The sequence below is a fragment of the Emydura macquarii genome, unplaced genomic scaffold (assembly GCF_026122565.2).
Source record: "Emydura macquarii macquarii isolate MOO-44397 ecotype Brisbane River unplaced genomic scaffold, CSIRO-AGI_Emac_v2 contig_3692, whole genome shotgun sequence".
Classification (NCBI taxonomy): domain Eukaryota; kingdom Metazoa; phylum Chordata; order Testudines; family Chelidae; genus Emydura; species Emydura macquarii.
The window spans coordinates 3,411,708-3,555,886 of record NW_027133829.1 but is presented as its reverse complement, the minus strand read 5'-3'; the positions used below and the strand labels follow the sequence as shown (position 1 = coordinate 3,555,886).

Genomic DNA, 144,179 nt, shown 5'->3' with positions numbered 1-144,179 from the left:
TGCTCCAGGTAAATTCTAAATGTATTTCTATTAATCCAACACCTTTCTTCTGGCATTATACGTTAGTGCATTACTGATGCCAACATATGTTCTTGTTGTTCATGTGTACTTGATGGACACAGCAGGCTATAATTTGGTTTTGCACAAAATCAAAAACAAAATAAACCACACACCTGCTCTCTTCTATAGACTTTTAATGATAAAGCCGGCACTAGTTTTTAGATTCACCATGAATCTAAACCATGACTATTAATACCCAAAATTTTCCTGTCACAGGACACATTACCAGTAAATATTCTGATGGGAAAAGGTAATGTGCTGTACGTAAACTGTAGATGCTTAAGGCATTGTAACAAGGATGAACATACCAGATATAAGGCCATTATTATCTAGGACTTTTCTGCCCTTGTTTGGTTTAATTAAGCACAGCAATATCACAGTTTTGCTGTCCTATGCCAAATACCGTGTCCTCTCTGCTTATTCCCCCTTGCATCAGCAGCTGATCTGAGCACTTTCCTTTATAGACCATTTTTCCTGTTGACTGGTTTGCAAACTAACAATGTTGTCATTATTGTAGCAGCATCCCTTGTTGCAGCATAATTAAGGTCGTCTCACTGTGCTGAAGATACCATTTGAAGTGATTTAGAACTTGCAATGTACACAAGGTCACAGGATCTGGATTGGAGCAGTCTGAAAACATTTCTAGAAAAGGGCACCCAGAATTGTTAAGCAACTCGGCTGGTAATCAGGTTCTCATAGTATCACGAGCTTTGCAGCATTCAAAGTTTCACAGTGAAATACCACGTCAGCCATTACCGCACTGGTGAATTTTGAAACACCATCTTATCATCATCCCAATCTAATCAGGACTGAGGCTACATCTACTCTTGGAGCTGGGGGTATAAGTGCCAGCTCTCATCAAGCGAGTGTGATAAAAATTGTGTCGCTGTGGTAGCAATGAGCAGCGGCACAGACCATCTGACCTGAGTATGCACCCATGGAGTCCCGGCAAGTTTGTACTCGAAGCAGCAGGCCCATGCTGCTGCTCCCCGCTGCCCATGCTAGCTCATCAACGCTATTCTTTTTTATCACACTAGCTTGATCAGAGTTAGTGTGAGTATGTCTGCGCAAGCTGAGAGTCAGACCCTGAGCCCCAAGCGTAGACATAGCCTGAGTGTCAAGCAGTCCCAAGTTGTATGCTTATAACAAGTTGGAGAGAGTCCAGCGGAGGGCTACAAAAATGATTAGGGGGCTGGAGCACAAGACTTATGAGCCTCGTTACATACTGTAGCGTATAGCAGTGTTTCTCAACGACCAGTCCATGGACTGGCACCGGTCCCTGAGATCTCCTTGACATAGTATAGGAAGCCAGTCCCTGGTATCAAAAAGGTTGAGAAACACTGGTGTATAGGATACCCTTTTGAAGTAGTTTCGGAGTCCATAGTTGGCCTCCCTGTCCTCTGCAGTAGATGCCACCAGAACCTGAGAGAACAGCAGTGTATATATATATGTAGCTGGGTCTCGTATGTTTACATACAGCTAACAAACATGGTTTGAAACCCAGCTGTGGTTTCCGCACTCTTAATGTTGTGTGGATAGCAAAGACCCAAAACAACCATTTTTTAAATGATCAGATTTTAAAACCTAACAAAAGCTAAGTGTTGTACGTATGAGGATACAATTGCTACTAACCAAGGGAAATCTAACTCTATGATCTCAAAAGCCAGGCTAGAAACCAGCTATGGCCTAAATTGAGCCAGAGTACTTAAGCATATGCTTACATTTAAGCACATGGTTAAGTGCTTAGCTGAATGGAGATGGATTTAAGCACATGCTTGAAAGTAAAAGTATGCTTATATCCTTTGATGAATTGGGGCCAGTTAGGGGGAAATTGTCTTGCTATACCGACACGCTTTATAGGACATGAGAAAGCCGAAAATGAAACAACATGAGCCCCAACAATGCTCTCTGTAGCACTTATGTAAGCATGACTGTGCTTTTCCTTCTTTTATAATTTTTGCTCTGACAATATTACCACTGGAGGTGCTTGTTATTTGGGACAGTTGTGGGGTGGTGCAGCAAGAGAGGAAAAGTTAACAGATTTTCATGGAGAACTAGTAGAGCGCTAGGTAACCTCCTGGATACAAGGTTATGGGCACAAACATGACTGTCATTTTGTTCCCTTGAACAAACGATGGACTTACAAGGAACTGAATGACCTATGAGTTAGGAGGTGTTGTTAGAAATATGCCTGTGGAATTCCTGATAGTGTGAAGTTCTATAAAAGGTTTCAGATAACATGAGACTGGAATGGACTCCCAGCTCCAAAGCAAGTTTAGCTAAAACCTTTACACTGTGCCACAGTATATTCCATTATGCCTCATATATTATAGAGACAGTCCCGCAAGTACTGAGAGATCAAGTAAAAGCTGACCTGGACTGAATGGTAAATTGGATATTATAGGTGAATTCAGATATCATCTGACTTGTTTTAACAGTATAGCTACCATAATAAAAGCAAATGAGCTAAGGGTTTGTATGATCCAAGATATCTGAATAAGAGATTTGCACTACTCCATGAGAACAGCTGAGGAGGTCATGTCTAAATTTCAAGATGCCAGAGTATTTGCACCTCTGGATTCAAGCCAAGTGTGGTGTCAGCTCTGACTCAATACACAGTGTGCAAAGCTCTAGAGGTGAAATCCTGGCTTTACTGAAGTCAGTGGCAAAATTCCCATTGATTACAAATGGGCCAAGTTTTCACCATACACTAACTCCCCTTTTTGTCAATTTATACTTAAATATCTTCCTTTCAGGATTGCCTCAGCACTTGAGGTGGAACTGAGGCTCAGGATGACTTACCTGTGGTTGCACAGGTGAGCAACATAGTTAGGAATAAAACCCGTATCTCATGACTCCCAGGCCAGTGCTCTTACCCATTACCCGACACTGCCTGTCCTAGGAGTCTGCTTGAAGATATTCCAGTCCCATTGTGCACTGGTAAGGGAAAAAAAAAAAGCCTTTGGGAATTAAAAAAAGAGTTTAATCACAGCAGCATCTCTATTAAAATATTTTTGAAATTAACAAAGAGACTAAGATCTTACCTGATGCAAGATCACGAGTTACTGGCCGCCCTTCTGCAAAATGATCAGATGGTGGCATAAGCTTCTTCTGCACTGACTGAAACACAACAGAAGAGGTTGATAAAGAAAAGCTAGTAATGGGTTCTGACTGCAAATGATTTCATAACAGAATGGGCAGAAAAGAGTAGATGCAGATCATAAAACACTGGAAGCTATGTAACAGAAGCCATTGTGCAAATCTCTGGGTAGATTTAATAAGACAACATTGGCATTGCAAAAGCACTTATTTAAGACAATACACAGGCCTGGAAAGAAGATTATTATAGCAGGGATGCTTTCAAAGGTGCCTATAAATAGTGAGTGCAAGGAGCTGCAAGAACAGGAATATGTTGTCAGCGGGCACACATGGCCTACAGCATCCCCTTCTGCCTTAGTGTGGCTTGACTGCACCCTGCCTCACTTCCCTTATTAGTGCTCCTTAAATAAACTCACCACAGGCTTTATTTTTGCCCAATAATGCCCCTCCCCTTTCTCCTCGTGTCTAATTTATTGGCATAAAACACAAAACTATGCTCAGTCCTGGTCTTCTCTTCTCCCCCATCAAGTCAGCTTTCTGCAGCTCTTCTCTGCCTTGGCAGGCTCCACTCAGCACCCTCAGCTGGTGTTCTTCCTACCTCCCTGGAGTCTGCTCTTCCTGGCCCTCAGTCCTTTTCAGCCCTCTCTCTCTTTCACACCCAAACACCTTCCCTGATCTTGCTGAGCTGAGCGAGAAGTCCACAGGTAATGACTCTCTGCAGCCTGCAAGAATCTTCCTCAATGTCTGCACCCTTCTGCCTTATTCCCTCTTCCACAAGGCCCAGGTGCCTCTCCGTAAGCCTCAACTGAGCAGCATGTAATCAGTCCAGGTACACTGCTCCCTCCTTCCTCTTTAAGGGGCCAATCATCCTGTGATAGATGTATATACAACTCAAAAAGATTACCAAACATTACCAAAAGATTATCCAAAACAACATTGGCCACACTCAAATGAGAAAAACAAAATGACTTAACCTTACAAGAGCTTGAGAGAGTAGCTGAAGATGAAATTAATGAAAAAGCACAGATAATCCCAGCAGGATTTGGTGGTAGCCGCTATCAAGATGAAACTGCTGCACGTGATGGAATCATGTCATAATACCACGCAGCATGAGCTCAGAAATGCAAAGCATAAGCCAAAGTGGGTATTGGGAAATACTATTCTACCCAGTTTACAGTGTGGTCATCAAATATAACACAGCCAAGGCAAATACAGAGGTATTTGCAGACTAAATATTTCTATGTTTGTAAGCGAACTATTACTTTGTAACTCACTGTACTGTGTAATAACACTCGAAATCAGTCTCCTTGCCACAGGATTCTAGATAAATTAATAACTGATAATGGCCTGTAATTTACAAGTGACTCGTGTTGGCAATTCCTTCTTATACAGCAGTTCAGGGGATTGATATTTAGCATTCTAAGACCTTGGCAATATACTTAACAATACTTTATTAAGGGCACCAGGTCAAATATTTATAAGCAGGAGAACAAGAAAAATCTTAGTGCCAGCATCTAGCAAGCATCTTGAGCCAAAGACAATTAACCTTGAAGCAGTTACAAGAGAACAATTCACTGGGATATAAGATCAGAAGAAATACTGTGACAAACCAACAGTTACCTACATTACAGGTGGGAAAGAATATTATCTTTCAAACACAATGTGGTAGACATCCTGTCACGCCACCAGCTATACCGTCCACGCCAAGGTCGTGTATCATAGCCATCCACGGGCGTCATTTCTACAGGAGGAACGGAAGACATAATCACATCCAAGGAGAGTCCTCACTCTTTCTTGAGCGCACCCAGAATGCTACCGACAGCACTTGTGCATTGATGTGAGTAACACATGCCCTCCAATCACCTGATAAGAAACCAGATGCAATAAACACAGGTTGCAGCTGGTAGAGGCACCTCAAAGGCCGTGGCAAATGGAATTGATCTGAAACTAAGAAGTGGTCATGTGATCAGAAAGCCAATAAGGCTGAGTGACACTAGCTACACAGTAACAGACGTCAACAAGAGGCCCATTAATTCTCTCATCCAAGAATTTCACTGCCACACTCCAGATTTGCACAAGCAGAATTTTTGGTTCCCTAATTCTACATTTCTTGCCTTTGGACTGCTTGATTTCTCAATTCTAAACTTGTATTAAAGCTGGAGTTTTTGCACATAATATAAATAAATAATGAAAGTATCTGTCATATTCAAATCAAACAGTAAAATATTTTAGAAACTTCAGCCCACAACTCAAACCGAATCTGAACTAAGCTTGGCTTTAAGGTGAAATACAATTTTTTAAAAAAAGTTTAGCTACTTTTCCCCCCCTTACTTTTCACTGTAACATGATTGTGCCTTATTGGTTCCAACTGATATGCTGCGAGAAGGACTTTTCTTGTGGAATTTCTGGCCAAGACTAGAAACAGGAAGTACCAGAAAAATCTCACAAGAAAGCTTGTTCCCAGAAGATTTCCAACCTATTTCTGTAGATCCAAGAAGTTCAGATAGTTCAGCTAAACATCTGGGGCTAATTAATTCCTAGTACATCTTCAATATCAGTGGGTTACAGCAGGAATGAATCTTGGCAGATAAAGTTCTTGAATGCTTTTCTCAATCAAACTCCAAATCTTTTTCCAGTTTCATCCATCATTGATTTCAAACCTTCCAAATAACAGAACCAGCATTTACTATGATTAAAACACCAACAACACTTCTAACGTAATATTAGGTCCAACGTGCATTCCTTGTGCATCCAAAACTTTCATTCATTTCAGCTGGAGTGGTGAATGAGCATGGAATTGGGCTCATTGTTTACTAAAAATGCAACATATCTACATATAAAACACAAAAAATAAAATCACAATAGAAAAATTACCTCCAAATCAAAGAAACTCCTTGCACTCTTCATTGCCACATAAATATATGCAATTCACTCTGACTCTAAGAAGCACTGGAGAGAAAAGAAAAGCAAAATGAAAGAGGGGAAGAGTTGGTGCATGGAATCTATAGTTCCCCTTGTGCAGTTCCACAGTAATTTAAATTTCTCCCTTATGTAAATTGTTCTTTATTTCCATACTTTTCTCCCATTTCTCTCAAAAACGTATCATTCAATCTATGAAAAGAAACTAATTCTCCCATGCACTGAAAGCAATCTTTTCAAAGGGGTGGATTTGGATTCCACCGTCTACGCAGCTGTACATCCATATTCATATATAGAACAGCTAATGCAATTCACATCTTGTTTGATTGTGATCATTCTTTTCCTCAGCTGAAATCAAGTGAGATATTTTCATTGCACATGTAATACCAAAGTATTACATCTCTGTACCTAAATAATACTATTACTCCAAACCTTTATTAAATGTAATTACTGAAAATAATACCTATACACCTGATATGATACGATCTGATACCTATCATGGCCATGCACAAAAGCCAGCCACGGACACTATGGGAAGGTTGGTTGAAGTCTTTATAAATTAAAACAGTATTAATTATATAGTTATCCTGGATTTTTTTCCCCCCACAACCACATTTAAAAAAATGCCACCACCCCAACAAAAGCATCAGCCCAAATGTTTATAGTATCCTTTACAAGGGTGTCACTGGGCACTTTATACTAAAAGATGATTAAGGCCCCAGTCCTGCAAACACTTACAGCCCCTGGAGCTGCTCAAGTGCTTAAAGTTAAGCATGTTCATAAGTGTTTGCAGGATTGGAGCTTAAGGACTCAATCACACCCCCCTTGGATCAATGGCAAAAGTCCCTTTACCTAGAGTGGAAACTAAGTCAATCCCTAAAACAGAAAGAGGAAAATTCTGCCTTCATTTCCATACTGTGCAGCCCCATTGAAGTTAATGGGGGTATGAGATACATGACTACAGTTTAGTTTAGATAACAAATGACAAGTGCTATTGAAAAATGATAGATTAGCAGATAGATAAACTATCACAGATTGCGCACAAAGAATATATATGGGAAGTAAGTTACACAGCTGTGCCATATAATTAATAAAGCTCCTTCCCCCTTGATGGTTAAATTGTAGCTGTCGGGATCTTAAAACAGGGCTGATGTGTTCAATCATTTGATTGTTGATAAAAATATAGGCCGCTGGGTTCTGCCCAAATGATCAGTACATGCAAACAAAGAAACAGAGGGGGGTATTTTGAAAAAGTAAAAGTATTTCTCAAAGATTTCTTGTTAAATAAAGATCTCAGCATGATGTCTGAAAACAATACCAGAATATTCTAGTTACAAAAAAGGAAAGCAAATCCTTTCACAAATATCTCCCTGTGACAGCCGAATACTTTCTGGTGTTCTGTACTACAGACAATGGGCTCAAGGAAATATTAAGAAAAAGAATTACCAGTTTGGGAGGTCCATTTAAACAGTTGATCAGAAGCTGCCAGCAGAGGGCCAGATTCTGTCATCCTTGCACTGAGCAGTTTCTTATTCATTGTGTAGTCCGTCTGAAATAAACTAAGGTACTACACAATTAAGGGCAGGAGAAATCAGGTCCTCATTTGGATGTAATTTTGTGAAATTGCCTCCCTATACCTTACCAGACATCTTGTAAGGAGCTAGAGGAGAAATCTCAGCCTGAAAGTTAATAGAAGCAGGAGATTATGATGCAGATGACACCCAAAACTACAAAATAGAGTCCAGTCCCTAAAAATACCATTTTACCATGTAAATACAGATACCTACCCTAACCCTCATCCCAGAAGCACACCTGTGCAGGCTCAGATGTGAATTAGACCCCAGCACTGTTGCTGAAACAGGATTTCAGTAGAGTTAAAATCAAGCCAAGAAGTAGCTGAGAGCCCAGGAAAAGACTGTAGGCCAGATCTTCAGCTGCTGTGAATCAATGTAGCTCCCATGTGTGTCAAATGCATATTCTGTATGCTACCAGAACAGGCTGAATGGTATTCACCAATTACTCCAGCCATTGTCAAATATTTTCCCCCATGCTGTTTAACCAGCTGCATTAATGGTCAAACACTATTCACCACATAAAACATTTCAGAATTCTTTCTGTCAACGTTCATGCTGCCTCCGCTGCGCCCTTCATTTCTGTGCACACACACTCTCCAGATTTCCCCTTCCACCTATCCTCCACAATCTCCCACCAGCTCATCCCCATCCTGCCCTCTATGCACATGCACAATTTCCCCCACCTTCCTGCCCTCCCTGTTGAGCTGATGGAAGAGTAATTTTTTAGAAGAAACATTTAGGATTAATTAAACTAAAAGTTTATCTGTCAGCACAGGCCAAGAAAACGGTTTGTTTCAGAGAATTCCATGAAAAAATACCTTCTTTAAAGCTACCATTTCCTGTTCTGTTTTTCTTTGGGTCTTTTTTGTTTTGTTTGTTTAAATATAGCTGGTCAAAAATCAGAACTTCCATCCCATGGGATATTCCGAGATTTTAACATTTGTTTTCATCCTGAAATAATGAAGATGAGAAGCTTGACGACTGAAATCCAGATCAGGCTATCCAAGGTGGTGGGTAGTATAATCAGAGCCACGGGGCAGGAAGATGATTTAATGGTAGCATGTAGATGGATTTTAAGAGAGATAAGAAAGGAAGAATGTGTAGGAATGATAAGAGAAGATTTGGCATGAAGTAGGGCATTAACAGTGGGGATGGAGGAGGGTATGAGAGGTTGCAGGTATTGTATAACTAAAGCTGTCAGGATTTAGCAAAAACCTAGATATTGGAGCAGAGAGGAGAGACGTGTTCGCTATTTACTCTGAAAGTCCTATAATTGATGGTATCAGCACTGATAGAAGAGGGAGGGAAAATGTGTCATTTGTTCCTGCACAGAGTGAAAAAGAAATTCCAGACCTACTCACTGCAAACTCCCATGCTCAAGATTTGGAACATGATTCTAAAAATCCCGGGTGCTGGAACTCGTGTCGTTTGATTTCCCTCATGGTCAATCTGCTCACTCAAAAAACAAACCAAACAACCCCCCCCCCCCACACACACACATACACACCACCTTTTTCTTTGATATGGCTGAAGTTTATTGGAATGTATAATAAAGTATGTAACCCCCTTCTTTTTCTGGTTTACTGTGGAGCAGGCAACACTCACCCGTGGGCAAGAGCGCCTAAGGTTGCTGACCACAAAGGAGATCCTGAGTAGCCCAGTGATGATGTAGGATAGGTGGGAATCCTCTATCCACCCCTCTGCTGCAGTCCCTTTACTCCTAAAGGAATTTAAAATTGGCAGTGTCTCCAGCTGGCTGGCCCCTGCACACGCTCAATAGCTTCCAGGGAGCTTCCAGGACTAAACCTAGTCTAATAATTATAATAATCTGTGACATAGGTCTAACTCAACAATTGCAATTATGCAAACTAAACATCCAATACACTTAAATTAGAGTTCACACACCTTTACATAACAAATTAAGGAAATCTGGCATAACAGACTGAAATTAAACATCACTACTATTTTAAATCCACAGGGGCAGTTGAATAAATCAATTAATAAATGTAGTATACAGTAATAAATGAAACTTGTCTCTCTGACATTTACATTGCCATTGTTTACCCCACCTCTGGAGTGTGCACTCCCCTAGAGTTCAGAGCCCTAACCCCTTGTTTGTGTGGGTGCACTTGAAGATCTGAAGAAGGAGACAGCACTTTGTTGGTTCAGTGTACCAGTTCAGCCCAGGTATCAAGCTGGAGATTTGGAGCTGGCCCAACCAAATGTCTGCAGTCCTGGCCATGCTCAAAGACACTCTCTCTCTGCCTCTTCGCAGGCCCAGTCAAAATCTCTCTGCTGTGCCCCTTCCTTCACAAGCCCTGCCCCAAACAAAAAACAGGGAGTGGGGGCACTCACAGCACCTTCACTGCAGGCCTACCTCCGTCAGCTCCAGGCTCAGTCCCTGCCCTGGCTTGGGCAGTGCCACCAACCTCCGAAGCTCCCTGCTCGATCAAAACTCCAGCAGGCTCTCGGGAGCGGCTTTGGGACACAGCAGCAGTCAGCCAGCAGCTTCCAGCCTCAGCCACAGTCCACCCCAGCACCAAAATCGAATCCCACGTGCTCCGAATCCTACAGCTGTTAGGGCAGGATTCGATCCCACATCGAATCCTACAGCTGTTAGGGCAGGATTCGATCCCACATCGAATCCTACAGCTGTTAGGGCAGGAAATGGTTTTCCCATCCGAAGAAAAATTTGGAGATTTCAAACAATTTCTTGTTTTGTGTTGGGACGACACCGAAACCTTTCAAAGATTTTTGTGAAAAAAATCAAGAGACCACACCCCAGATAACCAATAAGCCAGTGGCAAGGCCGTTTTAAGATCTTCGTAGGCCCTAGGCACACTTGCCTTCGTAGGCCCTCCGACTGAAATAACTCATTTGATTTTAAGCTATTAATTTAAGCACATTAATTGCGAGGTTTTGTGGCCCCTAGATATGCCACTCTGAGCAAAATGTCAAATAAAAATTGTTCAGAATTGAAACCTGCACCCTCCACCTGTCCTGGAGGGGGTGTTGGAGTGCCCAGGAGCATGGTCTGTGTCCCTGTCCCCTGGGGCACATCACCCAGGGCAGGTGGAGGGTCTGGGTCTGGGAATCCAGGACAAATGCTGTCCTGGACTCATTCAGCCCTGGACTGGGACTTGAAATCTATGTTTCGGGACTGTCCTGTCCAATTCGGGACGGGTGGTCCCCCTCCTTGACACCCAAAACTTTTATGACAATACCACTCCTCATACTTCACAGGGCTCCTAGGCCATTGCAGCTCTGCTCACCGTCTTCTCTGGGGGGTAGGGCCAGCCGCAAAATCAGAAGGCCAGTAAGTGGAGCTTCTTTTTCTTGGGGACAGGCACAGATCTGAGAGAACAACAACAGGGAGAGCTCTGAGCTCGGCCTCTGTCTGCTCCCCACCCATACTAGTATTCCTCACAACCTGATTTGTGTTCACACTGCTCTGCCATTAGCTCAGTGAATGGAGGCCATGCACCCACATCCCTTCTGCAGTGCAGAAAAAGCCATAGAAGAGGAATCTCTGCTGCAGAGAACAGCAGTTCGTTACAGTAGTTTTACAGTACACCACTGCCTTTTACAGTACACCACTGCCTAGAGAAGAGGATGTCCTATAAAGAGTAGCTCTTCCTCTTACTTCTTGCCTGATTCCCGAGCCTTGCAGAGTTCAGCTCCAATAGAGAAACCCTAGGGGTCTTGTCTACCATAACGGACTTTGTAGCTGTAAGCAACATGGCAACTCCATGGACAGTAGGCATGGCAGAAGCTGTAGTGCAGATATGGCTTCTGCTTTTCCACCATCAAAGCCTGAGTTCTGTCTACAACACAGCTTCAGCTGCAACCACCAGTAATGCAACTGCATGAGCTGTGAGTTACGACTATGAAGTTTGCTAGCATAAACATAGGCAGAGAGGGGAAAGGTGGCTATGCAGGTGGGAGGAGGCGAGAGAAAGGGGTGTTTTGCATGACGCCACCCCTTGTCCTCATGGTCTGCTGTCAGCACAGCTTCATACCAGACAATAGAAGGGATCATAGACCCATTAGGAAACAGATGTTTTAGTCATAGATTTCAGTAGCTCAAGCAGAGAGTCCAATTAATTCTAATAACGAAACATTTCTAAAATTCATTCCAGGACAGATTTAAACAGGGACCCTGGAGGCAAAAATAAGAGTGACTAATCCCCTGAATTGACCGAACGCTCAAATCCATTCCTTCAAGCATTTCAGATTCTGTTATATAACTATATAATATTCCTGCATTGTTCAGATCTTCACTGCTGACTCAAACAAAGATACCTGTGTAGCTTTCCCTTTAGCTTACCAGTTTTCACCATGCTACCGGATGCACTGAATTATATGTTCCTGTGTTAATTATTTCAGACACATGGGTTCAGATTCCAAACTGACTGCAGCAATGTAAGGTTAGAATCTGCTGTGTGGAGTTACATACGTTCGTTACACTCCTTAAACTCCATGTATCCCTTGGAAATTAATCAGGTTCTGTACCAGTTAGGAATTTTAATGGAAGAAGAGAACTTTGATAAATGTCAGAGAAGGTAGAACGCTATCTCCTGAAGCCGGAGAGCGATAAGGAATGGCTTTGATGTGCCATAACTGAAAATGCCACTTAGATGACCACAGTGTTCCCTTGCTCTCTTGGATTAAAATCACATTCTTTCTGCAGCTAAAATGCCGGATCATATACTCGGTGCAGTTACTGTGAAACAAAGCAAAAGAGAGAAGTGCTCACGTTAAAAGATGACACACACTTTTTTGCTTATATATTTTTTAATATAACCTGGTTACACACCCGGGGAGACATACTGTGCTGGTCCTGCAGGAGAAACAGCACCAATCGCAGCTGAGATGGGAGAGGGGTAAAGGCGGCTATAAACCACCCTTGCACCATCCCAATTTTGGGCTGCCATGGGGGCTGGTGACAGCCTCCCAATGATAACCTATGGACTGCAGTGCAGCCCAGAATCTCTGTAGCACTCAGTGCTTCAGAACCTGCCCAATTCATCTCTCCCTTCCCATCAGCACACCCCCTACTCCAGGGCCTGTGGGTGGAGCAGCTGACGGGCAGCATAAGGCTGCTTATGGCAATCCGCTAGAGTGCCTTCGCTGTGGGAATTCTTCTTCGGCTGGCTACAGGTTTATGAATGAGTTTCATAGTAGAGTTGGGTGAAATTTTTCATCTAAAACTTGCACATTGAGGTTGACGGAAGCGTTTCATGAATTTGGGTCAGGCTGTTGAAAACAGGGCAGACACCCCAAACTGGAGGTGTGTTCTATAATTAGATTTCACCAAGCCAGTGACAAATGTGAACTCCTGAATCACTGTAACAGTCTTACCATGGAGTCACAGACAGTCCCCTTAGACTCTCCAGTCTATCTCGTCACCCAGACAAACTGGACTTAGTGATAAATGGTCCCTTACACCAAAAATCACAAATCTCAAAATCCAGTCTCAAGAGACCAGTCATTTACCCCAAATCAATTGGTACCCTAGATCTTACAACAGAGACCATGTGTGTAGCCAATCCTTTAATAAACTATCTCAAACTTTATTAACTAGGAAAAAGAAATGAAAATAATTTACAGGTTAAAGCAAGCAAACATATATACACAGATGAGTTACCATCTATGATTCCTAAAGATGACAGAGATGTGGCAATCTGTCAATTCAGGGCAGACCCAGGGGTAATCCCTGGGAGATCTCTGCCTCAGTTTAGAATCTCTGGCCCTGTGAGAGTTTAAACAGCAAAGAGATGACACATTGTCCTGTCTGCTGCTTTTATTACCTTCACTCAGCCTTCAAGTCCATAGGTGCTTCCTTGCATATAGCATTTCCAAGGTGCAATAGGACCATTAACCAATCCTTTGTATTGCAATGTTCCTTGATGGCCCATCTGATTTTGATATTTCTTCTGAATGGGCGGAGGAAAACACTCTTCCAATCTGAGTTCACAAGTCTAGGGCAAACATTTTCAAGGTTATAAAGCAAAAAGTACATATTTCCTTATAGCATGGAATACAGACATTACAAATAAGATTAATGCTGGCAGCAACTTACAAATGTTCTATAGAGTCTAATAACTGCATACATTCTTATAAGACTAATATCTATTTTGAGCAACACTAACAAATAAGTGAACTCGACTGGTCTCCAGCTATGAGTTTGTCATTTCTTAGCTAATATCTGCAGCCTTGGCAAAACCTGGCACCCGGCCTGCCAGCATCACAATCCTATTTCGACATTTTCAAAACAAACTGTTTTCTTTTTCTTATTTAAAACTTCTTTTTGTTTCAAATTTTACTGCAATTTTATTTTTTAAAATATGGATTAAAAATCAGAAACAGAACTGAAATATTTTGTTTGATCTGAAACTAATCCCCTGCTCCCTCTTCATCACCACCACCAATATTTTTATTTGGACACTGAACTGAAAACTCAGTTGTTTGCACAGTTCTCTCACATTATTCCCTTCTTAGGATTTGCCCTGGTTAAACTATTTGTCCATAAGGTCAAGTATGCAATTTTCAGCAATGGCAAAAACCTTAGATTGCAGAGAAAGGTGATCTCCTCCACAAAACACAGCCAGCTAATTGGGCAAAGCGTTCTAGGTAAAAGGCAGGGGGCTTTTCCCCTCAAGCCCTGCAATCATCAAGATTTGTCTACACTACAGAGCTAGGTCGGCTTAACTATGTCACTCAGCGCTGTGAAACATTTTACACCCTGTGCGATGTAATTAAGCTGACCTAAGCCCCAGTGTAGACATTGCTAAGTCAATGGAAGAATTCTTCCATCCACTTAGCTACTGAAGAGGTGGATCTGCTACTGCAATGGAAGAACCCTTTCCATAGCTGTAAGAAGTGTCCACACATTAGTAGCGTTTCTAGTGTGGACATTTCCTCATTTGCACCCTGGGGAAGCAGGAGATCTGATAGCAAGCCACAGGGGTAGGAGTTCTCTTTCTGCTCTGATCCATGTCTTCCTTCCTCTGGACCATTAGGTAGGAAAACTAAAATTGTTAAGTCTCATGATCTGATCTCAATCAATCCAATGAGGCTATTTGGATTTATGATTAAATTAAAAACATGATTAGAGGCTGATACACATTCAGAGAGGCAGCATAGAAGACTGGTTATAGCACAAGGCTAGGAGCGGCAGAACCAAGGCCGCAGAGGGGCAAAGGGGCAGAGGAAATTTGGTCTTTTCTGTCTGCCAGTGGCCTTGTTAAAATAGCCTTCAGAAAACCCTGGTGTAATCTATAATAAACACAGGATTTTGCCCTTTAGCTTGCTTCACTAATCTGTTTGCATAAGCCTCAAATTCATATTGTTTACCTTTCACATCTGTATTGTACCAATCCTTTTGGCCTTTTTTTAACCAGTTACATTTGTAGCACTTAAAAAGCACAACAAAACAAAGCCTGAATTACTTATTGCAAATTTAGGGTCCAATCCAGTGCCAACTGAAGTCAATAAGAATTAATTGACCATTCGATCAGTCCCCACACGATATCAGCTCAGCTTCATAGAAAGCCCTCTCTTGTTTGCATTGGTGTTGTACAAACATCTCCTGGAGAAAGACAGTCCCTGTCCACAAAAGCATAAAATCTAAGGGAGAAGGAAGGGATACAGCATACAAGAAAAGCAAAAGCTTTTCTAATGACCACAGTTAAGCATGCTGCATGATCTCAGAAGAAAGAGCATCAGCACTCAAAGCCACTTAACTCTTCATAATACATTTATCAGGCCTTTGATAATAAGAGACTGTCTCCATTTGGGATGTTATCAACCTGCTGGAAATCACAAATGTTTAAAAATTAGGACAACAGAAGGCTAATGGTTACAGTGTATTAAGAAAAGTAGGTCTAAGAATGAACTACTGGGATTATGTGGCTTGGAAAACAAGAACACTGATTCTAATTGACAACAGCTATTGATAAGAATGCAAAGGTTCGTGTTTACATTTTATATGGGCGGTGATTTGAGAGGGCAGCGCTACAGATGCACATGGAAGATTGTTTGATAACATTGAGTAATTGGATTTTAATGGGAGGTATTAGAGAGAGCAGACTGAGGTCTGAGAGTAATAGGAAGACTTTATTTACACTTCTATAACACAGCATGGTCAAACACCAGCTTTCAAAAATCATAAATTAGGCTCCAAAAATCAGGAGTAGATTAAAAATCATGAGATTTTTAAAAAGAATGCATTTGTAGTCCTGTTTATTAGCCTTCTAGCTTTTGAACCTGTAGAGTTCGTGTTTTCATGCACAAGGGCTAGCAACTTACTTTAAAAGAAAAGAAAGAAAGAAAGAAAAGCTGAGATTCAGTTGTATTCACAGGATGCCAAGACCTACGGGCTGTAGGAAAAACATCAAATTGGTGAGAATTTGCAACACTGGCTATTAGAGACTTTCACTGAATCCTCTCAGCGCATTGCGCGTTAACTGGATTAGACCGCGAGTTCCACCTTCAGCAGCAAGGCCCAGCTTTCGAAGGACAGCTTTGTTTATTCTTGGGATCCAGGCCATCTTGTGAGAACCTCCTGTAGCACCCAGCTACCAATGCAAGTCCTCAAACAGCAGCACGCACTAGTCAGAGGCCCCTGTAAGGGCCCAGTCCAAGTGCCCCTACCTACTTTGAAACAGGCAACTCCCATTTCTCTCCTTACATAGTTTATGTAGCTAGGCAAAAGTTAGGATAGAGGTGCTGAAATAGATGTGCCCTGGCCGTCAGAGAGGCTAAGCAGGCATAGCTCCCACTCAAGTCACTAAATCCAGCTTTAGATCAGTATATCCAAGATGGAGGCTAGCCACCATTAGATAACATTTTGGAGTGGGGAAAGTGGCTAGACCAGGGTTGCTTCCTCCAGAATGCCCCCATTGCAGCAGGGATGGCCCTCCAGCATCCCTGCCTCAGATTCCCTTTAGTCAGTCTTCAGCCTATTCTATGGCCTCATCTACACTCACCAGGATATTTGGCGGCAGTTGATGGGAGATATGCAAGCTACACAGAGTAGCTTACATACTTCCTGTCGACTTCCTAACTTCTATTTACCGCGGTGTCTTCACTTCGCTGCACCAACGGGAGCGCATTTCCTGTTGGCGCAGCATTACTCTTATTCCGGAGGTGGTTTTATTAAATCGACTTCCAGATCAATTGAGCAGGTCTTCACCTCCGCTCAATCAATCCCGAGAAATTGATCTGACGGCGGCGAATTTGCCACCATCAGTGAAGACATACCCTTGTTTGCTTTAGAGGCCACTTGTTGCCATAGTCATGACTTGGCCTTCTGGCCACACTGCTAACAAAAGGCCACCCCTTCCAGGGTGTCCAAGTCCAAACCGAACGCAGTGTAAAGTCTTTGCTCCCACTCTCCAACTGGGCCTGGACCCCATCTTCCCAAGGGGTCTGGTCTTTTCTATTCTGCCCACCCTCAGGGCTCAACTTTCACCCTTCCCAGGCTGCTTTTCATCTCTCCTCTCAGCCCCACCTAGGCTCCTTTGTGTTGCCCCTTGGTCTTTCCTGAACAGCCACTCCCAGGCCTTCCTGCCTGGATTCTTCCACAGGCCTCTGCCTGCATTGTGTTCTCCTCTGGCTCCTCAGCCGTTTGCACGCCTCTCCAGCCAGCTCCCCACTACTGGGCTTCCTTCCTCTTAAATCCAACCCTGTTCAGGTGTGGCCAGCAGGGCTAATTGAATAGAGCTGACTGGCCCAAGGCCTCCTGGCCCTTACAGGAGGTGGCCACCCTGTTACAGTGTCCAAAGGAACAGCGTGCACTGCGGTTTTCTCCTCCCTGCCCACTCAGATCAAAGCAGCGCTGTTGTGTGCCCGTATTCCCACCAGCAATTGGCCTGGTCTACACTAGTCCTTCCGACAGCTGCCTGCCTAGACTATACCTGTTAGGAAAACAAAATCTTCAGGCTAGAAAACATAATTCTCCACCAGGTCAGGGTATACCTCCCCAAAAGCACAGACCAAGCCCAGCTATATTTCACCCCAGAATGCTCCCTCATGGACTTTTCTGGGAACCTGAATTAGGGCAGAAATGTCTGTGTCTGGCTCCCCTTACACCTGAGAGTTTTCCAGAATGCGTCAAGGAGGACATGGCAACCAGGGCTCGGCCCCTTGCCTGGTGGGCTCCAGTTGCTTTACAAATCCAATACAACATCTGAGCTATGGAATAGTCCAATATAAACGATAGCTTGCACAACTCAGAGCAGTGCCTCCAGGAAACTGGTGAAAGAGTGGGATAGCAGGAGGAAAGCTAGATTTCTATTATGTATTTATATTTCAATAGCACTCAGAGGCCCCAGCTGAGATCAGGGCTCAGTTGTGCTAGGCGCTGTGTGTACGTACACACACACACACTCTCTGCCCTGAAGTGCTTAACATCTAAATGAGTAAGACAAAGAGTGGGAGGGGAAACAGAGGCACCAAGGTAAAGTGTCTCGCCCAAATTCACAAAGCAATTTAGGGTCAGAGCAAACAAAGTTCTCCTAACGCCCACTCCAGTGTCCCATGCACTAGTTCACGCACCTTCTCTGGTATCTGTAGTAAGAGGGAAGAACGGGGCAGGTGGATGGACACAAATGTTATCTAGAGTGAAGCAAAGGGGAAGTCAGTAAGAGTTTTTGGCACAGAAGGGATTCAGGCTCAGAGTATTTACATGCAGGGGTGTGCACAAGGGGGGGCAAGCAGAGGTATGGGCCCCGCCAAGAATCGGCCGGGGCACAGAACTCCTCTGGCCCCGGAGCCGAAAGAGTGAGCTTCTCCTGGCCCAGGGACCTAATGGGGGACACAGAATGTGCCCTTCCTAAAGCAGTCAAATTTTTATTCCTGTGCACACCCCTGCATGACTATCACAAATTGATATATCTAGCTAGTAGCTTTAAGAAGATCACACTAATTTGCCACAGTTCTAGCACTGATATGATCTAGTCATGATAAAAAAGGAAGTAAGCAAGAAGTCCTGAAAGAATTTAATAACTCCCATGTACATATTTTCCCCTGCAAGATAAAATAATGGTTGTGGAAAGATTAAACCCTAAATCAATATCTGGATCATGATCAATTATTTCAGAACAGTTTGCGCTCCATGCTCCATCTGTCTCCTTTCATGACCAGTGGCTACAGTAGCTATCTCATTTTCCATTTCTTATTTTATAGCACGGGTATTTTGGTGGATCAGGATGATGCACAGATTACATAATGAACTGGGATGTTGTCTTCAGCAGCTCACAGAAATAAATTCAGCTCATAAATCAGAAACATGTCAAAGAGTTCTTGTTTAGACCTGCTGGACCATGTATGATGAAATGCGTTAGCCCACGTACTGTGTGTGGGAGGGGAGCTTCCAGTAATGATGGCTTTGGCATGAAGCCTTGCATGTTTGGAAAACCTGACTCTCCAGACACTAAAGAGTTAAGAATATAGCCCATGACCTTCAAGAGAGAATAGATATTTTGACCAGTTCAATTTTTGGGGTGACCAACTTGAGACATTAAAAAGCGGCTTGACTTTCAGTAAGTGCTGAGCATCTGTGCTCTGAAAGTCAAGTTCTTTTTAAGACGTCTCAGGCTAGGCATCCACAATCAGTCGTGACATTTCTGGATCTATACATTCTATGCACATGTAAAACACATTTCTGAAATAGCGAAGCATATATTGGCTTCTTTTTTGAAGACCTGCAGCTCTGAATATTAATTTTCTTCAGCCTTACATCAAATCAAAATCGCATGTTTTAAAAGTCAGCTGGACTGATCTGCCACTACGGTAAGACCAGTCTCTGTATTTCAGCACTTTTCCAAAAGTGCTAAAGCATCAACTACAAAGTTACACTAGTTGGTTACATACGATTTTTCCATTGGTGTAAACAGTAAAGAACTATAGATTAGATGCTTTTGCAGTGACTCGTAGGGCTAATTTAGGCCACCAAATATGAGACAAAAATATGGGGAGCTTGGTCAGTGGAAAGTATGGCTGTCTAGTGTTGCTATCCTTCACATCTAGTCTGGATGTGGCCCCTTTAAGAAGCTTCCTCTTTCATTAGACTGTGAAAATTCTGCAGCCCATACTCCTGACTCTGAGCCACTCTGAGTTTTTATTGTGTATCCAGGCTCTGTAATAGAATGGAAGATTTGTCATGAAGGCATTTAAAGCAACAGAGCACTAGGTAACTCAGCTCTTTGATGCACACCAGTGTATAAGCCTTTTAGTTTCTGTTATCTCTACCACAAGTCTTGATCTTTTAGCAGTGTAGAAGAATTTTTAGTGGAAGGGGAGGAAGAAGGGAGAATGGATCATTTGTGTCATTCATTAGTTTAACTGATTTTCTCAGGTTGGCAGCCAGCACTGGCCCCATAGCTATTGCTCCAGTAATGTTCTTTTTCTGGATAGCGTCCCAGTAGCACTGGAATGTTGCAGCAGATAAAGCAACAGCATTGTAATGCCTCTAACACAGCATGCAATATTATTAGACAATCCATCAAGACTTTCAGAGAGAAATCTTAGCTGTGGTCTTAACGAACAGAGATGGGCGATGTTTCAGAAAAGGATGGAGCTATATTCCCCAATTTCATGCTCTGCAGCAAAAAAGCTGGAGAAACAGCAAGATGGCACTACAGAGCATAAAAGAAAATATTAAAAACTAGCTCCTTGGTTGGTGTAAATCAATGGTAGCTTCACTGGCATATGAGAATCTGGCCCTAAATGCATCTTTAAAAAAAAATGAATAAAATGGCAAAATTACATTGAAACCTTATAGTTTAATGAACGGAAATCTCTATCCCATGTGACAGGTTAGTAGAACTGAGCAAATAATGGATTTTTCAGTTTAGGGACCAAACAAACAAAAAAAAAATCCAGTTCAGTTTAAACCAAAACCAATGTTTTCAAGATTTTTCATTGAATCAAAAACTCAAGATTTTTTTTAGTTTTTCATTTCTATTTAGTCATTTGGGTGTTCTCCTTTTTTGTGGGTTTTTTTTAAACTGGCTACATTTGAAAATGAAATTCCATTTCAACATGAAGAGTCGAAATGAAGCATTCCAAAACTCAAAAACAAAACATTTCAAAAACGGTCAAAACAAAACGTTCGGAAAAATATTTTCAGGGGTTTTGGGGTGGGATGGGGGGACAAAATTGATGTGCAAATTTGTTTTGAATTTGAAAAATATTTTGAAGCCCCCAAAAATGCATTTTTTGGCAAAAATTCTATTTGCTGAAAAAAAATCACCCAGTTCTACTAGTCAGAACTGAAAGGGATGTCTACACTGCAACTAAAAGTTCATGGAGCGCGGGCTGAGGGAATTTTAATGGTGGTGTATTCATTCTGGCTTGAGCCGGAGCCCAGGCTCTGGGACCCTATGAGGTGGAAGGGTCCCAAAACTCAGGCAGCAAGATGTGTGTACACATCTACACCGAAGCCCCACAAGCCTGAGTCAGCTGGCAAGGGCCAGCTGTGGGTGTCTAATTGTAGCATAGACCTACCCCGAGAGTCATCTCGGAGATTTGATATTCTAAGCACTCAACTAAATCTCCAAAGAAGTTCAGCCTAAAACTGATCCTAATCTCCATGGAAACAAATTCCCAGGCAAAAACTTGGTAAGAGAAATTTTCAAAGAATATTAATTTAAATTAGATGATACAACTGGGTATATACTACAAAAATCATATTTGTGAACAGTCATTCCAATTACTAACAGATGTTCACTTCAACCACGATTAACGGGCTATTGTGAACATTTGGTTGAATAGTTGACATAAATGTCTAGGAAATGGGTTATTCTTCACCTGTATTCACTCACATACCAGGTAATACCTGCATGAATTAAAGTAAGTGCTTTCCATTATCCACCTGTTTAATCAGTTCAGTCATCCATTCAGGAAACAGACACAACATCATGTGCTCAGGAAATCAAACAACCACACACCATGACTGACATTATGAAGATCTGAAGCAATCAGTTCCCAAAAACTCCATGGACTGAAGTTTATTTGCACTACCTGTTAACTGAACGATTACTAACAACAAACACATTCATACAAATCCGGGTTTGTTGTTGGATAATTCACAAGAAAAAAAAGGTCTAACATTGTTCCATAACCTAATGGACAACTGGATCATTGCTTTTAGAGGTTAATATATTTCATACTTATGTAGATCCTCTTTCATCCAAGACCACAAACCAACATACAAATATGAAAATAAGCCTCACAGCATCCTTTTGGACTCATTTAAGAGAGTAGTTAAGACTACTAGAGTGAATAAGGATTGTATGATCAGACTGTCAGACTCAGAACCTCCAAGGTATTGGCTCCTAACTTCTGTTAAAATCAAGTTAGAAGCTTAAATACCTTTGAGGATCTGGGCCTCAGTTTTTAATCAGTCATCTCTCTCTTACGCAAAACTCCATTGAAATGAATAAGTACTTCAGTATTTTGCGCAATTTGTCTATAAACAGAAACACAGTGCTCAAAACAACATCAATATGAAGTGGAATCTAGGGTTCAGGGTAATAGGCCAGATCTAATTCCCACTGAAATCAGTGTTACACCCTTTCCATTGACTCCAGTTAGAGTTAGATTGCAACCCATAAAACCATTGCTTATAGATGAGCATTCATCAGCTTTATTCTCTTATCCAGTATAATAATCAATACCTGTCTTTAACAGCATAGACTAGTTTCCATCATGTAACAACCAGACAGTAAATTTTGCTCAGCTCTCAGTCAAAGGAGGGGACCAAAGCAAAAGAGACAAACTGCCCTTTTAGGTGAGGTTCACAATAAAGTTCCCATTTACTCTTTGTTGAGATTTTTACAGATACAGAAAATGTTGCGATCAGCTTAAATGAAAGGGAGGGGTTGGGCAATGAGTCTCAGTGGTGTACTTTGCTATTCAATGAGCCTTTTTTTTTTATTCTTGGCAATTACTCAGAGAAATACAAACCTCCCCCAGGTCTTAACCTTTTATCAGAGCAGGTATCAAATACTGTTTGGCCTAAGTACATTTTGTGCAGGCCTTGTTTCTTATGCAAATGCAAACATCTATAGACCAGTTTGCACTGTAGTTGAATTTATTTCATGGACTTCATTCTGTTTTGTACTGTTCACCTAAAAGGAGTATCAGGTAGCTGGAGGCTTTTTCCCCGCTTGAGGAGATTGTGGGAAATTTATTTTCTTCCTAAAATTATTGAGATTAAATCCATCTGGGTGCAATTCCATTGAAGTCAGTCGGGTTACCCATGAGGTGAATTTTTTTCACCACCCTGCTTCAAATCAAAAGCTCCACTACTTAGGTAACCTTCATGTGTTTTAAGTGTTTCTACTAATGCTATAGGATGATCAAACAAAAACATAGATGCATTTGTCGGTTTCAGTCAGGGGGTTTGTACTATGCCTCTACCCACATTTATTAACACACACACACACACACACACACACGTGTTCCATTTGATTTTGGATCAAGAAATGGGTAGACGTTAGGATTTGGGCCTTATAAACTGAAACGTAGATCTGGATTTTCAATGCCACTAACTCCAGGATTTCTGATTTGGGACAGGACCATCTGTAATTGGATCAAACCAGCTAACACTCTCTAGCTCAGTGGTTCTCAACCCGTGGCCCATGGGCCAAAAGTGCCCTCGGGGACATTGACAGTGGCCCGCAGCTCCCCTCTAGCTGGCTGCAGAAGAGAGCTGCTGCCTAAGGACTCAGGCGGAGCATGTTTCCGTGGGGCTACAAGACCAGTGCAGGCTCCTTGCTGCAGTCAAGGGGATGGGAAATCAGTGCTCCCCTCCCCCTGGCTGTAGCAGGAGCATGGCAAAGCGCTCCGCCTGGGTCCGTAGGCACTGGGGTCCCTGCTAGAGCCAGAGAGAGGGGAGCACTGATCTCCCGTCCCTCTGGCTGCAGAAGGGAGCCACTGCCTAGGGACCCAGGTGGAGCACACAGGGCTACAGGATACATGTGGTTTCCCTGCTGCAGCCAGGGAGATGGGAGATCAGCGAGGAGGCTCCTTCCATCTGGCTGCAGTGGGGCAGGGGTGCTGCTGGTGGAGACTGGCGGCCCTTCTGGGTTGAAAAAAATGATATCTGTGGCCCTTGAGCCAAAAAAGGTTGGGACCCACTGCTCTAGCTCTTGTATAATGGTTCTTAAACTCCGTTGCAATGACAGTGGATTAGGATCAAGTGGCCTAATCTTGCATGTCTATATATGTGTAAATACATTTCATTTAAATGAATGGATCATGATTAGCAGAACTGGGCCCACGAAGGCAAAAGGAACAGCCTATTTAATATACTCTGGTCTAGTCTTGCAGTTCTTATGTGACTAAAAGTTGCAGAGTCAGACTTGTAGCTTTTTGTTTGAAACATGGAATAGAGAATTGTTAGGTCCAATATTCTTCTATTTTTATTTTAAATGTCATGGGCTATTTCGTACCCTCACATTGTGATGAAATCAATTCATAGCATGATATGACCCCAACATTTTTACTATTAAGAAAATAGTGTTTATATAACTATAATTCCACATTAGCGATACAAGGTGGGTGAGGTAATATCTTTTATTGGATCAACTTCTGTTGGTGAGGGAGACAACATTTAAAGGTTACACAGAGCTGAAAAAGAGGACTCAAAAGCTTGTCTCTCTCTCTCACCAACAGAAGTTGGTCCAATAAAAGATATTACCTCACGCATCTTGTTCCTCTAATATCCTTGGACCAACACAGCTACAGCATGGCATACTATAATTCCACATAACTTTTTGTTTATTTTTAGACCAAGTTTCCCTCAAATACACATCAGGGACAAACTGTTGGGGGTATTTGTGACTAGGTCATCTCCTTAGCAATGAGAAGGAGAAAAAAATGGCAGGAGTAAAGCGTACTTATCAATAAGAGATGAGGAAGCTGCACATCACATTAAAAATGTTAACACACATTAAAACTTCCCTAATACTTACTCACCATTTAGGGTGAGTTGTATAAATCTTAGTTCACTTTAGTTGTATAAATTTTATTGGGCAAATCTAGGCTGGTAGAATTTTTTTTTTTTAAGTTTATGAAAAATTCAAAATGTAGAACTTGTTTATATTTTGCAGGATTCAAAACAGACTGATTTTTTCCCTCATTTTTGCAAAATTCTTGATTGAAGTTTTTACTGATTATCAAAACATTTAGCTTTCTGAACATTAGGTTTTCAGACAGCTTAAATATTTCAATCATCGTTCTGATAGCAGTTTCTAGAGATTTTTGATACACATTTTTGACAAAAATTGCAATTTTAAACATTATTAAAAGTTTTGCCAATAAATAAAAGGGTTTGTTTGTGGTTGGGTTTTTTTGCATAATTTTCATTTTGAAGGAAAGTTATTAAGAGTTTTTCCAGTAAATAAAAGGGTTTGTTTTTGTTTGTTTGTTTGTTTTTTGCATATTTTCATTTTGAAAGAAAGCCTTCTTTTTATTTAGCTATTTTGCTTTTGAAAAATTTCAACCAGCTCTAGGCAAATCCTAACTAGACATGTGCACCCTCTGAAGTCCCCAAACACAGTGATTTATGCCAACCTCCTACTGTATAGCATGGCTAAGTGGCAGGCTCAGCACCTTCTCATATACAGCCTGGTAAAGGGCAGAATGTGGATGAGCTACAGTTATGATCACTGGGTCGCTGTGTGATCTACTGTCTCAAAACACCACATCACAGGGAAGCAAGAGGTTACAGATGTTGCTACCCACATGTTTGCAGCCACAGCTGGCCACATGCTTGGTGTATAGGCCTTTTGATCTGGCTGTCTGCACAAGGGTGAATTTTACCCATTAGGCGCTCTTTTCTGGAATTCAGTTCAAAAGGCAAATATTTCAGTTTGAATTCATATGAACCTCTGTGAAAGGATAATAAAATATGCAAGAGCCCCAGCACTGGCAAATTTGTCTCCTGTTCTATCTGAGTGATGTTAAAGGGTGGAATTTTTCAAAAACACCTAAGCGAGTTAAGCCCTGACTCCCATAGATTTTCAACAAGAGTTGGGCACAAAGTGCCCGTGACCAGGATGTCGGCAGTCAAGTCCAGTTGTCAGAACAGGAGTCAGGCACAAGGTGTCCGAGCCAAGGATCACAGACAGAACCAGAGCCCTGGGTCAGGACTGGAGTCAGCGGCCACAGCCACCAGTTAGACCAAAGTCAGAGATCACGAATCAGAACTAAGGGTTAGACCCGGTTACCTGAAGTGAGGTAAGGCAGGAGCAAGACTTGACCGAGGAGGGACAGGAGCTATCATAACTGTGGGCAAATACTTTGAGCAGCCCGTGAACAGCTGGTCTTAAGAACCAGTCTGCTGACTCTTTTAACCCGTCAGGTGATTGACGTAGCCAGTCAGGCAGTCGGCTAGAGGTCAGCTGCACTCAGATTGCTTGGAGAGTGGGTTTGCCGCAGGCCTTGCTTCCTGACACGTAGTTTCCTTATGCACATTTGAAATTCCCACCCAAGAGGCATTCAGTGTCTTTTAAGTAAGCAGATTTCAGCCAGCTGGCAACTGGATTTCTGCCAGTGAAAAAAAAAAAAATCCACATACTATCTTCCAAGTTAAGATGTAAAATAAATTTGGTGCAACTTTCATACCATTAGCAGCATTCTGTTTGAATACCCTAATAAATAGGTTTAAAAATAATTCAGACAGCATTAATAACATATAATCTAGAGCAGGGGAACTGAACTTTCCATTCTGTTATTTTGTACAATTGTTTTTGGCCATCCTACACCACTGGATAATACTGGTTGATTGAGATTTAATCAAAGATGGGTCCCTTTCACAAAATGGCCTATATAAAGTGACCATAACGCCAGCTGGATTCATTTGAAAGAAGGACATCTTGGGAAGAACAGATACACAGCGAACAGAATGAAACAGGGAGAATGAACACCTGAATCCTTTGCCTCTTCTTGTTTTATAGGTATTATATTCCTTAAACTTCTTATAAGACACGTGTTTTTTTACAGGAATTGTCACTTAGATATACAGTATAAACATTTTATATATTAATAGAAAAACAGCCTGATTGACTGAAAATGTTTTTGTGTTGAAAATACTAATTCCAAGGAAAAATGGTTTCTCTATCTGGGCACATTACTGGCTAAATGATACGTGTTATTTCTGTCTGCTGAGTGATCTCTGTAAGCTAGAGGAATTACCTAAAAGAAGTGCCTAGTCTAGAAAAATACAAGTATTATGGCTGTGATCCTGCTGGCTGTTCTCAGTTGAGACAAGCCTGCAGCGGTGCAGATCAGCTTGCCGGTTTGAGGTCTGTGACTGAACTCTTAACGTTATTGACTCTTATAGCTATTTTGCAAACTCAAAACCTAACATTAAAGGAGAAATCCCATCATTCACTCAAACAACTCTGCATGAGAGCATGAGATATAATACAGGATAACAACCAACCTGACTGAATATGGGAATAGTTTCTCTGGCTAACAAGTAAAGTTTGTATTTTTTCTCACAACTGCGCTTCATCCTCCTTCCAATTATCTCTTCTCTCTTTTCTTCTGATTTTCTTGCTTTGTTTTTCCTGCTTACTTTTTTCCTTCATATTCATTGTATAATTTTGATTCACTAGCATTTGTAGCTTTTTTGTTCTGTGACTTTTACAGAACAAAAGGAACTCTGCTTACAGATACAAAGTACTAGACTGAGATGCTAAAATTGTCAGTAATGATGCCAAAGAGGCAGAAGTGCTCAGTAGATATTTCTGAGCCGCAGTTGGACTCAAGCTGGATGATGTATCAATATCACAAAATGATTTTTCCACCAGTGACTAAAGAGGATGTTAAACAGCACCTACAATTCGATGACTGCACTTTATGGAATTGCATAGATGTCGTCTCTTTAAAAAAAAATCAACATTTTAAAAAGATAGGTTAAGATCCAGCAGCCTTTTAAAATGCAAACTCTGCTTTTGTTACCAGTGTATTCAGATCTTTAGAAGAAATGGTGATTGTTGCTATTTATCTGCTGGACATCTTGGTTCAAGGCTTTGCAGCCCCTTGTAATCCAAATAAAGCAGGTAAAATAACTTCAGTTTACTTTTTGAAATAAAATCTTCTCTCATGGTTAAAGGCGACCAAAGGGTCCTGGTTAAGTAGCAATGAAACATCTATTATAGGCTTTAAAGTTTTAATTCTGGTACTGTTTTTGTTGGACTAACTTTAGTCTCAACTAGCACAGAAAACAAAGGAGCGGTCATGGTGCGTAAAGTGAAGCATGTGTCTCTGCAAGATCAGGACCTTAAACAGCCCAGAAAATAGAAATGAATATAACGCATTCTCACACATTCAGGGCTAGATCCTGCTAATCCTTGCCATGCAAGCAGGCATTACTCACGTAAGTAGTTCCATTGACTCCAGTTGGACTACTGGTGTCCATAAGGGTTTGTAGAGCTGGAAATCTAGCATATAAAACCAGGGTACTGTATTAAGGGGGGTGAGAAGTAATTTTCTGATTCCCCACTGAATTCTGAATGGGGGCCCAATTGATTTAGTGCAGGACTGGCTTGTAACTTTCAAAAATTAGAGAACATGTATTAGAAATGTAGCCAGGAGCATGAACTATCATTTTAGCTGTAAGTCCAATGTGCTTGTGTCAACAACATGGATCAGCAGGAATCATTTCCATGCGCTATGGATGAATTTTAACAGTAGCTCATGAGTAAGGAGCTTTACTCATGTGAGTAGTCTGACTGAATTCAGTAGGCCTACTAGTGTGTGTGTGTGTAGGATCAGAGAGCAGATACAGGGAGGATCAGGTTTTGAAAGTTCATTGATAAAAAGGTGGAAATTATTAATATCTCCACAACAACTGTCTCAATCCTGCCTGCCTTGAGCTCCCACAACTCTGAGCAAAGCCTGTGGGTAGGTAGTGAATTCAGGATCAAGCCCTAAGTATCCCATAAGCAGCAGTGTTCTTTGATTTGGGTTTTGTTGTTGTCGTGGTTTTTTTTAATATTTTGTTTCTGTAACTGGCAGTCTAATCTCAATTTTCACTCCACTAGCGTTTAGGCTACTTTTACCTTTTAAATCTATGTTATATATTCAAATTCATGCACCCTGATTCCATGTAAATAAGATGCACTATCTCTGCAAAACCAACTAAGCAGTGCTATAGCTCTGATGAGTAACATCTATGGGTATAAATAACAGGTACTTCATGTTTTGGTACAGTCTCTGTACTGATCGTTATTAAAAAGGGTGGTTGGTTTGTTTCATCTTTTGCACCCTGCATTTTAGCTTGAAAATTGTGACAATTCTGTTTAAATTGTCACTGTATCTGTGGCAATGGGTATTAATATAAGAACTTAGAGCAATAGTATGGCCCAGATTTAAAGCTGCTAGTAGGTCTACTGAAGTCAACAACACACTTGCCCAAGTTATTTTCAGTGAAGTCAATGGTGATATGCTAATTGACACCAGCTAAGGATCTGGGCCAGTAACATTAAGTAACCTTATATGACAATTTTCATTATAGTTGTTCTAATAGCTGTTCTAATTTTAATATTTTCTTAATAGTAAAAATGTTGGGGCCATATCATGCTATGAATTTTTAAGCAGAACTCTCCATTGATTTTATTACAATGTGAGGGTACAAAATAGCCCATGATATTTAAAATAAAAATAGTAGAACACTGAACCTAACAATTCCATATTTCTAATTTTAATAAAAATTTACACAAAGGGTGAAATTCTGGCCCCTCTGAAGTCAAAAGCAAAATGCCCACAGACTCCAATGGGGACAGAATTTCACCCAAAGAGTTTAGATTATTATAGTTTACTCTATAGCTTTGGGCTACATGGATTGGATTTTCAAAGAGACCTAAAGGGGTTTAGCATGGCAAATCCCAATAGATATAAATCCCATGGGAGTCAAATGCCAAACTTCTATAGGCCCCAAACCTGCTTCCTTTAAAGTTAGTAGATAAACTTCCATTGACGTCAGTGGTCCTGGATCAGATCCTTAATCCAGTTTGAGGTAAAGGTAGGTCCAAACGTAAACTTTAGATGCAAACACAACCCACAAAGTTCAGATCTACAACTGTCTCGGCAGGAAAATACAATTTAGATTACCTGTATCTTTTCCTTTTAGATGTCATTTTGGTGTATTGCTATCCTAAAACCATCATTACAAAAATTCCCGAATGTCCCTATGGATGGGACGTTAATCAGTTGGCTCTTGGAGGCGTTTGCTACAATGGGGTCCATGATTCGGGATACTACCAATTCACGATCCCAGATTTGTCGCCCAAAAACAAGTCCTACTGTGGAACTCAATCAGAGGTAAGTACATCATGGACAAAAATTCACTTCCCAGGAGTTGGCAGCTACTTTGTACAGCATGGACCCGTTCCAAAGCCCCCTGAAGTCAGTGGAAAGATTCCCGTGAACTTTGGGTCAGGTTGTACATGCTGTAACTGAGGAAGAGAGGATGTAGACTCTGACCATTTGTCAAAGGCTCTAGTCCTGGATCATTGACATTCATGTGGGAAGTCAGATGGTCCTGCATCCCCGGCCCAGCCAAAATGCACGTGGGATTAGGTCCACATTCAATTCCTCTATGTACATATCCTAGCGTTACAGTCTTTTCATTACATGTGCACAGCCCTCAGCAAATAGGGCCTCAATCCACTACTGTAACACAAATGCAGAAAGAAGCACAGCAAATTGTTTTGCTGATTATGTCATGAAAATTGCCTCTTCCTGTTTCATGTCAGGCAGAGCTCCCTGTTCCCATTGTGTTTTCACTGCAAACATTTCTCTTTGTCCTCCCCGACTGCAGTTTAAAAATCCTATCTATCATTTCTACAACTCCATCATCTCTAACGACAGCTCGGTAATTGTGAAGAACCAGCCTGTGAATTACTCATTCACCTGCACTTACCATGCCAACTACTTGGTCAACCAGGCTGCCTTTGACCAAAGGTAACTCCACGGGGAGGCATGGAATCCCCCGTTTTCAGCACATGGCTGCCTCCATTATCAATAACATATGTTTCAGTCATACGAAATTTTCTCAATTTTCTAGAGTGGCAACAGTCCATGTGAAGAACGGGAGCTCCGGATCATTTGAAAGTCAATTATCCCTCAACTTCTATTCCGTAAGTGCTCTTTGTCATTCAGTATTTAGACTGTGAGAGCCTGCACGCTGGTGTGATTCCACTGGCTTCATGGCGTGATTCCATATTTCCACCAGTCTCTGTGAGAAGAGAATCCAGCCAGAAGCGCCATGGGAAAAGGAGCACAGCCCCTCTGTTGTGTATGGTACTGAGCACACTGTCATCATGCAACAGATAATTAACATGGGATTCATAGAGGGCCCTTCTTTCTAATAGATTAATAAGGATAACCCTAGATGGAACAGAGTAGCGCACAAATCATTTTTAAAACATGTACTGTCCCTTTGTGACCCTGATTTCACTGACTCGAGGTGTGTTTCTCTCTTACACGGTTACAGATTTTGTTGGTGTCAGAGGAAACAGCCAAACTTTGCTTGGAGCCTAAACAAAGAACAGTGTGAATCCACAGACACTGCTGCTATCCTCCAGTCTCACGAAATATAGAAGCCCCTTTCATGCCTCCTGAAATTTGCTTAGCTGGTCTCTGATGAACTGGCTGTTTAGTGTTCCCCTGAGATCTTTAGTTCACACTGGATTTGATTTCCAATGTTTCCCCCATGCCAGCAAGTTTCTCTTTTAAAGTTCTACCACATTATCGGGGAGGAGGTGGGGGGGGGGGGTGTCGGTAGAGCAGCAACCGCCCTCTGAATCTACTGCCATCAAATCACAGGGTAAGTGGAAGGTAGCACAATAGCCTAGATTTTACATGAATAAAATAGAACACTAATTACTAGTAATGATACTGAGCTAAATCCTGAGGCCAGGCTACATGCATATGGATCCTCTGCGGGACTTGGATGGATGGAATCTTCCCCAATCCCTACTGGATGTAGGGTACCAATGGAATCTTCCTCATCCCATTGGTTTCAGGGAACCAACAACTGCCAGTCCCTGTTTATGTTTGTTAGTTGTGGGGTGTGACTGATCTGTTAAGTACCACAGCATTGTTGTTGAATAATGAGAGAATAACGGATGACGGAGCATGAACAAGGTATTTCCAGTCAGGTTTTTTAGCCAAGTTAATTATTTGAACTAAAATTCTTGAGGCTTCAAGGAGTGACAAACAGCCAGTTGTCCTCCTTGAGTACTCACCACTATGAATAAGTGCGGAGCAAATTCAGGAAATGTACTGGCAAAACATTAATGAATCACGACTTTGTTTGGGCTGGTCCAAATATTCTGAACAAAATATTTTCCCCTTAGAAAATGGGGGTTCATCAAAAGTTCCTGTGGGAAAAGCTCAGTTTTGGTGGAACTTTCCAACAGCAAAATAGAAACAAAACGTTTTATTTTCGATTGAGGTTAAGCTCTACCTCCACCTGAGCTGCCCTGGTGCCTTATGGGAGTTGTAGTTCCGGGTCACTCTGCCCCCATTTCTCCAAGTGGGGCCAAGCTTCCAAGCCCGACTCTCTCTCTCATGAGCCACGGCAGTTTCTTTTCTCCCCACTGCTGAGCTACTGTCACAAACAGGACGTGGGTGGTCAAATTAATGGTCAGAGGGGGAGTCTGGGTTCAGGCTGGGTCAGGACCCAGAAGGCCAGAGTTCGAGACAGGCCAGAGGACAAATCAAGAGCCAGGGGTCAGGAGACAGGCAGAAGCTGGACTGTGGGGTTTCTTACGCACTGGGTCTGAAGCAGACACAGGCGGGCAATCTGTGTTGTTTCTCAGACAGCTCCTTGTCATGGCTTCCTGGCTTAAGTACTGGTGCCAGCCAGTCAGTGGGCTGCGAGAAGCTGCCACTCAGGTCCTGCTGGGCGGTACTTCCTGCTGAGCCCAGCATCACAGGATCTTCCTAAGCCTCCTGTGGTGATGTGAAGACATCAGGGACCCAGAACCTCCAAGGTTTGAGCAAGGCAGGTTCTTATAGCTATTGTGGTGCATCATGTAGCAGGGCTGGACCACATGTAGTTTGGAGGAACACACTCAGTACAGGGAGTGGGGCCCCAAGGGAAGAATAGTGGAATGAGGGACCTAGAACTACAATCCCCATTGGGGCACTGCAGCAGCTCAGGTAGAAATAGATTAATATTGAGCAGAAAGAAAATGAAACACGTTTTGACTGAAACAGGAGCATTCCTCCCCCCCCCCCCCCCAAAAAAAAAAAAAAAAAAAAAAAAGATTTTCAGAACTTTTCATTCAGGCAAAGTTTAGATATTTCATTTTTGCCTCAATTCATGATGGAGAAATGTCAAAATATCAAAATTTCCTGCAGGCTGGAAACTGTTTTGCAATCAGCTCCATTCTTTGTATTATTTAAGCCGCTCTAGTTTGGGGCATAGTGTAGCGTTATCGCTAAATGGGTCCTTCTACCTCTGCTAATCACTCTGAGGGTGATGCCCAATGGCTCAGAATGAAATCAAAATGAATGCAATCAGGAGCTTGATTTTTATAACCATGTGTGTGCAGCTACTCCAATAGCCCAAATGTCCCTTTGGGCACACCGACTCAGTAACCATATGCCCATATATACATTTTCACCTGCACAATTTTGTGTGGGCAGCTGTGAAAGTCATAATGAAATAAACAAACCAGGGGGGAGAAACTAACAGCAAAAATCATAGAGTCATAGCATCCATGCTGGCATCTTAAAAAACATGTTGAGTTATGTTTTTGGCTGTCTCGTGCCTTCAAATACATTAATCACCTCAGGCCAAAGATAACAAATAGCTTCCCAAGCAAGTGTCTTCAGGCTGCTTTGCATTATATTGTGCCATAAAAAAGGCTGTAGGAAATTCTGCCTTCTCCCAGCAGATGGCAGCATGTAGCCCTACATTTTCCCTTCCAAGACGTAATCCCTGATGCATGTGCCAGGGCCCTCCAAATAGAAAGCACCTGCTGTTTTACAAAAAAAACGTGTCAAGGGGTTGCTACCGGGATGATGCCAATGCAGCAGATGCAGTGCAGCGAGGGCGCTTTCCGCTTGGGGCGGTTGGGGCAGGGTGCACAATTCAGCAGTTCACTGCAGGAGGGATTTTGGCTGACTCTGAATTCTTCTGGGCAGCACACACTGGAGTAGGCGCTGCCCTGTCCTGTAAACAGATGCGGCATAGTCTTCTGCCTCCCCCCAGACCTCAGCAGCACTTTCAAGGGAACAGGTAGCCGCAGGAACTTTGCACCATGATGTGTTTTCCCAGCCACAGAGTCAGGCAGGCAGGATTAATTCCATTCCAGCCATCTGCCTGGGTCCCTCTTCCTTCATCCCTCGCCTCCTTCTCTTGGCCATTTCTCCAGGCCTCATAGAGCCTGTGAGGACTGGCTGTGTCCAGTTCCTGCATTACCCATCCTCCATCCTTTCTTTTGCAATAAGGCTAAGCAGCCATAAGCCATTGTAGAGTTCTTTATTTCATGGAAAATCCCACGATTGTTACCCTAGGTACAGTCTTTAAGTTTAAGTTGAAGACAGGCAATTTATTGGATATTTCAAAGCTATGGCTACAAGAAACTGCTGTAATGTCTCTCGGCCATGAGAAATGTAAAAAAAAACCCAGTGAGAATAAGAAAGTCAGGAAACAAAGCAAGGGAAGAAAGAGATGCAATGTGGAGCTCTGAGATTGTGTATCTACCTAACCAGACACATAGCACTTTGGACCTGTCCACCACACTTTTATTTACACAGTTTCAGTTTCTTCCAAGCTTTGTTTTGCTATAGTGCAATGAGAAGCTGTGCAGCTCAGGGTCCCAGGGGGAGACACTTTGTCTGGACATCAGCACCCAACCCTTGTCAGTTCAGCCAAACACATTTTGTAAATCAGACTGTCTTTTGCAGAAGCCTCTTCTTCCTTACTTGACATAAACATCAGGTATCTGGCAAGCTTTCTTGGCAAAAGGGAGATGGTTTCCTGAGCCCTCCTACAGCTCACCTTGGCAATTTACGTCTTAATCATGTCAGTGACTGTTGTGATCGGTCATTAAGGGGGAAATGCTGTTCGCAAAGGCGGATGGATATAGCGATATGTAAAGCTAATTGTGTCTCACCCCAGATCAGAGCATCTCTGAGCAAGGGAATCCAGACTTCTGAACTCCACCTCTCCATGCTTCGCTTTATTACATGATCACGTCTTTGCTTTGGTGTTGTTATTAACGCCCGCTCCTTCTTTCTCTCCAAGAATGCCAAGTTTTCAAGTAAAAAAGAAGCCCCCTTTGTTGTTGAAACCTCAGAAATTGGTTCAGACGTATTTGCTGGAGTGGAAGCCAAGGGGTTAAGTAACAGGTATGAAAGGTATCGATTTACAACTGGGACGTGTGGCTGGGGGCTTGTTGCTGATGTGTGTGTGTTCCTCACAGGTTTAAAGTAATTCTGAACAACTGCTGGGCAACACCTTCATCAGAGTATTTCTACCAAATCCAGTGGCCACTCATCACTAAAGGGTAGGTAATTGCATGAGTGAGGCCAAATGATGCGTCACTTGGATGTGTTACATGAACAGAAAGCTGGGTGTTTTTAGGTCATGTTTGTTCTGGTTGGCAAAGCCTGCTATGATATTAGTGTCTACAAACTGTGTGCATGAGGGATTGGTCTTGCGATTTGAATAGCAGCCTAGGAGTTACGGATAGATGAATAGGTTACCTAGAGGACTATGCTGTCCCTCCAATGCTTGTAAAATAAATCATCCAAAGACGCCAGAAGTATGGGGGTTTGCATGAAGCAGCTTTGTGGAGGGGCTCGCTTTCTGCTTTCACTGACACCCAAGCAACCCACTTACATCACAATGTTACTCACGTTACAATGGTGCAGCTGAGAGCAGAATGACTATCAAGATGGGCTCAAGCAGAGCATCGTGCATGCCTGTCTCACCACAGTCTCAGTCAAAGTGAGTACCCTGATGATGCTCCTGGAAGGAGGCTGAAGAAAGCAGAGCATCAGAAATCTAGCGGGGGGTAGGCCTTGCAGCTGTTCCTGTTCTCATGACGCTTTTCAATGTGCAATTTAGGTGTGCAACGGACAACTCTATCTTAGTGCATGAAAATGGGAAAAACAGTCGAGCCACCTTCCAGTTCAATGCTTTCCGGTTCCAAAACATCCCCAAACTGTCCAAAGTCTGGCTGCACTGTGAGACACACGTCTGTGACAGTGAAAAGTTTTCCTGCCCTGTGGTAAGTCCTTCTGCTAACAATCAGAGATGGGGCTGAGCCACAAGATTCGTCAGCCCTCACAAAAGTTTTTAGACTCTGAGGGTCTGGTCCGTTTCTTTGTTTCCTCATTGTATGGTTATGTTCTGTCCACTAGAGGGTGCCAGAGCAATGCACTTATAAGAGTAGCCACTTGGAGTCAGCACATATTGTCTGCGTTTCCAGTTTGATTAAATGTGATGGTGCAAATTCAGGTTTCTTGATGGAAAAAGTTCAGTGAAAGATTTTTATGGAATTTTTTGGGAGGATTTTCAACCAGCCCTAAAGCTGGGTAAAAAAAATCATCAACGTTTTGAAAGAAACAGTAAAACAAAACAAAAAAATCACGAGATTTCCAAAAAAGGTTTACTGTTTTTTCCAACCAACTCTATGAAGCTTTTGTAGCCCTCACCCATGAAGTGCAACTAAGGCCAGAAAACAGTCTTCTCCCAGTACTCCCTGGTGTCCCACTTATCACATGGGGCCAGAAGTGAACAACATCATTTATGAAAATAAAACAAACGAAGCCACCCGAATCCCTTGGCCTGGAATGGAACCTGACAGAGAACCAAGCTGGTGGTTACAGTACTTCCAAGTCTTCCTATTATCAGGTTCATCTGCCACAAACCTGCAGCCTGCCTAAGGGAGCAGGATGGGGATTGCCCATTGGCCATACACAAAGAGCTCCGGGAGTCTAACAGCTGTGGAGCCCGTTCTGACCAGCCTGTCTGCTGTAGATAAGCTTGAACCAAGGTGGTGGCTCTGTGGTTATAAACAATGTATTTTTCTGGAAGCCAAAGTTACCATGTGTGTAAAAACAAACAAGTTAGGGGATCAGGAAGGGTCAGGGAACTGGCAAGATGGCTCAGGCTGTAGTGCACTTGTTCCAAGATAGACCAAGTCAGTAGTGACAGAAGTCATTATGTATATATCCGGTGGATTATGAGAAATGAATTTGGTAGTCTCAGGCCACTCCCCAGTGGACAGGAATCACACCTGGCAATAACCCATAGTAGTGTCCTCAGTGACCATCTTACAGAGAAGCCAAGGATCGAACAAACAGGGATCAACCCTGCTTTCCCCTCTAGAGGGGTTTCTCTAAGGTATTGTGGAGAGGATAGGTTGGCAAAGTCTGTGGTTAGATACAGGACATCAGTTTTGATGGCAGCTGTCATTTCAGCACCTTAAAGAAGTAGCAAATTAATTCGAAAGTAATTTTTTAAAGACTGCTGCCTATGGACTATTTGAATCCACTCCAGGTTTCTCAGAAGATTTTGTAACAAGGCTTCTCTTTGAAAAGAGAGTGTTGTTCCTGCTCTTTCTGCTTCCAGAAGTGAAGCAAAGAGCTAGTAATTGGAGTCAGTCAGGTTTCGTTTTAAAATGCAAAATACATTTTCTAACAAAAACTGCAGGGTTTTGGGGTTTTTTTAATAAATGTCTCTTTCTGTTTTTGAGACCTGTGAAAAACGAAAACAACGCACTGAACAAACAGGAGGAGTTCTAGTGGCAGAACTTACTGTGCACAGTAAGTGTGGATGTCTTTTTCTATTTGGGAAAGGGTTTCTCCCTCTTATGAAGTGTCACACATGGGAACAGTCAGCCATTCTCAGTGAAGGGATGACAGTAAGAGAGAGAGGTACTGGTTCCATATAAATTTGTCCCTAGACAAAGAATGGAGAAGATTAACAGCAGTTAAATAATCATCTTTAGATTTTGGTGGCTACTGTAGGGTTGAATTTTGCTACAACAGCTGTAGGAGGGTTAATTCTGAAGTCCCTACGCAGGTAAAGTGGCCATGTAGTTCAGCGACTATGATCCTGGAACACACATGCAGCCTGAGTTAAAGGGCAGCATGCAGAAAAGTTCCACTGGCGTGGAAAGGGGTGGGGGTGAAATTCTCCCCTTAGTCTGCTGTGTGCCATAAAGCTGTGCTGCAGGTGTTTCTATGGATGAGCCTCTTTGGCTGGTGGATCTGCACAACTGTGGACTGGCCACTCCTTCTAGCAGTTCCTCCACCCCTCCGCCCATTCCCTGAAAACACACACACACGTGGCTCAAATCCATCACATCTGTCCACCTGTAAAGCAGAACTTCATTGGTGCCACTGCCTACTTCTCTCTGGAGGAGGACCCAGAAGTTAGCAGTTTTAGGGCTGTAGGATCCAGCCCTCATGTACAAATCTTTTGGTGTGGACTTCTTTGAATGCTATGGGCCTAATTCTCATTTACACTAAGGGCCCTTTACACTACTCTGGCAATTACATCGGCACCAGCTTTACAGCCCCTTTGCCCTCCCACAGAATCTTAGTGTAAGAAGCCTGAGCATAATAGAGAATTCTCCTCTCACTTACACTGGTGTAACATCACCGATTTCAGTGCTCGTTCCTATATGCACGCTTACATCAATGTAAGCAAGAGGAGAGTCAGGCTCTGGAGATGGGAGAAGGATCAGTCCTGTTCAGTATCACGTTCAGATAGGAGATGTTAAAGCCACGAGAGAAAATACTTATAAAAACGTCACACACATACCTGCATGTTATCTGTTCTGTTTCCCCCAGTCACACTGCTGTATTTTGCCTACTTTAAACATGCCATCCAAACGTTCTCTTTTCTAATATTATACAGGTGGAGGTTTATCCAGTCACTACAGTTTCTCAGGTAAAGAGCAAAATAAGACACCAAAAATACTCATCCCAAAAAGCAACTGTCAATATCAATCCCATATACTTTTTTTTAAAGCTTGTAAATCTATTAATAGTAAATGGAATTACTACAGAAGAAATAATTTTCAACATCAATTTTTATCTGCAACATTTATATGTAGTTTGTCCCCTCTTCCCCCTTTTAAAAAGAAAAACAAAAAAAAACCCTTGATGTACTTTGGACAGGGAAACTAGACTTGTTAATTTCATTTTCCCTGTAGTGTCAGTTTCATTCTTATTTTCTGGCACTAGCCCAGTGCTGCTGTGTTTGAATTTCCATTATTGCAAAGAGTGTTTAAATGCAGAAACAAAGCCATGTTTTCACTGACTCACAAAAAATGTTATGAAAACATTTCTGTTCCTATTAGGATTCATACAACACATTTCAAAATCTAAATATTAAGCCTACCACACTGAGGGAATCACTCAAGAGAGCTCAGATGCCAGGTGATGGGCACAGGATCAGAACCTAAACAGAATTTAAGACATTTGAAGATTTCAGCTGAGTACTTACCTTACTCCTTGTGATTTTCTTGCAGATATTCTCTGTCATCTAATCTTCATGCTTGGAATCTGTGTTGTTTTACTGTGAGATACAGCCCAGCTGCAGTTCCCAATACATTCCCCTATCCCCCCACACACTTTGTAACTGTACTTGACTACTAAAGTAATGTTTACTTAACTTACAGCGGGAGAAATTGTATTGTTTTACAGGAAAAAAAATAAAACACGGCTTGAATTTATTCCTATAGTAAAGGGGAATAATGACACTGCTCTTTCTTTCCCCAACCTCTGCAGTTATTTTATAAAAGTTCACTTCTTCCCTTTGAACTGGTATGGTGTGAAACAGGCTCGTTTCTATTGTATATGAAACACAGAGACACGCTAACTTAGCCCTTCCCAAAGCTGAGTGCCCGTCACAAACAAACAGAAAGCCCACCAGTTGCAGCCCCCTTCCACTGGGTCCTGTTAAAGATTTTCCCAACTCAGCTTGAGACTCGATCCTGCAAGGTGCTGAGCAACCAACTTGTGCACCTCCCCTCCTCTGCCTAGTCCTTTGAATCCACCAGAGATCTGAGTCCCACACAACAGGAAATTTTGCATTAACTTGTACCTAGAACTATGTTATCCATAAAAACTGGAGAAGCAGATCAATGTAATCGACCATGGCTGCAGAAGCACAGACCCCTCTGCTGTCAGCAGGGGTCACATGCATGATCAGTAGCACCAAAAGCACAAATCCTCACCCCTTGACTGGAGAAGTGTTTAAAATGCAAGCTCCTTGGGGCAGGGACTCTCTTTCACCATGGATATCCACTCAGCAATCAGAAGGGATGATGGAAGGCAGCACATGCAGGCATACCCGAGTTAGACGTGATCAAGCTAGATCAGTAAAAATAGCCATGAAGCGGCAGCATGGGTGACGACCTGGACCTAGCCACTCCAGTACACATGGAGGGTGCCAGGCAGACTTGTAATTGCGTGCCTATGCTGCTATTTTTTTTTAAGCAAGCTAGCGCGAGCAAATCAGCTCCGGTATGTCTACACCTGCTGCAAAAGCACCTCCTGACTGAAGTGTTCAAACTGCACCTAGCAAAACGTGGCCCTGACCTCAGTTGTGGCCCCAAGATACTATCACAATACAAATTATAATAGTAACAACAATTCTTAACTGTCAGTATGTGGCAGGTACTTAATGCCTCTGGGGCCAGTCACAAGAGGGAGAAATGACCATTTCCTGGGAGCGAGATGTGTAGGATAGTGTCTCTACGGGAAGTGATGGAAGGTCCATTGCTTGACACATTTCAAACTAGACTGGACAAAACATTTGAAAATATCCAGAAAGGAATACTCTTACACTGGGTAAGGAGACGGATAGATCTTTGATCTTAGATCTAGGTCTTTTCCGTCAAACTTTTATGCAGCTATGATAAAGAAGACTAAAATTAATACACTACAATCAGTTTTTATTTGCCCTCTGTTAATCCCAGTGCCAGGAGCACGCACATCTATAGATACATTACAGCAAGTACATAACTGAAACAAGAACATAGACATTACCAGACTTGAGATCCATTCAGTCCAGTATCCTGTCTCCAACAGTGGCCAGCACCAGCTGCTTCACACAAAAGTGCAACAAGCCCTGTGGTGGAGAGATGTGGGGTAATCTGCCCCAGTTTTATCCTAATCCCTAACAGGCAGAGTTTGGTTTAAAGCCTGAAACACCAGGTTCTCTCTCCTTTCCAATGTGCTTTGTTTGCATTGACTATCATCGCTCTGTCTGTTGTTTATTACCTATATAACCCTCCTATCCCTCCTTTGAACCTTGCAAAGTTCCTATAGTAGCTGCATCCTTTTCAAGCTGCCATTTTAATCTGCTTGCCTTTTCTCCATTTCGTTTAGTGGGATCATCACGATTGATGCTACAACATCCTGTTAGGGTTACTCCAGTCTTCCTTCTTACTCCCTCCCAGCTGCACCTGTTCAATACATCTTATCTGACTCTAAGCAGGGACAGTCGTGAACTCTGCAATCATCCAGCGCTTACCACAATGAGGCCCATGACCTGACTGAGGCCTCCAGGTTCTAACAAAATGACATCATTAATAACAATAGTTAACAACAATGAATTTGACATTGCACATATAGTACTTAACCACTGTAAAAAAACCCACAGAATTTCATGTCAATCCATTACATAAACTATGGCAGCACACGAGATTGAACACTGCTAAAGCGAATAGGGGAAAAACCCTGAAGTAATTTCAGTAAAATACGTTTCAAATTTATTGTCCTTCTTAAAACTCATTAGGGCTCTTATTCCTTCCTAGAGAATTCAGGAATGATCCTGTAAGCAGTGTGTCCACAGTTCTCAAATTCTGTACAGGTTTGCCCTCACTCTGGGCACTATTTGCCTAAATAGGTTTCAGGCGTCTAATATAAGTAATTTAATTTATAAGTAGCTTAAAGCAAGGATTCCTATAAGCTGCAATAATTGACAAACAGAATCCACTGTGACGACCTCTGAGATAATAGGATCAGATCAGACTATATTTATTGCACTAGCTAGTGCACTCTCTTCAGACAAATTATTCTAGCTACTTTTGGGTTTAGGTTAGAAGGATGGATTTCCTCACTTAGACCTGTTCGTATCATTCAAACTGCCCACGAGAAGACTTTTCAATGTGATTTTTCTGCTTTTGAGATATTTCCTAGAGCAAAGCAGATTTTGTTGAATGAGTCACAGAGTCACGGAGCATCTTGATTCGAAAAAGTTTCATGTGGCTTTTTTCATGCTTTGCCCACCCGCCCCTAGTGCTAGGTTTTAGAAACCAATCCCAGATGCTTTCTTGCCTAAAGCTTTCCACCTTTCCATGCCAGAAGGGATTAACAAGCTCATGTCATGAAATGTGAGGGTTAGACAGTTCTGGCTCTCAGTCCACCCTGCACCTTCACTAAAGGCTGGTTCTTTTGCCCTTGTTGGTTATCTATCCCTGTATCACAACTCTTGTGAAGGAAGCCTGAACTGAGGTCCTTCGACAGGTTCATTAATGCTACTGCTGAGTATACAGGAGCTATCAGTTTGCACCCAGGTGAGTCTCACACCCTTGGTGTTGCCAGGAGCTAAGTGTGCCACAGAATTCCCACAGTCCCTGCCAGTTATGGAGCCAAGCGTCTGAGTACCCACACCTCCCAGGGGATATTACACTGCTCTGGATTCAGCCCACACTACCAGCTGCATACGGCATAACACAAGCTACAAAGTTTGGATGCTGATCTGTAGTTCCCTGAAGTTCAGGAATGATTTGGGTTTGGGCTTGTGATTGGGTATATAGATCCCTAGGGGGTCTCAGCCAGGGTAGTCCCTATCCCAAAGGGGGTAACTCAGCCAGTCTGGAGCAGCATGTACATGAAGACTCAGGCTGCAGCAGTGACCCAGCTGCTATTCCCAGGGAATCCTAGTGTGTCCTGACCTACAAGGGACAGCACGTGGTTGTTAATTTCCCCATGTAATGGCCAACTAATTGCTGTTTCTATTACTAGTATCTGAGAGCTTGTTCTGGAATGTGGAAGATGGCAAGAGATTTTAGCCCATGATGTTCAAAACAATCTATTTCGCTTTTACAAGAGGTCACCTTCCAAGATGATAGAAGACTGGAATCTGCTGTGGTCAAGAAGACATTTGTCTTGAACTCGAATTCTGAAGGTCTCCGCGTTCGCCAGTGCAATGTGGGAGCTACCATATTAGTCTTCCATTCATTCCACGTTGCAGTCAAATGGCCTGTCTGGATTGTGTTCAGTAACCCCAGCAATGAGTTCCTCCTACAGCAACGAGAAGATGAGGGTCATCCATAGAGCCACAAGGAGAAGCGGCACAATACAATTCCATTTTCAGTGTGTTTCAGGGGAGACAAAGACCTCTTTTATATGGGTGACTGTAACAGGGTCATACTTGATCCAAAATGGGACCTGCTGTTGACTCAGTTTTCCCTTCTTGAGTTTCTCAAAAACTGCACTCAGTGAGCCTAATAATATCCCTTCTTGGGGTCTGGGTTTATTAAGACATCACCACAATTATAAATGCAACAATTACAAGAGCAGCTAAAACAAGTCTCTCTCTTGTCTCCCAACTCCAGTTTTTTTAGCCCCTTACTGGGCTTCTTTCCAAAAACCCAGCTCCTCTTGCCTGGTGTTTCCTCAAGCCTCTTCCTCCTATGGCTGTTACATCTCTTAAGGTTTCTACTTCTGCCACTAATGTCAGGTTGCTCCAGTCAGGCCTTTTCCTCTAGCAGGGGAGCCCTTTTCCCTGGTCTCTCTCTTCAGATCCCTGCAGGTCTCTCTCCCAGCTCACCTTATATCAGAGGTTCAGACCTCAGTTTTCTCTCTCTCTCAGCTCCCCAGATCACTCTGAGCAGGGCACCTCTTCCAGGTCCCCTTTGGAGAGCCCTCTCCGAGGTCTGTCCTAGCTCCTGGCCTCCCTCTCTTTGAGGGAATAGGCTCTTTCCTAGGAAGCCCCACCAATAGGCTACCATCACGTGATGCCTGGTCACCTGGACCAATCTCTTGGCTGAAGCCCAAACTCATCATAGGACCAAATGACAGGGCACAGGTGGGACTAAGTCCAAATCCCTTAAAGGGCTAGCCCATCTCGTGATGGTGAATTTCTTCCAGAAGGATCCCAAAGTGTTTTACAAATGGATTAAAAAACTATAGCCCCAATTCTGCAGGCCTGCTGTGGGAGTTTTGCTCAGTGAAGTCCACAAAGATTTGGTCACATCAGCACTTAAGGGCTGGGCTCTGAACACTTTATAAGAATTATTTCACCTCAGTCACCTCTTGGCTGGAATGTGGCATAACGGTGCATAGCCACATAGCCTAGGAATTTAGGGTGGTCCTATTTCTTCATTAGGCCTGAGCTGTACTCAGCCATTGTGGAGATTAACAGATGCAGTATCTTCCTGATTTCCAGGCTGCCTGTTCTTAGTGTAATAAGCCTTACACCAGAAGAGGTTTGGGTGTTGCAGAGCTCTGCTTTGCTAAGCCTCTTCCTCTACCCCTCTCAGCCCCATCCCTTCATTCCCCTTACTCTCTGTGGGAGGGGGAGGCTGGTCCAGGAAGCAGCCAAGGCCCCTTTGCCAGCTGTACACCTGTGGGAGCTCCCCTGATCAGAGTGGATTCTCCACGGGCATTCTCTAGTTGCTTAACCGTCACTTGGAGCCACCGGTGAAACACAAAAAGGCCTTCGCAGACCAGAAAACCTGGCCCTTCGGATTTTACATCTTTAACCAAAAGACAAAAGGATATCTTGAGAAGAAAAATGCCAGTCTCCAAACTCCTGATGGGCCACAGCACAGCAGTGCAAATGTTTCTTAGAAAACTGTCTTACCTTTTTGCTTTCTAACTAATTATATAAAGCTTTGGAAATGCATAACATGCTTTCTGTTTCCATGATGTATTTTGTGGGCTATGCATATTAATGCATTATCAATTTACAACTGGAGAAGGTGTTTCTCTCCCCTCTTAAACAGTACACGGCATAGGATTGCAACATAGTCTCTGTGTTGTCTTCTAATCAGCTAGTGAGGGAACATACATAGGAAGATATAAAACTGCATCTGCTTTGAAAGGGCATCTCCTGTGTGTAAATACAGGATTTGCCAAAATTTTAATGCATCACGCCAAATAATCCTCACATGGGAAAGACTATAGGCCCAACTGAATTGCTCATATAGATCTTACTTATGTCATCTGTGTGAGACAGAATTGAATTTTGTCCAGTGAATACACTATAACGTGGTGCAAAGACCAGTTTAATTCCCTCTATTTCTTATGTTCCAAAGGTCATATCCTACCATTGATTTTAATGGAGAGTTCTTCATTTGCATCTGTGGCAACTGCCATTTTGGTCAGGAACATTTTGGTCAGGGACTGAACCAGGAAGCTCCAAAACCTTGAGTTTGAGCTTATAGTTGGGATCTTTAAAAGACTCAGATGCTGTGCGGACTGGACATGTGGTGGGGTGCGCAACACACTCTAAACAGTTGGTTACACTTCTGTGCCAGCACAGATCCCAGGTGGATTGAGTTTCAATTGAGTTTAGCAGTTAATGGGCCAGGAATAACCTGCGGTTTTCAGATTTAACCACCAAAAAGGTGTGGTTTGAAAATGTTTTTGTAAGTGATAATCCAATTCCACATCCCAGGGATTGTTCTTCACCAGCCGCATGAACCACAATGAGACTAAGCTGCTACGCCCCTGTTGAACTCAGACCATCATGCTAGAACTAGAATATTTCGATAACACACTCAGCGGGGTCGGATCCTGAGATGGTGCAGGACAGCGTCATTCCACTGCCATCAGTGGAGCGACACTGATTTAAACCAACTGAGGAGTCAAGTTAATCACTCCCAAGTCTCCTGTATTTCAGTAAGAGAACGTCTGTAGTGCAGCTGGGAGCAGGACAAGCAGAAGGGGTGGAGGGGGCGCTGGCTGGGCCCTCCTCCTCAGAGGCAGCCCTCCCCTTTTCCCCCGTCGCAGGCAACCAGGGGCTGCCGGGCGATAATATCCCTGGCAGCCGCACAGACCCCAGCACAGGCCTGCTGGTGGCCGAGGGCTCCCGCTGAGGGGGAGCAAACGTTTCCCCGGCCCCTCCGCCCCCGTGCTGGGCACAAGGAGGGAGCCATGGGGACCCCAGCTGCTTAGGGGCCAGGCAGCCAAAGACAGGGCTCTGGGGCAGAGCCTGTCACGCCGTCCCCCCACCCCTGCCCCATCACTCCCACTCCCCACCACCCCCACAGCAAGAGAGGGAGCGGGGGCAGAGTGGGAAATGGGCCCATAGACCCCCCCCCCTGGGGGGTGCTATTTCCACTGCCACTGGGTGCAAATGTAAGTATTGGCCAGTGGCGTACCGAGGGTCTCCGGCGCCCGGGGGCTAAGCCTACATTTGTGTTCTCCCCCCACCCCCCAGGCCTCACACCCCTGCCCCCCCACAGGGCAGGAGGGGTCCTGATGCCACCCCACAGCTGCCCCGAGGAGGAGGGGTATGTACCTGCAGGGGGGAGGGAGGTGGGGCTTGGGGGAGGCTGCAAATGCAGGCTTGGCTCCACTGCCCCCCCCCCCCCCCACTTACTCACTGCATGGCGTCTGCCTCTCTCGCTGCAGCCCCGCAGCCTGGCACTGACTCGGATGGGGCAACCACACCCCCCAGCCTGGGGAGGGGAGCTGGGCCGGCCCTTCAGGATGCGCGGGGGGGGGGGGGAGGCGCTGAGGGGTGCCTCTCAGAGCCTCCTGCACCCCCCACCCATCGTGAAGGGCCAGCCCGGCACTTACCTGCTGATCCAGCCCCGCAACCTGGCATTGACTTGGACAGGGCGGCCTATCCCCCTTCCCCCCACCCCGCGGCCTGCTGTGGGGGCGCCGGGCCGGCCCTTCACGACACATGGGGAGGGAGGTGCTAAGGGGTGCTCCTCAGAACCTCCTGAATCCCCCTGTGAAGGGCTGGCCCTGGCACCCAGGGCCCTGGCTCCCCCCATTGATACGCCACTGTTATTGGCCACTGTAGCTGCAGCATATACATCCCCCCTAACAGGCAGTGCCAAGCCTAGTAGCTTCAATAGACCCACATATTAGATCACTTCTCCAGTCTTTGAACTTTCCCACTGCATTACCAGCACATGGATTTAACGCTCTCCCTTACCGCCACAGTTTCCTTCCAACTGCCTCACAGATTGTCACTGAACTCTGGGAGAGGCAAGTGAAAGCCAGCTTTTCCTTTTAACCAAAACGTTCTTTGCTCTCCTTTGCCCTGACAACAGAAAGAAGTGAAAGTAAAGTTGTACAAGAGGAATCTAGAAAAAAAAAACAAACATACTGATTTTAAGTAGAGCTGGCCTAAACTAGGATTTCTGGATTGAGGGATAAATTGGTATTTCAGAATGTGGTTTGTTTCCAAATTTTTCAGAGTTTCCCACAAACTGCAAATTTTGGGGGGAAAAATGTTTTGGAAACATTGACACATGGGGTTTTCAGAATGAAATGGGCTCCCTGGAACTAGGCCACCCCTAGGTATTTTGTTACCTAGGATGGAAAAAAATGTCCCCTCAGACTCAAAAGGTGCAATAAACCCCCCAAAAAAACAAAACAAAATTGAACCAACTCCTTCTCTCCCTTCAGGGATTTGGTGTCCCAAATACAATGGATCAGTGCCTTCAATGTTGATGCCAAGGGCAGCGATCCTGACTTCCCATCTCTAAGGCCTGCCCTGTCTGGAAGCATGGCTGCTACTGACAGAAATTTTTACTGTGCTTATGAAATTGACACATCAATTTCATGAGTGCAGGAATAAGAGGATGGTGTAGGGAGGAGGGGTTTAGATTTATTAGGAACTGGGAAACCTTTTGGAAAAGGGGGAGCCTATATAGGAAGGATGGGCTTCACCGAAATAAAAATGGAACCTGATTGCTGACACGTAAAATTAAAAAAGTCTTAGAGCAGTTTTTAAACTGAGGGCTGGAGGAAACCCAACAGATACGGAGGAGCACATGGTTCGGACACAGACGGGAGGATCTATTCATGGAGATTCTCTATATCCTAGTAAGGAGGAGAGAATAAAATATGGGTAGGATCTGATGAGAAACAGTTAAATGAAAAAGAGTCCCATTCACTTACATCACATAGTGGCAGACAGCTAAAAGTGACAATTTTTTAAAGTGCTTATATACAAATGCTCAAAGTCCTAATACTAAGATGGGTAAACATAAGGTGCCTCTTATTAAATGACAAAATTGATATAATAGGCATCAGAGAAACTTGGTGGAATGAGGATAATCAATTGGACACAGCAATATCAGCGTACAAAATAGATCAGAAGGACAGAATAAAGTCGTACTTGTTGGGGAGTAGCACTACATATGAAAGAAAGCATAGGGTCAAATGAAAAAAAAATCTTAAATGAAGCAAACAGTGCCACAGAATCTCTATGGATAATAATTCCATGCTTGAAGAAGAAGAATATAGCAGTAGGATGTACTACCGACCACCTGACCAGGATGGTGATATTGACTGTGAAATGCTCAGGGAGATTAGAGATGCAATAAAAATAAAAAACTCAATAATAATGAGAGATTTCAACTATCCCCATGTTGACTGGTTTCATGTCACTTCAGGATAGTATGCAGAGATAAAGTTTCTTGACACCTTAAATGACTGCTTCTTGGAGCAGCTAGTCCTGGAACTCACAAGAGAAGAGGCGATTCTTGACTTAAGTGGAGCACAGGATCTGGTCCAAGAGGTGAATATAGCTGAACTATTTGGTAATAGTGACCATAACATAATAAAATGTAACATTCCTGTTGTAGGGATGGGGAAACACCATAGCAGCCCACCACAGTACCATTTAATTTCAGAAAGGGGAACTACAAAAAAATGAGGAAATTAGTCCAACAGAAATTAAAAGATACAGTGCCGAAAGTGAAATCCCTGCAAGCTGCATAGAAACTTTTAAAAGACACCATAATAGCAGCTCAATTGAAACGTATACACCCAGATTAAAAAATATAATAAGACCAAAAACGTGCCACTGTGGCTAAACAACAAAATAAAAGAAGCAGTTAGAGGCAAAAATGCATCTTTTAAAAACTGAAAGTTAAATCTTATTCAGGAAAATAGAAAGGAGCATAAATTCTGGCAACTGAAGTGTAAAAATATAATTAGGAAGGTACCAAAAGAACTTGAAGAACAGCTAACTAAAGACTCAAAAAGTAACAGCAAAAAAAATGTTTAAATACATCAGAACCAGGAAGCCTGTTAAACAACCAGTGGGGCCACTGAATGATTGAGATGCTATAGGAGCACTCAAGGAAGATGAGGTTATTGTGGAGAAACTAAATTAATTCTTTGCATCGGTCTTCACGGTTGAGGAAGTGAGGGAGATTCCCAGACCTCAGCCATTCTTTTTAGGTGACAAATCTCAGGAACTGTCCCAGATTGAGATGTCCTTAGAGGAGGTTTTGAACAAATTGATAAATTAAACAGTAATAAGTCACCAGGACTAGATGATATCCACCCGAGTTCTGAAGGAATTCAAATGTGAAATTGCAGAACTACTAACTGTTGCTATGTACCCTATCATTTAAATCACCTTCTGTACCAGATGACTAGAGGATAGATAATTTTTTTTAAAAGGCTCCAGAGCTGATCCTGGCAATTACAGGCCAGTAAGCCTAACTTCAGTACCAGGTAAATTGGTTGAAACTATAGTAAAGAACAGAATTATCAGACACATATATGAATACGATTTGTTGGGGAAAAGTCAACATGGTTATTGCAAAGGGAAATCATGTCTCACCAATCTACTAGAATTCTTTGAGAGGATCAACAAGCATGTGATTCAGGGATATAATGTACTTAGATTTTCAAAAAGCCTTTGACAAGGTCCCTCACCAAAGGTTCTTAAGCAAAGTAAGCAGTCATGGGTTAAAATGGAAGGTTCTCTCCTGGATCAGTAACAGGTGAAAGATAGGAAACAAAGGGTAGGAATAAATGGTCAGTTTTAAGAATGGAGAGAGATAAATAGTGATGTCCCACTTGGGTCTGTACTGGGACCAGTACTATTCAACATATTCATCAATGATTTGGAAGCAGACTGCAAAGAGTTACAAAGACATCTCACAAAACTGGCTGACTGGGCAACAAAATGGCAGATGAAATTCAATGCTGATAAATGCAAAATTAATGCACATTGGAAAACATAATCCCAACTATACATATAAAATGATGGGGTCTAAATTAGCTGTTACCACTCAGTAAAGATCTTGGAGTCATTGTGGATAGTTCTCTGAAAACATCCACTCAATGTTCAGCGGCAGTCAAAAAAGCTAACAGAATGTTGGGAATCATTAGGAAAGAGATAGGTAAGAAGACAGAAAATATCGTATTGCCTTTTTGTAAATCCCTGGTGTGCCTACATCTTGAATACTGCATGCAGATCTGGTCGCTCCATCTTAAAAAGATATAGTGGAATTGGAAAAGGTACAGAAAAGGACAATTAAAATAATTAGGAGTATGGAACAACTTCCATATGAGGAGAGATTAATAAGATGAACTTTTCAGTTTGGAAAAGAGACGACTAAGGGGGGATATAATAGAGGTCTATAAAATCATGACTGGTGTGGAGAAAGTGAATAAGGAAGTGTTGCTTACTACTTCTCATAACACAAAAACTAGGGGTCACCCAATTAAATTCATAGGCAGCAGGTTTAAAAAAACCAGAAGGACATATTTCTTCACACAACACATAGCCAACCTGTGGAACTCCTTTCCAGAGGATGTTGTGAAGGCCAAGACTATATCAGGCTTTAAAAAGAACTAGATTAATTCACAGAGGATAGGTCCATCAATGGCTATTAGCCAGGATAGGCAAAGATTGCTGCTTGCCAGAGGCTGGGAATGTCTGACGGGATGGATCATTTAATGATTAGCTGTTCTATTCATTCCCTCTGAAGCACCAGACATTGGCCACTGTGGGAAGACAGGATACTGGACTAGATGGACCATTGGTCTGACCCAATATGGCCGTTCTTATGTTCAGTAAGCAGCTGCATGAGCTCCCAGTTTCTGTGGCTGCAAGTCCTTGGGGCAGGAGTCCCCACGCCTTGTAGACTCACTGACCAGCTGGCTTTTAGGACTGCCCACTTGGAAGCCCAGGGTCCCTGGACCCAGTGCAGTCTGCATGGCAGAGCTGCCCCAGAGCCAACGACCCCGGAACTGAAACCATTTCAGGTTTGAGAAATTGGTATGTTCCAATGAAACTGTTCCATCAGAAAACTACTGGCAAGCTCGAACTGTAAGGTCTTTGGAGCAGGAATCATCTCTTGGTTATACATTTGTACAGAGGCTAGCATGTTGAGGCCACAGTCCCTTATTGGGTCCTCAAGGCATTCCAGTAACCTAAGAAATAAAGCATAGTAATAACATAGACTGTAATAAGGTAAAAATCATGCACAGGATCCAATGATGTGAGATTCTGAAAGTGCTGTGAAAGCCCAAAGACTTCACAGCATTGAGCCCTATTTTTTCTGGAATGCTTAATTCTATTTTGCAAAACACTGTCCTATGTTGGGCAGATGGTTATCAGATGCAAAATGATGGAGGATCTTAGCCACAGCATAGTACTGAATTATTGTTTTGTTTTTACACTGATGCATTACCATCAGTTCATATCCATGAAAGCATATGTTCTGCATACATTGTACATACTTGCAAACTCATCTATATGACGTCTAGTACATTAGAACTACCTACTTCGCATGACAGGCTCCCATTCTGCATTCTCAATGTTCATACCTTTACTGTTATGGTCCCTCTTTCTTGCAAGTCATACCCGCCAATGGACTGCAAGGCATTAGCAGTGGTTGTGGAGACATGGATTCGGAGAGCTACAACAAAACAAATCTATTTACTTACTTTGTAAAGGTATTTGGCTGGCTGGGGAGGATTAACTAGTTAAAGAGACAGGACCAACTTGTTTAGAATCTAATAGTTTTCTTCCTAAAGGTTGTGTTTCATTTTTGTCCCCAATCTTGCCTCCTGTTCAGAAGGGTTTGTAAAATTAAGATTTAGGCCTTAGCTTGACTCCATTTAAAATGAAATCACTTGACAGAAACAGTATCCAAGGGAAAAGTGTGGTGTTTATTATATAAACCTTCAAATTTCTCTTTTAATATGTGGTATGGTAACTCCGTGGCTACCTAGGTCTTTGCAGTTGTCATTACGCCACACAATACGGTCATTCAGAGCTTCACGGCAACAGCAGGGAGAGAAATGAGCAAGCAAATGCCTCTCCATTAGCAGCATAGGGTCTATGACGCACAGTTATGGATGTCTGAGGGCAGTAACACATACAAAATACCATGTTCATTTTAGGTTCTTCAAAGATTGGACATTCCAGCTGGTTGTTAAGCATAAAACATAGGCACTGTGGATAGCAGTGGACAGAGCAATGAACTATGACTCAGGAGACCTGGGTTCTATTCCTGCCTCTGGCACTAGCCAGCGGTGTGACCTTGGGCAAGTCACTTCACCTCTCTGTCCCTCAGTTTCCCCAACAGTAAAATAAGGATAATGATGCTGACCTCCTTTGTAAAGCACTCCAAGATCTGCTGATGAAAAGCGTTATGTAAGAACTAGTTGTTATTATCTGACAACAATTATCTCAAGTGGCAGAAACCCTCAGGGTTGGTCGAACTGGTATTGCATGGCAAAGGTTTTACACAAAAAACAACAATGGGTTAAGTGTAACACTGCCTCTGTTTAGGGTTAAAAAAATTCCATGCAGGATGACTGCAAAGCCGACATAAAATGGTACCTACGCAAACTGGTACTTTCCATTCTTGATGCCATATTAACAGTGTCTCCAAACAGGCAATACCGTGGCATTGTGATTCCCACCACTCCCGCAACAACAGGTCCTAAAGTACAAAACAAAGCACAAACCATGAAGCAATCAAGTCAGAAAGTGTTATGCAAAGCAATTTTGTCCCACACTGCGACTCTTAACCAGGCACTAGAAAAGCACTTTAAATTAGAGTGTCTCAATCTCCTATCCAGAGCCCAAGCATAGGTATGTGCAACTCCTAAATTCTAATCCCAGCTCTGATACCAACTCAGATTCTTGACTTGGGCAACTCATTGTCTCAGTTTCTGCAACTGTGATCATGGCAATAATCCCTAGCTAATCTGAGTGTTGTTGTAAAATCTAATACGTGTACAATTTCTGGCTTGACCATGGGCCTGCTGGGTGACGCTGGGCAAGTCACTTAATTTCACTATGCATCTGTAAAATGGGACTAATAATACTGACCTCTTTTGTAAAGCTCTTTACAATCAGTGGAGGAAAAACACTTTATAAAAGATAGGGATTATTAAGATACCATAGAAATGCTTCTTGTGTTATTAGAACTGAAAATTTTATGAAGATCAAAACATTCAGACAATTATTTGTCCCCTTTTTATTTTAACATTTGCAGTTGTCACTGAAGTATCATGAGAAAGGAACATAGAAATTTGCCACACTGGAGCAGACCTTTGGTCCATCTACAACATCCTGACTCCAACAGTAGCAGATGCTTCAGAGTAAGTTTCAAAAAGTTCTATAGCAGCAGTCAGTTATGTAACAACCTGCCCATAGGGGAGATTTCTTCCTGACCTCTGTCAATTCGAGAATGTAGGCCTCCCACATCCAAGTGACTGCCTGAATGACTAGGCTAAAAAGTTATAAGGGACATGGCCTCCCCTTCCATTTTTGCAGATGAAACTATTCCACGAATTTGTTTCAAATGTATGAATAAGTTTCATGTTATCTGAAACTGCATTTTTCAGCAAATAAACTATTCATCTGAAAAATTTTGCCCAGCTCTAGAAATAAGATCCCTTTCACTCCAATGGTAGGTAATGTTATTGTTTTGTGGGACGACCGGAAATACATCATGCATTATCTTTTCAGCATAGAATCCAAGCTGTGCCAGTATTGCTTGGATAGGAAATACAAGGCACTAATTGAGATCGCAGGTGTCATTCTTTAGATGAGTACTAAAACAGAAGCCCAACATTACTATAATCACTGTAAAATGTTTACAAAGCATTGTAAATTTACACACAGTGATTTACAAACACAGAGAAGAGTACTATAATTACTTCTGAATGTCTCATATTAATGTTCTGCACCTTTCAACCAAGGATCTCAAAGCACTTAAAAATAGAAATCTGATGAAGTGGGTGAAAGCTTTTGCCCAAATCAATTTGTTAGTCTGTAAGGTGCCCCAGAACTCTTGTTGTTTTGCTAAAAATAGAAACTAATTAATCTCCCCAGCATCTCTGGGAGATCAGTGAATGTTAATGTTGCCAGTTTGCTGTTGGAGAAACTGAGGCACAGAGCAGTTACATGAGTAGCCACGGTCAGACAGGAAGTCATGGCTGAAGTGGGAAGAGAATCCAGAATTCCCAACTCCCTGCCTCATGCTGTAACTTTTCAATATGTGCTAGAGTGAATTAAAGATGGAAACCCATATCCAAGGTTAAAACAAACATTTGGCCATCAGTTCTTCGTCCTTACTCAGTTAAAAATCCAAATTAAGGGTAAGGGGAATTTTGGCTGAATTAGGACTGACGGATAAGCCCCCTTAAAAAAACACCCTCCAGTCTTATCTTAACCTGATGCTTGACTCATCCTGAGGTGAATTATGAACTGATGCAAAGATATGAATTATGTATTTGAGACTCAGTTTCTACTGCCCAAGAACAAATCTCAGTATTGGAAGCAGGTGAGTCTCATGCTATTTACCTGTGTTAAGGCCAATCCGTAGCTTCAGCTTCTCTTCGGGCATGTGCCCTATCTTGAACGGGATCATTTCACTGAGACAGTGCAACGACATTGTAGCAATTTCCTCAGCGTGCTTCCTTCCATTGCGGATGGGAAGGCCACTGGCAACCATGTAGGCATCTCCAATTGTTTCAACCTGTAGCAAGGAAAACAAAAATAATAAGTACTTAGGCACACATTACATATCTGGGGCAGAGGGCAAATATTAACCAATATGAGAGAGAGGGCAAACTAGTGGACTAAGCATAAAACCAGGAGTTAAGATCTTCTACATTCTAGTCCTGGTTCTGCTTAGCTGAGCTCCACTTCCCTTGCAACAGGATGACCGTAGTGACCTGAAGATCAGATCTGTCTCTTTTTTATTGAAAACACGTGATTTACGGTTGGAGAGTGCTTAAAGAACCGTCTCAGTGAGCCTGCAGGATACCCTGAGGCTGGCTTTGTGGGTAATGCTGTGATTGTGATGGGTAGGAGTTGGATGCGCTCACCAGGCAAAAACTGTTTCCTTCCTATCCAGGGACCATGTCTTTTTTGCAGGCTCATTCAAAAACAGTAAGCCTGTCTCTCACTAACAGTGATCAGGCCAATTGTTGGGGTGTCCTCTGTGACATGGAGACACTTTCTAAAGGCACTGAGATCAGCCAATTTTATCACACACATTGGCCACCAGTCAGCCATTGGATGCTTAGAACTCTTTCACCACCAACTGGGGCTGCATTTGAATAGACAGTTTGGGGGTGGGGGGGAGGGGGGAGTTCTAGAAGCCACTGCCCATTTCTGAGCCACCCATTCAATAACGCACATGTAGGAGATACTATTCGTGACTCTGCTCAGTCATCAACAACTGGAACAATTTACCAAGGGCCATGGTAGATTCTCCATCACCATCAATTTTTTAAATCGAGATTGGATGTTTTTCTAAAAGATCTACTCTAGGAATTATTTTGGGTTGTATGGCTTGTGCTGTATGAAATGATCACGTTCCCTTCTGGCCCTAAAATCTATGAATCAAGAACCTGATCCAAAGTGATCCATGTTAATTGATGCAAATAACTACAGACAGGGGACCTGACTCTGCGAGGGCTCTCTGTCCAGGAAACTTCCCTGGACGTTAATAGAAGTTCTGCAAACACGGTGCTTGCAGGATTGGGCCCAGCAATTGTGCTACCTGATAACCAGGGAGCAGCGTGTCTCACCTTGTATACGTCGTATGTTTTAATGATGTTATCGAACAGGATGTACAGGTCATTCAGGAGATTGACCACTTGCAGGGGGTTGCTGAGAGAACACAGATTGGTGAACCCAACGATATCTGAGAAGAAGATGGTAACGGAATCAAAGCTCTCAGGCTCCACGGATTTCCCAGCGATGAGCTGCTCTCTGATGAAGCTGAAACAGGAGGAGAAAGTGATCATTTTCTTCAGGTTTGTTTCCTCTCTCTCTCTCTCCCCTCCGTCCCCTCCCATCCTCCTCCTCATAATAGATCCACTGGGCCTTGAAGTCCTGCCTTGTTTGGGAAACACACCAAATGACCTGTTTAAAGCACTTTCAAGGCTGCCTTACAAATCCCCAAACCAGATTCAACCTGGGTTTATACTAGCTTCTACTTTGACAAAAGTTCCCTATCTACTGGAGGGAAAGAGGTTGCAAAAGAGAAAAGTGGCCACAGCCTCCCATTTGCCAGAGATGTGTGAGGGCGAAGGCCCGTTGAGCACAAGAAGTTGATGGCATTAAATGCATTTTAAAATGACGCTGACTAACACAGGTTCAGACTATGATACCTACAAAATATTTGACAAGGATTAAGGGAGTTGGTGTGCTGACACCACAGATTATGTTGAACAGTACCAGTCTCATTGTTTCCTTCTGCTCGGAGTATCTGGTGAACCCAGCTGTAGTCTTTTGTCTTAGCCTATAAGCTCTTTGGGGGAACAGTCTTTTTGTTACGTTTGTACAGCACCTAGCACAATGGCTCCATGACAGGAGCTTCTAGGCACAACCACAATATAATAAATAATAATAATTAATAATGAATTGCTTAATTACCATTCATTAATTAGAGCCCAAGGCAACAATCTACCTGTTTTTCAATAGAACGAAAACTTTTGTCCAAAGTTGTGAGCATGTGAACTATTGTTGAGCATAAGATTTCCACATTCAGCTTTATAAGACACTGTTCTACCAGTACTATAGTACTTTGCAAAGCATTCTGGGATATCCTGAGCATGAAAGGCTCTATCTTGCACCAAATTCTATTGTCGACAATCTTATGAACATACAAAAGTTGTTTGATTACCTGGGCAACATTGCTGACAGAAGTTTATCTGTCTTTTTTTTCTCTGCCACCAATTGGGCGGTCCTTTCTTCCACCACTTCCTCCAAGTGATTGGCATACTTTTCCAGTTTGTTTACCATGTTATCCAAGATGCTGACGTGGCTTATGGAATTGTTCAAGCAAATATGTTTTTTTAATGTACATAAGAGCTCTAAGTAATACAAAACATTGATGGGAACTGTATTCCACTTCTATCAAAGATCCTCTCTAGCATCTAGAGTGCATGGGAGAGAAATGACTTCGGATACTTGGCTACTCCCCACTCTGGGCCTGTAATCAGATGTCATAATTTAACTTGGATAAGGGACATCCCTGGAGACTATGTATGCTGCAGATAATGTTAATACTGAACCAATGTCTCTGCATAGTCTTTGGGAGCACTTTGCTACCAGAAGAGAGAGTTTTCAGATGAAACATAAAACCCGAAGTCCCTTCCAAGACTCAAAGTGGTATCCTGGTGAAATTCTGCTGTGGATAATTATATGCTAACTAGTTAAAGATAGCATCAACTTAAATATATTTTTGTGTGGTTTTTTATGTATTTATTATTGGTAACACTTAAGATTACTGTAAGTGAAAAAGATTACAGCATAAAATTTTTCTTTTTTTTTTTCAGTCTACTTTGACAGTACTCTGAATATAGTTAGTTTAACCTCCAGTGACAGGATTCCACAACCTCCCTGGGAAGCCTATTCCAGAACTTAACTATCCTTATAGTCAGAAAGATTTCTCCCAAAATCTCGCCTAAAACTCTTCATCTTCCTATTCTAGACTATCATGCAGTGATGCTGTGGGCTGATAAACAGCTGTTACATCCCCATCTCTGATGCGTTTCAGCGGTGAGTGACTAATCCCTACATATTGGATACCATCTATAAAACATTTTGGGAGCCTGCTGGATGACAAGCACACTGTATATCTGGTATCATTCTTAGACAGGTAAGAAAGACTCACCCGTCAGGGCTTGCATCTCTTAACCCTCTCTTCACAGAGGAGAACGTTGGCCTTCTCTTTGGATCTTCATCCCAACACGTTCTAAGCATTGCAATGATCCTTTCACTGCATTTCTCTGCTGATAGGGTTGGTCTCAGTGGGACAAGCACAGTGGGGTCCTTGAGTTGGTTGATTATCTCTGTATTTAGCAAATGTGATCAATCAGGATTTGAGTCTATTGATTTTGGGGGAAGTGGGTCAGGTGTCCCTAAATTTGGACCAGGTTATCCTAGTCCTTAATGCAGGAGACTGAGAGGAGGAAAAAGAGAATGCATGGAGCTTCCCTTTCCTTTATGCACCTCACATCAGGGTCAGAGACAATCAGAGTCTTTTGCCTGGACGAACCTATGGTCTGCTTCTACTATGCAGATGGCCAGCTTCAAAGAAGGATGCCATTTGTACCATCCCACAGGGGCAGTGTTCACACAGCCTGGTGTGCTGGGGGAAATTGTGCCTCCAAAGCCGCAGGCTAAATTTGCCTCCATAAATGAACGCTTTTCTCCTCTTAGATGCAAGGATTTCAGAACTGTATTTGTAGTAATTTTGTATATGCCCTATTACTGCAGGCTGCTGAGTAGCTCCACCATGTGAATGGTGGTGTTTCCATTGGTCAGCTGAGCAATTACTACACTTCACCTTGGTGCATTTATTTTGCATACAAGTCAGATTAAAAAGTTACAACAGAATAGAGGACATGAAATGTATTCAGATCAACAGAAGGGTAACAAGAGGGAAAGGTTGTCCTATAAGTAATGCACCTCAAAAAGGTACTATATGTGGACTATAGGAGTTTGTGGGAGAAGACAGCTTCTGCTGTATTTGAAACAAAGCTAAACATAAAGCAACTGGCTTTTTTCTTATAAAGCAGGAAGCAATGAGAAATAATGACAAGAAATCAATATAAGGTTAGGAAACAGATATGGAGCTCTTGCTCAGATTAAGTTCTACATTCTTATGATTTATTAGGCAAAATTGCAAAATCATTTGAAAATGTATATACATTTCAGCCTGTGTGACGCTCCAAAAGCCAAAAGGCATCTATCCTTAGCAAATAGATCATTAAATGACATGATTGTCTGTCTATACTCACCCAGAATGTTCATGACAAAAAGTCACTTGCATCCAAAGGGTGTGTCTTAACTCAGAGTAGCTAACCCGCTCTAGCTAATCTGGGTTAAAATTACATTAAAAATATGGCAGCTCAGGGTTGAACTCTTGCTGCTAAAATGAGTTAGCTGTGTCTTCGTGACTATTTGAACCACACTTAGCTAACATGGGTTACAACTAACCTGAGTTAAAAACCACACATTTTACTCCCAGTGAAGACATACCCTAAATGTAGTTATTCCAGGATACAAAAATGTGCTCATGGAGGGAAGAGCACCTGGAAATGCTGTGCCAGGTGAGGAACAAAGTTCTACCTTCTGCTTCTTTGTTCAGGTCTTGGAACGGGCCATCCTCATTGTTATAAATCAGCTCCCTCATAATTATAGCAAAACTGTACACGTCCCCCTTTTGGGTCCCATGGAAAGGAAATTCCCCCATCCTGAGCAGTTCTGGGGCTGTCCAATAGAGATCTACAAGGCAAAACAGGAAACAGCAGGGCAGTCTGTGCTCCAACTGGGTCAAAACCTTCATTGGCAAAGAACAGGCTAGACAGCCTTTTAAAATCTTTAACACAACATGGGATGGTTTGTGCTTTTATAGCGCCGTCCAGCGGAGGATTTCACGGCCGCTTGCAAGCACTCAATCATCCACACTGGTAGCTAGCTAGAGAGGTACAGGCAGCAGCAAGGGTACTCATTCCTTCCCACCCCAGAAGTGGCAGCAGGGCTTCTTTGGAAGAACAGAGGTAGAAGCAGAGTGGGCTCCCAGAAGCTGGGCGGGACAGCACCACTGACCAAGACTTATTCACCAAAACTATTCAGCAAACATTTTCAAACAACAAATAAATTGGAGAATATCCTAAGCTGCTCAGAGACAATTCATGAACAAAATAGAGACAAAAACTGATCAGATAAATTATTTGCTGCGACCTATTCGCTCACCGATATTCAGTGTCCCTGGCATAAAAACAACCTCTGTCATTTCCAGTTGAAATCACCAATATTCAAAGAGGTATTATAGATAAAAAGGTGCCTGAAGACCATTATTAAGGAAAGCATTCTCTACAGGAGTCCATGCAGCCTTGTTTTGTGGTGTATCCCTGCGCTTGTAATTCTTTTATAATCCTCTTACCTGCATAGACAGTATTTTTCTCAGTAATTACTCTGTATTTCTTTCCATACTTAAATTCCCAGAGCCCAAATCCACACAGTTTCACTTGCATGCGACTATCCACCAAGCAGTTAGTAGGTTTCAGATTTCCATGGGAGCTCAGTGGGCTTCTGTGAAGAAACAACATCCCCTACAAAAACAGGAACAGCGTGACTGGACAACGGCAGCTGTACCAACACCCCTCAGAACAAAATACCTCCAGCTGAATGGAAGGATCTAGTTTTGGCTGTGAATGCAACAAAATAGCAAGTGTAACCAGCCCTAGGCTCAGTTGGTTCTGGTCAGAAACACCAGGACTTTCATCCTTAAGGCCTTGTCTACACTAGCACTTATGCTGGCGAAACGTTTGTCATTCACAGGTGTGAAAAAAACAATGTAATGTAATTCCTCCAGTTATCAGACGCATGGTTTGGACCATGTATTTTAGTTCAAACTGGATTCTCCAAGGACCAAGAGATACTGAAAAGGGTTTTGGTTTAAATTGCCTGGTTTCAGACAGGCTCAGGGCCTTATTCCTGATCCAGCAAATAGACAGGACCTCTGCTCCATGGAGGGCCCAGCTGTTGGGGAAGGATTGGAGGAACTTGGCCTGCTGAGGGCCTACCCCCAAAAGACTGTGTGTGTGTTCTGAGCTGAAGTTGTGGTGAACTTGGTACCACAAGGAAACCCCTTGGGTGGGGTGTTGAAGGGCTGCTCCTCCCAGAGCCCATGTGAGGGTTGTGGTGACCACTGGTAAGTTTATTAGCATGCGTGTAGGTTCTTCTATTGTTTTTAATGTTTTTGTTGTAATGCTTTTTACCTTAAGAATCAAAACAGGCTTGCTTAGAAAGAGTTGTGTAATAACGTACAACTGTAGGCAGTCATCCTGTTAACCATCTCTGAAGAGAAAGCAAGCAGGCCTGGTCGGGCAGCCTGTCTCTGCTGGGAATAGCACCATATAGTCCTGGTACCATACAGCCTGGAAGTACTTCAGTCAGGAGAGAATGAGACTCCACTCTCCACCCAAGACAGATGATGGCCAGGAGAGCCGGAAGCCTGACAGTGAGTGCCCTGGCTGAACCCACTGTGGGGAAATACAGGTGCAGGTGCTCTGCACTGTGACAGTCCTCATCATCATAGGATGTGAGCACCTCACATTCTTTGTCATATTTATCCTGACAACACCCTTGTGAGATAGGGAAGTGCTATTATCCCCATACGGATGGGGCCTGGGAAACAGAGAGACATAGGCCCAGATTTTAGGATTGGGGCACTCAGCATTGCAATGCCTAACTGATTAAGAGTCCGTCTTGTTTTCAAAAGGCATTTAACCTAAAGCCCATTGTACGGCTCCTAAATGCCTGACTGGCTTTTGAAAACAAGACAGACTCCTAATCAGGTAGCTATTGTACTGATATGACAACACCTTTAAAAACCTAAGCCTAGGTGACATGCCCAAGGTCATATAGGAGAGTCTGTGGCAGAGATGTGAAATGACCCTGATTCTCTTAAATCTTAGACTTATGTCCTAAGCACTGGACCAAAACTTTAGATTATAAATTTTTCAGGGCAAGGATTTGTTCCGACTGTATGTCTGTACATCACCTAAAACAATGGAACTAGAGAGGCCTGTTTGCACTGCTGTCACACAAATCATTTTACTTAGCATTTTTCAGTTAATTTCTTACTGAAGAAGAAAATTCACCGCTCAGATGGTACATCCTATTCCTTTGAATGTGGCAGCATGGCCATACTCCTTCCTGCCCACCTTGGGATCATGAGCACCAGAGCAAGGGGGCAGTCCCTTCACTTCCACAAACCAGACAAAGTAATGTGGCTCAATATTTGCCAGGGCCAGGTGAATAAAGCTGAGTTACAAAAGTGGCTAAGTGAGTCATGGGCCATGCACTCTAGGAGCATTCCAGTAACTCAGCAACAAGCATAAGAAACAGACGCACCCTTTCCTATCATTTGCTCATCATTCTGCTCTCTCATTCCCATCTTATATCTTAACACCAGAACTGGACTTTAACAACAAAATCTGAATGGTAAGAGCTGCCACCCAAAACTGACTCTTGCTCTCCCCTCCCCACCATTTAGTAGCCTCTACAAATAAAGCAAGGATTTTTGCTTTGGAAAAAAGACTCCGTACAAATGAAAAGAGAAACACGTTAGAATAATGGTTTTGTTTATTATCTATTACTATTGTTCACGTCGCGGTACTGTCTAGAAGCCTCAATTGGGCTAGGCTTCCTTTGTGCTCAGTGCTCTACGTAGTCGATGACCAGTCCTGATCTGAAGAACTTACAACATCAAACAATTCTTATGTTTCAATTTTTAAGTTAGGAGAAGTTTTAAATTGTTTTTCTCCCCCTTTTTTTTTAATATGTGTAACAAATGTTTCATTTGTGGGTTCTTCATTTGTTGGTGTAAGCATAAGTCACTGCAACAGAACTCCCAAATTAACTAAATAAGTACCTGCAATAAAATAAGGGTAATTTACAATGATAACATCCTCAACACACTATCAAATGAAAACCTAGCACTCCCATCTGGCTCTGACATGGATGTCTCTGCAATGTTCCAAGTCCAGAGCAATAAGCATTTCTAGGCTCCATATCTTTTTAAATAAGGTTTTTCCATCAGAAAACAACTCAATGTCATACTCACATTGACTATGTCATAGGCAAAAGAGAGTTTGAATATCCAATCCAATTCAATATCAGAGTTTCTCAAAATGTCCTGAAAAACACAAACGTTCAAAGTGACATTGGACTGAATCTCATCAGATCGAGGTGGAGTGAGCACGTGGAACTGAACTTAGTCTATTTGTTTTGTGAAAGTTTATTGGAAATGGAAAACTTATTTCTTAAAACATGTACACTGGTCTCCAAATCAGCAGTTGCTGAGATATAATCTGTACATATTACTGTAGGGCAAGTGGCAATTACAAACTTGATTCATATTTACATATAAATTCTGGACAGCTTATTACATAATAAGCTGAGTAAATAAGATGTTCCTAATCCTCTCTGCCTCTGTGGTGTAATGTCTTTGGTTTTCTATTGTTCTGCAGGATGCTATTCTTTTTTCCCATATCTAGTATTCACAAAATGGTTGCACATAAGAAAGAACTGAACACTAAAGCAATGAAGATTCATAGGAGTAGGAAGGGACATGTGCATTTGAAGGCCTACCAGTTAGATGCCAGGAAATTCCTGATATCAACAGAGCAAGAGTAGGCAGCAAAAAAGCTAACAAACAAAAAAAGGGAGGGGGGAAATCAGTCCTTGCTGACCTGACCAGAGCTCAGAACAACTCCTTGGCAAGCGCTCTTAAAAATCAACACACAGTCTGCTGATGTAAATGATGCTGCTATTCCCACCTTTAGGCTTCCTTTCTTGCAGTACTCTGTAATAATACAGATATTTGGAATGTCAGTGCATACACCGAAGAAGACCACCAGATTCTCATGCCTCAATTCACGCATCTGAAAGCAGAGAGACCTTGTTAAACACATTTGATTACATGACAGCCCCACTAGCTAGAAATGAAAAAGTCATTAGATCATCCTTGTCCAAATCTAGCTAGTTCAGGAATGTCCCTACAATATATTTTCTATTCCTGTCTTGCTTCAAATGACCCAAGCATTTGAGCTTCCACCATCACCAGGAGTCTATTCTAGCCCAATAGATCACCACTATTAGGCCAATCCCTATTATTTCAGCTTAAAATCTTCTTCACAGCCCCTAAAAATACCCCATTGGACCACCCTAGACTTTTCTCTCCCTTTATAAATGTTATATCTTTAAGATAAAGAAGGCAGTTATTTCCCTGGTTTGTCTTCACAGTATAAATATTTAGTTCTCTCGGGTCAGATTCTGATACTTTTACTCACACTGAATAGAACCTTAAGCCATGATTAGACCCACTAAAATCAATAGGATTACTTTTGGAGTAAGATTACCACTGACCCTGAGAAAAGGTATCACTATCTGGCCCAGGATCTCTCCTAAAATGTCAATCCCTCCTGCCACTCAGTTAAGTCCTATTTGTTATTGCTCTTCTCCTCCAGCTTGTCAATGCCTTTCTGATCTAGAGGTGTCCAAAAGCAAAATGCATGACATGGATGAAGCCTAAGTAGAATCCATTCTTCTCCCAAATTCAACACCATCAAAACATTGCAGGCTCTGAATGGGATTTTCAACTTGCTAAGGATGATGGATCAAGCTGCCCGGTTCAGCAGCGCCTACAGTATGTTTGTGACATAATTTGCATTTCATTTCAGAATGTCATAGGAGGATCATGTTAAGGTTGAACCTTACCATCTGAACTTCATGAAGGACTGACTCTTTCCGAATCCAGGCATCTGTTTGGTTATCAGTGTATTTGAGTGCAACAAGTGTTCCCTAAAACAAATATTCAGAAAGGTGGAGTTCAATGTACGTTACTTTAACTCAGGGGTTCTCAAACAAGGGGTTGGAACCCCTCAACGGGTCGCAAGGTTATTATGGGGAGGGGGTCGTGAGCTGTCAGCCCTTGCACATGCCGTGGTTGACAGCCAGAGCTCTTTAGAGCTGAGTGGCCAGAGAGCAGACGATACAGTCCAGAAGTGGTTTTAACTGAGGTTCCCCTGTATAACATGCTGCCCAATGGTGTTAATCATCGTGGCATCTGTTGTCAGAACAACTTTCTGCAGACAAAATCCTGTACTCATGGAGGAGTTACCATGAACTGTAATGCTGTCGTAGTAGTCACTGGTCCCAATAGAGCCAATAAATTAAGACTCAGAAGAATATGTCATGCTTTTGGAAGGCCAATTGTACTACCCAAAAACTCTGGCTCCATTTCTTGTCAGAATTTCATATAGGACATTTCTACAATCTGACTTTTTTGGCAAAGCAGAGCTGGACATTTATTAGCATCCTTAATAAATTAGCACCATCAGTTTCACAGTCCTACCTGTGAATCCTGAGAACTACTGTGGCTTTTATTCTTTTGGGCCTCTTGTGCCCTATTCACCTATATAGGGCACCCAAGCCGCATAAAGGAAACCAAAAAGGACACAGTTAACATAACAAAGCAGAAAGTACACATACTGAAGCTCATGTAATCTGCCTTTGTAGTTGTACCTGGTAAAGACCTATTGAGGTATAAAATACGTCTTTCCCCTGTTTGTCCTTCAAACCAGACCGCCAATTGCTTGAAAATATCAAACTGGACCCAATGCTTTCTTGTCCTTTAGACACTGGTGTGCTTGTTTGTGATAGCTCAAAATTATCCTTTAGGAGAAACCACAAGAAATGTGATGCTGTTAAAAATTCATAAACAGCCTAGTTAAATTTTGATGAGCCTAAGACTTGCCCATATTAACAAAGACCAACTGATAAGCAAGAAACCCAGGAATGGGTTTTCTTGCAGTGCCTACCATAAATGGTAAAGAAAAAACACAGGTAATGAAAAGCAAGATGCCATCCAAACCCTCTGTAAGAGGAAAATACAGAAGACCAGCACAAAGTATATGACCCACATAAGTAGAAATGGGCGAACATTTTCATGAGAAACCTTTTTTCACCAAAAAAATGCTGATTTGGGTTGACTGATAATTCACAAATTCAGATCAGTTTTGGCTAATTGTTTCAGTCAAAAAAATTCAGGAATATCCAAACAGTTCATTCGGTTCAATTTCTGAAACAACACATTGGGACTTTTCGTTTTGGAAAAATGTTCATTTTGGCATGTCCCTCCATTTTACTTTTAATAAAGCCATTAAAACATTTTTTAAAATGAATTTTTTTTTTTTTCACTTTTTCAATTCTCTGAAAAAGTTTCAAAAAAATTCATTTCCGATTAACCTGAAATACATTTTTTTACATTTTCTGTTCAGCCAGTGAACTGAGAAAAATCACTATTCACAAAGCTTTATATTTAAGCCCTGAGGGGTTATTTCCACCCTCGGGGCTCACATTGGACTAATACGAGCCCTCTCCAAATGGTTTTCAACTAAGGTGCAAACAGAACTTTTGTGCTGAATATGCCTGGTGCTGCTCCTCTGGATAGCAGTGAATATCACCCATTTGTGCTGAATATGCTGAGAAAATGTTTTAAAAATCATTGGGAAAAAAACGCTCCTGACAGAACACTGCCGGGCAATGCCTGTTCAAATCAACATAGTATAGGGACCCAGTTCTGTCAGGTACTGAACATCTATTACTGCAAAAGAATCACTCCAGATTCCATCAGTGTAATCGAGGGTACAGTTTGATCCATTAACTACTGAAGCCCTGATACTGCAAAGTTCACAGGCACATGCCTAACTTCAAGCATGTGAGTGGTGCTATTGATTTAAATGAGATTACTTAAGCTCTTAAAGTTAAGGACATGCTTACGTACTTCGCTGGACTGGCCAATAGTAAATAAATTTCTACAACTTCATGACAAAAAGCCTGGTTAGTTGCTAAAATGATGACAAACACATGGATTCCTTCTCTCTCAGAGTATAATTTATGACTAATGTGATTCCTCGCATTCCAAGGTCTTGTTTTACCTTCTGATCTTTAAGCATAATAATATCATCGTAGTTTATTTTCCACCCGATGTCATCCATATGCTTTTGCAGTTTCCTTTCCTGGATCTTTAAAAACACCACTATGCTGGCAGCTCCCGAGGCTGTCACCAACAGGACGACAATCAGAATGGTCACTGGCGTACCTGTTAAAGACACGGTACAGGTCATTCCCATCTACAGGGAGGTAGAGAAAATCGCAACCAAACAGGTGTCACCCTGCTTCATATTGATAGAACATGCCTGGTCCTTGGTTCCACCCCAGGGGTTTTGCACCACTGAGGCAGCATGTAACAGCTGGAACACCAGTTTAATTGGCTCCTCGTGGAGCATCAAGAGCCGTAATGCCTTTATAACCTTTCCTACACAGCTGCCCTACTTCTGGCTTTCAAAGATGCTGATTACATACTGCTCGCACTGGCTTCAGCTGGAAATGCCGGCGCTCACCACTTCTGAAAATCAGTCCTAAGGGTCGCTAGTTGGGAATCCAAAAAATGGAAAAAAACCCCAAACATTAGCAGAAACCTTTGAAAACATTAGCCTAAATTTTCAAAAATTGCCTAAATGTGAATGTAATGCTAGTACCTAAATAATAGCCTGATTTTCAGAAGCCTGAGCACCAAGTAGCTCCGCTTATTTAAGCGCATAAATGTGGATTTAGGTGCGTAACTTTAAGTATCCGTTTTTGAAAATCTTGGCCCGAAGTCTCAGCCTCTCTCTGCCCCAATTTCCCTATAAAATGAAACTGATATACTGTAGGCACACTCACAACGTTACTCCTTTTCTTGGTATTGTGAGGTTTCATTAATTACTGTTTGTAGACAGCTTCTTTGCTCAGTGAATGAAAGGATGGTGTAACACCGTGTCTCTCACCGTCTTGGTGCCTCCTGCTGGCTATCTGGGGAATCAGCTGTCAGCCAGGCAGACGCCCTTCGCTGTGGTGTCCCGTGCTCAGTCCTGTCTCCCCTTGACCCTCCTTCTCGTGACTCAGCCTTCCGCTCGAGTCACACTCCATGCTCCCCCCCCCCCACCGCTGCCCCATCGGGGGATTCTGCAGTCCATTCTAGACCATGGTGGCCACTGCAGGCCTGCCACCAGTCCCATGGCAATCAGGCGTGGGGCAAGGGGACCTGGGCCCACCCACTACTCCGGGTCCCGGCCCAGGGACCCCATGTGTGGTAGCTTTTCACTGCTTCTCCCCCAACTCCTCCGTAGCTTTCCCTGGGCCGCTTCCCCGCAGCCCCCAGTACCTTCTCTACCCTTGCTTCAGAGCCTCTGGCTCTGCTGAGTCCCAGCATCCAGCCACTGCTCTGTCCAGGGTGCTGACAGTCCTTCCCCTTTGAGCTCCTGGGAGGCACTGTCCTTGCTGTGTGCTTTGTTGCTTCTTATACACTGGCCTCCTGGATCCTGACTGGTTGCTATGCAGCCCTTTCCTATTGGCTGCCTTTCTAAGGGCCCTCTTAAAACTTTCCTGACCAGTGGGGGGCAGGACCCCCGTCACAGATGCTAAAGAGCAGCAGAGTATTTCCTTGGTCTCTTTCCCACATGCCCAAGAGTGCTGATATTGTTAAGTATGATCATACTCACTTATAACTGAAGTTTCACACTGTTCATTATAAAACCCACAGTACGGTCTGTCTTCAAGAGGAAAGCCAGCCAGCCAGCTGACATAGGCCATTTCCTTGGTTGGGCTATAGATGGAGACAGATAAATATAAGTGCCCACTTCTATTGCCAGTCCTCCTTTGCTAAAGTTATTTTCCAAAAGGGAACACAAAATTGGCAACATATCTAAACTAGAGCTGACCAGAAAATGGAATTCTTTTCCCACAGAAATTTCTACCAGAAAAAAAAAATCCTTTTGAACTGTTTTGATAAAAAAATTTCTGATTTTCTGCAGGGATTTTTTAAATGAAATAGAACTCTGCAAAGTTATATCTACAGCAGTTCCTGAAAGAATTAACTCTGTAAGGCAGTCCTCTCAACAACTGTTGTGTTAGCATCAGCCATTGGGCAGACACATTCACGATCAGCGAACTTCACCCATGCAGAGGACCTGACTAGGCCTATGTAACAACATAGGCCCAGTATTGAGGGCGTAAGTACAACTTCAAGGCTTTGTGCTGGGTTTCTGAACGGGGTGACTTTCATCACCCATAAGCTACTTTCAATATTGTGTTTTCACTTAAAAATATTACCTACCGTACCTGATTGTTTTTCTCTTGACATCATAATTAAGAATAGGAATAAACTGTGATGAGTTCCCAGTTTTCTGCAGATCATATACAGAGTAATCCATGCACCTCTCACCTGATTCATCAATATACACCAGGCCAGTAATCCCTACAAATATAAAAGAGTTCATAGCATACCAGCTAGGAACAAAAGTGCCTTTCCCCATCTCAACACAGCTGGAGTTTTTTGGTTCAGCGTTAATTCCAAGTTCCTTCTTTCTCACTTTACTCTTCACTCCCTGGAAACAAATCAGACCCTGTGGATGGAGTAGCTGCAGAACTGAGCCCCCCTTGCCTTTCTTGATGTGCTTAGAGCTCATGATGGTGGCTTATTAATTGTGGACAATAAATAGACTTAACTTTTTCTGGCCATGAGAGCAACAGGTGATTGTGACACAGCGGGTGAAATCCTCACCCCTCTGAAGTCTGTGAGATTTTTGCCATTGAATTCAAGGGGGCCCTGGTTTCATGCTGCCTCTTTAATATGGAGGAACTCTTGCTGGATTGTGTGGCTCAGTTCACAGTTGCTCTGCAGCCCTTTTGTGCTGGTTCTGCTGATGCAACGGGGCCACAAAGCACTTGTAATGACCAGCTGGGAAATACCCCCGGCATATGGGACTGCCCGAGCAGCTGCCGAGCTGGTTCCGCATCCCTCCCCATGAAATGGATCCCTCGCAAGAGTACATTGTGAGATAATTCAAGGTCGAGAAAGCGTGACACAAGAACTTCTTAATGCCAATGGGCAAGGGGGAGCAGGGGCATCTCATGGGTCTGGTGTGTACTTTCTAGTCATGTGAGGTCTCAAATGAAAGCCGCTATCACACTCATCAACACTGTCATTGTTAAATGTATGTACAGATACTGTGTAAAGAGTTATGTATACAGACACTATGTTAGGGTGACCAGATGTCCCAATTTCATAGGGACAGTCCCAATATTCTGGGCTTTTTCTTACATAGGTGCCTATTACCCCCACACCCCATCCCGATTTTTTCACGCTTGCTATCTGGTCACCCTATACCAGTGGTCCCCAAACTGTGGGGCGCGGAAGAACAACTGGGGGGGGACGGGGACACAGCAGGGCTGGGCCAGCTCCCATGAGGGGGGCAGCGAGGGAGTGCCACCTAGCCCCTCTCTGCCCCGGCTCTGCTCTGGCTCCCCTCCAGGTGCTGCTGCAGCTGTGGCTAACTCCAGGCCCCTGCTCTCGGCTGCCAGCCTCTGGGCACCCGGCCTCTGCCACAGACCCTGGCCCGCCACAACCCCACTCCTGGCCCGGGTGGCGCAAACACATTCTATTGCTGGTAAGGGGGGGGGGGATGCAAGAGGAAAAGTTTGGGAACCACGGCCCCATACTATGTACACATATAAGCTAACATGATGGACGCCCATTTACATCCACAGTCAAACATTAATGAAGAGATGTGAAGGGAAAGAGCGCACAGGGAAAAAAAATAAGCCACAGGGGTTATCCTGGCTAAGAGAAAAAGACAATGAACTTTGGGGATATTTCTGGAAGGCAAAGAAGACACCTTGGTATCCTTGGAAGCAAAAGGACAGTGGGTTTGTGTCATTAAAAAAAAGGGTTTCAGAAAGGCTTGGCTGAAAAACCCCGGAGAGAACTTTGGGTGAGAGAAGCTTTTAGACAAGAGGGTAAGTCGTGAGTTAAGTTTAGCCTCTAGAAAGCATTGTTATTTCATTGGACAAGTTTCCATTCGTTTCCAAAACTCTGACTCACTTTTACTTGAATCTTTGATCATAAACGTATTCTGGTTTTACTTGTAAATATATCTGCGCTGTGTGAAGCAAAGTGCTTGCTCCTGAGTTGAATCTTCCAAGCTGGTGTGTATACTGTTCCTTTGGGAACAGCAGGCCTGATAGTTCTGTGGGTAGCCAGTATCACAGGGGAACGTCTCAAAGGGAGTCAGAGACTGGGGTGCAACTATTGTTAAATTGCAAGGCCAAATGAGGGCTGGCACAGCCCAGAGGAGAGCACTTGAGTAGCTGGTGTTGTTAGCGAGCTGACAGCCAGGTAAGCACAAGCAAGATGCCCTCAGGGTGAGCCTACCTGAACCATAGCACTGTTCAAGAGCAGGGCTGTGGGCCTTGGAACCAAGGGGAAGAAGTGTGTGAGCTCCAGAACCTGGGGACTGGTGGGTGGGGGAAGCCTGCTTGAATTACAGCACTGTCCCTTGAAGAAGCGCTATGGAACCCCTTAACCAAGAGGGGAGGAGTTGCGAGTTCAGGAGCGGGGCAGCAGGAGACCTCCAGGGGCTGCAGTGGGACTGGCAGAGCTGCCCAGCTCAGAGGGAACTGGAAGGGAACCAGGAACCTAATTTGCAACAAGGGTGAACTGGAGCTGAAGTTGTCTGGTGCCCAGGTAAGTTTCAGGGACCCATTTTCAATGGAAGATGACACCCCGCTAACTATGGAGCTGGTCAACATTTTTCAAAGTTACAAATTTCAAAGACATTTTGGAACTAAACAGTTTATATGGACAAGAAACAGTTCCAACTAACACACCTCTGGGTTTGTAGTGCCCACCTAAACCGCTGCCTCACTGCTAGGTATATGGGCTTTATAAACCCCAACACAATAATGCTTTTTTGCCATTTCTGCAAAAGGGGAACATTGGAAGTACAGCTCAGCCAGCACTAAAGCTCTTTTTTTGTTTGTTCGTTTTTAACGACAGACCTAGGGGTTGCTGGTGTCTTGCTAAGGCATAAAAAGAAAAGAAAAAATTAATGGTTAGAATCAATCCCCCACTTTAGCAAAAGAAAAGTAGGATAATATTTCTAGTTCTCTTGATCAAGTGTCTCTGGATTTACACTCCAATAACTGACAGCAGAATCCAGCCTACGTGCCGTCTTTGCAAAACTTCTACAATTCATCAGCAGTTAAAAATGACTTTTAAAAAAGGATAATTTTGAGCCAAGATGTTACTCTGCATACTGCCCAAAGCAAGTCAAGAATATCTTCCCTCTAAGACAATAAGAAGTGTGTCAGGTCATGAGGGTCTTAATTTAATTTACATGCAATTGACAAAATTTCCCCATCAACAGCTTACCATATAGAAGGGTTTTATTGTAGCCTTTCACAGTGTTGACAAGTGTCCGTCCATCATGGATATCCTTCCCTTCTTTTAACATTTCCCTTACAGACAGAGCATAAAGCAAGACTGCATCATGCAGGTAGGCAGAGTAAGAACTCACCTGAAAAGTGCAAAATGGAAAAGCAATGTTTCAGCTTCAGAGATAAAGGACATAGACAGAAGAATTAGTGGGTGGTGCTAGATTTCTTACTCCTGCCTTCCACATCCCTAGGGAATGAACATAAGGTTTGCCTGGAAAATTTGCTGGATCATTTTCATATAAACCTTATAAGACTGATTCTACACCTTAGGACAAAATTAACAGTGAATTTCTGAACCAAACTCAGCTCTGAAGTAAGTAGGGGCAATTTCCTATTGACTGCAATTGGAGCTATGTCTATGTACATACAATAGATAGGAGTTTGATCCTCCATATCGAAAAAACAACTAGGATCACTGTTCAGACAGGACTGCATAAGAGAGACAGAAAACCTCCACAGAAATGTTCCAAGTCACCTGTTCACTTAGCTGGTGATATCATCCCCACCCACTAGGACTGAAAATCAATAAATGGGTGACCCACATATGTTTCTGATCTCAGGCCACCTTAGTCAAGTAAGTACTCCTGGTGGAATCAACTGAACTACACACACAAGTTGAGCAAGAGGGAAATGGCCCTTGGTATGAATTGATCCCAGTGCCAGCATGTGCAGCAATTAGAGAGCACCATATCCAACCTCTTCTTCTGAAGAAAGTGAGCTGTAAAAGGGCTGTCCCTTCAGTTTTTCATGGACTTGCTTCACAAAATCTGAATACACAGTGTATCCTCCATAACGGCTGAGGGCAACCAGAAACACTGGCCCGTAGGCTTCAAGCACACTGTTGTTCTTCTCGTTGCTCAGTGCCTCTTTCAAAAAATTGTCCTGAAAGAGAAAGATGAGTCGAGGGTACGGTAAGTAATTTAAGTGATGGTGCTCTTAGTTCCAAGTGTAGTTATTGAGCTTGGACCTTATTGCGATCTGCTAGCACAAACTGGGGTGCAGAGTCAGGGCCATCTTTAGCGTGCGTTTGGTTGATGTAGATTTCTTAATGCAACACTTTTAGTGTCAATTCTCTGTTGGTGACAGGTTCCAGATTGACAAAAATGAATGCTAATAAACCAGCTTTGAGCCATACTTGAGAGGTTGCCACTGACCTCAAACTGCTGCAGAACGAAGAACACAAATTTCCCATTCACCAGCCCTAGATGTTTGGCCTCCAGCATAATAGACCTGACATCTGAAGAACTGCAGATTAAAACAATAACTGCAAGAGAAAAAAGGGTATTTAGTCATTTGCTCGCCAACAATCTACCAAATTAAAAAAAAAAAATGATCAAGACTCTAAGAGCTGCCAATCAACACCAGGATGATTTTTAAAAGATGAGTTAAATTAAATGGTTTATGATTACACATTAAACATATTTATTAGTAGACTTTAACCAGCATGGACCAATGCCACTGGAAAACTTTTGTCATGGACTTGTGTAAATGAAACATGCATGGCTCAGTGGAGCTTTCAGTGGTAGCTAGAAACTAAAGAATGAGGATCCTACACCCTTTACCCACTACTTATTCATGTGAATAGTCCCATTGAAGTCAATGTGATTTCTCATGTGAGAAAGGGTTACCGTTATGAATAAGGGTTGCCAGGGTCACAGGCTCCTCTCTGCCACACAGTAGATAGGTAGAAAAATCAGTAATAATTTACTCCTGGAAAAAAAGCAAATCCACTGTGTGGCACATTCCCATTCCCAAATACATGGCAGCAACCAAAGACAGCCACAGCAGCATAAAAACACCTGAAGACATAGATCACCAGCAAGTGACAACTTGAGATGGCCAATACATTTCCTAACAAAAAGTGTTTTTTGTCAAATAGGGTTTCAATGAAATTTTTTTTTTTTTAAAAGTGGAAAAAATTATCAGACATTTTATTTCCAATTTTTTAAAAATAAAAATTCCTGGGAAGCAAAAAGAAACTGATTTTTTTTCTTTTGTTTTGAAGTTCTGGATTCCTCCCCACCTTCACCACCCCCCACCATCTGACCTGTAACTAACTTGCATCAGTTGGAAAAAGTAACCAAATGTTTCCTCAGACAGAAAGAGAACAACAATTACACTTCTAAGTGTTAATTTTTGAACATGAAAAGTTAACTCACCCTGCAAACTTTCCCATAATCTCTTACTGTTTCCCAGTTGGGAAAAAAAATTGGGAAACAGCAAGAAAGTATGTGTTGGGGGAACTGTTACCCACATTTTTTACGTTTTCTGTGGCAAAAACAGAATTTCCCAAGAAGGAAATTTCAAAAAGGCATTTTTTCTGTGCACATTTTCTGTGTGTTGGGGGAGAGAGGGGGGACCTCACTTTCCTGTTGCCCTTCTTACTGCTGATGCTCCTGTCAATGAGTTTTCTGACCATGGCCCCAATTCCTCTAGCACTTTATGGTGTACAAATTATCCTGCTCTGCACTGCTTTGTATTGGCCTATCCTTAAAGGTCAGGTGAATTTCTGTAAGGGATCAGAGGTATTCTGTCCCTCTTCTGATCCTTTGCTCTTCAGAACAGTTCCTCTGACTTATGTTGCGTATCTCCTATTCAGCTCAAAGAGGGGCAGTAGGTTCTATTCTGCCTTGTATTCTTTTCTTCTGAAGCGCTAACTGTGCAGTTGTAGGAGGGATTTATGACACAGCTATTGTATTGTCAGTTTCAAATGCGGATATTTTCTAGTAAGAGCAAGGTACTAATCTACAGTAAGTAGAGCAAAGTCCTTACGCTGCATCTTGTCAGTGTCATTCATTACAAAGGGACAATCAGAACATGCTTTCAAGATGATATACCTTGACTTTAGCAAAGCTTTTGATACAGTCTCCCACAGTATTCTTATCAGCAAGTTAAAGAAGTATGGGTTGGATGAATGGACTATAAAATGGATGAAAAACTGGCTAGATCATCGGGCTCAACAGGTAGTGATCAATGGCTCGATGTCTAGCTGGCAGCTGGTCACAAGCGGAGTGCCCCAGGTGTCGGTCCTGGGGCCGATTTTGTTCAACATCTTCATTAATGATCTGGAGGCTGGGATAGATTGCACCCTCAGCCAGTTTGCAGATGACACTAAGCTGGGGGGAGTGGTAGATACCCTGGAAGGTAGGGATAGGATACAGAGTGACCTTGACAAATTGGAGGATTGGGCCAAAAGAATTCTGATGAGGTTCAACAAGGACAAGTGCAGAGTCCTGCACTTAGGACGGAAGAATCTCATGCACAGCTATAGACTGGGGACCGATGAGCTAGGCAGCAGTTCTGCAGAAAAGGACCTAAGGGTTACAGTGGTTAAGAAGCTGGATACGAGTCAGCAGTGTGCCCTTGTTGCCAAGAAGGCTAATAGCATATTGGGCTGCATTAGTAGGAGCATTGCCAGCAGATCAAGGGAAGTGATTATTCCCCTCTATTTGGCATTGGTGAGGCTGCATTTGGAGTATTGTGTCCAGTTTTGGGCCCCCCACTACAGAAAGGACGTGGACAAATTGGAGAGAGTCCAGTGGAGGGCAACGAAAATGATTAGGGGGCTGGAGTACATGACTTATGAGGAGAGGCTAAAGGAACTAGGCTTGTTTAGTCTGCAGAAGAGAAGAATGAGGGGGATTTGATAGCAACTTTTAACTACCTGAAGGAGGGCTCCAGGGAGGATGGAGCTAGGCTGTTCTCAGTGGTGGCAGATGACAGAGCAAGGAACAATGGTCTCAAGTTGCAGTGGGGGAGGTCTAGGTTGGATATTAGGAAAATCTTTTTCACTAGAAGGGTGGTGAAGCACTGGAATGAGTTACCTAGGGAGGTGGTGGAATCTCCATCCTTATAGGCTTTTATAGTGCAGCTTGATAAAGCCCTGGCTGGGATGATTTAGTTGGGGTTGGTCCTGTTTTGAGCAGGGGGGTTGGACTAGATGACTTCCTGAGGTCCCTTCCAACTCTAATATTCTATGATTCTATGATGCTGAAGGTGCCAAAGAGAAAGCCAGTAGGCACTCTCTCAAAGATCAGCTTCTCATGAACCTAAAAGTGTATGGAAGTGACCCAGCTGGGTTCTGTAGCCAGCATTACAACTGTGCACAGAAATTATATTCAGCTTCATAGATTTTCTGTTTTAACATGCTTATTTGAGTTCATATCTTTCTTCATTTCTCATTAAAGATGATGTGCTAATAAGGCAAAGGAACGGAGGCTAAATGTGAGGAAAGCTTTCTGTAATCATGCCTTTCAAAACAAGCAGAATCCACCCCCCATCTTACTGCAGCTGTATGCAAAGTTTGTTGCCGAGTTAAACCATGTGCTGTTGTGAAATCATTCTGATTTACCAAAGCTTTTGGATATTGATGTTCCAATGAGCACACGAGCATTTTGCTTCAGAATTCTGCTCTGCCATAGCAAACAGCTTTTAAATCAGACTAAGTTTCTGTATGATAAGGATCAGCAAGAACCTTGATCACATACTTACAGTAATAAAAGAAAGGTCTTCCATTGTTTTAGAGGAAATTTTTAAAACATTCATTTTTTTCAAACTTTATTTATGTTTTTCAATCAAAAAAAGTGTCTTCAAAAGCAAGATTTTATTAAAAAGAGTTTTTGAAAACAAAGTTTATCAAAACCCAATTTTTTAATGAAAACCAAATTTTGTTTTGTTTTTTCAACATAAAATGTTTGAGGTTTGTTTTTGCTGTTGAAAATTCAGGAAATTTTGACCAAAATTAAAATTTTTCACAAAGGTGTTTGTAAAAAATGGTTGATGAAAATATTTTGACCAACCCTAGTTTACAGGTCAATTAACTGTTTTTGGACTGGTTCTCTTCTCCTCTCACCTATGAGCAGATTTTGAAAACCTGTCTCCATTGGCAGTTTCCATGAATCAGAAATCTAACCTATGTAACTGTGCCACCAGGAAATACTGACACGCATTGTCAGCAGCATCTAGGATGGGAGTGATGGGGAAGAACACAGACATTGTCTATTGAATGGCAGGGAGAGACCTTCCTCTATTTCTGTGGGCCACGGGAGCGCCTTGAGTGATTCAAGTGCTTTATGTAATCATATGGGCAAATCCTTACACAGGCGGCCAGCCCAAGCAGTCAGGTGGAGCACTGGGTGGTTCAGTGTGGGATGCCCTAAGACCACGAAGCAGGCGGGTGTACTGTGCTGAGGGGACATCATGGAGGAAAATGCTTGTGGGAGACGCAGACAAGCAGGTGAATGGGGTTACTATCTGTCACGGATCCACAGGATCAGTGCTACTGCCCCAGCTTTGAAACTGTCTCTAGGGGGAACCCCTTTCGGTGTGCCAGACCCCCCCAAGGGGTCTCTTACTTCCTCCAGGGTAAGGTACATGGCCTCACTGCCTCCTTAAACTGGACCTCTGGGCCTGCAGCACTCTTGCTTCACATTGTAAGTGTCGTTCAGCGAGTCCAACTGAAACAGACCCCGATGGAGACTTGTACATTCTTCAGGGACTAATGCACCTCTCCAAGCATCTGCAGTGACCCTCACACAGCGTTTTCGAAACTGTCGGGTTTATTAGTCATCTGGAACACAGCACAGGAATTCCCTAGGGTAGCATACAGGAATGAAAGCTAAGGCATAGTCTGTTCCGGTTATCCCAGAGCTCAGCCAAGCTGTCGAGAACCCCATGGTTCAAGCTCTGTCTCTCCATCCATCTGACCTCCTTGATCAGAATCCCAGGTATGCCCCTGATTGCCTCTCACAGCCCACATGTAAACCCCACCTCGTCCTTTGTTCTTGAGCTGAGGAAATGCTACTCAGCCTCCCTTTTGAGAGGCAGGGAACTACATATCCCCCTGGGCCATTGCTTGCTTGGTATCAATGAGCAGGCAATTGGATCTGCCACTGTATTCTCCAGAGCTCCATTGATATTGAATCTAAGCCCCAGACAGTTAGGCATGGTTCACACCTGCATTTTACCCTGCCCCAATAGCCAACAAACAGTCTCTTTCTACCCACTAGGCAACACTGCAGCATATGGGGAAACTGAGGCACAAACAGGACTCTTGCAAATATTACCAAAACATTCCCACTTTGTCACACTATCACTGGTGAAGCAAAAAGGGACAGGTAACCTCATGATGAGCTAAGAGATTGACTAAGTAGGGTGGAATGCAGGAAATTCCAATATTTTGACATTTGTTTTCATTCCAAATTGGGACAAAAATTCAAAATATCACAACTTCCTGAAGAACCAAAAGTTCCAAATGAAAATTTAGATTCAGAAACATCGAAACATTTCAATCAACGCTCCTGAATTTAAACATTTCATCTCGTCATTTCAATTTGGGTCAACATTAATCTATGCGTCGGCCTGAGCTGTTGAAGGGCTTTAAATAGTTGTAGTTCTGGAGCCCTAATGATCCCCTGTCCTTGATGTACCAGGAGGGTCTGGCAACAGGGAGAGACCATAGTGTGTCACGGCAAATGTAGTGCAGCCAGGCAGATGGGCTCATAGGGGAAAACAGGGGCAGGAGAGACCTGGAACTACAACTCCCATGAAACATTGGATTGGATTAGGACACAGATCAAAGGTGACCCAGAACAAAATGTTTCATTCATTCATTTAGAGGGAAAAAATTGATTTAAACAGAACTCCACTTTCTTATGGAAAAAACGTTTTGTTTCAAATTTTTCAAGCAGCCAGTTATTCCCTGCTCACTGCACAAGCCATGTTTAACCCTTTGACTGCTGGAGAGAGAGAGCTGCAGCTAAACCCTTTAGAAGTCTGTTTTAAGGGGCACATACCAGCTGCCAAAGGGCTATTTTAAAAAAGTAGTCTCTAAAGCCAGTTAAAAAACCAACTAGTTTATCTAACAAGTCTAGCTCACCAGACTTGCAAATTGTTGTTGGTCCATTTGTGTGTTATACACTGCTTTTAAATCTTTTTCCTACACACTCACCACAGTGCAATACACTTCAAACTGAAATAGATCAATGTTACATAAGGTAGTGGGAGTTCTGTTTATGCTGCCTTGATGTAGTTATGATTGCATTTATCTGAATTAACAAGGATGCTGAAATAAGGAAAAAAATGAGTTCGCCGGTGACATTAAAAACAAGTCAACATCTGGATCACTCTTCAGGGCAGGCAGCATATCCTGTTTGTACACTGTACAATGCCTAGCGCAATGATCTCTAGGTGCTATTGTAATGCAAATCACAATGAACATGGTTATAAGTCAGCGTAGCTGGTTCCCAGTCTGCACTCACACTGTAGCAGCAAGATTTCATGACTCTCACCCAGAGAGGAATGTTTCCTATGTATAGAGCCTTATGTGCTTTACTTTATAGCTAGTGAGAAAAAATAAATAATCCTCTAACTCATTCACAGCTGAGCTTCTGAATATCAATAATAATAATTCAAAAATAATAATGCAGACTATACACCAGGAAGTAGTCGATTCAAGCTTCCTGATAGAGCTTCTCTTCTTAAGCATAAAAAATTAATAGGCCTCATGCAGTGATTTGCATCTCACTACTTCTGACCTAGATATGTGAAACTGGCTAAGGGCAAAATTCTGGTTCACCCAGGTTGATTTGACTATCACATTCCACTCCCATAGTCTATTTCCATTAACACATTAGTACACAAATATAAGTCAAGATATACTCTGCGTCTGTGTATGAGCATATTTTTGTCCTAAATGCACCAATAGTTTAATTGCTTTAATATGGCGGGCCACATTTTGCTCTTCAGTTGAAGTCCCCAAGTAACTAAGGGAATATCTACACTGCACACTGGGTCCAGGGGACCTGAGCTTGTAGATTTGGTGTTTCCAAGCCTGTGCTTGAGCATCCACACTGCACTGTAAACATGGGTTTAAAATGGCTGGAATCTGGTCTGTCAGCCCTGCTAAAGCTTCCATACTGCACTACAAAGACCTTCTGCCCAGGTTCTGCAGCTTGACTTGTGTTCACACTGCAAAATCACGAGGCTTGGAGCCAAGCCTCAGAAGGCATGTCTACATAGCCTGGGGTTAATGGGACTCGAGTCAGCTGACCCATGTCATGGAAGCTTGGGCTTGAGTGTCTACACTGCATTTTAACCCTTGGTTAAGAATTTTCTGACCTGTGCCCGAACCTAGAGCACACCGTCCACACTGCAGGGTACAGACCTGAGTCAAAGTCAACATAGGCCAATGTGCCTAGCAGTCCCCGCCTCCTGCAACGTCAACACTCTAGCCCTAGAAATGTGGTGCACTGTGTATACGTCCCACCCCACACAGGGTATGTCTATGTAGCAATGAGCAGGAAACCTGCCCCCAAACCTCCCTGCAGCCTTCCACAGTGGCAGCAACTCTGACTCTGGCTCCTCCTCGTTGTGGGGAAGTTTTGGGGCTGGCGCCCACTCATTGCCCTGGCACTGCATGTAGCCCGGGTTCCCCTACACACGCAGCTCCAGGGAGGGCTGGAGGAGCGGGGAGGGAGGCTGGGAACAAGAGGCAGAGAGTGGAGTGGGGACTAAGTGACTACCCTGCAGGAAGGGGGAACAGCAGAGCTTCTGGCTCCATGCGGCCGGGGGAGGGATGACCCCCAACATCTCTGTGGCTCTGCTCCGGGCAAGCTCCACGCAGCAGCAAGAAGGAGCACATGCTTGGCCAGCCAGTAATGGTACTTCTAGACACTGCGCTGGCTGCCTGCAGCTCTGCTCCTCTGTTAATAGGAATTCTGGAACACATCTGGAAGACTTCCAGGACCCAAGTCGAGCCAGGGCCACATGCACCCAGGAAATCAATAGGGCTCAGACCCTACGTCTCAGCTTAACACAGACTCAGACTCTCCAGCCCTGTAGGGTCCTGGGACCCTAGGTCCAAGTCCTAGGTTAGCACAATTGGTATGGGGATGCAAGGGACGTTAGGCAGGGCTTATGTTGCTGTGTAGACGTACCCAGAGGGATTCGGGCTCTGACCCACCCCCCTTGCTGACCAAGTTAGACTGATTTGTCTGTGGATGGAAGGGGGGCTTGAACTCAAACATCGCTTAGTCTGCAATGTAGACATGCCCCAACAGCCCACTATGTTTAATAAAATTAGACCAGATAAGCTTCCAGACTGATACGAATCATTTGTTGTCATAATTTTTCATTCATCTGCATTTAGCAAAGTTTTGCATTTAGCCCCTTTTAAGCCAGCCAGTATCAAACACTTGTAAACTGGAACTTACTTCTTGCAACAGACGATATGTACTTGAGGTTTTCCCGGTGGAGTCTTGGATCTTTGGTGTTGTATCTGACTTTAGCAGTGATGGTGATATTGACTCTGAGTTGGTTTTCAACAGACATCCACAGTTCATCAATCTTCTCCCATGTGGAAGCATCAGAGGAACTTCCAAATAATCCAACATATTCCCAGCCAAAATACTGGAGACTTTTATGCAGTACTTCCCCTATCCTTTGCAGAGGGGAGACAAGTTTGACATAGGTGTCGTATAGGACTGCATTATCCAGCTTTGCACTCTGGCCAACAAACCCAAACCAGGGGATATTCCAATGAGAAGCCAACAAACCAGTCACCTAGATGGCAACAGAAAGGGCTTTTTTCAGACATCATGTTATTTAACATCAGTATTTAAAGTGCAGGCATCAGTAGCACTGCTATGTAGCAGTGAACTGTTTTGGTTAATAAGGTTTATTGGCATGTGCTTCTCCTCTCACTCTGGTTTCACACAGTCACTCCATGTTGGTGTATTTAAAACTAGATGGGACAATGCAGTAAGAAATGTACAGGAGGGAACAATCCTGCAGCAACGGCAGGGAAAATTGAACAGTTAGAAGCAGAAGTGGGGGGATGTTATTCCCACAATATAATGGATTTTGCTTATTGCAAACTTTGATATGGCAAAGCTTTTTGTGGTCAAAGTCCCAAATTGCTTTATTGCCATGAAGTGTGGAAACAGTAGTTCTGATCACAGTGCAAACCTGTGCTTTAGAGCGAGTTTGCACTGTGAAAAATGGATTCACTACAAGAATTTCACTTTATTTCTGCTCAGGCCAGAACCAGGAGGTAATTAACATCTCAAAAGAAAGCTAGTTCTGATGAAACTGGCAGGTGAAAGAGATTCAGATGAACACTCAACCTTTTGGATTCTAATCCAAATAGAACAAAAACTTTGGGCCCTTTGTGGTTTTTGCCCGTCACTGCTTACAAGTCAGCCACCTTCTTACCATTCTTATTAAATGGTCTTCAGGTGTTTCCAGCAGATTTTAAAAGAACAATTTTCAGAAGAAAAAAAAATCAACCCTGTTTAATGTCACTGAGATTTGGCTTTTTACACGTGAAACTTACTGGTGTGAAACTAGATTTGACTTATAAAAAGAACTCTGTTAATTGGGCAATTATATTTAAGTGGCTTCTTAAGCAGTACAGTGGAGATTTTCAAAGTTGCCCATAGAAACTGGCATATAACCCCTTTAGGCAACTTTCAAAATAGCCTGTAGGAATAATTTAATATGGGTGCTTTAACAATAGACAGTAAAGTATCCTTCTTCTATCCTGGGATAAATTGGTGGGGAAAGACTGCATAATAGCCTGGATATATCTAATAGACACAATGTCCTAGACCTAAAATAAATGCTATTTATTATGAAGCATCATTTTTATCCTTTCCACGATTTTCATTAACTTTCAGAACTGATCTTTTTTCCCCCCAAGGAGCAAAATATCTTAATTTTATTTATTCCCTTGATTTGTACACTGTGCCCTAAGAATGAAGCACAAATGCAAACCAAAATACAGCTGAGACATTTAGACTGGATAACTAAAATGTTCCCAGAACTAATAACATAATACCTCCCTCCACAAAAGCTTGCGAAAGGAAACCAGCCTTGCAGAACGTGCTGAAAACCAGCATCCTCAGATTGCATCAGTCCTCAGATGAGGAAAGCAAATTCCAGAGATGAGATTTCAGGGGAAATATCTTCCCTGCAGCCACTTTCCACGGGAAGCAAGCACAGGCTCTGAATTCACATGAGGATAAAGGAGATCTTTAAGATAGCAGGCACCCCAACCATTTACAGACTGATAGGTCATACACAACTCCCTGAATTGGTCAACTCACAAAGAAAGCAGAAATACACACAGTACACAGAGCAGCAAGGCCAGGAGAGAGAAAGTGGCAGGAAGTCATACTCTACCTCAGCGGCTTCTGAGCAAACAGGTCCAAACAGAGCTGAAATGTTCTCCTTCTGAACCTGATTGATGAAAGCATTGACCGACTTCTTGGCATCACAGCCACAATCAGCATAAACAAAATCCAAGCTGTAGTTACCCAGGTAAGATGGGTATGAATTGACTTTATCAATGGCAATCTGGATACCAGAGCCCAGCTTTGAGGCACTAAAGGGGTAGGAAGAATTCCAAGGAGCTTGAAATGCCACAATAAGCTTAGACGTTTCCAGTCCACTACATAAAGCATTAGCAAAAACCATAGCTATAAGTGTTATTACTGTAGCATTGTGGATAGGAATCAACTTCAGAACGAGCTGGAGTATATAACAAGGACCTATTCTGAGATCCATGCTGTCCCTTAACTCACAGCACAGCCACAGTTTGGAATATTTCACTTTCCCGCTGCTCTTAGTTCTACTTATACTATCGGCGCTAATGATAGCACCAGCTCGTTTGCCTGTGACATGATTTTAATTAAACAATGCTAATTAACTGAGCCTTAGTCTCCAGAGCATTTTGCAATCTAGCCTTTCTGTAGGATCCTTGCTTTGGACTTTGGTCAAGTCTGTTAAAATATTTTACAGTTTTTCATTTACTGAATGTAAGAACATAACATAAGAACAGCCATACTGGGTCAGACCAATGGTCCATCGAGCCCAGTATCCTGTCTTCCGACAGTGGCCAATGCCAGGTGCTTCAGAAGGAATGAACAGAACAGGTGATCATCAAATGATCCATCCCCTTCTATCATCCACTCTCAGCTTCTGGCAGACAGAGGCTAGGGACACCCAGAGAATGGGGTTGCACCCCGACTAGCTTGGCTAATAGCCATTGGTGGACCTATCCTCCTTGAACTTATCTAGTTCTTTTTTGAACCCCAGTATAGCCTTGGCCTTCACAACATCCCCTGGCAACGAGTTTCACAGGTTGCTTGTGCGTTGTGTGAAGAAGGACAGCCTTTTGTTAGTTTTATGTATCTCGGAGTCAGTCCTTGTTATGTATTCCGGCTCATTCTGAATGTGGGTGGAGGGGAAGAAAGTCTCACAAATTTCCCTCCCTGCCTTCATTAGATGGTCAAAATGTTAACATGCATAGACTTTTTAAAGCAGCCCTAGGAATGAATGCGCATGTACCATTGGGCAAACCATTTGTACCTAAAATGCAAAAGTTTCCATACAACACAGGTGTGTCACCTGTGTAATTTGGGCAACCCGCCACCTTTTTTTTTTTTCGCTAACAAGAAAACACTGTGTGTGTTTATTCTGTGCTAACAGAGGATGGCAACCAATCTGGTAAGTATGAAGAGTAAAGTTCTCTACCCGGAACTGCTCAGCTATTTGGGAAGTGCAAGTTGCCCCACCTGCCCCAGCAGTGAACTAGAAGGTGCATCTTCAGCTATAAAAGGATATGCCAGATGTAGCAGTAGACAGCACTTTTTTTCTTCTACATGCCCAGCAAGGTACTAGGAGACATTGTACGGCTGGAGGCATCATCTGCAGGAAGAGATACAAAGCCAACATCCTAAAGGCCCCATGGCAATTTTGCCATGCAGCCCCGTCTCTGCAGTTTGACCGTGATAACTTGAAGTGATCAAGAGCACATGGATACTCAGATGTTATGGTGACAAGGGTCACACAAATACCTAGACAGAATGAGTTGCTTCCTTGCGTTCATAAATGCACTCTGCCTTCTGTCCTCCCACATTCTGCTTGTCCTGGGCTTTTCACTACATTCTGTTCTGCAGTATGCAGTTCTCTCCACTGCAGTCACAAACTCTGGAATGCATTTTTAGGTCACTGGCCTGGAGTCAGATTGCAGCTTTACTTGCCTCAGTGCAGGAGACACATTTTTCATGAAGCAGCAGACCCTTGTGGCAGCTTAAGTGGTCATGTATGCTTGCACATAACAAGGGTCTCCTTCGCTTGGCTAGGCGCCTGATAAGCACATTGTACAGAGACCCAAAACAGGAAAATCTCTTAATCCAGTACAGGTTCACATAGAAAACTAATCAGGCTCGATCTTGGGAACATTTCCTCACCTACATCCCCAACTCCCTGGAGCAAGCTCAATACAGCGTGGCGGCTTGTAACAGTAAATAGCTATTCTGACATTGGCCACCAGGTGGCAATAAGCATAACAAAAATACCTACAACATTACAATAGCGAACTACAGATACCTGTTCTGGGATGTGACCATAAGACTTCCGAGGAAACAGACAAGATTGGTTTTTAACCTTGCTAATCCCATTTAAAACCACCCCATTTATTTGCTACCCTTCCCCCTCTGCCCCCGCCCATTCTGCTGTTTTGAACATTGTCCCTAGCACTGCACAAATTTGTCAGCCACGCAGTTTGCAAATATGGGCTTTATCCATTGCGGTTAGAAAAAGATAAGTAGATGAGTTCCATTCAAAATTACAAGATACAACACACCAAGGAGTCTTAACAAGGTGTGTCAGCATGTGTAAAGCAATCCTTTTTTTCCTTTGCTAATAAAATCTATCTGGCTTTCCAAAAATCACTGCTCTTGTAAGAATAACAATCTTCTTCCAAACTCAAGATTTCTCCACTTGCATCCTGATTTCAGGCAATACTTGCTCACATGCTGAACTTTGAGCATGTAAGTTGTCTCACGGACCTCAGTGGGAATATGCAGGCAAGTAAAGTTAAACAGGCGTATAGGTGTTTGCAACATCATGGCAAACTTTTTATTCATTGTCTAGGACTCCATCCGACGCTGATTGACATTTACCACAACAGATGGTACTCACATTTAAAAAACAGAGTCAAATTCTCCCTGGGTCAGATTCCTAAAAAAGGGCTGGTTTCATCCAGGCAATCAACAGAGTTACACCAGCTGTGAATTTGGACCCAACATCTATTCTTCAGTTGGTGGCAACTAGATAAATGGGAACCCAAGTTGAAGAAACAAAAATTGCAGAACTTCCAGGATACTGGAATGTCTTTGAAAGCTATTTTGGTGGCAATAGTTGAATCCTGTAGAATATCATATTGCACATGATAGGTTCAGAACTCTCATATATTGTTCTCCGGACGAATCAGGCAGGTGGGAATTGTTTAAATCATGTTCTGTTGGAATAACTGTCTTTTCAAATACTTTATAAAATCTATTCCTAGTAAACTTGACATATAGGTTACCAGCCATGGGAAACATTAATTCCTTGAGTTAGAAATCGATCTCCTTTTTCTTGCCATATGTTTTCCTAGACTGCAGTATATGCCTAGTATTGCTGAATACAATTTTTCGTACCCAAGAAAATTGTTTGTTTAAAGAAAGTCAGGTAATTTCAGCCCATGAAGCCTTGTTTGACTGCTATTTTGCTTGTTTAACTGCATGTGAACAAAGCCTGAATAATTCATGACTTTTAATGAAATAATTTTAAGGTATCTAAGTCATGGGTTTAGATCCCTTGAGTACCTTTGTAAATTCCATTCAATGTGCCTAATGATAAACTTCTAAATCCACATTTAGGCTCCTAAATATTAGGGACATCAATGAGATTTGCTGTCAGCACTCCTGAAAAGAGGCTCAATTTTATTTCAGGTGCTTAAGCGTGGATTCAAAAGCCTGATTTTAGGCCTATGGAATTAACTTCTTCACTTCATGATTCAAAGTAACCTCAAAAATCTTTTGAAAGCAGTCCCCAGTGGTTACAGATTGGAGACAGTTTTGTGAGGATATAGGAACGGTTCCAAAGCTCTCTGAAATCAGTGGGCTCTGAATAAGGTCCCTGGAACTAAGTCCCAAGAAGTGCTGCAACTCTTGAACTTCTTAGCTTCTACCCAGTCCTTACTCAGGCAAAACCCCAAATGATTCAATGTCAAGAGTTTTAGCCTATATCAGGAGTGAGAACAGATTACTTCAGTGGCAGTTATAAGTACCACTCAGGTTCTGGTGAATACTGTAAATACCTTCTGTGTTTATAATGTACACAAAGTTAGGTAGTTATGGCAGGTTTCTCTGCTCACATCAGTTTTACCATATTGTGATTCTACTGACATCAGTAGAGTTATTCCAAGTTTACACTGGAGGATCAGGTCCTTGAATTGGAGATGGACCCAAACCAAAGCCACAGATCCAAACATCCCAGAACTTTGGATCCAGATCTGGATCTAAATTTCAAGACTAAACTTGCTTTAGATGGGCAAAGCCTTGATGTCAATGTGCATTACCATGGAGTTTGCTGCAGGTTGCTTGGACATTTGTGTGCAAGTTGATGCCCTAGAGAATTTACAGTGATAAGGTTTAGAAACATTCTAAATGGTCTTTAAACTTTCCTCATCTAAATATTACACATCACATATTGCTCCCTTTGAACACTAGCTTTTTTATCAGTAAGTAGTCCCAAAGTCCAAAGCCACCACTTGCTTCTACTTTAATTTTCAGTTGAGTGGTCAATAATCAAAGTCCCTTTAAAAAATTGTTGTGCCTGCCCATCCTGGGCATGTCAGCTTTCCTTCATATGCTTTATGCTCACAGCAGGGAAAGTTAAACATGCTAAAATATCCGGAACAACGTGGGGCCAAATTCTAATTCTAAATTAATGCCTAAAAAGCTCAGCATCTTTTAGGCTTTGGTCCCTGATTAGTGACAGTCAAAAGGATCAAGGCAACATGATCAAGCCACATGTGAACACTCAGCAAAAAAGCAGAGGTCAGTTAGCTTCAGAGGAATGGCAGAGACTTCCCAGGGTAAACAGTGCTCATTCGCATCTGGAAAATCAGGCACGCTGCAATCTTCACTAACTGCTGTCAAACATGGACTCCGGAAGGCACATGCTGCATAGTCACGTTGCTGTTTTACACAGGTCACATGGAACCCTGGGACTAGTGCTAGTGTCGTGAGGCCGATTGTTTTCATTTCATGGAGATTAAGCGAAGTCACCGAAACCTTTTGCTCTTGGTCTCAGTTATAGCAGGGTAAGTCCAGGGAAACGCCATCTCTTTCTTGATTGAAATCAATGGAGTTACTCGGCTACACTGGTGTCACTGATGCTATCTCGATGTTTACAAGCTGGGCGTGTGGCTCCCAGCTCGCGAATGCTTACTCGTGCTAGCCTGAGGAGCGCACGCATCACTCTAAATAGTAGTGGAGCTGCGGTAGTACAGGCGGCAGCAGTAGCGGCAAGTACAATCCCGCCTGAACCCCCTCAGTATACAATCTGCCACCACTGCCCATGCTACTATGGTTACACCACTATTTATACTCATGTAAGGTGATAGACCCCAAGCAGCAGCAGCTGGGATCAAACCTGGGACCTCTGGAGCATAATGCATAAGCCTCTACTGCCTGAGCTAAAAGATACCTCTCTGAGCCAATGCTGTAGCAAGCTCCTCAATTGCTAGCTGGTCTAGCCAGCACTGGAAAGGGACAGCATGCCACACCAAGCAGGCATGGGTTACATGCGCACTAGCTCTCATTGAGCTCGCATGACTGCGTGTGTATGTGGGAATTGCACCCCTTAGCTCGCAGTGTAGTGGTAGACTAAGGTCAAACTTTTCCTGCCAAGGTTAACATTAAAGACTTGTCAGTTTCTGTATAATGACTCAGGACTATGCCCTGTTCGGCAGTTTTTACTAGATGCTAGTGCCACCCTGGAGAGTTATTTGCTCTGGTTTCAGCCATTGAGCCCATCTTACTGACATTTTCGATGGAACATCCTCCATAGAACTTCATCAGCGCAAAGCAGAGGGAGAGAATGGAAGATTCTCAAAAGCAGAGGGTCAATCCAGTGAATTCAGGAGCGGCATCTCCAATGTTATACCCTAGCATTGCTAGTCAATAGCCAGATCAGATCAGCACAGCCAGGGAGCGTACAAAGTGACTGTAAATAGTCGAACACATGTGCAGGCTAAATGACCTGGGCAGTTTAATTATATGTCTATCTTTTTTATGAGGCAGTTTTGATGTAGCAACAGTATTACTGTTATAAACTCTTGTCATTACTATCAATCAGGCAGTTATCACTTATGTAAACTGATTCAGGGTTAGTCTTTTATTGTTCAATAGCCAATAGCATTTTAACAGATTTCACAAGACTAATAAAGTCTAAAGAGATGTGCTTTCTTGCCTGTTAAATATGTATAGGAGTGAGGGATTAAACTTCCACCACATGTGCCAGTAAAGATCTAAAGGTTATTCCATCCTACCACCTTAGGCTGATTACACAAGCTCAGCAAGAGATCTGGTCTGAACATTTTTGACAAACATGTATTTCCATCAAGCTATGCTGTTTCATCGAAACCAAAACGTTTCACGGAGACCTATCAATTGCAACACAATATGCGACGAGAAGGTTTCTGTGGTCCAGGGTGGACTCTCCCGTAACTTCCAGAGAAAGACAGACACAAATCGAAAGCCTGACCTTTTCGTGCCACACAATTCCGTTTCGCAAAATCATTTGAAAGGCTTTGTTTTAATTCCAATGTGGAACTTAAAAAAAAAAAAAAAAAAAAAGGCAAAATCTCAAAAGTCAAAACCAAAGGAGTTGTCCGCCAGACAGTTCTACTCAGCAAGGGTGGGACTGAGTCTGGGAGTACCTTCCTTCATAATACACATTTACAGTAAGAGCTCTAAAAGATGCGTAGATAGCCCATCATCTGTACTACAACTGGATGAATGCTGGAGGACATTCAGTTGGATTTTTAAATGCAGGTTTCTCAGTAGGGCTCTGGCCCCTTTGGATTCATGTTCCTCTGTCACTCAAACCGTCAAATTTTACGGGAGGAAATTTCACAAAGGGCAAGTTTCACAGCTGCTTCCATGAGTCTTAAAACAAATTTTGAATTCTTATGTTTATTTAAATATTCAGGGTGGAATTAGTGCCAGTCAGGAAACATAAATAAAACCCTGTGATTTATATCACCAACAACAACTAACCAAAAGACAAATACGGTCTATTGGATATGTGCAAAGATCTACATACAATCTACCCAGAGAGTTAAAACAAGATGGCCAAAAAAAAAAAAAAAATCTAATAATTTTTCAATTTTCAAAAATCATTTCTGCTCAGAGATATTTCACAAGAAGAAATGAAGGACAAAGCCACTGTACAAATTATTGGGTACAAATCATACAATCAGATCTAACCAAGAGGTTCAATTCCCCATGGTTCTTACCACTTCAACGTGATTTCATAGTTCAGTGCTCTCAGGGGAGAGGCACTCATATTGAGATAAGTGCCATTTAATATTGAATTTATCTGCCTAATCCTGTGACAGGAACTAGATGCTTGTACATTTAGAGCACAGCTCACAAAGTGCTGCCTAGGGTCGTGATTTCCAAAGGGCCTGTTTGGCTTTGAAGTCTATGTCCCTCTTTAAAAATGACTTGGCCACTTTTTAAGTCCCACTGACTTTCATGCGACATAGTCTTCTACAGCCAGATACACAAAGGCACCTATCTGTCTCTTTAACTGCCCAAGTCCCCTTCAGGTGCCAGTGCTCAGCTGCCATAAGCTAAGTCACCTAGGCAACAACATTACCACCAGTTGACATTCACAAAGCTGCCTAAGCCATCAGTCACCCCCTACCCACAGCTAAAGAGCAGCTCAGAGGCGTAGCTCAATCTAAAGCCCCAGAGGCCCTGCTGTGATATTCTCAAAGGAGGCCAGGGAATGCCTACCTTGCCAGCAGGGCCGGATCCCGTAAGTATGCTCTGAGGGCACCTAAGCAGCAGGCCCTGCAGCAGGATGAGGCCATGGATAAGCTGGCACAAGAGACAGTTGAGGTAAAAGGGAGCAAGCGTGAGAGAGTGAGCAGGAGACAGAGAAATGTTTTCAGCGGCTAGTGCACGGGCTACATAAGCACTGACCTAGTTTAGGTGCCTAACTCCAGGAGAGGGTTCACATCTGTGCCTCCACAGCAGAGGGAGGCTCCTGTCTCTAGCCCATCAGGCCCAGGCACACTAGACACCTACATTCTTCCCCTTTCCCTGCCATTTCACCCCTGGCTACAGTGCCGAATTAAAGAATTTTGGGGCCCTGTGTACTATGGCAATTGGGGGCGCTCCCACCTTTCCTAGCTTTGGGATTGAGATCACAGAATCATAGAGTTGGAAGGGACCTCAGGAGGTCATCTAGTCCAACCCCCTGCTGAAAGCAGGACCAATCCCAACTAAATCATCCCAGCCAGATCTTTGTCAAGCTGCACCTTATAAATCTCTAAGGATGGAGATTCCACCACCTCCCTACGTAACCCATTCCAGTGCTTCACCACCTTCCTAGTGAAAAATACTTTCCTAATATCCAACCTAGACCTCCCCCACTCTAACTTGAGACCATTGCTCCTTGTTCTGTCATCTACTACCACTGAGAACAGCCTAGCTCCATCCTCTCTGGAATCCCTCCTCAGGTAGTTAAAGGCTGCTATCAAATCCCCCCTCATTCTTCTCTTCTGCAGACTAAACAAGCCTAGTTCCCTCAGCCTCTCCTCAGAAGTCGTGTGTTCCAGCCCCCTAATCATTTTTGTTGCCCTCCACTGGACTCTTTCCAACTTGTCCACATCCTTTCTATAGTGGGGGTGGGAGACTCTGGAGATATTGTGTCCAATCCTGACCCCAGGAGGCGGGAGGAGCTGGGGAGAAAGGGGTTTAGGTCCCACCCCTGGGAGATTGGGAACTGCTCTTGGGGGTGTTGGAGAGCGAGCCCACCCTGCCCGCAACTGACAATAGCTCTTGTCCTGTGGGATTGGCCCAGTTCCCTGCTCTGGTCCTTTGGTTATCACTGCAGCATGCATGTGGGATCCTAGCTCCATGACACCCTGACCCCTTCCTGGCCTCTGGCTTTTTCTCCCACTCCAGTCTCTGGAGGGTACCCCTGAGATGGGGGCCCTGTGCAAGTGCTCTCAGCGCACATGAGTTCATCCAGATCTGCCTGGCTTCGCCCTCAGCTTGCTGGTTTCTGAGTGTCCCTTCCTGTCTCAATGCATGCTACAGGGAGCCTGGGTGCCTAACTTAGGGCTGAGGATGTCCCTAGGCAGCAGGCTCCTAGAGGTTAGGCACTGCAGTGCTAACTGGAGCAATGCCTAAATACTTTTGAGGATCTGGGCTCTAATTCACTTTTTAAAACAGGATTTGTAAACCTTTATAAGCTTCTGAAAATGTTAGACTACTCTACGTTAGCTCACTTGTTGAGTGCTTGAGAGTTCAGCTCTTACGCTGAGGACACAAACAGCAGCTATAAGGCAACATTCATTCAGGAGCAATGAAGCATACGCACAGTACACTTAATGACTCTGCATTGCAGAATCTAAACACAGCAGCCTTCCAGCGTTTGTAAACAGGTCTGTTTAATCCTAAATTCAGGATTGCTAACTTTTGAGTTAATAATTCAACAAAACAGTCGCTCCACTCAAGACACAGCCTGTGTGATTAAGGGATGACAAATCCACAGCTCAGAAACTCTGACTTCCTGGGCCATGGTAATAGTGAAGTAATCAATGGTGTAGGTTGATCATAAAACAGGTGTGAGTGGGTGTAAAGTCATAGTAAAGGAACATAACTTGCATTGATCTGGCCTTCAATGGATGTGCAAAAGCCAAAGGAGAAAGAGTGCTGAAGGAAAAGTAATTATCAAGAAAGTGTAAGATGGTGTGTGCGTGTGTGTAGGCAGACAACTTTGTCTTACACCTTGTTAGTACTTTTTCTGCGATACTCTCCCCCTACACCTCACACCTCCATGTAAGATACAGTCAGTCCAGATCCTCACCTGATGTAAAACAATATAGCTCTACTGAAGTTGATGAAGCTTCGCCAATTTATATTAGCTGAGGTTCCAGTCAGTTATTTGTGGTGCATACCCACAAAATATTGTATAACTATATAAGTGACACATGGGGCTGTCAGAGGCAAAGTAGTGTTAAGATACGATGTTATGCCACCACTGAATTTAGCCATAAATTGCCGGGAGAGTTGTACCTGCTTACACCCGGTTTGAATTTGGCCCATATTTATCTCCTTTCTGCTCAAAAACTCCTAAATATAATTTCCTCAATAGACTAACATACTACAGAGAGTGGAATTACAATTCCCCAGAGCTGGACATCAGAACACAACCCATGTTGGGCACAAGTCCCTCAACTTTTAGGAGAAGCCTCTCTCAGGTCTATAATGGTATTTTGGATTAAGACTACCCAAGGCTCTAATGAAAATGGTCAATACTGGTTCACCGATTCACATTAAATATATATATATATATATATATATATAGACAAAAGCACTCAGACTTCAGCCCAAGTCTACAATCAGGCCCAAAGCATCATGAAAACTGTATTATTGTAAGCCATCAAAAAGACCCATGCTACAGTAATGGTTTAACACACCTCACACAACATTGTTGTTTCAGGAACCAGCCCCAAAATCAATGGCTGAGTGAGACCTCTGCTTGAGTAAGGACTCAGGATTTGGCCTGGAGTGTTTCAAACCATTAGAGGCAAATCCTGAGCTCAGTTCTTGGCTCAAATAACCAAATACCTAAACTAGACTCATGGCAAACATGGACATGGTGATAGGTCCGCTGCCCAGGTTGTGAAGCAGTTGCACAGAGGATCTCTCTACATGTGGTACGTACATGACCACGCCTTACAATCTTTAGTGCATTTATCCTCCCAGCACTCCTAGAAGACAGAGCAATGCTATTATCCCATTTTACATGGAAGCTATGGTAAAGCGGGGAGCTGAACCCAGATGTCACTGGACCAGGTTAGCCCCCTAAACACAATCCTATCTATCTACAACCCAATGACTGAAGTGGACCCACTTACATAGCACCCCATGCTGGAGGGGAAGGCCATTCTCTGATGACGTTGTCAAGGGGTAGGGTATTATAATCTGGTTGTTCATCACAAATACGTCAGAGGCACCCCTTCTAAATCAAGCCAATCTTATTACATATCTCAAGCACTCCAAATAAATGAGAGCCCTTTGAAAGTACAACGTGTGTAGCTTTCTCTGGGTGGGTGTTAGCTTTACAAGGTGTGCTGTTCCTTTGTAAAGCTGTTGCATAAGAATTGTGTGTTTAACCTTTTGTATAAATTGGCATTTGTAACTGGCTGAAATTACTGCTCAGAATGAGTCAAGGAATAAATCCTGCCTTTGAACCTGTTGCAATGTAGGTTCAAAGATTACCCTAGGTGCTCTGTCAACTGTTTATTAAAGCCGCACAGTCGACGATTTCAGGGACACTGCTGCCACATGAATCGCCTGTGAAAAGAATAAGCCGTAAGCATCCATTTGGAGCTGTACAGTAAGCTGAGTGGGACATAACCCCTGCACAAAAGCGTGTCCTTCTCTTGGGAAGAAAGGTAAGTTCTGGAACGTTTGCTCTCCTGATCAGAAAATGGTGATTTTAAATTCCTTTATGGAAGAATTTTAAATTGGATATTTAAATAGTAACAGCCTCCCCCCCCCCATTTTCCCATACAGACACAAAGCTCCCCTACCACCGCACACTATGCATGGTTCAAGGTGAGAGCTGGGGGAATCCTGGTATGTTGAGATTCTGGAGGGTTATGAAATGAGTAGGGTTGAGCTTAGAAGAAGTGTGCAGCAAACCACAGTAATACTAAATGCCTGAGGGAGAGCTATCAAAGCAGCTTCCTCTAACTGTTGCAGTCTGGAAGGGGAAGTCTGACTATCTCCTGGGCTGAAGCCACATTTTCATGTGTGAGATACCTTTATCCTTTCAAAGGCAGAGTGCATACCTCACCCCCCCCCTCCCTCCCCGGTTCAGATCCAAGGTTATCCCTGACCTCCATGCAAACAACTCTCACTTTTGTTATTTAAGTGATCAGAAGCCAAGTGATTGACAAATACATGGACTAGATTATCTGAAGAGATGTGTAGCACCTGCTTCAATGGGACTCTAACCCTTGACTGAGGGTCCTAGGTATTATAATAGAAATAAATAATAATTCCTCCTAATTTTTTTTTTTTTTTTTAAAGAGAAAGTATGATACAATGTAGAGTGCTTTTCCAAACGGACAGTGGCACCAAGATGGTGCAGAAACATAGCTTCCACCATAAATACTTCGCTTTTGTAGAGCACTGGGAATATGAAGATCTCCAAGAGTTTGACAAAGGAAAGTGCCATTAACCCCAGTGAGCAGATAGGGAAACTGAGGAACAAAAATGAAGCATTTTGTCAAAAATCATTTAGCAAATGAGAGGCAGAGGTGGGAAGAGAACTTGGGTCCCCTAAGTCTTAAGCCCACACTACCATCTTTGAGCAATGAAATAATTGGTTTCACTAGCAAAACAAAGACATTATGCCTCTGTCTGTTCAGGTACATATACTGCAGTGACAAGAGTCATATGAGAGACCCATTGTGGTATTTTTTTTAATACACACACACAAAAATGGATTTACATTTTTGTGACAAGTGGTTTTTCACCAAACTGGGAATGCAAATTATTGATGGGGGCAAGAGAATTTAATCTTTTTTCTTCCCAAAAGATGAGATGGGTCTAAAATTAATCTCTTCCCCTCCCTCACCCCCTGACCTTCCCGCTCCCCACCTCAAAACATCTGGGCACTCCCTAAAATTTAGGAAAGTCCTGCTCCAGATCTGGATTCACATCCAAACCCTGCTGAGACAGCAGCACAGAGTGAACTGTGCAGTGACAGAGTATTTCTTCTTGGTTTATTTGCAGTCTGCTATTTGCTTTAGGTGAGTAGGTAACTTTGTCACTTTTGGACAATTGCCCACTTTTGGGATGCTTTGTTTCCTTGTGTAAAAGCTTACCCTGACCACTCCTCCATCACTTAAACCTCTCCATTTAGTAAGGGCGGTCACTTACACAGCTGTTCTCAGAACACACAGTCTGTGCCACTGATTTCAATGACTTCCTGATGGCTGTAAGTACAGAATATTTTGAGCCAGTGTCTTTTTGAACCAATTTGTTAATTGCAGTCAGTGAGGCTTAGGCCTCCTTTGCTGAGGGAGAGTTGGATTTGGCTCAGACTATTTTTGTTTTTTAATCTGGAAGGTCATCATGAAAAAAAATGAATATGAAGTCCTACAACATTCATGCCACTTTCTTACTCATTTGTTCTTAATAAAAACTCCCTTTTCTGAACGTAAATGCACCTAAAGTGGCTTCCAGGACACTTCTAACATATAAGGCCTGCTTTTCCCACCTGAGCATATATAGCTGTGCATCAGCTGAACTCAGGGGGAACAGCTAATGCTAGGCAAAGCTGCACGTGGCCAAATTTCATACAGAAAAACTACATTTCTGTAGTACCTTCCATCCAAAGCATTTTGCAAATGTTGGTGAATTAATCCTCAACACCCCAAGATATGCAAATATATACTACAGATGGGGAAACAGTTAGGTTAAATTACTTGCCCAATCGTGCCACAAGTCCATGAGAGAGCCAATTCCCTGCTATGTGCTTTAACCACAAAAGCTCACGTTTCTCCCAAGAATGGAAAGATTAACAATAGGCCACATCTGCACTGATTTACATCCAGTGTAGCCCCCTTGAAGCCAGTGGATTTGTAGGAGACAGTTGGGGACAGAATATCAATACACAAACTTTGTGTACTTTAAGTCAGTACTTACAATGGTGATTTCTTTTAAGTATCTAGAGCCAGATCCTCCACTGTGTAAATCAACAGAGCAGCAATGAGTCCAGGATCTGATCTCTGGGCTCAGAGGAAGAATGCTGGATGAAGTATAGCCACTAAACCTACAGCAAAGAACAGATGTTCTGTTCCTTTATCTTTGGGAGAGAGAGGAGAGTAAGAGGCCCTTAAGAAAAGGAACACATCCCCAAGAATTTCTTGCATACTGAAAGTTACCCTGATGGGAGGAAACTGAACTTCACTATTTAAAATCTTAGGGTCTGATTAACTACTCCCTTATACCATGTGAAGCTATTTACAGTTTTGGGGAACAGGTAGAAGCCATCATCAGCTCAGAACATTAGCACCTTACACAGCTGTAAGCAACAGTAAAAACCCTCTAGAACAATAAGCAAAAATAATAGTACTGGGCAAAGGATATTGTAGTAGGAAGAGTTTTGCTGTTTTTTTTAACCTCACAAGCATTTTGTTAAGTCTAACAGTGAAAAGTCTTTAAATGCAGAAAACTACTAATACTCAAAATGCATCTAGGTTTTTGTTAGTGAAAAATAATACAAAAAGTCACAACTGAATCAGACTTTTAAGATTTGACCTTTAAAAGCATCTTTATCTTTCATCTGGTCCTTTAGCAATATACAAGCTCTTCTCTGTAATTACTTAGAAACCACTATGTCCTTCAGTGGAGGGTCACCCTTTTATAAGATCCTTTCCCAGCATGCTCTTCTAGTTACTGGTTATTTAAACCTGGGAGAGGCAACCACCTGTAGTCCTCAGATGTGGGTGGGGAGTGTTTTGTAGGTGGTTGTAATAAGTAGCTGTGCTTTTCTTCTAAGTGGTAAGTTTTAAAGTTTTCCAATCTTTGGTTCTTGTGGTATTAGTATTTTTTTCACTAGCCATATTTTTTGTGCCTAAATTAAAGGGTTTAATTTATAGGTAAAATAAAGGTATCTTTATTTCCTGTATTTTCAAGGGGTTAACTTTTGCTTGTAGATATGTATAACTATGTATTAAAGGGTAAACTTATCACAAAACTATGCAGAAATTCAAACTTACTAGTAAACTATACTGACAAGCATATTGATTTTAAAAATCAATGAAAACTTTACCCTGGCAAATGCCTAAGATTACTAAAATGTAAAGCTGAATATCTGAAAGTCACTACTGCTCTGTTTCTTGTGTCATTATAAGTGAGATGTCTACTTGACTTCCCCACTAATTACACTTCTTAACTTTCTCTTTCCTTAATTAAGGATCTCAAATAAAAGGATAAGTCATAAGTGTGACTTTCCCTTTTGTACTTCTGTTAAATTTGTTTGTCTTGTATTGAATACTAAAATATATTCTAGTAATTGAATACTACTGTGTAAGAGGACCTCTGATCAATGTGAGTAGTAAATATTAATTACCTTAAGAGGCTTGAATACCTAAAACTGACTAAAGCAGGCCTAACTACTGTATATAGGTGTCATCCAAGACAGTCAACTTTCAGACTGGGAACCTTAAAGGGAGACCATGTATATTAGTGGTTCCAGCACAGTGCTGATGATTTGAAGACCTAGGTTTTGTTGCTGACTTGTTTATATAATCTTCAACAGAAGATGTCTATTTAGCACCTTGGGTTTCTTTATCTACATGATGGGATAATAACCACCTTGGTAAAGCACTTTGCATTGGTATAACACTTTACTCTAATATCCAAAAGCCTTTTTTATTTAAAGGACCCTTGCTCTGTATTAGTTTTTGAGACAATTCCCAGCAGTTTTTTAAATTATCCGAGGCCCAGAAATCACTGCTATCTTAGAGGAACAGCATTGCTCACAAACGGGAGAACAGGGAATACTCTTCTGTGACTTTGAGCTCTGTGGTTTAGGAGATTGAAATAAGCTTCAAAGAACACATGGATTACTACTGAGAGCTGGGTGCAACGAGGGAGTGTTGTATCAAACTCTCTCCATTTGAGCCTCAATTGACATTATGGAGTAACTCATAGCTATTGGAATACCTTAAAGGTTTCTTTTCCCATTTGTCTCTGTTGAGCTCCTCAGATCTCAGGACAAGATCCTGAGGAAAAGGTTAAAGATGGGGATTCCTTTTCTTTTTCCCCCACACCTCCTTAAGCTAGTACAACTCCAATAATGTCAGCTATGTTCCCCCTGGCTCTCACGTGTGTGAGAAGTGGGCCCCTCTTCTAATTGGAAAATTTCATGCTTATTTTGCATTTCATGTGTTCAGACTGCCAAAGTAACTAGTCTTCATCTCACCTCTGAGAGGATGACTGCATTTACCCTACTTCACACTTGGGAAAACTGAGCCCGTAAGCAAAATGACCTGCCCTAGAGTAGCAGATAAAACTAGAACTTGGTTCAATCCCAGCCTTACATTCTTCCTCCCAAGCTGCTCTACTTCCTGTTCGTGGATTTCCTCTTTCCTCTGACTGGCTGGATATTAAAAGCCTAACAGGATCAATCCTGCAGCCACGGAAGGAAAGAGTCTAACTTCCTGCAGCAGAACTGAGCCCTAACAGGGCATAAGGACAAGGTAGCTTGTAAGTGAACTTCCTTTTGCATGAATCCTGCCTGACCCTAAAAGAGCCCTCCTCCCATCATCTGTGGGAGCCAGCAAGTGTGATAGTAGCTAATTGAAGGTGAACAAAAGGACTGTGGCCTTCTCAAAAGAACCTTGTAAGTAAAACTGTATAGTGTAAGCAACATCTCACTGATACCATGCCCAATATCTTAAAGGTGCCTGAGAGTTCCATACTGGTCTGTGTGTACTCACAGGGAATAGAACATAATAAATGAGGTGGTTCTCCTATATTGTATGGAATCACCATTGCCTGACATGGTATTTACACCACAAAATCAACGTATCTGTGGACAGCTCTGTGAAATGGATTGCCTAGGCAATCCTACATTAACTTACCTCTACATAGCTAAAGGTGATTCTAATTGCACTGCCCTTTTCATTAGATTGTCCTTCTCCTGTGTGCCCATTCCCTCCACTTTTCTTATAGGAGGATAAATCAACACGAAAACTTTCAAATCTACAGTTCTTGAGTGGAAGCATAAAGCTTTCTTCCCTCTAGCTTTCAGCCTTTGTGGCAATCCTTCAGACAGGAATAGGGTGTAATAACAGTAACATACAGCCTTGAGTATAGCAGTGCAACTGGTACCACTGATAAAATGTCTGATAAAAGTTAAGCCTTTGCACTCTGAGTCTGGTGCACATTATCCCTGACCATTGATCAGGCCAGACAGTCATGAGGTGTACTTTAGCTGTCTTGTGCAATAGAGTGCTAGACGGCAACTGTGGGTCAGATGCTGAGGGGTGCTTGGCATTATAAGTACCCATTAAAGTTAGTGGAATTTGAGCAGCTGAGGTGAATGAGTGGCAGGTGCTCAAGAACATCTCAAGATGTGAGCCTGCATTCATGCCCAACTGTTGACATGAAGGATGTGTCTACTCACATGGCCTTTTTTTCTCTTGAGGGAGAACTGCCTCTGCTTTACTCTAGGCTAACAGCCAAGAGGAGGATTGGATCAGTGCTATATTTTTCTGGTTGCCTTGGTGTCCAAGGGTCAGATCTGACCCTTGATACCCCATGGTCCAGATCCTGGATGGAGCTGGGCAGCTTATCTGTTCCCTATCTGAAGATCATAAAGTAGAAGAATGGCCAAACTGGGGTCAGACCAATGGTCCGTCTAGCCCAGTATCCTGTCTTCCAACAGTGGCCAATGGCAGGTGTTTCAGAGGGAATGACTAGAACAGTAATCAGGTGATCCATCCTGTTGGCCATTCCTAGTCTCTGGCAAAGGTCAATTCCTGCCCATCTGGCTAATAACCATTGATGGACCGATCCCCCATTAACTTATCTAGTTTTTATTTAACCCTGTTATATCTTGACCTTTGCAACCACCTCTGGCAAGAATTCCACAGGTTGACTGCATTGTGTGAAGAAACACTTCCTTTTGTTCATTTTTAAACCTACTGCCTATTAATTTCATTTGGTGACCCCTAGTTCTTGTATTGAGAGAGTAAATAATGCTTCCTTTTTTACTTTCTCCATACCAGTCATGATTTTATAGACCTCGATCATGTGGTTCCCCCTCCCCCCTTCCCAGTTGTCTCTCTCTTCCAAGCTGAAAAGTCCCAATCTTATTAATCTCTCCTCAATGGAAGCTTTTTCATACCCCTAATCACTTTAGTTGCCCCTTTTCTGTATCTTTTTTTCAAGTACAATATCTTTCCCAATATATTGGAATGGGAAAGGGGAGCTGATTCCCACACTTTAGGGGCTATGCAGCCACATAACCCTACTGTGCCCCAGGGACAAATGCCTGGCTTAGGCATTGGGGATGACATCTGTGAGGTTCTGAACATCAGCAGTGCCCCCAAGGCAGATAGGGAGTGGAGGGGCCTCTTTAGAGGCCATATATCCCTAAATTGAGATTGGGCAGTTGCCTTAAGGATTTTTTCCCTAGCCACTCTAGGGATCAATGTGTCATGGGGATGATTAGGTGTGCAGTAAGGGATTTACAGCCACCTGCTTCTGCAGAAAACCACTTCATACCGATGTCTCTTCAAAAATCAAAATTATCCTGTTTGGGGGTGGGAACAGGGCCCAATTTCACTCCCTCTCTAACTATGCTATTCAAACTAGGAATGAATCCGCTCTGCTTTTGACGGTTAGTGAGGGTGAATAACCAATTACTCAGTGAATCAATTCTTTGTTTCCTGTATGTACAGTAAATGACAGCTGAATGAGGCCAGAGAGTGCACTGACTAACCTAGGTGTTCACGCTTCTCAAGCAATTTAGACTCTGAATAATGAAACTGCAATCTCAGGACACAGCAGTGCTAAGATAAGTTTATCACCAAAGAAATCTCTGCTAAAGGTTAGTTGTCAATGAACTCTTCAGAATGCTGACTTGCTGATGGCAACAATAAGCAGGTGATTGGCGCTTGCTTGGTGGAGATTCGTGAAGGCAGTGAGCAGATGGTCTTGTTAGCTTCCCATCCAAATAGTCTCTTTAATAGCACCCATTGGTCAGTACATGATAGAGGGCAGAACTCCAGAACAGGGATTGGAGAGCTGGCTTCTGCCTTGCCTGTCATGGGGCTGCTGGGGAAGGTTTTGTCCCTGGTGCAAGCTAGAGAAGCCCTTGTTTCCAGGGCCTCTCTTAGCCTGGAGGATGCTGGGGAGGAAACATGTTAGTCTGGCTTCCAGTTGCCCCTGGAATACCCCAGTGTGGATTGCATATCTAAAATGACTGGCTGCAACAACTTGGTTCTGATAGTTGCTAGGTATGTTTTTGAAGTGTTAACTGATGTCTTCCATGCCAGATGTCTGCCTCAGGCTGACTTTTTGAAAATATCTGCTGTATTGGTTGAGTTCCTCAAGGACAAAGCTAGAAATCTTCTTCATACTAAACTCTGAACTCTTTGGGAAGCTCTAATTTCCCCCACGCTCTGGAGCAGGGACGCCACATTTAATAGGAGAGTGGCCTTAACGATGGGGCGATAGCACTTGCTGTCGCTAGTTTAAAAAAACAAAAAACAATCCAATGTGGCCAAGTTGTGACTGCGAGCCTTTGGGAAAATTGCAGTTTGCAGGTGATCAGTCTCCTTGGCGTGTCACGGTTTAGTCTCTGGAGCCTGTACTGAGCATGCTCCAGCTTGGAGCTGTGCAGGGATTTTCCTTACTATTGCAGTTCCAGGCTGCTTCAAGTCATGCTGGATCTAGGCACTGAAATGGAGATGTCTCCATTTTGGAGACTAGACCAACCTAGCTATGTTGGCGTAACCCCATAGCATAGATGCAGCCTATGCCAAGAGAAAGGGTTTTTCTGTCTGTGTAGAAACACCACCTCCCTGACCTCAGCTATGTCAACAGAAGAAGCATTCTTCCCTCTCCCTGCCCATCTAATCTAAATGCAGCTATGGTGGAAGTTGAGCTTTTGTCACACCTCTAACTGATGTAGTTATGCTGACCTCAGTTAAATGTAGAGCACACTACAGTGTGTAGGAGGCCTGTCTCTTTCTTTCCCTGCCTCCTCTTGCCCCGGCCCCGATGCTTCAGACAGCAAGAAGGAAAAAGCTGCCTAAATTGCAAGCACAGGGACAAGAGCTGAACCTGGAAGCAAAGGTAGGGGAGTAGATTGGGAAAAGGAATCTGGGGAAGGTTTTGACAAGGGGCTGGGAGAGGATACTGGGTTTGGTGGTAACTGGCCTGAGATGGGGCAAGAAGATCTGACAAGAACTAGACAGGAGGGAGAGAATGGGAACTGGCCCTCCTGGGACAAGGCGTTGGGGAGATGGGTGTGAGTATAGGAACACTACGGTGGGGTGCAAGAGACAGAGCTGTGAGAAGGAACTTGGACTAGTGGTGCTAAGAGACTGGTGGTGAGAGTGGTGAGAAGTTTGAGTGGAGAGTGGGACTCCCAAGATAAGAATAAGACTGGGATAGGGAGCCATCGATGGGAAAGACAGGACTGGGACAGGGCAAAAGGGATCAAGTTTAGGGGAATGGGCAGGATTCTGTGCCACTAGATACACTCCCCTCAAGAGCCTGGAATGAAACTAGATTTGAGTTACAGATTTGCTGATAGCAGAGGAATGGTGTAAAACCCTCTGGCAAAGTGTCTCATCCCCCTCTAGTGCCAGTCCAGAGGATGACAGCAGACTGCTGCTACCATTTGTTATTCCACTAGCTTAGCAAAAAGGTCTGTGCAGTGACTAAGGTTCTAACCCTGCCAATGGGCCATGTGAGTGTCAATCTGATGCCACATAATGGAGTTCGTCTTCCTTTTTAAAAAACTATTAAATTACCCACCAACTCTAATTTGAAGTCCAACATCCAAGAGTTAGGAAATGCCAGAATGAGGGTTGTCTGTAATATGTGGCAATGCAATTAAAGACTGTAGCATCAGCACAAAGGGAGTGAATTAAGTCTTCACAGGCAACCTTCATTCTGGCATTTACTCATTTAATGTTTACAATACTTTTGTGTGTAAGTAATAGGGTAAGAGCATTCTCAACTCCAGCAAACATACAGAACTTCTTATTGGCCAGGTGCATTCTTGGAAGAGATTTTTTTTTTTACCTTCCTCTGAAACACAATTGTTGGCCATGACCAGAGAAGTTGGATACCAGTTGTGATCTAGCAGTCTTTCCAACATGGTATGAGTAACACTTGTCAGAAATCTAGAATCAGCTCCCAGAGACAGCTGTCTTGGCATCGATCTTGGCATCAATATCAGCCTAGCCTTCAACTTCCTCTTGTTGGATTAGGATTGGGACAGGGTTACCTGAACCAGCATATTGGCAATTTTGGGGGTTATTTAATCTCACTGCCTATTTCTAATGCTTCCTTGTAAACAGTAATTTCCTGGATTGAAATGGCAATCTTCATATATAGAATTGCTGTAGAATACTTCTCATAGTGAATCTTTGACTCCTCCTGTCTAAATTGGCAGGTGTCATAACACCTGCCATCTCCTCAGAAGCCAGAGGAGTGAATTGGAATATTGGGACAAAACTAGAGAAGAGCCGTTTGATGTAGAGAAACAAAAGTGCAGTTGTACCCCATGCTCTCAATGGCCCATATCTCTCCCCTTGCTGTATATATAGCTCCCGTGTAAATTAACAGGAATAAAGGGTCAGCATTAAAGGTGGTGAGAACTCAAAATGCATGCATCTGCTTCTTGAGGACAAACATTGAAGACCTTTACTTATTCAGTGAAATGTCTCAATGTGGGAGTCCACTGGCCTTTTAGTTCAATCACTTGTACTATAACTTGCCACTTCACTAGGTGCTTTTTGCAATCCTGCAGTCTCCTTACTATAACATTAAGGCAACTGGATTAAATCCTCCTCTGTTAAAAACCCATGTGAATCCACTGGCTTCAATAGGATTGCATAGGTGTAACAAAGAACAGAATTTGTGCAACGAGCATACAGCCTTAAGTACCTTCACTTCAAGTATGAACTGCCAAAAGGATTGAAAACTAAACTTTTTCTAAAGAGGGAACAATATCACTCTCTCAATGGGCCAAATTTTGCTCTGATTTACAAATCATGCAGTGGCTGACACTCCTGAAAATGAAGACAGAATTTCTGACCAGTCAAGCTTTGAAAGGTGACCAGAGATGCAGCGTATTCTGCATAAGATGCATTGAGCGTAGCTCCTCTAAGTGCTGACCACTAACTGAAACCACTTGCAGCACAGGTACTTAGCCTGACAACTTGCATCTGATTTTCCATACATGCCATCTATACACACTGCCATGTGCAATTACAGCACATGCCTGAGGACAAATGTATCTTTGTAGATAGACAGCCAAATTCTGGCTGTTACTCCAGATGTACAGCAGTAATGCTGCAGAAGTGCAGCTAGTAAAAACTTAAATTGGTATAAATGAACAAGTTGGCTTCATGATCTCAACTGTATCTTAAATACCTGGTTCAAAGGACCAGCCAATAGGGGATTGATCTAGGAAGGATTTGTCCTAGGTCCAGATTTAGTACCGGAAGCTCTGTTTCAAATATTATGCCAAGGGAATCCCCTACATCCTGTCTGGAGAACAAGAGCAATAGACTGTCCAAAATAGATGTTCATTTTATGAAATGTAAAAATGGCTAAGGATTGCAAATGTAAGTTCAGACATCAGGTTGTATTTACCACACAAAGTAAAGCATGTGTTCCTGTTATCTGCCATGTGCCTTTTTTCAGAAAAGCTTTAACAGTCAACAGAGCCGAACTTTGCAGCCATTTAGTTAGGATACTCTACAGGGATGTGACCTCTTTCTAATTGGCCTTTGTTTTCTCTGCTGAATAAGTCTCTGTACATGCAGGAGCACTAACATCAATTAGATGGGAACAAACACAATGTTTTCCAGGCAGTAGAAATTTATGCCTAGTGTGACCCAACTGACATTGGCATTAAACCAAGATAAGTTTCAGCTACAATTTTAAGGTGACTATTCCTTGCAGATTGAAGACTTTTTTTTTTTTTTTTTTTTTTTTGAAAGCAAAGAGGAGTAACTCCTAAGCGGAGCTGGTCAGAAAACAAACTTCCATGTTGTGGGAAACGCTGACATTTAAGCTCCCACTTGTCCAGGATCAGAACCAGGTCAAAACACCTTGCAAAACAAATTCAGAAACATGTTATCCTGGTAATATCAAATTATTCCAGGCCTGATCTATGCCTGTCCAGTTTTACTAAAATATCAAATCGGATGGAAATGCATTTTTCTGACAACTAGTCTGTCAGTTTTTTTGACCAGGTCTGTCAGACTAACCATCTATATTATCCTAGTGCCTAGCAGCCCTCCTTGTGCTAGGGCTTATACAAATGCAGAACAATAAGGTGGTCCCTTCCCCCAAAGCTTACAATCCGAGTATAAGATGAATACAGGCAGACTGACTTGGAAGCACAAGTAAACAAAGGCTACAGGGATGTTCATTGCCCCAAACTGTTAAGTATCAATATAACATGGTCTTCCATTTCTGTACTAAACTTCACTCCATTAATCTCAAATAGTCCACATAAAATCTGACTCTGAAAAATGGAAGGAGATGCTATTTTGCAGCCAAATCCACCCCCTCTTCTTTCAGGAGCCTACCTGTCTTCATCCACTAGAGACGTCTGAAAGCAGGTGGGCAAAAAAGTCATGAAAAGGTCAACTTGGAGCTAACTTAGTGTACACGTTACTTTCTTTGCAAAGAGTACAGCCATTATTTAAAATTTACGTTCTGAAGCATCTTCAGCAATTGCAAAAGACGACCATTGCAGAACAGTGGTACGTATGCCAGCTTATCCTTTACTAGTTCAGCACATGCACTTAGGAAGGACTTAGATTAATATCCTTTTATCCAATTTAAAATAGAGTGAAAGAAAATACATCTGGGGACGGGAAACATCCCTGCCACAATCAGACAACATCATCAGCAAAGGATTAGAAATAATACCCACTTATCAGCAGAAACTATGCCATCACTTTTATTGCCTGAAGCTACCAGGAAAGTAGGTAGCTCTGCTTTCACACTATACAAGACAAACATGGAAACTCAGAACCAGATCTAACATCCCAGTAATCAGTTATGGCCCATCACAAAGATGCAGTGTCAGCAAAATTCTAATTCAGATGTGGATCTCGTACCCCAATACCTGAGTTTAAGTGTATTCAGATATAGCTTGCTATGAAACTTGGATCTGATTTCAAGCCTCTGAGTTTGATGGCAAGTGGGTTAGGGCTCTGGGACAAGCTGTCTCCAAATAATAAAAAAAAAACTTGAGCAAAATGACTAGTGCCAGGTAGATGTAACATCTAGTCTACAAATGAGGCAGACCGACCTGCCCAAGTTAACATGAAGCTAAGGGCAGAATCAAGAACGGGAACTAAATTTTTACTCCCACTCAAAGTCCAGCCTTCCCCTCAGGAGTTGTGGCTACACCACATTCTGCATCACCTACAGAAAGCTATTCTGATAATATCAGATGTGCTTTGTAATAAGTCCCAAGATGGGAAGTACCTAGTGTAAAAATATGCAAGGGGCTCAAACTATCTTTACTGCTGCATCTCTTCTTTCAAAGAAGAAGAAAGCTTATCCTATTTTACCACTTCAAGAACACACTTCAGTATACTATGTTCAGGGCAGTTTCACTTTTGGAACAGTACCTGGGAAAGGGATAACTGAAACAAATTTCTGCTCCATTAGGATTTTCATGTGATGTTTTTCAGCTTCACTGAAACATTTTCAGAGTTTGTGCTCTGTGGACATCTTTCATAGCTTATGTATGCAACAGGTAGTCAGGTCTCAGTTTTATGTGAGATCAAGATATGGCTCAGGATCATTAGCTTTTCAGCATTCCAGAAAATCCAGAATTTCCCAAAAAAAACCCTCTAACAATTCTGCTGTGGCCTTCAGGACAATATATCAACACAAACTACTAATCTCTACGTTCTTCCTGCTGAGCAGTAGTTTTCTGTTGTCTGTCTGCAGGCTTTTGGGGACCACCCTAAATCACAAGATTCCCAAAGGGGTCCATATCTACCTTTGAAATTGCAGAGTCTGCAAATGAGCTTGAAAACACTGCTGTAGAGGGATTAGTTACCAATTGGGAAACAGATGATTTGATAGCACTCGATCTTCTGGCACAATCACACAGATGAAATCAGCAAGACAGAAGTGACCGTTTTGACCAATGTGGGATGATAGGTGTGGGGTATAAAGGGATGCAACTTCTAAATCCATATATCTACTCAAGACTTTTTTTATCAGCGATAACCTGCCCCTCCACTCCAGAAGACCTTTTCTCAGTGATAGGAGAGAGACTTCATCTATTACCTTCCAGCCACTTACCTACCTTGTCCCTACTCCTTTCTCAGCAGCTGACTCTTTTCCTCTGCTTGCTTAACATGCAAGCATGCTTTAGCAACCTGCCTCAAAGGAAAAAACCTTCCTTTGACACCTCCTTCCACTTGCCCTCTTACAGGGACTCCCTTCTATCTTTTTCTTTTCTGCTGAACTCCTTTTACCAGCAGCTTCCAGCTCTTGCCTTAGCTTCCTCTCCCATTGTTCAGTCTGGAGTTTCTAGCTGGTTTCCACCTCACCATGACTGAAGCAGTTGGCCTCAAGATGTGGCTAAACTTTATGGCCTCCAGCACATCATTTTAACATGTCCACTGCTTTCAGTAGTGGTACTCAACCAGTCCTAATGCAATTACTTCCTCCTCCACCTCTTAGAATTTAAAATGGGGGGGAAAGAAGCTTTCTTTGTTTGAGTGAGGAATCTGTTTGCGGTGGATGAAGTAGGCTTACTGGATGGGTGACTGAACTGATCAGTGGGCCTACAGCATTGCATAAACATGGCCTCAATTACATACTAAAAGAGGGTGCCTTCAAGAGCAGCTGACCTAACAGATTCATAGTACTTGGCACCCATTGCAACTGTCTAAATGCCTTGCATCTCTTCTTGTTAAAATTATTCATATTAACTATGGAAACCGTAATGCTCTGCTCAACTTTCTGGTTTTTTCTGCTCAGGTCAACACCCTGGTGCTGATCCAGCACAATGATTTGGATACTTCATTTCTTGTTTTCACCCCTTCCAACACCAGCATTGATTGGCCTTGTTACTCTTGGAGTTACTGTTATCCTTTGGGTGATAACCAGACCAAAGACTATTGTAGCCCCTATTGACTTGGACAAGCAGTCAATAGGAATTCAGGTAATGCTTGTATTGCTTATAAGTAAAATGATTAATTCTTGACTTTAATGGGATCTAGGCATGACTGGAAACTTTCCCTGATGAAAGATTTTTTTATGAACTCACTCTTGTGCCTCTTTATAGTTCTCATTTTAGAAAAAAAGGGGGGGGGGGGGGGGGGAAGGGGTGACAAACGAGGGAAAAGTCTCAGTCCTCCTATCGGGGATCTGGCCAGATTTTTTGGCTCACTGTCTAAACTTTGGGGGAGCAGGCACATGAACACCCTTGAGTAAATCTCAAAACTTAGTCCAGTCACTTTAATATTATGCCCTTAATAGGAGGTAAACCATTGCTAGCTGTGACAAAACAAGCAACATCTAATTGTCACTGGTACATCTCATGCAATTACTATCTTGATTTCTTTAAGATACCTATCAGTTCTGAGGCTAAAATAAGTGCAGTATTACAGAATCTACTAGCTGAGTAAAGACCCTGTCCATGTGATTGTACAGGAGGGTGAAGGAAGCTTACCTGAACTTAAGGCTGGCTTTCTAGTGTTGTACTCATCCCCAGTGAACAAGCAGATGGAAGTCTGGGAGGAAGTTAAATCCTTCTAACTGATCTTGGGGTTTTGGGAGAGGGCTGGAAGTAGCGGCCTGTCAAACACCTGACCTTCAGTTTGTTGCACTGTATCAACACTTCCAAACATGTGCTCTGACCCTAGGGAGGTGCCAGAAGAAGTACTTTCTTGCCAGAGAACCAGCTGATTTCTTATTACTACGAGGATGCCAAAACCATGTACGAGGCCTTCCAAAGAGGACTTCTGGTGTCTGGTAAGTAGGACACTGCTTTTGAAGCTGCTCTTTAAGTACTTGTCATGGTTTCAGATACAGACTTAAAGCCAAACCAGACATAAGCCTGGGATAGTAATCCATTAAACAAAGAAATAATTCTAGCCTTCCAGATTCACAATTATTCAAATAAATGGTGCTGCAATCTTACCTACCCCTTCAGTGTTCTCAAGTTTACTGAGAATTGTTAGCCTCTTGCTTATTAGGTTGGTGTCTCAGACCTTTCTACCTCCTGCTAGTGTAAGACCACCTTCAGAAGCTTGGAATGTCTATTATCCAGGCTAATTCCACAATCCAAAGCAATAACACTTCCTCTACTTCCCTTGGAAACTATGGCACAGCCAAATAGAGATGAATCAAGGCTTTTTCCTGATGTTCAACAAAACAATTTTTCTTACTCTCCACTTGGTGTCTGTACCTTTTTAGACACTTGACGCCATTATGGGAAAACATGCAAAACATCCCAGTGTCAATGCAGGTTATGGCTCATGAACAAAGCCTTAAGAGAATACTATGCTAGGGAAAAAAAATTTTCATGACTGAACAAACTAGCCCACTGCACAGATACAAAAGCAGAGGAAACTATTCACATGCAACTAAATTTGTCAAAGTGCTTTTCTTCCAAATTTAGCTAAGAAATGAAGTATCTTGTGCACCTAGTTGAGTGGGAAATGCATAGAGCAAGGTATGGGAGCAGTGCTTATTGAGGCTGGGTACACAAACTTAGTTTCAGCTCTCCCAAGCCACTCCGATTGGTTATTGCTAATAGCTGCATATGTTGTAGCTGTACACATTTTCACATTTAATCAAAAAGCTATCTATTTGAAGACCTCTTCAGTTAGCAAAACTTGAAGTACAGATAATCAAGTTTAAACTTAAGAGAACCTGAACTCTAAAACAGAAGGATGTCCTTTACTGAGACCAAATCTGATTGAAACTTAACTACTACTGCACTCTTCCAATTAAGTAACACTGATTAGCTCTGAATTATCTTTATTTGTAATGGTAGAGACTGCATGGATTAATTCAACCTGTCACAGGACTAGAGCTGGTCAATTAAATGTTGAAAATTATTTGACTTAGCCATTTTATCTGCAAATTCATGAGCTGACTCTGGACATCCTGTACTCTGGCTGTAAGTGTCAATCTACATAGTTTAAAAGTCATGTGACTGATTGCAGAGTTGGATGATATTATTTCAGCTTCTGGACTAGGTGAATGGAAGTTCTTAAACCAGGAAAATAGTAAGTGGCAAAAGCCAACTTAAGCCATTTGTTTATGGCCAGGGGGGATGCAGGTGTAGTCAGAACAGGTGCTTAGACACATGAACAAAAATCCCCCTCTTCCCCCAAACTTGCAAATACCAAAGGGTAGGAACATAATCACAGCCAGAAGCTATCCACAATTCTAATGAATAGTTGAACACTCTTGCAATACTTGATCTGGCCTGAGGATCAAATTGGCGAGAGGTGTTACAAATACTTTAACTCCATTTTTCCCCCCCCCCTCCACTCTTGAACTTTCCTGAAAGCTGATGCTTTCACTAGGTACCCCTCAATGGATTCCAGAAACCTCAATTCTGGCTATACTGGGTTGATTGCTACCCATCTCTATTGCCGTCTGGACAAATGACTTGTCCAAGAAACGTTCTTTTAGGGGGTGCGCACACTTTTTTTCCATCTCCTTGTTGCCTATCAACTTTTGTAGTACTCCCTGATTGCACAAGAGGTCAATCTTCCAAGCAGTCTTTTTGGACAAGCTGCTTTCATCCTAACACATTCCTGCTTTAGCCCTAGTCTAGGAAAGCACTTAGTTACATAAACTTCAATAAGATTGCTTGTGCTCAATGAAACATGGCAAATGCTTTGTTGGATCACTCCAAAAACCTACCCGTTAAATGAAGATCTTGTTTAAAACAGGCATGTACATTTTCATAACCATTTTTCCCAACTTTTCTTAGAAAATGGACCATGCTTGGGGTACAGAAAACCAAAACAGCCATATCAGTGGCTGACTTACAAACAGGTTAGTTCTGCTTATATTATGAAGTCCAACGAATAACTCAGTACATTGTAGCATCTCCAGAGGTCATGAGGAAAACCTCTTTTTGCTATTCCTATAGGTGTCAGACAGAGCTGAATACCTGGGATCAGGGCTCTTGATGAAAGGATGTAAACCATCATCAGACCAATTTATTGGTATCTTTGCTCAGAATAGACCAGAGGTGAGTGACAAGCAAAACCCTAGCTATAGCCAACTGTCCAAGCACTCACGGGAGTCTAAATTCCATGGAGTGTCCCTAATTTACCCAAATAGGGATTGGATTAGGCCCCAAGTGACCATCTGAACAGCTAATTAAATCTCCTACTGGACTCGGGCTTTGTCTTCCTTCCTAATCCCCTTCTGGTAGTGCTCATCAGTGTCCAGGTGCTTCTGGCTCACCTAGAATAGCTGTTTTGGTACCAGCCATGAAGATCTGTGTTCTGGGCTGCCATAACATGCAATTTTCCTGCACAAAGCAATCCTAGATGTGAGGGACTACTCCACTTGCTCTGGCAAAAGCACTTGAACTGCCCAACCTCTCTTGGTAACACACTCAGGGAAGTTGCTTCTCTAACAAAGATATTTCTTGTTTTGTACAGTGGATCATTTCTGAGTATGCCTGCTACACTTATTCAATGGTTGCTGTTCCACTCTATGACACTCTGGGGCCAGATGCCATTGCATTTATTATTAACAAAGGTAAAACCTGATGTGCTCTCTCCCATAATCTCTTCCTTTCCACCTTCACTAATCTAATGACATTCCTCTTCTGCCTTTTGTTTCATAGTAGTTGAGGCTTTTTTCAGAACTGTTAAATCCAAAAGTAGCTAACAAAGCTAGAAATGAAGAGGTCTAGGTCTGCGATTCATCCCTAAACCCTCAGTCCACAAGTTACTTACTGGTGTGGTAGAGCAATAGGTCTTCCACCACATGTCTTGAGAGAACTCTGGTAATAACTAAAATTTGGGGACTGTCCACTAGATTCTAAGAACATATATTGTGGGAAGAGATTGGGAGGAACTGAGTCATCTGTATGTCACTTATTCATGATAGACCACCTACAAAACCATCTCCAAGTAGAAAAAGCAAATTAGTAGGAGTCTCACCTCAAACAATGAGGATACTGCAAATTGAAACAAAGAATAAATTAAGGCCCAATGATGACACTTGAATTGGGTTTGCCTGAGAAACCCCATAATACTTAATGAGACTAACTGAATATAAAACTGCCAACATGATTAGGGCTAAGGCTGATAAAGAGTTCCCTCTTGTCCATTCCAAATCTTCTCCTTAAAGACCAGTAAAAGAACTGGTCACTATCTAGCTTATATCCTTGTCAGAAATTTCTGTTCGAATTGATCAAATGCAGGATTTGCCAAACAAAATCAGACTCAGTCAGCTTGTAAAATTACTACAAATTAAACTACAAGCCAAGCTAACCTAGCAACAGGTTTGATCTCCTGGGACAACAGAGCAGTAATTTAATTAAAGTTCATCTGAGTCTGAGCATGTCAATTGCTCGTTAGTGTTCCACTGCTGTCTTACCACAACATGTAATTACTATAATCACCTGTAAAAGGCTTCTGTCAAGGCAGAGAATTTGAGGCAAATACTAGTTAAAACTTTAGCCCTGTTAGTTTTAACACCATCAACTCTTTACTTAAATCCTAGGCTGGAATGTCAAAAACTCAGGATGGGCCATTTTGAGTGACTTTGAAAATCCCACTGTAAATATTTACTATCTTTCCAGCTACTAAGTCACTTGTGGGTATAAAACTAAAATATGTACAAGTTTCAGACCAGAAAGAGGGTACTGTACATAAGTCAAATACAGCCCTGGCTTGACTCCATTAGTGTATGGTTACAAATCTGGACCTAGTAACTGAGTGCAGAGCCTTCCTGAGTTAACTTCAGCTACAGGCTTTGGGTGCAACCTCTTTCAGCATGTTGAGCTCTCATTTGAAAGAAGTGAAGGACAGAACCAGAATTTCCCTCTAACCTCTAATCCATCATGGCTAACCCATCTTAATATGGGTCAAATCAAGGCTCCTCTGACTTCAGTTGGATCAGGCCTCAAGTATGGGTGGTTCTTCTTCTTCTGTAGCTGACATCTCCACAGTGATCTGTGACAAACCTGAAAAGGCACTAGTCCTCCTTGAAAACTGTGAGCAAAAGAAGGTCCCAGGTCTGAAGACCATCATTCTGATGGATCTCTTTGATGATGAGCTCAAAGAAAAAGGAGCCAAAGAAGGAGTTGAGATCCTGTCACTTCAGGAAGTTGAGGTATGTGAATGCCTCACTTACGGCCTATCTGGTGTCTGTTGGGAAAGGGCAATGCAACTACTTGGCAAGAGGGATTTTGCTAACCATGATCATTGGCTTGATATAAAGTCTCTAGTCAAATTTCACCACTTGTCTGGGCTTCAGACTGGATCTGTTCAATGGCCTGAACTAGCAATCAGTTCAGCAAGCAGTGGATTAACTAGCACAATACACAATGTGGACACAGGACATGTTTACTACACTAACTGGAGCTTCCCTAGTTTTACACTCAATGGCTCAGTCACGTACCACCTATTAAAGAGCTGCAACTTAGCTCTATATCCATTAGATAGAACAGGGGTTCTCAAAGTGTGGGGCAGGGCATGAGATGGATCATGGGGAGGGGACAGAGCCAGTCCAGCTCCACGCTCCCAAGATGGAAGCATCTGCCACTACCTACCTCCTGCAGCAGATATTTCAGATACTTCACAAAAAAGTTATTCTATTGGTTTTAACCTACCTATTAATTTCACTGTGGTGGTGGTTTACCCACTTCCTCCAAACCACTCACAACTTCTAAAGACCTTAGTCATCTCCCCCTGTCTCATTTCCAAGATGAACAGTCTATCTACTAATCTCTCAACTCTTCTAATTTTTTGAGATGGGGAAACCAGAACCACATGCCATACTTAAGGTGCACCTTTCCCATGGATTTATAAAGTGACATGACATTTTCCATCTAATTATATTTCCCTTTCCTAATGATTCCTAACACTGTTACCTTTTGTGATGACATCTCAATGTAGACAAGCATTCAGAAAACAATCCATAATAACTTAAAGATTTTTTTTGAGTGGTAACAGCTAATTTAGACCCCTGGTTTTTTTGTATGTACAGTTGGGCTTAGGTTTTCTATTTTGCATTTATCAACATTGAATTTTATGTGCCATTTTGTCACCCAGTTCAGTGAGATCCTCTAACTCTTCACAACCAGTTCTGTACATACTTCAAGTATGTTGAAGACAGCTCTGCAATAACAGCTGTGAAAGTGCAGGGAAGGCCTGGAGTCTGTTTAGCTTTAGGTGTATACTTCTTGACACATCAAAGGGCATGCTGGCTTAAAACAATCACATGCCCCATTAGGCCTGTTTCACCTGCTTACACTGCATTTACTTTCTGATATTGCAATATTAAAGCTGATGTCTTTTTTTATCTATCTCTACACAGGAGCTGGGCAGGAACAACTTAAGAGAACCAGTTGTAAGTTATTGAAACTTTTTTGAAAGCACTGCAAAACCTGCCTCTCTGAAGAGACCTTTCTGCCATAAGAATGAGTCACAACACAGACCCCTTCTTTCTACCCCCAAAACCCTTAGCAAAATAAAGCTTAACCCAAGCAGGGTTCTTGTTGGTAAAGGGAGAAATGGCAGGGATTTAGTGCAGACACTACAGTAATGGGCAGAAGGATTTTTAAAAAACTCTTGGATTATGCAATTAACACTCCTTCTCTTGTCTTTTTAGCCTCCTAAACCTGAGGACCTTAGCATTGTCTGTTTTACCAGTGGAACTACAGGTAAGTAGCAAGCAGTGGACTTCAGACACAAATAACAAAACAGACTCTTCTAGTATCTTCATGTTCTTCCATTGGATCAGGGCATATTCAATTGTAATGCTGAGAGGGGAATACTGGAGACTTCTCAAGACATTAAATGCAGAAAAACCTAACTTCCTTCTGATAAACAAGCTACTGCTTGATGGCAGTTGCAATCAAATGACAGCCTCTTCTGCTTAATCTTCATCCTGTAGTGCATGAGGCCTCCTACAACAACACTAAAGCTATTAAAAATTGAAGCCATTGGTTTCATGTCTGTCCCTCTCCAATCTCCTTTTTGTTACCCATGTAACCCCACTGAAACGAATAGGGTTTCACAAGTCTAAATTTGGCCTGGCATGTTCTCCCTCAAACCTGCAGGTCACAGCTCCACTTAAAACATGCTTTGCAGGGGACATTCCTTGATTGCCCCTCTGAGTTCTGTAGGCCACATTCTGGGCACATTCGCATTTGCTGTAATGTTAGAAAGTTCTTTATGCAGTGAGGTGTTTATCTCCTGATCCAAAAGCTGCCTCAAGACTACCTACTCAAAGACCAAGTTATATGTGGAAACATGACTTGAGTCCCATACCACAAACTAGGAATTCCTGAGGGCTTGCAAATGTACAAGTGATTGAGCTTACATTTGGCTGTGAAACTTGCCAGATAGCTGGTGGTTTTAGCTGCCATGGGTTTGTTCTTCCCCATGATCTGTTAGGTAACCCAAAAGGAGCCATGCTCACCCATGAAAGCGTCGTTGCAAATGCTGCTGCTTTCCTTAAAAGTACTGAGGTAAGTTGCTGCCTACATGTTTTCAGATGAACTTGGTGCTTATCCCTTTGGAGGGTCAGGTTTAAAGAGCCAGGATGTCCTGCATTACAGGCAAAGCCACCCAGCTCCACAAGTCCTCCTGAGTTGCCATACTTCAAAAGGGCATCTCCACAGTCAACTCAATAATCACTCCATGCTGTGTGCAGGAGTTTGAAATGGAGAAGTCTCCACTGTAGACCTGGCCGAGATGACAAACCTCACTCTTGTTGAAAGCCAGAATATGCATGATCTTCTGACATGAGAACCTAGTCCTAGGAATGAGTCAGACAAATCCTGGCTGTTCAGATCCAGATCTGAACTTCCCATGTTGCCCTTTTTCCTAGGATTTGCCTAGCATAAGGATGCTCAGGAAAGTTACACAGGCCCCTAGATATGAACCACGCCCCTCCCCCCCGACCCCCACCCCAACCACTTCTTTTTAAGAGTGCCTCACTTAGATTTCCCAGCCTGGTTTAGAGCTGCTTCAGGACTGGGGACTGCAGGCTTCAGTGTACTCAAAAGGCTCACTGGGGGGGATACAGATGTTCTTATTTCTCCAAACCTCAGGAGTAGGATACAGCAGGTAGTTGTACACCTGCTGCTTCAATATCAGTCACATATAAGTGTTGAATTCTGCTATTATGTAGCTGTGGCAGAACTGTCACTTGCCTCAATGCTGTTCTGTTTCCCTACAGAGTACATTTGACTGCAAGACTTCAGACATCTTGGTGTCCTATCTTCCTCTGGCTCACATGTTTGAGAGAGTAATACAGGTAAGAGTAAACCAAACGCTTAAGGAAACACAAACTGTTTTACCAGATCATTAAAGAAAGGACCTTAGTCTAGCAGTTCTGGTCTGATAGCCAATTAGATTGATGGCTCACTTAAATCAGTAGCCTATTGGCTAGTGAGTGGCCAATACCATATTGTCCCTAGATCAACCACTAAATAAATTGGAAGGCTGCCCTGTGTCCAGGAGCATGACTAATAATATCACTAATGTACCTATATGAATGTTGCGCTACTTTGAAACTTGCCAATGAGGAGTTGAAATAATACTTTGGCAACCAGTTCTGCAGGCTACATCACACATTACATGAACTTTACTTTAATCTGCTAACATTGCCTTTATCTAATTCTGTCCAAACTCTTCTAGTTACATTAAAAACCAACCCCAGATTCTAAATACATAAGTGGATAAACTAATTGGTGCATCACTCACACAAATATGTACTATAAACCCTGTAAATATTGCAAACAAATGGCTTACAAAACAACATTGCAGCATAGGTTAGGAAACTGACATACCAGGGTATGAGCCAGACAATGAGCAGCTGTTGCCCTCCCCCTGCTACCTTGGGTCCCTTACAATGCCTTGCTGAAATAGCTCCTACCTGGATTGCTCAAACACCCTTTCAACATGCAAGCCCCACCCAGTGTCTGTAGCCACAGCCTGCTAGCCATGCTTGGGTTACATTGCTTGAATCTGAGAGACACTTTGGCTCTCACTATACTAAACTAACCACATGATTTCAGATGTCTCGCTGGCTAAACCCTGTAGGTCAGGATCCCTCCAGAGTCGAATGAATGCACCTGAACTGACAAAAGGAGTGAATGGAATAGGCAGGGGGAGAGGGGTGTCGGGGTGTTTGTCCCTCTTTTTATAGTTTCATTTCCAGCTGGGCACTAAGTCTGTGGAAGATGTTCCCTGCTGGCTTGCTTATCTGTATGAGCTTCCCTTGTTTCCTTTCCTGCTTGACTCTGTTTACAGCTTAAATGCAAATTAAGCACAGCACTCATTCCTTTGTTTAGGACAGACCAGCCTGCTAACCTCTGTTTGGGTAGGGTTGTGGGGTTTGGAATGTGTTAATAACATCATACAGGGAAATCATAACTTGCCATATGTATGGCAACACTGTCTGTCAGGATCATACTGACCAGCAAACTGAGTTTTCAAATGACTACCTGACCAGGCGTACTTCGTACAAAAGTTATGACCAGAGTGTAGGTGTGAATTATCTCACCAACCTGTCCCTGATTAATATCTACTACCTCTGCAAGGATTGATGGTGGGGACACTAGGAAAACACCTAGACAAATGACTTTGCTAAAACATCCCTTACCTCAGGGAGGATTTATTGCTTCTGAAGGGCTATTAGCATTAAGTCCAGAAGCCTGTATGTACATTACATATGGAATATATTGTAATATCCTTTCACAAAGTCCACTCACTGCCCAAGTTCACCTTCTGTTTTGATCCTGATGCCTGAACTACTTTGTTGATGGCCTGGAGCAAGTCATTCAACCCATATACCCTCTCTTCCCTATCTGTAAAATGGGTATTGTAAACCTTATAAATCTCAGAGGTCCTGAATCTTAACACTTCTAAAGAGCACTGAATAAAGGAAGCACTTAGAGCTAAGAAAATAGCAGAGTGTAGGACTAGTGGAGCAAGATTAAGAATTTTAAGAACTGTCTGGGATCTCCCTAACACATACAGTGGATGTCTCTTGCTAAGCAGATAAAAGTAACTTGCCCATGAGTAGAATGGGGATATACTGAAGATTAAACGGTTTCATTGTTGGCTCTGAGGTGCTACTCAAGTACAAAGGATAATTGCATACTACAGATATGAGATGGAACTAGCCTGTGTAGACTTAATCTCTTGAGTAGTTCTGAGACTCCTAGTCAGTGAGGCTGGGAATTCTTACCCCAAGCAAGGACTTGCAAGACTGAGCTCTGTATATTTACTTTCTAGACTATAATCTACTCTGGTGGAGCGAGAGTGGGTTTCTTCCAAGGAGACATTAGACTACTAACTGATGACATGAAAACCTTGAAGCCAACTGTGTTTCCAGCAGTACCAAGACTACTCAACAGGATATATGACAAGGTACTCAAAACTGCAGTTTCCCTAGAGATGAATCTACATGAAGGGGACAAGTACTTAAATCTGCTTTGAACAGTTGCAAATTCAGACAATTGAAAGCCAGGTTTCCAGTAAGTGGGTGCTAAACTAAAGGTACTGAAAACCCCCAAATGGGAGGGGCAGAGATCTGGATTAGAGGAGTGACCATTGTCTGTCTTTATAGCCCCTACCATAATGGAGACCTGGGGTCATGATGCTAGCTCCTAAATGCTACAGTAATGCAAATACCTCAAACGTTTCCCAAGAATACAAACTCCACTGTGGATCTTCAACTGTTTACATTCATAACAGGAATGTCTATTCAAGTTAAAGCAAACACAAACCCTGTTGGCAGACTCTGTAAAGAACCCCACAACAGTGAAGTCTGCATGACCCAATCTCTAGCATGGACACAGTCCTTCAAGGTCATGGCTGAAGTGTGACCACTTGGCAAAGTGGGGAATATAATGCTGCTACTGTCCATGCTGTCTAAATGGAGGACTATGGCACTGGGGACTGAATGTGGCACACTTCATGGCTTTTCAGCATAACATGGTGTGGTTGCATGAAAAAGCACATATGGGGAAACCATCCTGGTGAACTCATGAATAAACGCATTAAACAGAACTTTTCACTTGCAGATACAAAGTAGTGCACAGAATCCATTGAAACGGCTTCTGTTAGACTTTGCTATAGCCAGAAAACTGGCTGAAGTGAAGCAGGGCATTCTCCGAAATGACAGCATCTGGGACAAAATGGTCTTTAAGAAAATCCAGGTATGTCTTGGGGATATGTATAATCTCACAGTAACACTGTCATAGTAACGCAAATCAACTCTAGTTCTCCAGACCCAAAGAAGGTGATAGAGGAGCTGGTGGAAATAAGCAGCAGCTAGAATAGCATAATAAGCCAAACAAAACTTTCATATGATCTCCATTTGATGAATGCTATTTACCTTGGATCTCCAGAGTTGAAAGCGGGCGTCTCTGACATGAGCTCAAGAGCCAAGATCTATTGTAGCAAACTTGAAACGACCTCTCTAGATCAGGCCTAGAGTGTGAGACATGTAACTGAGGTAAAGTACACACATGGACTCCTAAAAATGCTACTGTTTTTATAGCAAGAGTCCAAAACAAAGCAATAAAACTGCTAGATTTATAGCTATTATGTACACACACATGTGAATGCAACTTTGAATTAGTGTGTTCCTGTTGGCTAATGCCTGGAAAATCCACACCTGACTCTTCAGTCTTAGCACACTGTCTTCAGACACCTTTCTAGAAGGTGGGATCATGCTACTTCTCCCTTTTTTGCTAATTCTTATTAAACTGAATGATTTGCCCTTTGGAAAAAAAATCTAGAGGCTTCCAGTTTTCCAGTAGTGTGAGCATAAAGTATGGTGCACTGAATATTCTCACTGCCTCTATTAAAAAGAATGGCCTAGTTCTTGGTTAGTCAGACTGAACAACTACTGGAAAAACTGAATTGGTGCAATGGTGGCATGCATAGAGGAAGGGAACATTTAGATCTGGAAGCTAAAGCAGGAGATGGAGATGGAGTTCTAATCCTTGATTTTTATCACTGGCTGGCCAAGTGCTCGACCTCTAATTTGCCAGTTTGGAGGTAGCGCCATCTAAGATCCATAGATACTGTAGTAATTGGTACTTTGAAAAGCAACCTAAGATCCTTGCCAGAGGAGATGCTAGTCATGGACTTCTAACTAGACATGGCTGCCTTATGATTGAAATAATAGCTGCTATGTTCTAGAGCCAAGTGGGTCAGAGTACGCCATGATGAGTAGGTTTTTTTTTTTTTTTTTTTGGGGAGAAGCTTAGTGTTGGCATCACACTGATGCCTGCTGGAATGTCTTGATTGCCTGTCATTGTATGGCACAGAAGCCTTAGTCCTCCATTTCCTGTAGCAGTACTCCACTACTTGAACAAAAATGGTATGCTGCATTTGGAGGGCTTGTATGTCTTAAACTTAAACTGGTAACTGCTTGTGGTAATGGACTCTCTCTCTGTAAAGGGGAGGAGGAAATCAAGAAAACAGACATGCCTTGAAATAAGCTGTGCATGGAAACTTATTAAACTGGATGGTGACTCATCACCATTGTTGACTCCTGGATGGATCAGGCTCTCCTTTTTGACTCTAATACTTTCTTGCAGGAGACCATGGGTGGACAGGTGCGTATCATGGTAACAGCAGCTGCCCCCATCTCAGCCCCTGTTCTGACACTTCTCAGAGGAGCATTGGGATGTCAGGTGAGCCATGTCTGCATTTTGGAATAAGATGACAAACTCTTCTCTTCTGAGACTTTCTAATCTCAGACTTTGACAAAACACTTTATATGGCACTTTCATTGACAGGTGACACTGGGCCAGATTGAGTGTAGTGAGGGATTGTTTTGTATAAAGTATGCACATCTCCACATACAGCTGAGACCCATACAACAGTGTTCCATGTTGCAGAAAAGGTCTTGCATAAGACCTTCCTTCTAGAACTTGCTCTCTCTGCATCATTGATTCTTGATCACACTAAAACTCCCTTCTCCCCATCTATGTACCTGCATTTTTTTTCCTAGCTGTATCTAACATATTACACTCTCTCCTTTGGTGCTGTACAGAATAAAGGCCTGCTTCCAAATGAGTAGAAGATGAGGCTACTTGACAGGTTGACACTATGCCAGGCACTTCATATAGCCAAATCTGAAGCCCACTTCACTGCCAAGGAAAGCTTATTACAAATAGAACACACAAGAGTGTGGAGAGGAGGAGCAAAGCAGTTGGCTGAATTCAAAGCATCTTGTAGTTCCACAATCCTAGTAGGACTTTGCTCTTTTTTGTTCCTCTCAGTAAACTAAGTTTGCAAACCCCCACAGCCTGTAGCACTGGTATAATTGAGGGAGAACATGAACCTTTTGTACCATGTTGCTTTAAGTAGTCTAGTCCTTCTCTTGATAAAACTCTGCAATACACAGTCAATGTGCATGTGGGGCAGGGGGTGTAACTAGATGCCCAGAGTATTTGGTCAACTGGCCCTGTTGACAGATATTTGAGCTTCAGCAACTTTAAGCAGGGTGCTCTGTGGCAGGTGCACCACTTGCTCTATGCAGGGTATGTGGTAGGAGTGGCTCCAGAGGGAACTGGGAAAGGAGTCTGGATAGCTCAACTCTGGGAGGAAACCCTTTTTTTTTGTGTTTGATTTGCCAGTAAGGAAAAGTTTGGATGGGATCTCTATTCTTGAATCTGCACTTTGGCCATGAACAGAGGCCTGCACTAAGAATTCTGTGTTTAGGTGGAGGGGACCAAATGTAGACTCCACCTGCTCAGTAGTAAAATTCTGAACATAGCAAAACAAGCTGTTGGATCTGGATTCAACAATAGTGGTAAACAGGAGTAATTCTCTATCTGCTTCGGTTACTTATGAATGCTAGATGTGCTAGGAGAGTGACAAAATAGTCCAGACTGTCCATGTATCTTGACATTGTCCAGGCAGGCACAACCATACTGTAGTAACAACACAAGGACTCCAACACTAAAAGGGTATTTGGTTCTTATCCTAACCAGATTTTTGAAGCCTATGGTCAGACAGAATGCTCGGCAGGCTGCACCTTCACTGTGCCTGGAGACTGGACAACAGGTATGATTGAGATTGAAAGCCTTCCCTGAAGCTGCCAAAGGCACATGGCCTCAAGAGGCCTCTCTTCCGTCGACAGTCAATGGGTGTTGGGCACCTGCTTTCTCCTAGGAGCCTTTCAGAAAAGATCACCCTGATGAAACTTAAAATACACTTTCAGCTTATTGTTGCCCTGTGGTGTACATAACCTTTCAAATGCCCATTAGCACCAGTTAACCTTACTTTGCTTTTTCTCTGAGCAAAGGCTTGCTAGCCTGAATAGCATCTCTGCATGAGATAAGCAAGTTACTGACTTAATATTAATACAATTCTGTTTGGGGCAGAGGGAAAGAAAATGGGGGGGTTGGGCATATAAGGCTCTAAAGATACATCTTCTGTACTCACACTTCACCCAGAATCTATTCAATGTCTCCTGAAGCATAATCCATTCGGAGGCACTTTGCTTTGTGGGTTTTTTGGCATGTGGTTAATTATACAACATGTGGAATGTGAAATGGATGTTTGTCTTCCTGGAGAAATGCAGAGCTTTATCATTATTGCTCATAATAAAACAAAGCCTCAATGCAACCATTGTCCAGGAAAGAGCTTGATTCAACTTGAATCACTTATTCCACTAGTGAATTGAAATTACAAGGCTGAAATCTGTTTACTCAGCAGTGTCCAAGACTTAGGACAGGGTAGAACTTCAAATATAACTGAAAGAGGGGGAGGTGAGGTGTTCAGGCAGAAGTTTTTACATAAACTAGAAAACTGCCAGGACCTGAGATGGAGGCAGCAAACTAACTTACACATGTCCTAGTTTTAAAATCCAATCAGTGGCAAGGACCTATGACTTCTATCTCACCCATAAATAAAAACACCTACATTCCATATTCCTATAGCTTCAGCATAAGGAATAACCTGGCAGCTAAAATGTTCTTTACTTCTAATCAAGATATGCGGTGACTACTGGCTTTGTTTCTGTGCAGCAATAGAGAATGTCCCTGATCCAACCACTGCTTTCCTACTATGTATAGTACACACATTAGAAACACCAAAGCAATATGGGGGTGAGAGGGACTTGGAAGAGCCCAAACCCTTGGTTCCATCTCTCCCCAAGTAAAGAAGAAACAGAGTTTAAATTGACCCTCTCTCAAATTACCTTGAGGATGTGAGGTAGTCACCTGTGGATTCTGTAAAAGGCTGGGGATCTTGTAAATAAAACCTACCTGAACTTCTCCTGCAGGCCATGTTGGAGCCCCTCTACCGTGCAATATCATAAAACTAGAAGACGTGACTGACATGAACTACTTCTCTTCCAATGGTGAAGGAGAGGTAGGTTAAAATCATTTCCGGAATGATGCTGGCTGGACTGGTGCCATGCTACAATTAGAACCTAATTGCTCTTGTTTGCCTGCTGTAGGTTTGCATTAAAGGACCAAATGTCTTCCGGGGTTACTTGAAGGATCCTGTGAAAACAGCAGAAGCTCTTGATGAGGATGGCTGGCTCCACACTGGTGACATTGGGAAATGGATGCCAGTAAGTGTCACTGATTTTAATTCCTGCTATAGGATGATGCACTTCCCTAGTGGGCTGAGGAATCTTTGGCAGTAATAAATGCTGAAATTAAACACAGTAAAGGCAAGTATTGGACCTATTTGTAGGCTGCATGGCACCAGTCTCTTAAACATTAAAGGTGGGCTGAAGCATCTTTCATTTGGATATGAACTCTGGATTACTCAGTTCAATCTGGGGGCTTTGTCTGGCCTACTACAAAGAATACCAGATATAGAATTAGTGTTTTGGAATCAGAGCATTCCTCCTAATTTAGGGATGTTAGAGGGTGTAGTGAGACCATCTAAGACCCCCTTCTCCCCACTGATCAGTACAACATATGGTTAAACACTACTAAAGATGCATGTAGCTGTTAATCTTGCTGAGAAGAGGGGTGAGTTCCCAAGACCAATTAGCTCAGGCAAGGGAGGCTTCAAATAACACACGTCAGGCCAGTAATTGAACTCGAACATGCCATTGCTTCCACAGTGATCAGGCAAGGTGATTTCTTCTCAATAGAGAAAATAAAAGGTGTTGGCCAATCGTGTCCTGAGATAATTAGAAGAATAAGGAGCGAGGGCTTCAGAGAAACTGATTAACTTAACCAATTAGTACTTCTCTGTGGGATTGTGAATATGCAGTTGTCTGAGACCAGCAGCAAGATTCTGTGCAACAAATGAAACCCATTGTAAAATGACTAGGTCAGCTTCTTTTTAGAAGCTAGCTTTAATTCTGGGGAGAGGGAGTGACTAAGTTAGGAAATACACTAACCCTAACACATGACTGTAGAATGGAACACTGAAGATCATTGACAGAAAGAAGAACATCTTTAAGCTAGCCCAAGGAGAGTACATTGCACCTGAGAAGATTGAAAATGTCTACGTCAGAAGTGCTCCAGTAGCCCAAGTTTTTGTACATGGGGAGAGTTTAAAGGTAAACTGCTTCTTTACTATCTGAGTGCTTCTGTCTTTCTCTAAATAGGAGATGAGTGGCCAGCCTGGTAGGATTGGGTCTTTGAAGTATTACCCTGAGTACTTAATACCTATAAATTGATCTGAGGCTCATTCTGTACGCAAGCTGCAGTCTCCCCTCATACACCTCTAGGTCTGGCTGTAAGTGGTCTGACATACAAGAGGTCAGACCAGATTTGGTGGGCTCTTCTGGCCTTAAACTACTTGCGAACTAGGCTCTCTCTCACTAGCCTTCCCTGTTAGAAGGCAGGAAATCTTTAGTTTCAGCAGTGTTTGGCTGGATGGCGTCCCACGCCTCTATGGTCTCAAGAAAGCTGGGAAGTGATGAGAACCAACTTACGAGTAGTTAAATATCTGTATGTGGTGGTGGTGGGGTTGAGTGATCAGAACTTGCTTAAGTGATATCACTGTAGTTGATGATGATGATGATATTTCCATGTACTTCAATGGGTGCATTCAGATCTGGGCTGAGACCTCTCAAAAAAACTAGAGGGTAGGATTTTCAAACTCTTAGGAAATGTGTCCAGAGCATAGGCCAGGTGCCCATAGATGTGATTTGAAAAAGCCATTCAACTGTAGCTGTCACTTTAATCATACTTAATTTAAGCATTCAGTACCCAGTAATAGACCAGAAATCTAACTCCACTCATAAGCAGCCTAGTGTATAACACTCATCCTGTGCAGAGGACTTGTAAGGCCAGAAGGGGCCATCATGTCCTTGAATCTGACCACCTGCACCTCATGGGCCACAATATCACCTCCTCACATCTGCAATAAGGCCATAACCTGGGCTGAGTTACTGAAGTTCCCAAATCTTAGAGATTTCAAGTTAGAGAATCCACCATTTACTCTAGTTCAAACCAGCCAATGACCAGGGCCCCATGCTACAGAGGAAGGCAAAAAACCCAGGGTGTCTACCAATCTGACCTGGGGAACTCCTTCCCGACCCCAAAGAACCTGATCACTTATGCTCTGACCATGTGGGCAAGACTCCCTAGCCAGATGCCTAGGAAAGAATTGTCTGTTGTAATAAACAGTTGGTAATCTTAACTAGGTACTACTTCTGATCCATGATGCATGCCTTCTTAAAAGGGAATTGGTCCATATCCATGATGGCCAAAGTCCCTTTGGGTTGAGATTCTAAGTAGACTCATGTACAGAGTCCAACAGTTAAACGTTGAACAGGATTGCATGTCAATTTTTGACATGCACCATACATACCTTGTTCCAACTTGATACTTTCCACAGTCCTGTCTAGTGGGTGTGGTGGTTCCTGACCCTGAGGTACTTCCAGTATTCGCAGCAAAACTTGGAATAAAAGGGTCATATGAAGAAATTCACAAAAATCCAGTAAGTGACTTTAATCTTACAATGATTGTATCTTTTGGGTGAATTATGACTTGAGCCGCAGAGAACTATAGTCCTACAGAAACCGTGCCTTATTGTGGATTTAAGATTTTTATCTCTTGAGCTTTATACCTTAGGCTTCATTTAAAACACTAGTTGATAGTCCTTAACCACAACATTTGAACTGGGTTGAGAGGTGGGAAGCCCTAAATTGAAGTCCTACCTCTGCCATTACCACAGGGGACCTTGGAAGTCCTTATACTGCCTGACAAGTGAGGATATTGCTCTACTTGCTTCATCGGGATGTGGCTAATGTTTATAGGTCTCTGTACACAAGCACTGAGGGGTAGTACTAAATCCCCCTAAGCATAACTTCAGAATAAGACCACTGTCCCCACCAAGGATTTAGAAAGGAAAGTAGCTTTTGAACTGCTGCTGCTTGCTGTGTTGCATCATGTCTGCCTCTAACCTGGTCTATTCTAGGTAGTGAAAAAAGCTATTTTAGAAGACATGGTCAAAGTGGGACGAGAAGCTGGCCTTAAATCCTTTGAACAAGTGAGTACTTTGGATTATGAACTAAAACTGACTTTCTGCTGTTGCTGTTAGCACAGGCAAATGGTGGCTGTCAAAGGCCTGGGAAGCTTGCACTACTATAACTTATCCTGTTCCTAAACTGAATCAGTAAAGAACCTATCCATACAGAAATTTAGAGTGGCTCTTCAGTTTGTCATGGGACTGATCACATAAATGCTGATCAGCTAGCTATTGCTAACGTGTGTGTCTGTCTACACTCAGGTTAAAGACATCTACATTCATCCAGAGATGTTCACTCTGGAAAATGGACTCCTGACCCCAACACTGAAGGCAAAGAGAGCAGAGGTCTCTAAATACTTTCAGACCCAACTTGAAGCCCTCTATGCAAATATGCAGGAATAACAGGGTGGCATACCCAAACATGAGTACAGACGTCTGGGGAATGAGCACTTTGGTGTTCTACAGGACAGTAAGTCACCTTCTGAGAACAAGACTGAATAGAGAGGAGCAAGAGGAGCCTTCCCAGGAAAGTGATATGTCTATACAAGCCAATTTGTCCAAGTCCAAGCCATGGCATAGCCATGACAGTAAGCTATTGTTCCAGGTTCCTCCCCTCTGGAACAGGCACAAGACACCAAGTAATGGCACTGAAGTCCAAAACACTTGGAAGCTCTTGCTTTCAGACTGAAGCCCACAGACAGGTGTTAACAACCTTGACAAACAAAGACTCTCACTGTCCATACCCTCCACTTACTGTCATTGGCTGGAAGACGGACCTCATTCACAGTGCCTCCAGCAGCTTCTTAAGCCTGAAATTACTGGTATGTGCTTCAGCTGTCTTCTGGTAACCACTATGTGAAGCAATAAATTTTTTAATTGCACATTCAAAAAACTTATCCTGTAGGAGTGATCATTTCTGCACAGTGTATCCATGGCAAAACTCTACCACTCAGAGGATAGTGGTAGAATAAATTTGCAGAATGCTTTGTTATGCAGAGATATCAGCTTACGTTATTTATAGCTGACTTACTGGCTTCCTGCATGCATATCACTGCACTACAGAGCAAATAGAAGGTGATAACTTATCCAGTGGAGGAGATCAATCTCAGCTGAGTGAAGCTGCTTTCCCTGTTAACCATCCTCACCTATGGAATAGAGAGTCCAATGTTGCTGGTACCTCCAGCAGTCAGCCCTGCCCTTCAGCTAAGGTCAGCAGAAGCATTCTCTCAAAGTCCCCCAGCCACTGATTATTACATTGTCATGTGAGCTAACAAGACAACTGTCTAATCTCCCTGTCTGTCTGGTAACCTTTCTACTTCCACTACTGCAGTAGAGGCATGCAACAGCACGAGACACCTTTCACCTGATAGCTACTGGAAAAGCTGTTGCATGCATCTCTTCCTCCTTCACTAACAGGAAGTAGCAAGCAGTTCTTCACAAAGGCAAGGGTGGGGGGGGGGGGAAAGAGGGATGAACATACTTTTTTTTTTTTTTTTTTTTTTCTAAAAGTAGAATATGCAGAATGGCAGTCTCTCTCTCTCTCTCTCTCTCTCTCCAGCTATATAAAAGCCTTGCGAAACCAAGGAATTATTGGGGAACCAATCCAGTAGTTCTTTCCTACCAAAAGGATGCTTCAGCAGAGGAATAGAAACTTAATTAGTAAATCTTCCTGAGATCAGCCTTAAGCTAGGTCTACACTAAAATGGTATTAACTACATTGCTCAGGAGTGTGACATGTCATACCTCTAAGTTTTATATTGACCTAACGCCTGGTGTAGATAGCACTATATCTATGCTAGGGCATCTGACAGATAACAGCTATGGGAAAGCTCTTCTGGCAGTATAATAGCATCTTTGTTAAAATGCTACAGTAGCACAGCTGTGTTGTAGTGTTAGTGTGGACCTGCCCTTAACTTCCCATTGCCCCAAGAGATTTCTGGGGATAGTTTCCTAGGTACTTCTCACACCACCTGGCAAGATTAACATTTTAGCTATAGCCAGCTAGACAGCAAGGCCTTCAATCTCTGGATCAATTGACATGAATGGGGGTGCAACTGAGATGTGTAATGAGTATGTATGCTTACCTTTAGAGTCCTAGGAATATCTATTCATACCACCCCCTTCCAAACAGGGTGCTAATGATTAGAACAAAAGGATGGGACAACTAATTCATAGGAATTGTGGAAAAGATGCTGGAGTTGTAATAAAACCTCCTCACGCCAGCAGCTTCTTTCCTGCTAGAAGAGATTCTCCATCTTTTCTCAAAGTAAGAGTGTCTAAGGCTGGCTACAGTGCAATAAAAACATGTAGCCGTGCATCTCAGAACCTGTGTCAACTGCCTCAGGCTTGTTATAGGGCTAAAAGTAGTACAGACAGCCAGGCTTAGGGGCTAGATGCTCCTCCACTGAGTTTCAAAAGGGGGACTCCTTCCTAAGCTAAAATGTTTACACTGCTTTTAGACCCATAGCATGAGCCTGAGTCAGTTGATCCAGGCTGTGAGCTGCACTACACTGGAGGTTTTTATGGGTGACTAGATCTACCCTAGAAGGCTAGCCAGTCTTGTCTAATGATGCGTGCTGATAAACCTAGCATGCTGCGCAGGGGGTGAGGCTGATAGAACTGCTTAAAGATACCACTAGTGCAGCTACTCACCCATGCTGCTTGGTTGTAGGACTCACTGTCCTGGAGATACTTTAGAGGAGCTGAGAGCCACGGGACTTTGATGCTGAGCTCTATTACAGTAGCATCTAACCATGGGCACAGTGGTGGTGGGTACTGGATCACCCATAGCCCCTAGCCCAAGAAGTTTGCTGTTTTTTCTCCACCAACCCAGAAATGTAACTTGATCAAACAAACTTCTGCATGAGCTCTGCCTGGTTACTAGACTGCATGAGAGGCTAATAGGAGAATCCCTACTGAACTTCCAGTGATTTAGCTGTTAAGTGTAGATGTTCCATGTGTGGATGGATCAGTCCCTGCTTCAAGAGTTCTGGTATCTTCTGCAAGGGAGATTTTTTGGCTGGCAAGTCTCACCTTTAATACGAACAGTTTTGAAAGTTGGCTAATTCTCTGCCCAGCATGCTATTTGTGTGGCCAGGAAGATTTGGCCTTTATTACTCCCTGCTTTTGGAAGGGATAGACACTCATACCTCAATCACAAGCCTTCTGTACATGGAAGTAGACTTTCCCACCTCATAACTGCCTGCGCTGTAGATTTGTCCCTCTGAAATAACTGGTACTGGCAATGTCCAGACAAGATACTGGACTCCAGTCCCCTAGTCCAATCCCATGTAGTCGTGTGTGTGGGGTGGGTGGAGGGGGATTGGCTCAGTTCACTTAGACACCACAGAGCTGTTGAAACATCTACTCAAATTGTGGAAACTTGTCTTCAGAACATGTTTCCTTCCCTGTGAGACTCCCTTCTATCATGAGCATTCAATAGCTACAGTGAAAAGTGCTTTAGCTTGCAGCATGTTAGTATTGACTGCCCACAGCAGCATATTGAGAACTGAGAATTACTTTACTGGTAGTGTATGGTACCATCTTCTCAGATGGAACATTTTGAGCCACCCACGCAGAAGCTGAAGCAGTGAAGGTTGGGTGGCTGGCTGTGAACAGGAAGCCTGTAATTTAGGTCAGGCAGCATTTACAGGCTCTGCAGGATCAAAGGGCTAGCACCTTGAGGTAGCCTGCAGTTAGGTGGGCAGCTTGGGTGGGGAGGAGGGCATTCTGGGTACTTGAAACCATCAGGCTACCCTCTTTTGGGGGGGAGGGAGGAAAGGTAAATCACTAACTACAGCCCAGTGTTTAGAACTAGTTCTAACAAAGTGGTCAGTGGAAATTGAAGTGCTAACTTGTTTTGCAGCCACAGTCAGACACTCTGGGGGCCTGTGTGGATGGTGGGGCTTATTCCTCCATCACCAACACTGATTGGCCTCTGACCCTCACATTAGTGATGAGAGAAGGAGAAACTCATTTTGGCTGGAACGGGAGAAGCTGACAAGCTCATGCTATAATGTAAAGCAAAAGGATCACGCTTGCAAACTTTAACTGAGAATTTCCTGAGGGGGGTTTAAACTTAACACAAAAAGCTGCAGATTGCTCTTTGCCATTCTAATGGGCAGGGCCTATGTGCTCTTATGGTTATAGTAAGTAGGGGAAGTGAGCTTCTTCAAAGATACTTGACATTGTACCAAAACTAACTTCAGCCATCATGTACTCAGCAGCAACACTAATGGGGTTTAATGTACTGCAGTTAAGCTATTGTCAGGAATTTAACAGTGCATACCTGCTACATTTATTCCATGGAATTCTGCTTCTAGTTAGAGACAAGGGCAATTAGGACTAAGCTGGCACAAGGGTCTGCTTGAAAAACAGCAGCCTATGACTCAAGTGAGTCACTGAAGCCAGCTACAATGGTCACAGTTCTCTATTATACATGAAAAGTCTGAGCTAGGGTGCCTGGACAACACCGCAAGAATTAAGACAAAGGGAGCAGGCTGGTTAATGACACTATATGCCTTTTATGTGTAGTTTCACTAGAACTCAACTAGTTGACATAATTAAAATAAAACCTAGCCTGAGTCCTGGGAGAAGGAATATGACAGCAACAGAACAAGCTGTGACAAGTACAGGAGTGCTCTTAAATAATTTGTTTCCACTATAGGTTGGCCTGGCTCTCCCAAGGTTGCTTCTGTACACCTATCTTTGATTAAGTGCTTCCCAAGAGATAACTATTGGAGATGGGCCAGGAAAGGGAAGATGGTTCAAAGTGGCCCTAATAGTTTCTCCTTATGCGACAATGCCAGAACTGTTTCAACTCTCTTCCTCCAGAGCTGATTTGACCAAAAGGCCAGAGAACAGCTTCTATGAGAACAAAAAACCCTTCCTGGCTTTAAAAGAATTCTTACAGAGATACAAAGGGGAACTCAAACCGTGGAACTTATAGGTGTGTTAAGAAGCTACACCTGCCTACTTATGGGATGCTAGTACTTTAAAACATACATCCTGATTGATTGCTTTTCTTTTCTAATGGATTTATTCCAACTGCAAAATAAAATTACTTCATAGCAAGAAGGGTGTCACTATGACCACTCAAAGCATCCACAAACCTGTTCCCCTGCAGGCTGATAAGCAGTTGGTATGCACAGGGCAGTGTACTCAGTCCCAGCCTAGGAGTGAAGAAAGTATGAAATTCCACCCTGAAACAAGTAAAGGCAGGAGGCCCAACCCCTGTTGTGGGTGCTCAGATCAGAGAGGGAACAGAGGTGCAGCTAAATCTAACTCTGCCATTAATAAGGTGGACTTTGCTCCCTTACCAGAGTAGATACTGAACACTGATTATGATTACTGGACATTGATTACAACAGAGAATGTTTCAGCTCTTGATCTTCTTATCCCTCAAATCACCATCACTGGTGCTCCTTTTTTCACTCCCCGATCTTTTTCCATTTCTGCACCTGTAAATTGACCAGTGTGACATTTTAAACATTTAAATGCTCAGTCAATTATACAGAATACACATGGGTGTTTATTTGTGATTGACAAAAAAGTCACATTATTAAAAGTCACAGATATGCTAACTTATACTTGCATTTGAATTCAAAGTTTACTCTACAGCTTTCAGGGGGCAACTTGGGACACAGAGCAAAGTAATATACAAAAGGAAAGCAGCATGCATTAACCACAGATGCTGTTGCAGAAAAATTTAAAAATAAAGGTCCCTCAGTCTGCAATTAAAAAAAAATCTTCATTGAAACAGTAAAGAAAATCAAATCTCTCCTAAGGTGGAAAAACCTTTGTATCTCAAAGGCATCGATGTGGAATGGCTTCTTCAATTATAAAAACATTAATAAAAAAATATGCAAACCATGGCACTAGGCTACCCTTTAACTGTGAGAAAAAGAAGTCAGTGTCACACCATATTTCCTGCATAAGTCTAAAGTAATATATAGAAGATTTCAAGTAAAGGACTGTGGTCTGAAAGGAACATTTCCATTTATTCATCAAGATGATGAGAAGGCTATCTGATTTTCTTCTCTCCATCCAATGGCTGATCCATTTCAGAGTCATAGAGGCATTTTTCCACACATTTCCTTGGGAACCAGCCTCTGAATCTCATTCCACCTGGTGGCAAGAAAAGATACACTAATTAGCTACAACATAACATTTACCTGATGTGTATTCATCCTAATGGATAAACAACATGTAACCTTCAAAATGCAGGACTTGACATTTCTCACTCTGATGATGGCTTAGGATCAATGTTTGGAACAGATACTAGAGTTAACTGCCCAAGCTTTTCTAGCCCTTGGAAGTCTCAGACCTTCCAAAAAAGGCACATGCATCATCATAACTTATCTTCATCTTTCCTTGTTTCCAGTCTGATTCTGAGCAGCCAACATTTAGAACTTAGACATTACTATTCTGAAGCTGGTATTCCAAGCCGCTTTTCCACTGTATAAAGCATTAATTCCTAACTATTTGAGATACAAGCTGCTAAAAAAAAAGCACTGGAATTTAAGTGCAGATGGGGGTAAGGTATAGCAAGATGACAGTCAGAACTACCTGATTGTAAAATCTTGTTAGAAATTAATTTTCTGTAGAATTAGACAAAGAACTTAAGTATTGTTTATATTTATGATGGTTCATAAAACATGGACTTAGAATCAATCTTGAATCAGGGAAACTAAAACTCCAGATGTTGGAGCAGTTTACTTTGCATTGAGTATATACTTTTAAAACTATTTAACAGGTTTACAAATCAGTCATCTAAGGCTACGGCTACACTGACGGCAGCAAAGTCACCACCATCAGATCGATTTCTCTGGATCGACTGAGTGGTCTGTGAAGACCCGCTCAGTTGATCCAGAAGTCGACGTACTAAGACCACCTTTGCAAGTGACGTAGCGCTGCGTCGATGGGAAGGCGGTTCCCGTCGGCGCAGTACAGTGAAGATAGCACGCAGAAGAGAAACAGAGAAGTCGATGGGAGTTACACAAGTGTTTTGTGTAGTTTGCGTAACTCCGGTTGACTGCTGCCAAATCCTGGAGGTAAGTGTAGACAGGGTCTCAATATCAGAAACAAAATGATAATCATGACAACAGTGAGGGGTGTTTTTTGGTTGGAGAAACTATATGCAGTAATACATCAATCAAATCTCTATTTAATAGGTTGTTACCAAATTACAGCATGAGCCTCTTTATACCCTCCAGGATACATTTCTGTAAAGTTTATTAAACTGAGTGAAACTACAGCCTCTATTCATTTATAAAATGTGGTGTATCTATCAAATGTCAATATTCAAAAAAGTTGGACCTGTTTCCTGGGTGTTTTTGGCAGATGAATGTATGTCAATTCTATATTGAGGGTTAATATTTACTATTTACCATATTTTAGTTAAGGGAATTAATTTTCTAACGTATGGTTTTTACATCTGAAGTATGCACTAACTTAGACAATGCTGCTAAAACTATAAAACAGATTTGTTTCTTGAAGAGTAATTAAAAGTAATTAATTTGTACCGTCAGTAGTTGAGTCAAGAACTTTGTCTCCATACATCCAGTGTCTGAAAAATGTGCAAATAAATTCATTAGACAGTAGGGCTAATCACACAAACTTCTCTCAATCAAGTTTAAATGTGTAGAGCCACTAACTTTAAGCCTCTAGTAGCTAAAATCAGATCCCCTTTACACAGTGCAATTCTAGGTTCTTCAGTGCATGGGGTTGTGAAGAATGTTTTAACACCTTTAGTCACAGGGCAGCAGGCACCGCTGTAATCTTCTGTTGCTCGGTACCGCACCTGCCAATTTAAGGAGATAACAGTAGAGTTGTAGTGCAAGAAGTTTGCCATCAGTCTCACTTTTCCATTAGCCTTAATTTCATACCAAAATCAACTGAAACATGCCAAGAAACCAGACATGTAACTGTATATATCACAAGCACTCTAAATTCTATGTTAACAGTTTAAAAAAAGAAGATTAGAGTCATCCTTATCTTGCATTGTCATGGATGCATTTGGTATATAGTATCTGACTCTCCTGCTTATCAAATATGATCTAGAAAGTAAGGATTTAGTGTAAAAAAAGGTCAATATTTGAATTAAATAGGATTGCAGCTCTGTTTCTGTGAGAAATCCTAATAGGCATTCCCAAAGTGTTAAATTAGGTGGATAATTTTAAAGCTCCATTTTACCAAGAAAAAGTATACCAGTAATTATTTACATTTATTGACATAGGAAAGTAACATGTTAGACCCCAAGCAACACAAAAATACTTACGCTTCTTACTCGTTTGTCTCTTTTTTGTTTCAATTGCTCTATCTGCAAAAGATTATAAATAGGAGAATAAGACATTTAGTTTGAGAGCACTTACCAATTTTAAATACGACCCAAATACTGTACTCCAAAATCTATTTCCTCCCATTTAAAGTCCCATTTATGGACATTCTGCCTTAAGAACTTTATCTGTGGGGGAAAGCTGGAGTTACTAAGAGCTGAGATATTCATGGACTTTACTTTTCTCTCTTTACCACTATTGTGTTTAAGAGCCTGTTCCTGCTCCTATTGAAATGAACAACATAAAAGCTCATTGACTTCAGTGGCGCAGGGTCCCTCCAGAATAGAGTAGAGGCACTTTAGAGGAGAGGTGAACAGGAAGCTTCCACTGCTGATATCCACGCTATAACTATTTTAATGAATAAACTGCAGTGACTGTCAATCCAGCACCATTCACAAGGACTACATTTACAATTTAGTCCATTTTTGTTAAAATGATACTTTGATATTAAAAATGTTGCAAAATAAATACTGCATGATAGTTCTAGTACTAGCAAAAAGAATAAATTATAGCTATAAAGATAAAGGTAAAAGAGTCAATTACATTGTTAGCAGATACTGCTTCCTATGGCTGAGCAATTTAAAATACAGGGTAATTTAAATTAAGATAATAAGATATAAATGAAGGGATGCTTCCTTGATTATGTTATAAAATAAAAAAATACTTTTGTTAAGTGAGGTTGAGTTGATCAAAAGTCTTATGTGAAAATGAATTATATGTTTTTCTGCATTGATAAATCTGTTATACTGTTTACAGCATATTTAAAGTTTGGTAAAGGTATACAAGCAAAAGCAAGAGTTAAACATTTATTTACCATATACAGTAGTCATTTATAAGAAAAATAAAGATCTTTTAAAAGTTCTGATACATTTTTACACCAGACATTCTATTTCTAGATCCATTCTCTAACCAAACTGTTCAGTTAGAGACTTCATAAAAATGTGAATTGGGATTGTGAGGAAAAGTTATACTTTCAAGTTAGATGGCCAAAGGCAGCTGAAACTGCTGCATTTAACCTTGCTTGGAAGAAAACTGAGGGCAAGAAGAAAAAACATACATGCATTCTTTTTTCCCCCCTAGTAGGAATTCAATTTAAATGAAAAATAGAAACAGATTTAGTCCATGCAAAATAAAGTCAGGTATAGCAACACTTAATAGCAAACATGTAGAAGTATGATGGGCATTTAAAATTCTTAAACAGTTAAACATTTTGAATCTATTACAGATGTGGGAGGGTTTGACAGGGTTTATATTTCCAGTGTATCTGTGGTATAGTTAGTCTTATTTTGTGTGGGGTTATTTAAAAAACATATTTATAAGTTTGGCAGTAAGTAGACATTGGAGAGGAGTGTATGTGGAAAATAGTGAAGAGAGAGATCTGCAAAAAATACTTACTGTCAAATTATACTGATGACAGCCTTCTCTTACTGGCCATTCGAAGCCATCTCCCTCCGGAATCCCAGACCATGTAAATACTTGCTTGAAGTTCTTCCATTTACTTCCCAGATCATAAGGAAAAATAAAGCTCTCTCCTATTTGGTAATATTGGATTCTGTCTTTGGCCTGAAGATAGAAAATGCATACGTGATATTAAAAAAACCACACAACATGACCTAACAGCAAGCACTAAGAATGCCAAGGGTAGGGCTGTACAGGCCCTACAATGTCATAAGGCCAAGGATGTGTGAGATAGCAGTAAAATCCTCCTACAGCTTCCCTAGTTTCCAACATTTTAGAACCTCATACACAACAACTGTATTTTGGAATGTTTAGCCCATTATCCTGTCTTCTGACAGTGGCCAGAGCAGATGCTTCAAAGGGAATGAACAGAACAGGGCAATTATTGACTGATCCATTCCCTGTTGTTCAGTCCCAGTTTTTGGCAGCCTCCTCCCTCAGTTTGTCTAACTCTAAGCTCTCCACTAGGCGTTATTAGCCTGCTCCTAGTTCCCCCACAGACAGTCAGGCGGCAGCACAGGCCCATTTCTTGGGCCTGCCTTTGTTGGAGTCTCAGGCCACTCCTCCAACAGCTACTTTCCTGGGTCTTTTCAGCAGGAGCTCTCTTCTCTTTTCCCCGGGGCACATTCACTTCCTTTTTGTAAGGCCCAAACACCTTTTCTTAGGCCCAACTGGGCAGCAGGTAATCAGTCACAGATGCACTGGACCCTACATCCTCTTAAAGGCCCCAGTTATCCTGTGACGCCTAGCAATAGGGTCACTTAGATATATCACTGATAAGCAAAAAGTTAGACATAGTATGAGCTAGTTTTAAAAAGGCTGAGGTCTAGCCAGTTTTCAAAATGTAATACAATGTGTTGAATAACATAGAATTCATGGTCTTTTCAGTTTATATCACAACTTTCATGATGTGTGCAGTTTATTATCTAAAATAATATCCATGCCCCTCAAATGACTTAATATACATGTACATTCTGAATTTTCTTTTATTACCTAACAAGTGTAAATAAACTTTTAATTCTTTAAGTAATACTGACATCTAGTGGTACAGTCATAGAAGGATTAAATGTATTTAATGCTGCATAATTTGGGTTTTTTAAACAAATTTCTCTAGGTGTTTAGTTTTCAACAGAAAAAGACTCAAATTAGGATTAGGTTGTGCTGGTTTCTGTGAAAACGTGTAGAGACTTATTGTGGTAGGTACTGTGGTAACACATAGTCCCTGTCCTAAAAGGATTACTGTCCAATTTAAGACAAGATGTAATAATGAATGTGACAAACAACAAGTGGAGGGGGAGGACAATGATAACAGGTCAGTTATGTGCACAACCTGGTGGTTCCAAATACTCATATTGCTTTTAAAACTAAAAGTATCGCCATCATTGACGACCTCTCATCCTAGCTGCTGTTAGTTGGCTGATTTCTTGCTGGATGTTACAGAAAAATTTGGTCTTATGGCAGGATTTAAAGGAGGTAAAATTAATGGATTAGTTTAGGGAGCGCTTTCCATGCTGAAGCAAGCAGTCATAGAAGAAAGCATAAAAATGCTTGTTTTAACTCATTTCCTACAGGAGGTCAAAAGTGGCATAATTGCCAAAATGAGTGAGGGAGCATAAAAATGGCAACCCTGGAGAGAGAATTGAGGAGGGTTGTCTTTAGTTCCAGATAAAGAGCCACACACTGCAGGTAGCACAATTGTCCAAGGGGAAATAATTTATTTTCCAGGTTCACGTCCTACATCTCAAATAAAAGATATCCTTAGACAGTCTGTCTTCTATATAGATATGTTTCAGAGGCTCTCGGGTACAGCTGTGTATTGTAGGCAAGCTTAAGTCAGTGGTGAACTGAAACAATGTTTTACAGTGCAACACCACCTTGGGTTTAAAGTCAGAGGCAAAATAAAAAAAATAAAAAAAGAGATTAATCTAGTGTGCAGTAGTGTTGTGACAGAATATTCTGTAGGGCGTACTAGAACGAAAGCCTACCTTATCTTCAATCCATGATTCGATTGAAGTTTTATTCCTCAGGATGACTTTCATCTACAGAAAGTAAAAGAATTAGAGAAAGTAGGCCTGGGCTCAAAGTAGGAAATACATCACAAGCACTTCATTCCACATAACAATCATGCCAACACCACAGCAAAAAGTTTAGGTTAAAAGCTCATGGCAATTTATAAAATATTACAAATATCAAATCTCAGCATGAATAAAATGTTTTCCAACCCGATCCTTTTAGGGTGAAGGTCTGATGGTAGCAAAGACGTGGTGGCATGGAATTCAGCATGGGCTAGCCACCTGAGTACATGCCTGCTGGGAACCCTGGGACCCATGCTGAAGCTTATGCCACCACATCTTCATCACTCTAGTTATTCATTTTAGGCTAAACTGTAATGCACAATGTAATAATTTGCACTTGTACTACCCCTTCTATAAGAGGATTCCAAAACACTCGACAAATAACAAATTAATAACCACAACACCCATTATTATCCTTATTTCAGGGATGGGGACACCGAGACAGAGAAAAGTTAAGTGATTTGCTTTTTTGGGAACAGAACCTAGAAATTCTGACTCCCAAATCCTCTCTATCCATGAGATTATACTCCCTAAATTTTTCAGTGAAAGAAAGAAAATGATAGACGGAATGAGGAAGAAAATGAAAGAGTGCAAACAGAAAAATTAAAAGAAGAGACACAAACAAAAAATTGGAAAAACTGTTTTCATTTTAATGCTGAATTCTGTTCCTCCTCTTCCACTAGGAAAGGGATAGGTAGCAAGACACTAAATATCTTAATGCCACAATACAAAGCCATGATACACCCACACCTTGAATACTGTATGTAGGTCTGGCAGTACCATCTCAAAAATATATATATTAGAAAAGAAGAAGGTAAAGAGAAGGGTAACAAAATCTCTCTTCATATGAGATTAAAAAGACTGGGACTGTTCAGTTTAGAAAAGAGATGACTAAAGGTGGATATGATAGAGGTCTATGAAATCATGAATGGTGTGGAGAAAGTGAATAAGGAAGTGTTATTTATCTCTTCACATAACACAAGAATGAGGAGTCACCCAATGAAATTAATAGGCAGCTGGTTTAAAACAAACAAAGGAAGTACGTCTTCACACAATGTGCAGTCAAAATGTGGAACTTGTTGCCAGGGCATGCTGTGAAGACCAAAGCTATAACTGGGTTCAAAAACTAATTGAATAAGTTCATGAAGGCTGGGTCCATCAATGGCTATTAGCCAAGATGGTCAGGGATGCAACCAGATGCTCTGGATGTCCCTAAGCCTCTGACTGCCAGATACTGGGATTGGATGACAGGGGATGGATCACTCAATAGTTGCCCTGTTCTATACATTCCCTTTGAAGCATGTGGCATTAACCCAGTATTCTGTCTTCTGACAGTGGCCAGATCGACCACTGGTCAGACCCAGTATGGCCATTCTTAAATGTATCAACCTGCATCAATAGCACTCCAGTAAATCTCACAGCCTTTAGCATTTGTAACAAAAGCTGGTAAGGTAAACAAAAGGTAAACTCACCTGGATAATAAACAACATACCAACTGCTATGGTTGTTCCTAATGCCAGTCCCAATGCAAATAAAGATGCAGCAAATGCAGACAATCCAAAGGGAATAATAGGAAGTGGGTCTCTTTTGGCTGCACTCATATCAATCTTCACAGAACTCCATCCAAAAGATATCTATTAATGGAAAATACTATAATTAAATTGCTGTCATTTCCAATTGCTGAAACAAAACAAATTACCAGCAAGAAATCTGACTTCAAGCTTCTGCCAAGGTTTATAATGCAATAACAAGTGATTACTAAAAGACAAACTAGTAGAGTTTCTCAAATTTTTTCACACGTTTGTTCTTTGCCAAAAGTAGGTCTTTATTAGATTAAAAGCTTTTCTAGAGAACTATAGTCACTATCCTATGGACTCCATAGCAAGTTGGTCCTAAATTGTGCAACACATTCCCTAAATTCTGTGATACACTAGTAGAAATTCTTTGTTAGTTTCAGAGAAGTATTATGCTGTCCACACTTTTTCTGTTTACAATATAGCACAGGTTTGCATCCATACATTTAAGAAAATAACCTTATATGAGGAAGGGGGCAGGTCACAGCTCTCCATGCTATTGCTCTGGGCTGTCTGCTGACACAGCAGATGTCATTTTGCCAGTTACACTCAACTCATATTTTCAAGCTTTTCTTCATAACCATGCAAGCTGGAAACAATTGTGTTTTAAAATGAAAGCTTAGAATTGGGAACATAATTCTGTGAAAAGGCAAAGATTCCATGGCAAATACTGCTTATTTTTTATTTGGTTTGAACTTCTCTAGATTTAAATTAAATAGCTTTGTTATTTTCAGTCAGACTGTTCCTGAGATAATCAATGTAGTCTGTTCTTGAACATGAGGGAAAAAAATCTCCTGACTTCTGGCAACAGGCAGTAGGAAGCAAATGATACCTGACCTGGTCACTATCCAAAGCATAAAGCAAAAGGCTGCCTGACCCCAAAAAGTGCTACCCAGAAGCTGTCTTTAGTCAATAAAGAATGCAAGGAAAACAGAGTGACTGTTAGGCATGACAGGGAAAAAAAGGACAGATTACATGGGGTTAAAGGCACCTTTACTTCCAGAGATAAGTTAACTATCTGCTTGAAACAATGCTTTGAACATTCAATCTTGTTTTCTTACCCTGTTATAAAGCTGAGTGTACATGGTCATAACAAAAATGAAAGAAGCATGGATACATCCAAGTGGGGCTAAAAGAAGAAACAGAGTGAAGGACGCATGATTCTGAAACCCACAACAATTATTGATCCACGGACAATGATGGTCCATCTTCATCACACATCTATGAATAAAAACAAAACAAAGCATACTGTTAGCATTCAAGAACTCTAAAGATGATATTTCACTGGACTGTATATTAGAAGTACTCAAATAAAAAGCATGAACTACATTTCTGGCAATCCTCCCTCCATACATTTAAGCCTACTTGAATTTCCTCTAAAACAGCCTAGAACCATAGAAATTGGAAGATTTATTTGATCATTATAGCTGGGAGGTGTGGCCTCCCTAGGAGATTGACACCGGGGAGAGCCAAACCACCCCTGGGGGTTGGAACCCAGGAAGGCAACAGCTGACCAAAAGCAGGTAGGCGGGACCAGGCCTATAAAATCCAGGCCTGCCCCCTCAGTCAGAGCCCAGCTGCTGAGGGAGAAGAATGCCTTGGTGTTGGAGTGTATGGCTGCACCCGACTGCTATGACCTAGAGGAGAAGCTGCTGGATCTACCCACCGAGTGGGGCCCTGAGGATCTGCCTGAGCTGAAGGAGATCCTCGGATCCTACGACCCAGAGGAGAGGCTGCCGGAGCTGCCTACTGCCTGGGGCCCTGAGGACCTGCCCGAGCTACCAATCCTTGGTGAGCCAGAAGGGACACCAGGACCCTAGAGGAACTCCCCTCCGCAGAGGACCCCGAACAGTTCCTGGACCTGCTGTCAAGTGACGAGGAAGCGAGGTATGGCACAGGAGAGCAGGTACTCTAGGAAGAGGGTGGGAGGAAGAAGCCCAGGGAAGCCGACTACAGTCTGGCTGAGCTGACACTTGTGAGTCAGTGTGTTTGGCCAGAGACCCACTGACCCAATGATGGGACACTGCATCACTGACAGGGCTCCAGGCTAGGACGCAGTGGAGACGGGTGGGCCTGCATTCCCCTTCCTACCCTGACCTGGGGTGAACGCCCGTTGAGGGTCAGAGTCTGTCCCTTACTGCCTGCCACGCCATGCCACACCAAAGGGCCGGGTATAGGCTGCTACCTGCCCTCCTAAGGGCTAGAGACTGCTGCCCCTCTGCCCTGCCTAAGGGCCAGGGCCTTGGACCATTTCCTCGCCTGCCTGGGCTATACACTGCTCCTTGCCCTGCCAAGGGCTTGAGACGGTGTCCCCCCAGTGCTGGCCTGCCATGCCAGAGGGCTAGGTCTAAGGCTGGTTCCTTGCCCCTCTGAGGCTAGAGACTGCTTCCTCCCCTTGCCAGCCTGCTCTGCTAGAGGGCTAGCCCAGAGACTATTGCCTTGCCCCGCTGAAGGCTGATTGCTGCTGCCAGCCCGTCCCTAGCTAAGGGCCGGGCCATAGTGTTTGCTTGCCCTGTGAGGGCAAGAGACAATTACCCCCTACTAAGGGCTGGAAGCGGACCCTTTAAGTGGGACTCCCCAAAGGGCGTAGGCGCTGGGAGGTGTGGCCTCCCCCCCCAGAGATTGACACCGAAAGAGGGCCACTGGCACCACCCCCTACAGGGGATCCTCTACAATCATCTAGCCCTCTGGTTCTGATCTTTTTTTTAAAGATAGTCCATGATACCATCTCCATCTTTCCTCCCAGTCCTGACTCCCCACTTTACATATGACAATTACCTTTTTGTATAATCAAAAATTTTAGTTATTAGAGTACAGAATGAAAAGAAACCAATTTTAAAGCAGTGGGTGTAGCTGTATGGTTAGATCCACCATTGTGTCTTTAATTCCACTCCCTAGGGGTGTACTAAATCTGTTGCCTTTAGTCCCCACATTTCTAATCTCTCCAGGTCACTGCAGTGTGGTTCCAGCCTCCTATCTATTTGCTATTTCTCTAGTTTTGATGGCATTTGAATTTACAGCAAGCACCTGGATGTGACAGGAAACAGCTAAAGGATACTTAGCTTATTTTCCCTCAAATTTCTATTTTGTTTTAATTTAAAGGGACAACTTTATTAAATAACTAGTTTCACAATATTAAATTTCTAATAGAGCAACTTTAAAGAGTTATGCCTTAGAATTA

General features: G+C 42.5%; 4 protein-coding genes across 6 annotated transcripts in view; 2 read left to right on the top strand and 2 right to left on the bottom strand.

Moving 5' to 3' along the window:
- The first annotated feature begins 26,565 nt into the window (after positions 1-26,565).
- TECTB (tectorin beta) lies at positions 26,566-39,275 on the top strand. Its single transcript, XM_067537174.1, has 11 exons — positions 26,566-26,623; positions 27,636-27,733; positions 29,806-29,996; positions 30,496-30,638; positions 30,742-30,814; positions 34,939-35,042; positions 35,117-35,200; positions 35,764-35,926; positions 37,397-37,466; positions 38,566-38,598; positions 39,182-39,275. The coding sequence occupies exons 2-11, from the start codon at positions 27,658-27,660 to the stop codon at positions 39,232-39,234; spliced, it is 990 nt and encodes a 329-aa protein (XP_067393275.1). The 5' UTR covers positions 26,566-26,623; positions 27,636-27,657; the 3' UTR covers positions 39,235-39,275.
- Positions 39,276-42,777: 3,502 nt separating this feature from the next.
- Positions 42,778-83,595, bottom strand: LOC137146014 (guanylate cyclase 2G-like). The gene is made up of 22 exons (XM_067537076.1): positions 83,212-83,595; positions 81,243-81,591; positions 73,185-73,294; positions 72,727-72,912; positions 71,966-72,110; positions 68,875-69,010; positions 68,256-68,359; positions 66,651-66,814; positions 65,236-65,385; positions 64,429-64,512; positions 63,489-63,593; positions 62,774-62,845; positions 60,086-60,254; positions 59,269-59,424; positions 57,809-57,986; positions 56,816-56,956; positions 55,716-55,908; positions 54,481-54,655; positions 52,511-52,609; positions 51,486-51,577; positions 46,840-46,947; positions 42,778-42,965 (listed from the first exon to the last, which is right to left on the bottom strand). Exons 1-21 carry the CDS (start codon positions 83,593-83,595, stop codon positions 46,864-46,866), a joined length of 3,276 nt encoding a protein of 1,091 aa, XP_067393177.1. The 3' UTR covers positions 42,778-42,965; positions 46,840-46,863.
- Positions 83,596-94,397: 10,802 nt separating this feature from the next.
- On the top strand, positions 94,398-128,447 carry ACSL5 (acyl-CoA synthetase long chain family member 5). Its single transcript, XM_067537230.1, has 21 exons — positions 94,398-94,567; positions 108,903-109,086; positions 109,790-109,898; positions 111,877-111,941; positions 112,039-112,140; positions 112,559-112,658; positions 114,064-114,242; positions 115,449-115,481; positions 115,743-115,794; positions 116,531-116,604; positions 117,318-117,395; positions 119,381-119,515; positions 120,172-120,306; positions 121,699-121,794; positions 123,100-123,172; positions 124,395-124,483; positions 124,572-124,688; positions 125,493-125,636; positions 126,923-127,024; positions 127,505-127,576; positions 127,817-128,447. Exons 2-21 carry the CDS (start codon positions 108,931-108,933, stop codon positions 127,955-127,957), a joined length of 2,052 nt encoding a protein of 683 aa, XP_067393331.1. The 5' UTR covers positions 94,398-94,567; positions 108,903-108,930; the 3' UTR covers positions 127,958-128,447.
- A 3,478-nt stretch (positions 128,448-131,925) lies between these two features.
- The window catches only part of ZDHHC6 (zinc finger DHHC-type palmitoyltransferase 6), a 16,300-nt gene continuing 4,046 nt past the window's right edge, over positions 131,926-144,179 (bottom strand). For 2 of the 3 annotated variants that reach the window (XM_067537105.1, XM_067537106.1), the window contains exons 4-11: positions 142,060-142,219; positions 140,897-141,058; positions 139,335-139,388; positions 137,287-137,454; positions 135,834-135,875; positions 135,211-135,356; positions 135,079-135,122; positions 131,926-133,681 (exon numbers count right to left, since the gene is read on the bottom strand). In XM_067537105.1, coding sequence (XP_067393206.1) covers positions 133,578-133,681; positions 135,079-135,122; positions 135,211-135,356; positions 135,834-135,875; positions 137,287-137,454; positions 139,335-139,388; positions 140,897-141,058; positions 142,060-142,219 — 880 coding nt within the window. In that variant the 3' untranslated portion in view covers positions 131,926-133,577. The remainder of the gene's footprint in view (positions 133,682-135,078; positions 135,123-135,210; positions 135,357-135,833; positions 135,876-137,286; positions 137,455-139,334; positions 139,389-140,896; positions 141,059-142,059; positions 142,220-144,179) is intronic. The other variant, XM_067537108.1, reaches the window with a different exon arrangement.

What these genes read in the sequence shown, in the direction of transcription:
- LOC137146014 (XM_067537076.1), bottom strand. Translation starts at nt 83,595, where the DNA reads ATGGATCTCAGAATAGGTCCTTGTTATATACTCCAGCTCGTTCTGAAG. An exon ending in TCCTTCATGAAGTTCAGATG is followed by an intron (nt 63,594 to 64,428) that starts GTAAGGTTCAAC and finishes CTCTGCTTTCAG; the next exon opens with ATGCGTGAATTGAGGCATGA. An exon ending in TTGCCTATGACATAGTCAAT is followed by an intron (nt 60,255 to 62,773) that starts GTGAGTATGACA and finishes CTGTTTTTGTAG; the next exon opens with GGGATGTTGTTTCTTCACAG.
- ACSL5 (XM_067537230.1), top strand. Translation starts at nt 108,931, where the DNA reads ATGATTTGGATACTTCATTTCTTGTTTTCACCCCTTCCAACACCAGCA. An exon ending in TTGCTCAGAATAGACCAGAG is followed by an intron (nt 112,141 to 112,558) that starts GTGAGTGACAAG and finishes TGTTTTGTACAG; the next exon opens with TGGATCATTTCTGAGTATGC. An exon ending in TGTTTGAGAGAGTAATACAG is followed by an intron (nt 117,396 to 119,380) that starts GTAAGAGTAAAC and finishes TTTACTTTCTAG; the next exon opens with ACTATAATCTACTCTGGTGG.
- TECTB (XM_067537174.1), top strand. Translation starts at nt 27,658, where the DNA reads ATGGTGATTGTTGCTATTTATCTGCTGGACATCTTGGTTCAAGGCTTT. An exon ending in TTGTAATCCAAATAAAGCAG is followed by an intron (nt 27,734 to 29,805) that starts GTAAAATAACTT and finishes TTTTCCTTTTAG; the next exon opens with ATGTCATTTTGGTGTATTGC. An exon ending in CAGTCACTACAGTTTCTCAG is followed by an intron (nt 38,599 to 39,181) that starts GTAAAGAGCAAA and finishes ATTTTCTTGCAG; the next exon opens with ATATTCTCTGTCATCTAATC.